Here is a 142,835-nt window from a genome sequence, read left to right as displayed (position 1 = left end):
GATTTCAAATAGGCTTTACAGCGAAAGCACCACAAACGATTATGATAGGTCACCTCAAAATCACAGAAAAACACAGCTATTTCCCCAGCCAAAGACAGGGGTCACAAAAAGCAGAAATAGAGATAAAATGAATCACTAACCTTTGATGATCTTCATCAGATGACACTCATAGGACTTCATGTTACACAATACATATATGTTTTGTTCGATAAAGTTCACATTTATATCCAAAAACCTCAGTTTACATTGGCGCCATGTTCAGAAATGCCTCCAAAATATCCGGAGAAATTGCAGAGAGCCACGTCAAATAACATAAATACTCATCACAAACTTTGATGAAAGATACATGTTTTACATAAAATTAAAGATACACTTGTTCTTAATGCAACCACTGTGTCAGATTTCAAATAGCTTCACGGCAAAAGCACAATATTCAATAATCTGAGAACAGCGTTCAGCCACAAAAGGAAGCAATACACTTACCCACCAAATTGCGCAGTCAACAAAACTCATAAATAGTATTATAAATCTTCACTTACCTTTGCTAATCTTCGTCGGAATGCACTTCCAGGACTCCCACTTCCACAAGAAATGTTCGTTTTGTTCGGTAATGTCCATCATTTATGTCCAAATAGCTAAATTTGTTAGCGTGTTTGGTAAACAAATCCAAAGTCAGGAAGCGCGTTCACTCAAAAAGTTCCGTAACAGTCAGTAGAAACATGTCAAACGATGTATTGAATCAATCTTTGGAATGTTTTTAACATAAATCTTGAATAACGTTCCAACCGGAGAATACCATTGACTTCAGATGTGCGATGGAACAGAGCTCCCTCTCATGTGAACGTGCATGGTCAGAGCATGGTCAGGTCATGGTAGACCTGACTAATTCCTGTCTCCTCCGGCCCCACTTCACAGTAGAGGCATCAGACAAGGTTCTACAGACTGTTGACATCTAGTGGAAGCCGTAGGAAGTGCAAACAGATCCATATCCCACTGTGTATTCAATAGGGGCTGGGTTGAAAATCGACCAACCTCAGATCCCACTTCCTGTTTGGATTTCTTCTCAGGTTTTTGCCTGCCATATGAGTTCTGTTATACTCACAGACATCATTCAAGCAGTTTTAGAAACGTCAGAGTGTTTTCTATCCAATACTAATAATAATATGCATATATTAGCAACTTGGACTGAGGAGCAGGCAGTTTACTATGGGCACCTCTGGGCACCTTTCATCCAAGCTACTCAATACTGCCCCTGCAGCCATAAGAAGTTTTAACAGTGATGGCCTTGAGATAGAAGCTGTTTTTCAGTCTCTCGGTCCCAGCTTTGATGCATGTGTACTGACCTCGCCTTCTGGATGGTAGCGGGGTGAACAGGCAGTGACTCGGGTGGTTGTTGTCCTTGATGATCTTTATGGCCTTCCTGTGACATCGGGTGGTGTAGGTGTCCTGGAGGGCAGGTAGTTTGCTCCCGGTGATGCGTTGTGCAGACCGCACCACCCTCTGGAGAGCTTTGCGGTTGTGGGTGATGCAGTTGCTGTACCAGGCGGTGATACAGCCCGACAGGAGGCTCTCAATTGTGCATCTGTAAAAGTTTGTGAGGGTTTTAGGTGACAAGCCACATTTCTTCAGCCTCCTGAGGTTGAAGAGGCGCTGTTGCGCTCCTCTGTCATTGTCACAGCTGTGCATATCCCCCCTCAAGCCGATACCACGACGGCACTCAAGGAACTTCACAGGACTTTATGCAACTGGAAACCATATATCCTGAGGCTGCATGTATTGTAGCTGGAGATTTTAACAAAGCAAATTTGAGAACAAGGGTACCTAAATTCTATCAGCATATTGATAGAATACTACTGCTACTCTAACTTCCGCAATGCATACAAGGCCCTCCCCTACCCTCCTTTCAGCAAATCTGACCATGACTCCATTTTGCTCCTCCCTTCCTATAGACAGAAACTCAAACAGGATGTACCCGTGCTAAGAACTATTCAACGCTGGTCTGACCAATCGGAATCCACGCTTCAAGATTGTTTTGATCACGCGGACTGGGACATGTTCCAGGTAGCCTCAGAAAATAATAACGACGTATACGGTGATTCGGTGAGAGAGTTTATAAGGAAGTGCATAGAAGATGTTGTTCCCACTGTGATTAGGTACAAGAAAGGTGACTGGGAATATGGCCGAATACAAACAGTGTAGTTATTCCCTCCGCAAGGCAATCAAACAAGCAAAATGTCAGTATAGAGACAAAGTGGAGTCGCAATTCAATGGCTCAGAAACGAGACGTATGTGGCAGGTTCTACAGACAATCACGGACTACAAAAGAAAAACCAGCCAGGTCACGTACACTGACGTCTTGCTTCCAGACAAACTTTAGCTGATTTAGCTACTTCAGAACATCAACACAAGCAGACCAGAAATAGACAAGTTTTTCTTAGGAAGTTATTTGATTGGTGTGAAGTCAAATCCAAACTGGCCCCCCTTGGAGGTTGTTTTGCTGCACCAGTACAACCCACAGTTGAGCTCAGCTCAATGCTTATTGGCTAATTATTTATTTTTTTTAACAAGGGAGGCCAAATGCTTTTGGCATCAATCAAATGCTACGGCGGCAACATGTTATACTCTTTCGGTCCAGATAGCATCAACTACATTGTAACGCTCTGAGTGTCGGGAGGTGCGAAGTCAGACGCAGGAACAGCAGAGCTTCAATATGTTGAGTCTTTTAATACTCAACTTGCCAACACAATGTCCAAAACGGACGTACTGGGTGTCACACACAACGGTCCAACGACACGATAAACAAACCCAGTCCACAATAATAACATCCACTCCCGAAATCCAAAAGCCACAATGAAACAATCCCGCACAAAGAAGCGTACGGGCTGGCTGACTAATAAAGCCACGCTAATAAACAATTAACTGAACACAGGTGATACAAAGTCGGCGTTGAAGTCGTGACATACATGGGCTACACATACTGAGACAGAGGGGTGCTGTTTCCATCGCTCGGATGATTTCAGCCTCTTGCGAATTGACACAAATATTAAAACACAGAGAGAGATGAAAAATGAATAATAATAATTTATATATTTTTATTGGTCAAATATTTGGGAAAACTGGCTTCCCTTCGCATCCATCCATTTGCTATTGCTATCTATTCAGGAAGGCCCTCACAAATCTGTCAGTAAAATCCCTTCCCATGAAACAGAGAACACACTCTGTCCTGCTGAGTTTTGATCAGGGTTTGGAACCGGTTCAAGGAACAGAACCAGAATCGAGAACAAAAGATAACCGTTATTTTAAAAGCATGGGAACCGGTTAACTTCTTCTGGCTGTAAGCCCGAGGCCGGCCACAATATGACAACAGCCACTTCAAGTGCAGGGCGCGAAATGCAAAATATATATTTTTGAAATATTTAACTTTCACACATTAACAAGTCCAATACAGCAAATGAAAGGTACACATCTTGTGAATCCAGCCAACATGTCCGATTTTTTAAATGTTTTACAGCGAAAACAGCACGTACATTTATGTTAGCTCACCACCAAATACAAAAAAGGACAGACATTTTTCACAGCTCAGGTAGCATGCACAAAGCCAACCTAACTAACCAAGAACCAACCAAACTAACCAACAAACAACTTCATCAGATGACAGTCTTATAACATGTTATTCATGTTATAAGTGTGCATATTTCAGGTATAAATCATAGCTTACATTGCAGCTACAATCAGAAATTGCACCGAAAGCAGACAGAATAATTACAGACACCAACGTAAAATACCTAAATACTCATCATAAAACATTTCTGAAAAATACATAGTGTACAGCAAATGAAAGACAGGCATCTTGTGATTCCAGCCAATATTTCCGATTTCTTAAGTGTTTTACAGCAAAAACACAATATAGCGTTATATTAGCTTACCACAATAGCCAGAAACACAAGCCATTTACCAGTAGCAAAAGTTAGCGATCGTAACAAACCAGCAAAAGATATATAATTTTTGACTAACCTTGATAAGCTTCATCAGATGACAGTCCTATAACATCAGGTTATACATACACTTATGTTTTGTTCAGAAATGTGCATATTTAGAGCTGAAATCAGTGGTTATACATTGTGCTAACGTAGCATTTTTTTCCCACAACGTCCGGATATTTTTCTGACACTTTTTCTGACACACATATTCTGACCAAATAGCTATTCATAAACATAACTAAAAAATACATGTTGTATAGGAAATGATAGATACACTAGTTCTTAATGCAATCGCCGTGTTAGAATTCTAAAAATAACTTCATTACGACATCCAGCTTAGTTATAGCGAGAGAGTACCCAAAAGCTGGGCGCAAACGACTAGCACAACATGTTCGACAGATATATGAAATAGCATCAGAAAATGGGTCCTACTTTTGCTGATCTTTCGTCAGAATGTTGTACAAGGGGTCCTTTGTCGGGAACAATCGTTGTTTGGTTTTAGAACGGCCTTTTTCCCTCTCGATTTAGCAAGCACACTTGCCAAGTGGCGCGAATCTCTCCATGTCAACAAACGGAAGAGAACGGAACACGGCAAAACTCCCGAAATAATTTCAATAATCTGATTAAACTATATTGAAAAAACGTACTTTACGATGATATTGTCACATGTATCAAATAAAATCAAAGCCGGAGATATTAGTCGTCCATAACGTCAGCTTATCAGAAGGCAAATCCAGGTCCCTCCTCGCGCTCTCCAGAAAACAGGAAACTGGTGACACGTCATACAAAGAGCTATTATACGAGTCCAGATCAAGTTACACACTCCATTTCTTCTCTCACTCCTTGTCGACATCTAGTGGAAGACGTATGAAGTGCATCTAAACGAATAAATATCAAGGACTTTAATAGGCAGCCCCTAGAAGAGAGCATCGATTTCAGATTTTCCACTTCCTGTCAGGAAGTTTGCTGCAAAAGGAGTTCTGTTTTACTCACAGATATAATTCAAACAGTTTTAGAAACTAGAGAGTGTTTTCTATCCAATAGTAATAATAATATGCATATTGTAAGAGCAAGAATTGAGTACGAGGCCGTTTGAAATGGGCACCTTTTATCCGGCTACTCAATACTGCCCCTGCAGCCCAAACAGGTTAATAACGTTATTTTACGTTCCGGGCATTTTTTTCCAGTCCCACAAAAAAATGCAACAAAGTGCCCATGCAAAGCCCTCACTGTCACTCAGAAACATATTCCAGTGTCTACCTGCCACCTGAAGATCTTTGCCTGTGTATGTGTGTAGGCTACCTGCCCCTCCCCTCTTGCTGACGCATGCATAGTCTACTGTAGCTGCTGATGTTACAAGCGTGATTCAAATTAAGGAGAGAGATTTTTATTAGAGAACAATGGATTAACATTTTCAAAGCTAGTTAAGTATACTATAGTTATCATGTTTCACATTGGATTTATTAACTTCAAAAAAGTAAAACATGTTTTTATTTTATTTCTGCACACACAAGTTTGTTAGCAAGCTAGCTTATTAGCTAGCTCTGGTCTAGCTCTCGAAATCTGTAGATGGCATTATGTGTAATGTAATGGAACTGAGAGTCATAATCAAGGGCTAGTTCTGGTCCAACGTTAGTTAATCAAATCAAATCTAATCAAATATTATTAGTCACATGCGCTGAATACAACATGTGTAGACCTTACAGTGAAATGCTTACTTACGAGCCTCTAACCAACAATGCAGTTAAAAAATAATAATAATATGAATAAGAAATAAAAGTAATAAGTAATTAAAGAGCAGCAGTAAAATAACAATAGTGAGACTATATACAGGGGTGTACCGGTACAGAGTCAATGTGCGGGGGCACCGATTAGTCAATGTAATTGAGGTAATATGTACATGTAGGTAGAGTTATTAAAGTGACTATGTATAGATGATAAAAACAGAGAGTAGCAGCAGTGTAAAAGGGGGGGGGGGGTCAATGCAAATAGTCTTGGTAGCCATTTGATTTGATGTTCAGGAGTTTTATGGCTTGGGGATAGAAGCTGTTTAGAAGCCTCTTGGACCTAGACTTGGCGCTCCGGTACTGCTTGCTGTGCGGTAGCAAAGAGAACAGTCTATGACTAGAGTGGCTGGAGTCTTTGAACATTTTTAGGGCCTTCCTCTGACACCGCCTGGTATAGAGGTCATGGATGGCAGGAAGCTTTGATATACTGGGCCATACGCACTACCCTCTGTAGTGCCTTGCGGTCGGAGGCCGAGCAGTTGCCATACCAGGCAGTGATACAACCAGTCATGATATTATTTTTTTAACCTTTATTTAACCAGGAAGGACTCATTGAGATTTAAAATCTCTTTTTTCAAGAGCGTTCTGGCCAAGATAGGCAGCACCAAGTCATTACAAAAATTACAGACAAACAACATAAAAAACTACAAGTAATCTAGTAAAAACCATAGAATTCACAAGAGTATAACAAAAATCAAAAACAGCAAATTAAAAACATTGACAGGTCAGGGAATCAGTCTCAAGATCATTCATCAGTGATTTAAAAATACCAATCAGGACAAGTTCTTCCAGTTTAAAAGTATTTTATAAGGCGTTCCAAGGCGATGGCGCAGAGTAGATAAAAGCCCTTTTACCAAATTCAGTTCGGACATTTGGAACAGTTAGCAAGATAAAGTCCAGCGAACAAAGAGAGTACCCACCACATTTCTGAACAATAAAAATGCCCAAATAAAAAGGTAGTAAACCCAAAATGGCTTTATAAATAAAATTATACTAGTGACGAGCCTACGAGTGACTAGAGAAGATCAGCCAACCCTGGTATACAAAGTGCAGTGGTGCGTAAGGGTTTTGTAGTTTAAAATAAATCTCAAAGTGCCATGGTAAAGGGTGTCGATTGATCTCAAACACTGAGCGGAAGCATTCTTATATAAAATATCCCCATAGTCTAGTAAAGGCATAAATGTAGCTGATATTAGCCTCCTGGCTTCAAAAGAAAAACAGGCCTTATTCCTAAAATAAAATCCCAATTTCAGCTTCAATTTTTTTGTAAGTTGTTGAATATGCAATTTAAAAGAGAGGCCATCATCAATTTAAATTCCAAGATATTTATATGAGGTTACAACCTCAATCTCCTTGCCCTGACAGGTAGTAATAGGTGAAAGGTTCAGAGGTCTATTTCTTGCTTTAGAAAACACCATTAGTTTAGTTTTGTCAGTATTGAGGATAAGCTTCAATTGACACAAGGTATGTTAAACAGTATAAAAAGCAGTTTGCAAGTTCTGGGAAGCTTTTGTAAGAGACGAGGCACAACAGTAAATAACAGTATCATCAGCATAAAAATGAAGTTGCGCATTTTGGACATTTTTGTCTAAATCGTTTATATAAATAGTGAATAAAAGAGGACCAAGTACAGAGCCTTGGGGCACACCATTAAAGACAGAAATTTAACAGACATAAGCCCATCAAATTGAGTGCACTGAGTTCTATCAGACAGATAGTTAGCAAACCATGCAACTGCATGCTCTGAAAGAACTACACTCGACAATCTCTGCCTTAGTATAGCATGATCAACTGTATCAAAAGCCTTAGATGTCAGGTTTTGGCCAGGACTGTTCTGGTTTTTGTCACTAGATGTCCCCATTGCACCTTTTTTGAACCTTTTGTTTTTTCCTTGCTCTTTTATTGTTTGCACCTGTGTGTCGTTCCCTAGTTAGTATTTAAACCATGTGTGTTCCTCAGTTCTTTGCTCAGTGTTTGTATGTTAGCACCCAGCCCCAGCCCAAGCCTTTTTGTGTGAAACATATAGTTCTCTTATTGGATTTTCCAGAGGTTCTCTGGTTTAGTTCTTGTGTATTTTTGAGTAGTCTTTTGAGGTTTGTTTTTCCCTGCTGTTTTTACCACTTTGTGGAGTTTCTTTGTATTTTGGAGGATATCCATTTTGTGCCTCTTGGCTTTATTTTGGATGTGGTGGATTTATATTCTTTGCCTGAAGATCTTGTCCTTTTCATTATCATTATCTCTAGTACTGCTGAGTCGGCAGAACCCAGAAGATGAGGCAAACTATTAGTGACTGTTTCTCTCACCGGGTCCTGACAGAAACACTGAGCCATTATTATGAACCCAGAGGCAGCCAGTACCCAGGACTTTTTCCCCATGCTGTCCCACCACGAGGGGACTGTCCAACGTCACGAAGCTGCTCTGGTTCAGCAAGAGGCCTTACTGGCTGGACATTCTCAACTTCTGTCGGAGATGATGACTTCCATAAAGCAGATTTCTGATCAACTTTCCCCTGCAACCGCTTCTGCTCCAGTTCATCAGATTCAAGTGGCAGTTAACCTCCTGGCTGAACCTCGTCTGCCGCCTCCCCAACGGTTCTCAGGTGATCCGAGTGTTTGTAAGGGTTTTTTCACCCAATGTTCTCTGTCCTTCAAGCTGCAACCCTCGTCGTTTCCCACCGACCGGTCCAAGATAGCATATATCATCACCCTGCTGTCGGAAAAAGCCCTAGCCTGGGCTACTGCTGTGTGGGATGCCCAAAGTCCCTGCTGTGCCAGCTACTCTACCTTTGCTGAAGAATTCAAGCGAGTGTTTCAAGATCCCACCAGCGGTCCTGACTCAGCCAAACAGCTCCTAACTCTCCGCTAAGGTCGGCGCAGCGTGACGGACTATGCCATCCAGTTCCGCACGGTGGCAGCAGCGAGTGGCTGGAACGACGAGGCGCTCACAGTGTGCTTTTTGAAGGGTCTTTCCGACACCATCCAAGATGAATTGGCCACTCGGGAACCACCGGACAACCTCGAGTCCCTGATCAAGTTGGCTTCACGCATATACCAGCGTCTGAGAGAGAGCTCAACCGTAGATCTCTCACCCTAGCTCCTATCGGTCCCAGCTCCGAGTCTCCACCTTTATCCTCGCTGACTCCACCGGAACCCATGCAGGTTGGACGCATCTCCCAGGCTGAGAGAGACCGCCGGATGAGGGAGCGATGCTGTCTATATTGCGGCATACCGGGCCATTTCCTCTCTACGTGTCCCGGGCTCCAGGGTAAACGCACTCTCCCGTGCAGGCCTGGGAGGACTGTAACGGGAAACATAACCTCCTCCCATCCATCCAACTCCCGCCTGCTCATTCCAGTTACCCTTTCCTGGGACAACCACGAGCTTCCCCTTCAAGCCTTGGTAGACTCTGGAGCCGCAGGTAACTTCATGGATGGTGTCTGGGCGAAGGAGAATGGCGTTCCCTCTGAACCTCTAAGTTACCCCATAAGGGTTACTACGTTGGATGGAAGCCCTTTGGGATCTGGACTTGTCACTCGTGTCACTACCCCCTTGCGACTTTCAGTTTCCCAACACCAGGAAGTGATGAACTTTCATCTGACCTCGTGTTCCGAGTTCCCTCTCGTCCTTGGATACCCCTGGCTTCACAGCCATAACCCTCACATCGACTGGTCTGTGGGCACTATCAAGCAGTGGGGTCCTACGTGCCAAGCCACTTGTATCTTCCCAAGTTCCCCGAGTTCCCCTCCCGAGTCTCTAGAATCCATCGACCTGTCCCGAGTTCCCGAGTGTTACCATGACCTCAAACCGGTATTTAGCAAACAGAGGGCCACCAAACTACCACCCCATAGACCTTACGATTGCCCCATCGACCTGTTTCCGGGCACCTGCCCCCCCAGGGGTCGGATCTTTTCCCTATCTCCTCCCGAACGAGCTGCTATGGATAACTACATCAAGGACGCTCTGGCAGCAGGCCTCAGGCGTCCATCCACCTCGCCGGCAGGAGCAGGGTTTTTCTTTGTGGCCAAAAAAGATGGTGGATTACGTCCTTGCATCGACTACCGGGGACTTAATTCCATAACCGTCCGTAACCGCTACCCGCTACCCCTTATGGCCACAGCCTTTGAGCTGCTCCAGGAAGCAGTGGTCTTCACTAAGCTTGACCTTCGGAACGCATACCATCTTGTGCGGATCAAACCCGGTGACGAGTGGAAGACCGCTTTCAACACGCCTACTGGTCACTACGAATACTTGGTGATGCCCTTCGGCCTGACCAACGCCCCGGCTGTGTTCCAAGCGCTCATAAACGATGTGCTTAGGGATATGCTTAACATTTTCGTGTTTGTTTACTTGGATGACATCCTCATCTTTTCGAGCTCCCTTCAAGAACACACTAAGCATGTCAGACAAGTGCTCAAACGCCTCCTAGACAGCCATTTGTACGTTAAGCCGGAAAAGTGTGAATTCCATTCCTCTCGAGTACAATTCCTGGGATTTGTAGTGGAACCCAGTCGGATCCAGATGGACCCCAAGAAGGTAGGGGCGGTAGCGGATTGGCCCACCCCAAAGTCCGTTAAGGAAGTTCAGCGTTTCCTGGGCTTCACCAACTTTTACCGCAAGTTCATCAAGAACTTCAGCTCGGTGGCAGCCCCTCTCTCAGCTGTAACCAAGGGTGGCAACACAAGGTTTCTGTGGGGAAGAGAAGCTGAGACGGCCTTCCAAGGACTCAAGCAGCGCATCCTCTCTGCTCCCATCCTGACACTACCGACGGCGGATGAACCTTTTGTGGTGGAGGTAGACGCATCAGAGGTTGGTGTTGGAGCTGTCTTGTCTCAGAGGGGTGAAGACAAGAGGCTTCATCCTTGCGCCTTCTTCTCTCACCGGCTTACCCCGGCCGAGAGGATTTACGATGTGGGGGATCGTGAACTCCTAGCGGTTAAGATGGCATTGAAGGAATGGAGACACTGGCTCGAGGGGGCTTCTCAACCATTTCAAGTGCTTACGGACCACAAAAATCTGGAGTATATCCAGCAGGCGAAGCGGTTGAACTCCAGCCAAGCTCGATGGTCTCTTTTCTTCAGCCGATTCCAGTTTATCCTCACCTATAGACCCGGGTCGAAGAATCTCAAACCGGACGCCTTGTCACGAATCTACTCTCCTGCCATTCGAGAAGATACTGACATGACTGTCCTTCCTGCCGCTAAGATCGTGGCTCCGATCTCGTGGCAAGTGGAGGATACCGTGAAACAAGCTCAAGCCATCGAACCGGGTCCTGGAGGAGGTCCTGCCAATCGGTTGTTTGTTCCCAAGGCAGCAAGGTCCCAAGTCCTTCTGTGGGGGCACTCCTCTCGCCTCACCTGTCACCCGGGCGTAGGTCGCACCTTGGAGTTCATCCAGCGTAAGTTCTGGTGGCCCACCATAAAAGAAGACGTTGCCACTTTCGTCAAGGCCTGTTCCGTGTGCTACCAGGGCAAATCTTCTCACCTCCGCCCTCAAGGACTCCTTCACCCTTTATCTATTCCCCACCGACCCTGGTCCCATATCTCGTTGGACTTTATTACTGGCCTTCCTCCGTCCCATGGTAATACTACGATCCTAGTCATCATCGACAGGTTTTCTAAGGCGGCCAGGTTTGTTCCCTTGACCAAATTACCTTCTGCCAAGGAAACGGCTGAGTTGGTGATTAACCATGTGTTCCGAGTGTTTGGCATTCCGCAAGATATGGTTTCCGACAGAGGTCCACAGTTCGCCTCTAGGTTTTGGAAGGCCTTCTGCCAACTCATAGGGGCTACGGCCAGTCTTTCTTCAGGGTACCATCCGGAGTCCAACGGCCAAACTGAGAGGATGAATCAAGAGCTGGAAACCACCCTCAGATGTATGGTCTCCAACAACCCATCCACATGGTCATCCTTCATTGTTTGGGCCGAGTACGCGCACAACACCTTGTGCTCCTCCTCCACTGGTATGTCCCCGCACGAGTGTCAGTTTGGCTATGCTCCGCTATTGTTCCCAGACCAGGAGGCAGAAGTCAGAGTGCCTTCAGCGTTGAGGTTCATCAGACGCTGTCGGCTTACGTGGAAGAAGGCCCGTCTTAATCTTCTGCGTGCCTCACAGCAGTACCAGCGACAAGCCAACAGACGTCGCCGTCCCGGTCCTACCCTGTACCCCGGCCAGAGAGTATGGCTCTCAACAAAAGACTTACCGCTACGGGTGGAGTCTCGCAAGCTTTCCCAGAGATTCATCGGTCCCTTTAAGATTGCCAGGAGAGTCAATCCCGTTACTTTTCGCCTGCACTTACCCAGATCCCTTAAGATCAATCCAACATTTCACATTTCTTTATTAAAACCTGTTGTTTTTTCTCCCCTTATCCCGGCAGGCAGACCTCCCCCTCCGCCCCGTGTCATCGGAGGCCAGTCGGCTTATACCGTCCACCGGATACTGGATTCCCGCCGGGTGCAGCGGTCCTGGCAGTATCTGGTGGACTGGGAAGGCTACGGTCCCGAGGAGCGCTCCTGGGTTCCTGCCAAGGACATACTGGATCCTGACCTCATTCGTCAGTTCAGGGCCCTCCACCCTGAGAAGGCTGGTAGGAACGTCAGGAGCTGTTCCTAGGAGGGGGATTCTGTCAGGTTTTGGCCAGGACTGTTCTGGTTTTTGTCACTAGATGTCCCCATTGCACCTTTTTTGAACCTTTTGTTTTTTCCTTGCTCTTTTATTGTTTGCACCTGTGTGTCGTTCCCTAGTTAGTATTTAAACCCTGTGTGTTCCTCAGTTCTTTGCTCAGTGTTTGTATGTTAGCACCCAGCCCCAGCCCAAGCCTTTTTGTGTGAAACATATAGTTCTCTTATTGGATTTTCCAGAGGTTCTCTGGTTTAGTTCTTGTGTATTTTTGAGTAGTCTTTTGAGGTTTGTTTTTCCCTGCTGTTTTTACCACTTTGTTGAGTTTCTTTGTATTTTGGAGGATATCCATTTTGTGCCTCTTGGCTTTATTTTGGACGTGGTGGATTTATATTCTTTGCCTGAAGATCTTGTCCTTTTCATTATCTCTAGTACTGCTGAGTCTGCCTCATCTTCTGGGTTCTGCCAACTATTAGTGACTGTTTCTCTCACCGGGTCCTGACATTAGAGACATCAATAAAAAGTGAGAGACAGTGCTGTTTTTTGTCAAGGGCTTCAGTGATATCATTTAAAACCTTCATGGCTGCTGTAATTGTGCTATGCTTCTTCCTGAAGCCCGATTGGTACATTGATAAAATAGAGTTAGTAAATAAAAACTCTTTTAGCTGTTCACTCACAAGGGTTTCAAGTATTTTCACCAGGGGTGACAGCTTTGAGATTGGCCTATAATTATTTAAAAGAGTTGGATCTCCCCCTTTTAAAAGTGGTTGGACAAATGCTGATTTCCAGATCAGAATTTCATTGCATTCCAAGGTTAGATTGAACAGATATGTAAATGGTTCAGCTATGAAATCAGGATGCTCTCGATAGTGCAGCTGTAGACCCTTTTGAGGAACTGAGGACCCATGCCGAATATTTTCAGTCTCCTGAGTTAGTTAGGCTAAGGCTCTCTGATGTTCAAAAGACATTCAAAGTGCCTTCATGGAAGCCGCTCCTCCGTAGGTATCATTCTGTGGTCTTAATTCAGGTAATGCATGTCATAACAACAATATGCCCAGCGCTTCATGCCCACTGCCATCCTCACCTTCAAAATTTCAGTCGTATGTCGCACCCTACACTACACTTGTCTGTCCAATGCATGTACATAGCTTGCACGGTCCACTGCTCTATCCATTGGTGAAGAAATGTAATGTCGAGCTAAATGTAAAAAATATATACAGTATATATTTCTGAAGTTTAAAAGGGAACAGAAAGGAACGTTATTTTTTGGGAGGTTTGAACCGTTTCAGAATTTTACTTCGCTGGTGGGAACAGTGGAACAAAAAAAAAGATGGTTCTGTTTAGAACAAAACTATTGGAAAATATTTTGGGTTCCAAACCCTGGTTTTGATGCAGTCTTTACCCGACAAAGTCAGGTTAGGATGTCATTTATCCCGTGAGAGCTTTTGTCCCGAACCCATTAAGGTGTTTTAGGTGCCAAGCTTATGATCATGTTGCAGCAGTGTGTAGGAAGGAGATTTCTAGATGTGAGAAGTGTGCAGGAGGGCATGAGACAAAGGAATGTGTAGTATCTGTTGAAAAAGATGTGTGTGTTAACTGTAGGGGTAAACAGAACGGAAAACACCGCACACTGCTGCTCATGCTCCCAGGTGATATTTATTTATGACAACATTTCGACCCTTAGGTCTTCATCAGGTATCCATCATATACCATTGATACCTGATGAAGACCTAAGTGTCGAAACATTGTTATAAATAAATATCACCTGGGAGCATGAGCAGCGTTTTCCTTTCTGTTTCCGATGAGTTTGCCTACAACTCCAGCACCTGCGGAAAGTACCTGGATGTGCATATGTTCTTCAGCTTTTGTAACTGTAGGGGTACACATGGTGCTGGAGATCCATAGTGTCCAGTTTAAAAAAAGGCAGGTTGAGATTGCCAGGATCAGAGTAGTACAGAAGGTGTCGTATGCTGAGGCACTGAAGAGAGTAGTAGAGGGAGATGGGTCCAGGGCGAGGGATCCTAAGAGGCTCCTTGTGAATAAGCCAAGGCCAATAGTTAGCATTCATAGCCATGGTTATCAACTTTACCGCGGAAATGGAACGTATATCACATAAAAATAGATGATGTGGTGGCAGCTGCAGAAAAGTACTTGGGTGTATGAGATTTTACTGCAGAAGAGTTGGCCTGGTTTTGGATGAGATAGAATAGTGGTGAGGGTGTAGTTAAAAAAAAATGTATTCTTTATTTAACTAGGCAAGTCAGTTAAGAACAAATTCTTATTTACAATGACGGCCTACCGAGGAACTGTGGGTTAAATGCGTTGTTCAGGGGCAGAACGACATATTTTTACCTTGTCAGCTCAGGGATTCGATCAATGCTCTAACCTTTTTTCACCTTTATTTAACCAGATAGGCCAGTTGAGAACAAGTTCTCATTTACAACTGCGACCTGGCCAAGATAAAGCAAAGCAGTGCGACAAAAAACAACAACACAGAGTTACACATGGGATAAACAAATGTTCAGTTTATAGCACAATAGTAAATCTATATACAGTGTGTGCAAATGGAGTAAGGAGGTAAGGCAATAAATAGGCCAATAGTAGCGAAGTAAATACAATTTAGCAAATTAACACTGTAGTGATAGATGTGCAGATGATGATGTGCAAGTAGAAATACTGGTGTGCCAAAGAGCAAAAAAGTAAATAAAAACAATATTCAACTAACCTGCCGCCCCAGGTTAGACGGTGGGGCAATTTTTCTTCCCTTTTCCCAGTCCCTTTTCCTTTTTGTGTCACATCGTGTAATGAATTCACACTCCGGAACAGTAGGCAGAAACACACGGCCAGATAAGAGAACTACAGTAGATGACTAGGAAGGCTGCGACTGGCCTCACACTCCAGTACAGTTGGTGGCGCTGTATGCGCCTTTCAGTTGGTTGCGATCGGCCAATACAAATGTAAAGAAGAAGAACAATCCGTTCCCATACTGCAATGCATCAATAATTTGATAATGTACCAAAATGGTGAGGAGTTTCTATGTGTACATCCATTTGTTCTATTTTGTATGGTGTACATATAATACATTTTGTGTTGCAGTGGCTTTTATTATTATGCAGTGTTTCCTGTAGGTAGCTAGAGCCGAAAACACAGACAGGAAACGGTATTGGGCTCAAGGCCTTTGAGGGCTAGCACTGCTTAGCTCGCATTATTTTCAGTTGGCTAGCGAGCTATAGTAGCTATATGCTTATGGCCAACGTTGGCTAGCTAGCTGTATACATATTATATTGTTGTAGTTGATATTGGTAGTTAGGTAAGGGTCTATACATATCCCACAAAAAATGCATCCCAATAGCCCATGTAACACCACTATGCAACAGTAACCCGTTGAAGTTAGCATGCAAACAATTAGCAAACTAGACAGGCAGGATATAAGCATGTTTTGTGACCACTGACACTAGCCCAAGCAGAGACCTTAGAGGATAATAATCTATGACCCAAGCATTAGTTTTAACAGTTACAGCCAACAAGTTGAAAAAGATAAATGTGCACATTGAACTAGCTATGGCTATTAACATATGATTATTATTTTTAGACACTGATCTACAAGGCACTGATGGTTCAGGCATTCTTGGGAGTCCTGATGTACGCAGACGGATCCCCATTAAGCTGCTATCCAAGCAGCCAGTCAGAAGCAAGGCTGTTAACCACTCACAGAGACCCTTAAGCAGACTCCCCTCCAAAACCCAGTCTAATGATGAAGGTAAGCATGATGGTGGCTTGGAGAGAGAAGCACATCCAGAATTGCCATTCATCCCAGTTGTATTCCTTAATGTTCTAGAGGGCTTTGGGTTCAAGCAGGAAGATAGATTTGAGCGCAAGTCTGGAGATGCGTTAGGCAACCAGAGGAGGTTCCCTCAGCCCCTGTTCTGGGACTACAAAGTAAGTGTCCATTCTCTATTTTTCTTCTAAATCACGGTTACTCCTCTAATTTGTTGCGACCCAAAATAACACTATCATGATGTTGCAGGCTGCATATTGTGTGTATTCCTTCAGAGACAGCTAAATGTGAAAATATTAGTTTTGTCTCTTCAGCTGAATCTGGTTGGCGAAAAGGACGTCACGCCAGTTCATTTCTGTGAGATATGTGGCCTTCCCATAAAGCTCTATGGACGCATGGTAAGTTTATGCCTCCTTCCCTCACTAGGAATATTTCTGCAAGTAACTATAATCCACACTCTTTATTCATTCATTTTTATGCCTTGACACCACAGTAGGTTGGTGGCACCTTAATTGGGGAGGACAGGCTTGTGGTAATGACTGTTGACTCTGTTCCAGCCATAAATATGATCCGTCCTCCCCTCAACAGCCTCCTGTGCTTGACACTTGGCGCTCATGTGTGATAACATTGATCCTCTTCCACAGATTCCCTGCAAGCATGTATTTTGCTATGATTGTGCCCTGCTCCATGAGAAGAAGATGGAAAAGATGTGTCCAGGGTAAATTGCCTCTCAAACCTTTGCCTTCGATTATACTGTACAAGTTAAATTAGTCATGAACTGTTGTGAGCCATCTCCCTCACATTGTGAGTGCACAGTCTAGTCTCTCTGTTAATTCTCAAAGCATGTGTTGATGTAATGCGTGTGTTGTCGCTGGCTCCACTTCCCTTACTAAACCCCTGAGATTAGTCTCACCCTATACAGCTGCACAGATCCGGTCCAGCGGGTCGAGCAGTGCCTGCGGGGCCTCCTCTACATGTGCAGCATCGTTCCGGGCTGCAAGCGCACCTACTTGTCCCAGCGCGACCTACAGGCCCATGTCAACCACCGACACATGAGGGCAGCCAAGGCTGCAGGAGGGGGCATCCTACCACGCCTAGAGCCCTTGCATCCACAACTGGCCTCAGAGCCACCTGACCACCACCGTCGGTTACCACTGCCCCACCTGGCCAAAGGACACCCCCTCATACCGCCACAGCTACAGGGACACGATCCCTATGGCCAGCCCCCTCCCGCCTCGCCGTCAACCCCCTCCTCTGAACTGGGCCCCTCTGGTCTCCATCGCCCCCCACTGGGTCAGGAGACGTTCCACATTGCCACGTTGACTACTCGCAAGCACAGCAACCTCATCACTGTGCCCATTCAGGATGACTCTGGGGACTCGCCCCTTCCCCAGCCTGCCCAGGGCATGCCCCCTCCCCACCCCCATCAGGGAGACTACCCTGGCCAGCCCCACCACCTGATGGCCCTCCCACCCCAGCAGCAGCACTACGGCCCACCCCCTCAGCCACCACCCACCCTCAACCACCCTATGCAGCACCTGGTCTACAACCAGGTCCCTCCCATGTCCTCAGGCCTGCCTCCTATCACCCCACTACCCAGACACATCATGGGCCAGATGCCTCCCTACATGAACCACCCACCTCCCCCAGGCCCCCTGCCCCAACACGGTGGTCCTCCTGTTAACACGCCCCCTCCCCACCACTACAATCCAAGCTCCATGCAGCAGGATCGGGGCACTCTCAGCCCGCCCTTTAACCAGCCAGGAGCACTGAGCCCAGGGATGTGGCCAGCCCCCAGGGGCACTCACCCGCCCCGCATGCAGGGGCCCCCACCCCATGGCCAGATGCCTGGTCCTCCCCAGCACCCAGACCAGTCCCGCTACCGCCCTTACTATCAGTAACCTCACCCAAAACCTAGTTCAGAGTTCAGACATTGCATTGTGTTGATTAGTTTAAATATGGAGCCTATATGAGTGAGTGGAACTAATGAAAACTTGAAGTGAGTCTACAGGTTTTCTGAATATCTCAATAGATTTTATAAATAATTTCTGTTTTTGAATTCTCATCAAATTAATTGTGAAAGACTGAACTTAATTTTTCTGAAATCAATCATTATTCAGACACATAGAAATGCTATTTTGTCATTTTCCAAAGATGTCGTAATGCCTGTTGAATTTTTCAATGGGATAGAATTTGATTAAATGTATGGTTACAAAAATGATTTAATGTGTTTGGTACATTTTGTGGAGGCATTGGCCATTCATATTTTGGGTGAGACGTTAAGCAAAATTAATGTACTGATGCTATGAAAATAATGATAAAAAATACCTGCCATTTCTGAAATGTATGCAACTGAGTTTTTTACCAAATTTTATTACAATAAAGGTTGCATACCCCCGTTTGATCATGTTATTGTGGAGGACCTTGTAGGCGTATATTTTACACTGTTGGAACTTTGTGGATTGTGATTTTCAAGATGCGAATAAATGCCAATGTTTGTTGGTACAGGTCCGGAACTAATGTTATAAAACACGCTTCCTCCCGGCCTAACTATTGGAAGGACACATTTCTTGAGCTATGATTGGCCAGAAAGAAGCACGCTAGAAGATCGCACGATAAATTCGTTATTTGCTCAGCTTTGTAGCTAGCTACTGTAGTTTGATTGTTTATTGAACTACAGTTTAAGTGGCCCTGGTAAAGTCTTCCAAGTTACAGAAAATGACCACTTTAGTTCTTGATAACGGAGCTTATTCGGCCAAAATTGGATACAGCCACGAAAAAGTCAGGTAACATTAACGTTACAAGCTATGATGCTAGCTAACAAATATAACTGGATAAACATATAGTTGTGCTTTTTATTGTTGGATGTTTTATAGAAAAAATGCATATATTATTGTGACCAATTTCAAGGGAATAATCAGATCGGATGGTTAAAGCTTCAATCTGTGATTCGTTTTTCAGCAAAACGGCAGCTCGGTCACTTGTTTTGGTATAGACGGGTTGGTTGTTTAGCAACAACTGAGGCAAAAGAGACGGGATTGGCTTAGATTGTTGACAACGTGTAAACTATATTTCGTCTCCAATGTTAATATTAAACATAAATACATTTATACAATGAGCACTTGTCTCTCAAATACATCGTTACTTGTTGGTTAACTAGATTTTATCCATATTAGAATTGACATGAAATCAGTCAGAACAAGACAGGATGGTATCAACAGCAAGATTAAAGTTGTTGCAACCAGTCACTTACGATTCCCCACATGGCAGTTTGTCATTGTTGGTAGCTATCTGGCCATCCAGAATCACAACAACGCATGGATTTCTGCCCCATTGATGCGTGTACATCTTTTTCCTGAATTTGTCAGCTAACCCATCTATACAGATGGGGCTAGGGAAATGAGCTCCCTCTCAAATTCATAGACTGTTCTCTAGCTAGATGCAAGGACTGACACTTCATGACATGTACATGATATTTTGAAGCTTTATGTTCTTGTTTGTAAACAATGGAGTAATAAAACCTTTCATTTGGGTAATAGAGAAACAGTCGTACTAGCTCATGGGGCATTTATAACTTATAATATTCTTCAATAATCAATGGGAAATATCAATAATAATCATACCTTTAAATTAGTATTTCAGGATTTTACAACTTGATTTTAGATGGTTCCTCACCCTGAAAGTTGTTTTCGAGCCAGGAGAAATTGTAATGCATGGTTCGGTTTTCTTTAAACAGCCACCGCAAACTTCAGCTAACTTAAGCCACTACAAGTTAAGATCAATTGAAGTGATAGGGGCATGTGGGCATACAAAAAACTAATCTAAAGTTAAAATAAAAAGACCAAATCTAAAGTTAGTTACATTTGTAGTGGCTGTGTAAAGAAAACCAAACCATTGATTACAGTTTATCCTGGCCCATAGACTACTTGCAGGATGAGGAACCATCTAACATTAAGTTGTAAAATCCTAAACTACCTCTTTAACCGGCAGACCTCTTCGATTTCAAGCAGAGTGCTCTTGTTTCTCTTTTCCCATAGCGTTATCCCAAATTGTCAGTTTCGCTCCAAGACATCAAGGTTGAAGACTTTTACCGCCAACCAACTGGATGAAATCAAGGATCCCTCAGGACTTTTCTACATTCTCCCTTTCCAAAAGGTGCGCATGTGATCTGGCCGTGTCGTCCAGGGGGTTGCACAGCATCTTGCCAGTAAATCATTCCTAGGCTTGGCGGACAAAAGGGGCACTGCATCCGAAAGACTAAAATGCTTTTTATTGTCTGTTCTGTTGCAGGGTTACCTTGTTAATTGGGATGTCCAAAGAAAAGTGTGGGATCACCTCTTTGGAAAGGAAATGTTTAAGGTGCTGTTGATCCAATGTGTTGTGAATAATGATTTTCCACAATTAGCTGAATCACAAATGTTGTGTAAGTAACCCTATGGAATTGAAGATGGGTAGAGATTGATAACAGTGGGGAAGAAGTTGCAATGTGTATGTTATGGCTGCAGGTGGACTTTGCAGACACCAGTGTAGTGATCACAGAGCCCTACTTCAACTTCACCTCCATTCAGGAGTCCATGAATGAGATCCTGTTTGAGGAATACCAGTTCCAAGCAGCTCTCAGAATTAATGGTGAGTTCAATGTACTCAGTAAAGGACTTCCCCAGTGGCCGAAGGCCTGTGTGTTTTCAATTAGTAACTATGCTAGATCTAAGATATCTATATTTTGATCTTACTGAATGATAAATTCAACCCAATGCAAGTTAAATTATGATGATACAGACCTGGCTGTGATAATGGTAGAAAGTATTCCTATTTGGCTGTGTAATGCGGATGTCCTCTGTTTCAGCTGGATCCCTGAGCGCCCACCGCTACTTCCAGGTGAACAACCAGGAGCTGTGCTGCATCGTGGTGGACAGTGGCTTCTCCTTCACCCACATAGTCCCCTACTGCAGGGGGAAGAAAATGAAGGATGGGATATGCAGGTTAACACTATTGCTATTCAACATTAACAGTGCAAAAAAGTTACCAAAAATAACTATAATTTTCAAAAACGTGCCACGACATGATTCAAAATGAGTTTGGAATATTTCAGATTGCAATTGTATTATATACACCTTTTACCAAACCCGTAACCTCCACATGGATGTCTTAAAAATACATATTTTATGAAATATGGTAGCCTTTGGTGTTATTTATTTGTGCTGTGCCCTAAAGCTAATGCGACATGGTTTTGGGACTTAGCTATTAGCATGTAGCACTATTTTTAGTTGACAATAGTTTCATTTGGTTTCCCCTGGTAGGATCAACGTAGGAGGCAAGCTACTGACCAATCATTTGAAGGAGATTATTTCATATAGGTAAGATTGTCATGTCAAACTGGCATTGACTATTGTGTTCATAGTTTTGTACAGCTTCTCCAATGTCACGTGTTTGTGCAGAATTGTAATTGATATAATTTTATTGCGCTGAATGTCCTTCCTCAACAGGCAGTTGCATGTCATGGATGAGACCCATGTGATCAATCAGGTGAAAGAGGATGTGTGCTATGTATCCCAGGATTTCTACAAGGACATGGATATAGCACAGTAAGGACATTTTCATTTTTATTAGAGCATCGTCTTGCCTGCTAAACTAGACACAAGTCTGTATGTGCATTTCTAAGGACTGTTTTTTTATTTAACCTTTATTTAACTAGGCAAGTCAGCTAAGAACAAATTCTTATTTACAACGATGGCCTACCGGGGAACAGTGGGTTAACTGCCTTGTTCAGGGGCAGAACGACAGATGTTTACCTTGTCAGCTCGGGGATTCGATCCAGCAACCATTCGGTTACTGGCCCAACGCTCTAACCTGCTGCCCCAAACTTGTAGGCTACTATTTAATTGAAGCAGTTATGTCAGTAGACGAGTGAGTGTTGATTTAAAGGTGGTGATCAACTCTGTTTGCAGGTTAAAAGGAGAGGACAACACAGTGATGAGAGATTATGTGCTACCAGATTTCAGCTCCATCAAGAAGGGCTTTTGCAAGGTATGGATTCTTCACACGCATTTATTTGAACCCACTTTCCGTTCATTGTTACACCTAAACTCAGCAAACACCCTCTCACTGTCAACTGCGTTTATTTTCAGCAAACTTAACATGTGTAAATATTTGTATGAACATAACAACATTCAACAACTGAGACATAAACTGAACAAGTTCCACAGACATGTGACTAACAGAAATTGAATAATGTGTCCCTGAACCAAGGGGATCAAAATCAAAAGTAACAGTCAGTGTGGCCACCAGCTGCATTAAGTACTGCAGTGCATCTCCTCCTCATGAACTGCACCAGATCAGTTCACCAGTTCTTGCTGTGAGATGTTACCCCACTCTTCCACCAAGGCCCCTGCAAGTTCCCAGACATTTCTGGGGGGAATGGCCCTAGCCCTCACCCTCCGATCCAACAGGTCCCAGACGTTGTGTGCATGATTTGTGCGTTCCTGGTGTAACTCGGGCAGTTGTTGTTGCCATCCTGTACCTGTCCCGCAGGTGTGATGTTCGTATGTTTACGATCCTGTGCAGGTGTTACACGTGGTCTGCCACTGCGAGGACGATTAACTGTCCGTCCTGTAGCGCTGTCTTAGGCGTCTCACAGTACGGACATTGCAATTTATTGCCTTGGCCACATCTGCAGTCCTCATGCCTCCTTGCAGCATGCCTAAGGCACGTTCACACAGATGAGCAGGGACCCTGGGCATCTTTCTTTTGTTGTTTTTCAGAGTCAGTAGAAAGGCCTCTTTAGTGTCCTAAGTTTTCATAACTGTGACCTTAATTGCCTACCATCTGTATGCTGTTCGTTAACGACCGTTCCACAGGTGCATGTTCATTAATTGTTTATGGTTCATTGAACAAGCATGGAAAACAGTGTTTAAACCCATTACAATGAAGATCTGTGAAGTTATTTAGATTTTTACAAATTATCTTTGAAAGACAGGATCCTGAAAAGGGGACGTTTATTTTTTTTTTGCAGAGTTTACATTACAATTTAAGGAGGTTGTGGATGGAGTTGTTCTCTGACCATCCTCTGTGTCTCCCCCAGCCAAGAGAGGAGATGAACTTCACAGGGAAATACAAGACCGGAGAGCAGATCTTGCGCTTGGCCAATGAGAGGTTTGCCGTCCCAGAGATGCTCTTTCACCCCTCAGACATCGGCATCCATGAGATGGGCATCCCTGAAGCGCTAGTCAACTCCATCAACAACATGCCAGAGGGTAGGAGAAAGAACAATCCTCACACTTTCACTCACAGTCATACAAGAGATTGAGCAGGTGAAGAGGTGTCAATGAAATAAAATGTCATTTTCTCTCCTGTTTCCTTGTATAGAGATGCAGCCCCACTTCTACAAGAACATTGTCCTCACAGGGGGTAACTCATTGTTCCCAGGGTTCAGAGATCGGGTGTACAAAGAGGTCCGCTCCCTCACCCCCACCGACTTCCAGGTTTCTGTGCTGCAGCCACCCAAGTGAGTGCACAGGCAGGGTCTATTTAGAAGATTGAAGAAGAAATAAACTCTAGAGTTTGCAACTACTTTTCAAGGCTTAACATTTTTATTTAGGGAGTAAAATCTTATCACCGATTTGTAAATGAACACGTTACCTTTCTCTGTCCGTAGTCCAATCTCCTACCCATGGGAAGGAGGCAAGCTCCTGGCAGAAAACCCAGACTTTGATGAGATGGTGGTCACTCGCGAGGACTATGAGGAGAATGGACATTTCATTTGTGAAGAAAAGTTTGATATCTAAAGGACTTTAGTTGTAATAATTTGTTTCACAAAGGTCATTGGGCAGAGAATGGCTGAAGCAACTACAGCAGATCCAACAATTACATTTTTAAAAACTGAAAATGTAATTGGAATTCAGATTTCTAGTACTGTTATTGGGATGCAAACTTTACATTCTTACACGTCTTCGGCTGTCATTATAAATGTGTGAACATGGAATCACAGGTAGTGTCCATCAAAGGAGTGTAGAACTTACCAATTCATATTTACCACTGGGTTTGCTGGCAAACCATAAAACAAAATTCTAACTCAATACAGTAACAAACCACCCCTAAAGCCCCTCACTCATCATTAAATTGCTCCAGTGAGTTTATTTGCTAAATAAACACATTCCTCAAGAGTCTGTTAGATGTTGATCATTATTTCCCCCCTACTTACAGATTCAACTTTACTATCAACTTTCGTAGAATCAACTACTGTCTGGGGAGAAACTGATCTCCTGAAGCGGGATCATGGATCCATCTGTGTCATAGAAGAACGGATATTGATTTCTATGAGAATTAAGGTTCTATAAAACTTTCTCTGCAGGAAAGGCTCGTTCTGAGCCCATTTGTTCAAATGTTACATCTGGCACCTGACTAAAGTGGCTGTTATTTATTGACACTTGTAAGAGGTCATGCATGCTTATGACAAGATGCATTACAGCCACATCTTAATGCATTATACCTGTTGGTGTAACAGAATAAATAACCATGGCAAGAATAGGTGAGAAATCCAAATTGAGATCAGGTACTGGTGTCTTTAGTCATGTGACGTCTACTGTTGCTTAACAACAGACCTTGTGTGTAAAGATGGCAAACAATTACTTATTTGAGGAAAGCTAAGAAACAACAGTCTGCATTATATAATGGCCTGAAGCATTATATATGCTGTTGTTATGCTGATTAGGCTTATATTGTTACCTGTGCATTGAAGGCACTGACATATCTGTACTTTGTACCAAATTAAACTGGGTGTAGCTGGTAGTATGATATCAGTTTCAACTCAACTCCAGAATAAATTGGTGGCTATGAGTGATCATGGAAATATGGCAAGTTTTTGCATGCCTTCCAGTCATGGTAAGTCCTACATTTTCAAAGAGAGACAACGCATGTTTTTGTATTTTTGACATAGACACCAGCAATACAGTATAATGTTTGTAGGAAGCAGGAAAAAACTGTTCATGATTTGCTCAAGTTTCATATTGCCATTGCTCATGTCTGGAAAGGCAACCTGAGATTGCTCTCTTTCTCTATGACAGGCCAAGCACTACCAGAAGTCAAGATTGTGCTTCTTGGCAGCAGAATCTCTGGCAAGAGTTCCTCTAGAAATACCATCCTGGGTATAAAGAAATGTAGGCAAAAACAGTCAATTGCACAAAGCAGTCAGTTGCACGACCAGCTACACTGTATGTTGGTCACAGTGATCGAAACACCAGACTGGAGCAGTGCTCTGACAGTGACCACTCCAAAATGGTTTAAAGAAGAGATTCAACATAGCATTTGTCTGTGCCGTCCAGTGACATACGTATTCCTCCTGGTAATCCCAACCGATGAGCCATTAAGAGAAGCTGATAAGAGAGCAGTGGAAGAACACATGGGTCTTTTCAGTGAGATGGTTTCGAGACATGCCATCATCCTGTTCACATATGGTGATGGCCTACAATAAATAACAATTGAGCAGCAGATTGAAAGGGAGGGTGACAATGTGAGAACAAATATCAAGTTCTTAGCAATATGCTCAAAGCGGAAAATACTCGGAAGTTGTAAAACTTCTGGAGAAGATAAAGGAGATGATGGAAAGAAACAGGTAAATAATAGCCACATTTATCTAAATGGTTAGTGTCAATAAAGAACCATATTGCCACATGTTCTTTGTCAATTAACTTGTCTCAAGTCTCAACAGCAGCAAGCGTTTCAAAAACATTTTCTGTTTTGTGCCTACTTACCCAACCCTAAACTGTGTCATATGGCTTCCAGCACTTCATCTCTTGGGATCTGAACGCAGGACAGTACTGCTGGGAAAGACTAAAGCTTTGAAGAACTCCGAAGGAAACAGTCATCCTGGGCAGAGAGGCTTTTGAAGCTACTGGAGGACGAACTCCACATTGTGAGAAGAAGTTGGGTAAGGTGGCAAGTCGCCGGCTAACTAGTCGAAACACCGGGCAGGAGGAACAGATCAATCCAAGAAACCCCAAACTTAGATAAGTGGGAAATAGTGCATTGTGTGTCAGTGTGTTCTCAGGGGCCCCAAGCTTTTATTTTGGTCATTTGGTCCACTTAATGGCTCATTTTTAGAAACACAACGGAGAGCAGTAGTGGAACACATGGAACTACTTGGTCGAAACGTACGGAGACACGCTAGTGCTGTTCACTACAGAGAACCCACTAGAGGACATAAAGCAGAGAGCATTAAGCATGGAAAGAGAAGGGAAGGCTCTCAAGTTGCTCTCGAAACAGTGTGATCAAAGGCATCATGTGCTGAACTTAAATGGAATGATCTCCCTTAGATCACAGAGCTTCTGAGGAAGGTGGAGAGGATGGTGATAGGAAACGGGATTACAGTAGGTTTTACAAGACCTTGAAGAGGAGAGCAGCGATTGACAAAGGGAAACGGAGGATGTTGAAAGTGCAAGAGCAACGAAATATGATCAAAGAAAAAGTTAAGACCAGTGCAGTGGTCCATTTGCAGTAGACCCACATGACTACTGTGGTCTTTGACCCCTTCCCTCTATTAGCTTAATTTACCTTTGTGACCGAGGTATCACACATTAATAATTCAACCATTTGAAGAATTTAATTTCCAAAACGCTATATCCACCAATTTTTCACATTTGTGTTTTGTAATCAGAAATTATTGCTTATTTGTGTGTAAAATATTACTGCTTTCAGACTTGTAATTCATAGATATTAGATGTGTACGAAAATACATTTCTTTGCAAAATGCTATATATCCATTGTTTAGCTGAAATGGAATGTTTTTATCCTGTATATTTGACTGTGATATGTGGTTGTCTCACTATCTTAAGATAAATGAATTTACTGTAAGTCGCTCCATGCCATTGAGCAGCACATTGAAAGTGAAGGAGAGGCCCTACAATGGCTCATTGAGAAATGTGTTTTCAATAACATGAACAAAACCAGGTCACAGAGCTATTGGAGAAGAAGGATGAATTGGTGGCAAAGAACAGAAGTTGCCACACCAGAAATTAGGATGTAGATGATGAAGAAAAAACGAGATCTGTAATTGAATGGGAAGATCTAGTCGAGAAGATGGTCAAGATAACAACAGAGGAATCGCAGAGGAAGCATTGTTTTTTTCCCCTCCCAGCAGTAACTTTGATTTAAAGAAAGAGAAAATTGGACCTTGCATGTTTTTATTATACAGTGGGGCAAAAAAGTATTTAGTCAGCCACCAATTGTGCAAGTTCTCCCACTTAAAAAAGATGAGAGAGGCCTGTAATTTTCATCATAGGTACACTTCAACTATGACAGACAAAATGAGAAGAAAAAAAAATCTGAAAATCACATTGTATGATTTTTTATGAATTTATTTGCAAATTATGGTGGAAAATAAGTATTTGGTCAATAACAAAAGTTTCTCAATACTTTGTTATATACCCTTTGTTGGCAATGACAGAGGTCAAACGTTTTCTGTAAGTCTTCACAAGGTTCACACACACTGTTGCTGGTATTTTGTCCCATTCCTCCATGCAGATCTCCTCTAGAGCAGTGATGTTTTGGGGCTGTTGCTGGGCAACACGGACTTTCAACTCCCTCCAAAGATTTTCTATGGGGTTGAGATCTGGAGACTGGCTAGGCCACTCCAGGACCTTTAAATGCTTCTTACGAAGCCACTCCTTCGTTGCCCGGGCGATGTGTTTGGGATCATTGTCATGCTGAAAGACCCAGCCACGTTTCATCTTCAATGCCCTTGCTGATGGAAGGTTTTCACTCAAAATCTCACGATACATGGCCCCATTCATTCGTTCCTTTACACGGATCAGTCGTCCTGGTCCCTTTGCAGAAAAACAGCCCCAAAGCATGATGTTTACACCCCCATGCTTCACAGTAGGTATGGTGTTCTTTGGATGCAACTCAGCATTCTTTGTCCTCCAAACACGACGAGTTGAGTTTTTACCAAAAAGTTCTATTTTGGTTTCATCTGACCATATGACATTCTCCCAATCTTCTTCTGGATCATCCAAATGCTCTCTAGCAAACTTCAGACGGGCCTGGACATGTACTGGCTTAAGCAGGGGGACACGTCTGGCACTGCAGGATTTGAGTCCCTGGCGGCGTAGTGTGTTACTGATGGTAGGCTTTGTTACTTTGGTCCCAGCTCTCTGCAGGTCATTCACTAGGTCCCCCCGTGTGGTTCTGGGATTTTTGCTCACCGTTCTTGTGATCATTTTGACCCCACGGGGTGAGATCTTGCGTGGAGCCCCAGATCGAGGGAGATTATCAGTGGTCTTATATGTCTTCCATTTCTTAATAATTGCTCCCACAGTTGATTTCTTCAAACCAAGCTGCTTACTTACCTATTGCAGATTCAGTCTTCCCAGCCTGGTGCAGGTCTACAATTTTGTTTCTGGTGTCCTTTGACAGCTCTTTGGTCTTGGCCATAGTGGAGTTTGGAGTGTGACTGTTTGAGGTTGTGGACAGGTGTCTTTTATACTGATAACAAGTTCAAGCAGGTGCCATTAATACAGGTAACGAGTGGAGGACAGAGGAGCCTCTTAAAGAAGAAGGTCTGTGAGAGCCAGAAATCTTGCTTGTTTGTAGGTGACCAAATACTTATTTTCCACCATAATTTGCAAATAAATTCATTAAAAATACTACAATGTGATTTTCGGGAATTTTTTTCTCATTTTGTCTGTCATAGTTGAAGTGTACCTATGATGAAAATTACAGGCCTCTCTCATCTTTTTAAGTGGGAGAACTTGCACAATTGGTGGCTGACTAAATACTTTTTTGCCCCACTGTATATGCCTGTTCATTAAGTGCATACCATGCAACTGCACTACTTTTACTGTGTGATAAGAAAGGCACACAATATGAAGGGCTTTACTCAACCCTGCTTTTATGTTTCAGTGAGTGGTGGCAGCCCCTCTGAAGATGGAAGCTCAGTTTATAGTGCTGAAGCACACGCCAAGGCAAATATGCTTATGACTAACAAAGTGAATAAATGGCTAGGTCAACTGAGTACAGATGTCAGTCTTATTGAACCAACAAGGAAGACAAGGACAAACAGAGGAAGCATAGACTTCCCTCTTCCCAGCAGTAAGTCTATTCAAATTACAAGCTTACTGATGAGTCTTGAACAATAACCACCACTCCTGCTTTAATTCTCCTTTCTGTACTAAGTTGATGACTGATGATTACTTTTATTAGGAATATCTTTGTCTCATACAGCATGTCAATATACAATTATTCACCTAGACAGACTAGCAGCATATCATTTGCAAACATTACATACATAGTGCAAGAGCCACGTAACATTAGACTTAAAGTATTCACATAGACAGATAACCATACAGCACAGTAAATGTACCAGAAAGATATTGCAAAGCTATTTTTGTTTTACATAACACAGCTGCACTGCTATTATTTTTTTATTTAACCTTTATTTAACTAGGCATGTCAGTTAAGAACAAATGCTTATTTACAACCCCAGCTGTGCCAATTGTGCACCACCCAGGACTCCCAATCACAGCCAGATGTGATGTAGCCTGGATTCGAACCAGGTACTGCAGTGATGCCTCTTACACTGAGATGCAGTGTCTTAGACCTCTGTGCCACTTAGGAGCCCTCAAACAACAGGGACACAAAGTGCTTTACTCAATTCTGCTTTTAGGTTTCAGTGAGTGGTGGTGATGCCCCCTCTGAAGATGGAAGCTCAGTTTTTAGTGCTGTTGCTCATGGCAAGGTGTCTGAATGGAAAGGGCATACTGGGAGTTCTTCCAATGCATCATCAGAATATCAGAGTGCAGCCAGTAAGTCTATTAAGTCTATAAAAATGACAAGCTAATTGAGTCCTGATCAATCACTACTGGTACATTCTCCTTTCTTTATCCAAGTATCTTTTTAAATTTTATTTGAAATAGTAAACAAGTATAGACTTTCTGTTTATGAAGCATGGCTATATGTACAGTACCAGCAGAGATGGGTTGTATTTCTGTTGCATGTATTTGAAATATGTATTTCAATGACTTCTGAGTAATTTGTATTACATGGGGCTGAACTACACTCCAATGTATTTTGTAACGTGATACTTTTGAGAGCTGTAAATTGTATTTTCAAAATACAAAATACTTTTCTATAGCATTTTTTGTATAGTTCGCAATTTTGTGGCCCCCTTTCACCCTGCATTGTTATCAGACGTATTGTACTATGGTGTGATAAGAGTGTCTGATACATTAACTAAATATAAATGTATATGTAAAAATGGGCACTTGTAAAGCATGCTTAGTATTGTTCTAATGAGCTCTGCCAGAAAACAAGGCCAATAATAATACTCAATGTACTTTGCAGTTCATTTTGGTATGTTAATATCCACATATACATTTACATTTTGGTCATTTAGCAGACACTCTTATCTAGCGTGACTTACTCAACCTTGTTTTTATGTTTCAGTGAGTGGTGACACCTCCTCTGAAGATGGAAGCTCAGTTTCTGATTTACGAGTACATGAATGGCCAACAGAGGAATGCTGGGACTCATTTCTGATGCATCATCAGGATATGATGACTTTGAGTGCAGTTGCTAGTTTCATGGATACCTCTAATGTGACAAGTCAGAAATGGGAAAGCCAAGAGGATAGACTGAATCATGTCAGCGACAATGCAACAATGTTAGAAAAAATAGACTACACACATCCAGAAGGCAAGGTCTACAGGTGCATCAAAGCTGGGACCAAGAGACTGAAAAACAGCTTCTATCTCAAGGCCATCATAATGTTAAATAGCCATCACTAGCTGGCTTCCACCCGGTTACGCAACCCTGCCCTATTTACATAGACTTGGAATCACTTTAATAACTTTAATAACGTTTAAATAATGTTTACATACTGCTTTACTCATCTCATATGTATATACTGTATTCTATTCTACTATACTTTAGTCAATGCCACCGCCGACATTACTCGATCTAATATATATTTCTTAATTCCATTATTTTACTTTTATATTTGTGTGTATTGTTGTGAATTGTTAAATACTACTGCACTGTTGGAGCTAGGAACACAAGCATTTCGCTACACTCGCAATAACATCTGCTAAATATGTGTATGTGACCAATAAAATCAAATGGTATTTGAACAAGCCATAAGAGTAACTCCGTCACATGAGTCGAACGTTTCCAGCTCCACATTTGGGGCAATACGCTCTCTCTAACCGTTCGTCACACTGGTGTCAGAAGTGGGATAGTGCTTGTGGCTGTCGACATTTAAATCAATTGTATTCATTGTATTGTGTATTTACAGTATATGTTGCATGGGGCCGGATGTATTGTATTGGAGAATTATATCTGGTGTTTACTGTATTTCTTATTTGGAGCATTTTCTGTTGATTATGATACTTGTAACTGACTTGCCTTTCATATTGAAGGGATAAATTCAGTTGTGAATTGAATTTGACTGAAAGGACTTGGTCGTGAATCACAGGGCGTGGATACTATGGCTGGGGGTAGATGGTTGCCTAAAGCCGGTTTCACATGTCTCGTGCAAGAACAGCTTTGCGCTGGGTGAGACATGGTTTATCAATGGAGGAGGCGCATGCCCAGCAATAATGGCTCCGCCTAGCTCAGAGTTCAAGTTAATTTAACTTTAACCTTGCGCTGCGCCCGACCCCATAGCGTGCTTGGCAGCTTGCACAAATCAAGTGAATGGGCCCTAAAGACTGCAATATGGAATTACTACAGGACCCTATGCAGTAGCCTACATACACCAAGAATCAGACTGCTAAGGCCTGGCACAACAAAGCTAATAACCCTGTGTTAAAACACTGAAATGCAGAGTTGCCAGGAGCACCAGAGAGGTGCTGTGCTGGGCCTCCCATGTCATTGATTATTGATGTTTTGAGATTTAAAAGTTTTAATTATTTTTGCCTACTCTTGAGCTGGCTGAAACCATTTTAGAATAACTATACGTTTCTTAATTAAAGTTCACACCAAAACCCCACCTCTTTTGTCAATATGGTGAAACAAACAATGGTCATACATAGGCCTACATTCCCGTTTTGGTATAGGCTTATAATATATTTCAGGCTTACCCATCCAGGTGCACTGTCCATTCAATCAGCAGTCTTACATATGTGTCAGCACTCCGCGCTGCAGCATTGTATTTGGAACACCTAAGAAAAATACAAAAAAGAGAAGGAACTGAGTTTACACAGTCAACTCATTTACACATTATCAGGGGTTCAGCAGTGAAGCTGGTGAAACCCGATTGTATTTGTTGGCGTTCATAATTATTATTACTACTCTTCCGATTCCTCTGGTGTAGGTAGGAAACAATACCTCCACTACGCTGCTCCTCAACACAGTGTGAAGAAGGTGAAAAGTGGAGAAGGTGAAAAGCTTTAGGTTCCTTGGCGTACACATCACTGACAATCTGAAATGGTCCACCCACACAGACAGTGTGGTAAAGAAGGCGCAACAGTGCCTCTTCAACCTCAGGAGGCTGAAGTAACTAAGACCCTCACAAACTTTTACAGATGCACAATTGAGAGCATCCTGTCGGGCTGTATCACTACCTAGTACGGCAACTATACCACCCGCAACCGCAGGGCTCGCCAAAGGGTGGTGCGGTCTGCACAACGCATCACCGGGGGCACACTGCCTGCCCTCCAGGACACCTACAGCACCCTATGTCACAGGTAGGCCAAAAAGATCATCAAGGACATCCACCACCGAAGCCACGGCCTGTTCACCCTGCTATCATCCAGAAGGCGAGGTAAGTACAGGTGCATCAAAGCTGGGACCGAGAGACTGAAAAACAGCTTCTATCTCAAGGCCATCAGACTGTTAAATAGCCATCACTAGCCGGCTACCACCCAGTTACTCAGCCCTGCACCTTAGAGGCTGCTTCCCTATGTACACAGACATGGCATCACTGGTCGCTTTAATAATGGAACATTAGTCACTTTAATAATGCTTACATTCTGCTTTACTAATTTTGTATATATATACTATATTCTACTGTATTTATGTCAATGCCACTCGAACATTGCTCGTCCTAATATTTATATATTTCTTAATTACATTTTTTAACTTTTATATTTCTGTGTATTGTTGTGAACTGTTAGATACTACTGCACTGTTGGAGTTCGGAACACAAGCATTTCGCTACACCTGCAATAACATCTGCTAAATATGTGTATGTGACCCAAAAATGTTCATTTCATTTCATTTCTTTCACAAGGCCAAATTAAAATGCAAAATTCCTGTGAAATAGTGAGGCCTAGGAAGCAACCTGGCATGATGGTAAAGGGCCAAATGCCATGCCAATTGGCCATATAGTGGTTCTATAACAAATTCTATAACAGATGCAAACATTGAAAAGTAACACCCCTCAACCCGTGTGACCTAGAGTCATGAAATTTGGTACATTGGTCCCTCTCCTCATAAGGAACAAAAACCCTAGAATTTTGTGAAAAACACTTAAAACGCTACTCCTCTGGCACCAAATTACCGATCTGCACAAAACTTGATATGTGGCATCTATGGACCAATCTCTCACAAATTACTATTTTGCAAGACAACATCTCAAACCAAATGGCCTCTACTGACCAATAAATATTAATGTGGGTGTGGTCTACACATGTTCCAAACACTGTCAAAACTCAACATATCTAAGCCCATTCAGATCAAATCAAACGTATTTATAAAGCCCTTCTTAGATCAACTGATATCTCAAAGTGCTATACAGAAACCCAGCCTAAAACCCCAAACAGCTAGCAATGCAGGTGTAGAAGCACGGTGGCTAGGAAAAACTCCCTAGAAAGGCCAAAACCTAGGAAGAAACCTAGAGAGGAACCAGGCTATGAGGGGTGGCCAGTCCTCTTCTGGCTGTGTCGGGTGGAGATTATAACAGAACATGGCCAAGATGTTCAAATGTTCATAAATTACCAGCATGGTCAAATAATAATAATCACAGTAGTTGTCGAGGGTGTAACAGGTCAGCACCTCAGGAGTAAATGTCAGCTGGCTTTTCACAGCCGATCATTTGAGAGTATCTCTACCGCTCCTGCTGTCTCTAGAGAGTTGAAAACAGCAGGTCTGGGACAGGTAGCATGTCCGGTGAACAGGTCAGGGTTCCATAGCCACAGGCAGAACAGTTGGAACAGGAGCAGCAGCACGGCCAGGTGGACTGGGGACAGCAAGAAGTCATCATGCCAGGTAGTCCTGAGGCATGGTCCTAGGGCTCAGGTCCTCCTAGAGAGAGAAAGAAAGAAAGATAGAATTAGAGAGAGCATACTTAAATTCACACAGGACACCGGATAAGACAGGAGAAATACTCCAGATATAACAGACTGACCCTAGCCCCCCGACACATAAACTACTGCAGCATAAATACTGGAGGCTGAGACAGGAGGGGTCAGGAGACACTGTGGCCCCATCCGATGATACCCCCAAACAGGGCCAAACAGGCAGGATATAACCCCACCCACTTTGCCAAAGCACAGCCCACACACCACTAGAGGGATATCTTCAACCACCAACTTACCATCCTGAGACAAGGCCAAGTATAGCCGAGTATAGATCAACCATAGATCAACCACCCGCTATAACGGGCCCATGTTTATATCTCAATCTTTTTGACTCAGAGTGATGAAATTTGGCAAAAATGCTCAAGGATATGAGTCTAGCTACCCTATAGTTTTTGTTTGGCCACATGGTGGCGTTGTTAGACAGGACAAATCATTCACACAAGCTCATTGGCTCATACCGGCTATATCATTTGCGCAAGAGTCTTGGAAAATATTGTGTTTGAAGATGTGCATCAATAGATGCTGTATGCCAAATTTGGTGCAGATTCTGTAGATGAATACGTTTTAAAGTAATCAATATCCTTAAATGGTCCACAACACATCAAAATAATATTATCTTGCATGATCAGTTTGATTTTGAGTTCTGATATTTGAAGGAAAAAATTAACAGCACACTGCTCTTGATAGTAACACTGAACTTTAATAAGCTTACGTATCGGCCTCACGGCCTTCGTCGGATCTTTTGACGAAGGACGAAGGCCGTGAGGCCGATACGTAAGCTTATTAAAGTTCATTGTTGCTATCAGGAGCAGTGTGCTGTTTCCCTTTTCCTTCATCTTGTTCAACTGTTACCATGCACCCGCAAAAAAGATTGCTCAGATGTGCAAGTGCCTTTTGAATTTGGAGTTCTGATATTTGGCAAGCCTGGTAAACAGTACTGATGTAACTTGTTATAGGGAAATGTGTCAAATTGTGGCATTGCTGCTTGCAGCTACTGTATATTTGATCCCTGTACTCTTCTAGCTAGCCTAGATAGGACTACAAGATCTGGATTTGAGTGTCTTTGAAGTCTGGTTTAGGTCGTCCTATCTCTTTAGATTTCATAGCAAGCTCGTGCTATTGTGGCGCGAAATCCTGGAGAACCAATTATATTTTCCTTGGCGGGAACAGACCAGCAGGAACATCAAGTACAGTTTACTTTAGAGACTCTGTGGTAACGTTACAGCAGTAACAACGTAACCATAACGTAGACTGACCGACGACTGTTAAAACATATACAGTATTAGCAACTGATAAACATTTGACTTATGTCGAAATTACAGTAGGTTATAGCGGTAGCAGTGACTAGTACTCGTCCTCACTTAATTTAAACGTTGACGTAAATTAACAGTAGTTAGCTAGTCTAGTGTGTTCCTTAGATTTTTGGCTAGAATAACACACGTCCGATACTGTTAATGGCCTCCACTGGGAGAAAACAGTCAAAGAAAACGAAGCATGCAGAAGACTCAACTGACATAAAATCGTTTGATTTCGCACTTGAGGACGAAAAGACAGAACTGAGTTGTTCAGAGGATGACATACGAGAAGGTATCTAGCTAGCTAACTGACGTTAGCTTTGCAAAGGCAATTGGTTTTCTGATCCAATTTGGGCTAGCTAGCTAATTTGCCGTATGTGGTATCTTATCACCTTCATCTCTGCCAATGTCCATAGATGAAACTCCTGTTGTTGACAAGATGGCCAAGAAAAGGTCATTTGAGGAGGATGATCTAAAAGTTGGAGTGGGGTAAGTTATAAAGTTGGATAACATAAACTAAGCTTCATACCAGCAACGGCCTGTTATAATCGTCAAATTGAGCCTTCATTCTTTTAATTGTTTCTTGAATCTTGGCATTCCCTAGGAACGAGGTACAAACCATGTTGGAGAGATTTGGAGGCAAGTTTATCACAATGTGATTTATTTTAGCTAGCCAATAGCTATATATTGAATACTCTAAAATAACTGTTGGTTAAGGTTGTCGTAACCAAAGGTAGGCGTATGCTATGTTCTTTAATAAATGTTTGTCTCAAATTAGTATTTGTTTCATAGCTGATATAAGCAAAGCCATGCAGGCCAAGAGGAAACGTTTAGAGACCTTCACCAAGAGCACACTGAAGGGCAGCAATCAGAAACTGGAGCAGCTGTGGAATACCCAGTATGCACAAAGGTAACAACACCTGCTGAGACCAGAGATTGTGTGAGGCAGTGTCAGCCCTCCTTCACCTCAGCAACACCTCCTGGCATTGAATATAGGCTGTATCACAACCGGCAGTGATTGGGAGTCCCATAGGGCAGCGCACAATTGGCCCAGCGTCATCCGGGTTTGGCCGGTGTAGGCCATCATTGTAAAGAAGAATTTGTTCTTAACTGACTTGCCTAGTTAAATAAAGGTTAAATAAAAATATATATCAAATGTACACACAGATGGCACCCAGTTTGTCATATACATTACGTGAAAACAATTGTCCGAAAATATTGTCTGCATTCTTTGTTTAGCAAGGTTCTTTATTCAGATGGAGCTGAAGAATACAAATGTACCAATCAGAAGTATACTTTCTACATGAAAGTTTGGCTTTGTTCTCGTTAAAATCACCATGAACACTGCCAGTTGAATTTTTGTGTCAATATTTTTGGATCACCTTTGAAACAATATGCATGCTCTCAAATCAAGCTCCCAGACTCCAGCAACAACAACAAAACTAAGAATATAATTATGTTTGGGTGCATTGTAGGGTACGTCAATCACTACACATGGCAGGTAACATTTGATATCACTGTAGTGGCCAAAATCCTATCCCAGACACAATTTTATTGCCATTAGTTTACACATTTATTAGCCTACATCTGATGTTTGCTTTGCACTTTGTCATCTGTCTTGGGTAACGGTGAAAACTTTGTCTACTGGGTGTTTTTGCAGGCAGAAGCTGACTCAGGAGTACTCACAGCAGGTGTCATCTGTGCTGCAGCAATGGGAGATTGATGCACAGAAATCAGAGGATCAGGAGGAAAAATTGAATGTCAGTGCTACTCTGTATACTGATAATGCAACTTTTTCGGGACTCACATACATTATACAGCTAAAATGTAACATTATCTTTTCCACTATAGAACTTGTTTCGCCAGCAACAAAAACTGTTCCAGCAGGCTAGAGTGGTGCAAAGCCAGAAACTGAAAACCATCAAAGAGCTATACGAGCAGTTCATTAAGGCGAGTCCCAGATGACAGTTTTCTCATACAATGTTAGGCAGGTGCAAATGCTCCCAAAGACACTGATCCATAGCTGGAATTCCATCATTACAGATGAGGAATTTTACACAACTTTTTAACAAGTGTTTTTGATTTGCACATCAGTATGGTACTTAATTTATAAATCGGCTCTCCTGTGGCATTCGCTAGATGACTTCTCCGTCAGGTTTGTTTTCTGTATTTACGGATCATGAGACACATGCTACGGGAGTACCAATTTCAAAATTACGAGTCAACTCGCTGCTGTTCTACAACACACTATAGTACAAATCAAAACACTTATCAAATTGAAGTGCAAAAAAAAACGCTATTTGGAATGATTCAATTTCAACAGATCTTTCTATCAAGTTAATCAAAATAATTGAAACTCTTGGGTTTGTCATAATGTCTTTTTAAGAACATGGAGGAGATGGAGAAGAGCCATGAGACCTTCTTGCAGGGGGCACAGGTGGAGCTGAAGAAGGAGATGGCAGTGTTGCAGAAGAAAGTTATGATGGACACTGTGAGTTACGCAATGTCAATCGCATTTACAGTTTTTGAAAAATTTTACACATGACAAAATTATGTTAAGTTCAGCTAATTGGCTTGGCTCAAAGCTAGCAAACGGTCAAAAATAATTAATGGATAAAGTGACACCAGCTGTCATGACATTTTTTATTTGATTATTTTCACGTCGTGTAGCCTTCATGTCTGAGGGTTAATTAAAGTAAATTGAAACCGCTTATTAATTTATGATGGAAGTTATGTTGCGTCCAACTCCTACTCATTTCTAGCTACCACTGAGTTATGGCAAGAAGAATGGCGCTGAAGGAGATGGCTGCCGTTTTACGATCTCGTAACCAATTGTGCATGTTTTTTTCACGTTATTTGTAACTTACTTTGTACAATAAGGATTTACTTCAGACGCCCGACAAGGCCCTCATCCCTGTCATTCGCAGGACAAAGAGAAGGAGGTATCGAGGACGAAGGTCTGGGTGCCTTGTAAGGATCCGTCGCCGAGAGGGTATCTTTACCATCGATCCTATTAGCCAATATGTTAGGGACAATATAGGATGATTCACAATAATTGTCTGCTAATATAATAATTGCTTGCCATAATGTAATTTTGGTAATGGCGAGACTGGTGAGAGGTAAAAATCCTTTACATAAATTGCCTACATTACTACAAATATTATTAGCTAATTATGGAAAATAAGAAACAGGATTTTATATTTAATTTGAATGGCTATATATAATACAAATACAGTTGAAGTCGGATGTTTACATACACCTTAGCCAAATACATTTAAACTCAGTTTTTCACAATTCCTGACATTTAATCCTTGTAAAACTTCCCTGTCTTAGGTCAGTTATGATCACCACTTTATTTTAAGAATGTGGATTGTCAGAATAATAGTAGAGAGAATGATTTATTTCAGCTTTTATTTCTTTCATTACATTCCCAGTGTGTCAAAAGTTTACATACACTCAATTAGTATTTGGTAGCATTGCCTTTAAATTGTTTAACTTGGGTCAAATGTTTCGGGTAACCTTCCACAAGCTTCTCACAATAAGTTGGGTGAATTTTGGCACCATTCCTCCTGACAGAGCTGGTGTGACTGAGCCAGGTTTGTAGGCCTCCTTGCTTGCACACACTTTTTCAGTTCTGCCCACAAGTTGTCTATGGGATTGAGGTTAGGGCTTTGTGATGGCCACTCCAATACCTTGACTTTGTTGTCCTTAAGCCATTTTGCAACAACTTAGGAAGTATGCTTGGCGTCATTGTCCATTTGGAAGACCTATTTGCGACCAAGCTTTAACTTCCTGACTGATGTTTATCCTCGACTTCGGCGATGTCATTTACAAAATAGCCTCCAACACCCTACTCAACAAATTGGATGCAGTCTATCACAGTGCCATCCGTTTTGTCACCAAAGCCCCATATACTATCCACCACTGCGAACTGTACGCTCTCGTTGGCTGGCCCTCGCTTCATACTCGTCGCCAAACCCACTGGCTCCAGGTCATCTACAAGACCCTGCTAGGTAAAGTCCTGCCTTATCTCTGCTCGCTGGTCACCATAGCAGCACCCACCCGTAGCACGCGTTCCAGCAGGTATATCTCACTTGACACCCCCAAAGCCAATTCCTCCTTTGGCCACCTATCCTTCCAGTTCTCTGCTGCCATTGACTGGAACAAACTACAAAAATCTCTGAAACTGGAAACACTTATCTCCCTCACTAGCTTTAAGCACCAGCTGTCAGAGCAGCTCACAGATCACTGCACCTGTACATAGCCTAAACAACTACCTCTTCCCCTATTGTATTTATTTATTTATTTATTTTGCTCCTTTGCACCCCAGTATTTCTACTTTGCACCCTCATCTACTGTCAAATCTACCATTCCAGTGTTTTAATTGCTATATTGTATTTACTTCGCCACCATGGCCTATTTATTGCCTTTACCTCCCTTATCTCACCTCATTTGCTCACATTGTATATAGACTTATTTTTCTACTGTATCTTTGTTTTACTCCATGTGTAACTCTGTGTTATATGTGTCGAACTGCTTTGCTTTATCTTGGCCAGGTCGCAGTTGTAAATGAGAACTTGTTCTCAACTTGCCTACCTGGTAAAAAAATTATTTTTATGTTGCTTCAATATATCCACACAATTGTCCTTCCTCATGATGCCATCTATTTTGTGAAGTGCACCAGTCCTTCATGCAGCAAAGCACCCCCACAACATGATGCTGCCACCCCTGTTCTTCACGGTTGGGATGGTGTTCTTCGGCTTGCAAGCCTGTCCCTTTTTCCTCCAAACATAACAATGGTCATTATGGCCAAACAGTTCTATTTTTGTTTCATCAGGCCAGACATTGCTCCAAAAAGTACGATCTTTGTCCCCATGTGCAGTTGCAAACCGTAGTCTGGCTTTTTTATGGCGGTTTTGGAGCAGTGGCTTCTTCCTTGCTGAGCGGCCTTTCAGGTTATGTCAATATAGGACTCGTTTTACTGTGGATATAGATACTTTTGTACCTGTTTCCTCCAGCATCTTCACAAGGTCCTTTTCTGTTCTGGGATTGAATTGCACTCTTCGCACCAAAGTACATTCATCTCTAGGAGACAGAATGCGTCTCCTTCCTGAGCGTTATGACGGCTGCGTGGTCCCATGGTGTTTATACTTGCATACTATTGTTTGTACAGATGAACGTGGTACCTTCGGGCGTTTGGAAATTGTTCCGAAGGATAAACCAGACTTGTGGAGGTCTACAATCTGAGGTCTTGGCTGATTTTCTTTGATTTTCCCATGATGTCAAGCAAAGAGGCACTGAGTTTGAAGGTAGGCCTTGAAATACATCCACAGGTACACCTCCAATTGACTCAGATTGTCAATTAGCCTATCAGAAGCTTCTAAAGCCATGACATCATTTTCTGTAATTTTCCATGCTGTTTAAAAGGCACAGTAACCTTCTGACCCACTGGAATTGTGATACAGTGAATTATAAGTGAAATAATTGTTTGAAAAATGACTCGTCATGCACAAAGTAGATGTCCTAACCGACTTGCCAAAACTATAGTTTGTTATCAAGAAATTTGTGGAGTGGTTGAAAAACAAGTTTTAATGACTCCAACCTACAGTGGGGCAAAAAAGTATTTAGTCAGCCACCAATTGTGCAAGTTCTCCCACTTAAAAAGATGAGAGGCCTGTAATTTATCATAGGTACACTTCAACTATGACAGACAAAATGAGGGGGAAAAATCCAGAAAATCACATTGTAGAATTTAATGAATTTATTTGCAAATTAATAGCAATTCAATGTCATGGTACAGAGCTATAGACATTCAATCATCATGTTACTTTTTAATGGTACGTTTACAAACATATTTTGATAAATAGAAATTAAACTTGTCTGATTATGGTAAGTGCTGAAATAAGTATAGCCAGTTAATTGTCATGGCTTAGCAGTTAATAAGAAAAGACGATCAGTATTTACCTGGCTAAAAGAGAATGAATATATCTATTGTTTACAGGAAACTCATTCAATCATTTTAGATGAAGTTTTGTGGAAAGAGGACTGGAGGGGGGAATATATTTCTCCCATGGGCAAAGAAATTCAAGGGGTGATTATGATCACCAGTCCTTATGAATAATTTTGATCCAAATGTGCAAATTGTCCAAACAGATTATTTGAAATGTTATTGGACAATAAACAGATATGGCTTTTTAACCTATACAGTCCAAATAATGATGATCCAAGCTTCTTTGAAAATATATCTAAGAATTTATCAACTCTACAAGCAACACTAGACTCTATTATTATGGTGGGGGATTTACTGGTGTTTTGCGGGTACTATTTAATGAAGCTGCCAGTTGAGGACTTGAGGCGTCTGTTTCTCAAACTAGACACGAATGTACTTGTCCTCTTGCTCAGTTGTGCACCAGGGCCTCCCACTCCTCTTTCTATTCTGGTTAGGGCCAGTTTGCGCTTTTCTGTGAAGGGAGTAGTACACAGCGTTGTACGAGATCTTCAGTTTCTTGGCAATTTCTCCCGTGGAATAGCCTTAATTTCTCAGAACAAGAATAGACTGACGAGTTTCAGGAGAAAGTTATTTGTTTTTTGGCCATTTTGAGCCTGTAATCGAACCCACAAATGCTGATGCTCCAGATACTCAACTAGTCTAAAGAAGGACAGTTTTATTGCTTCTTTAATCAACAGAAAGGTTTTCAGCCATGCTAACATAATTGCAAAAGGGTTTTCTAATCATCAATTATCCTTTTAAAATAATAAACTTAGATTAGCTAACACAACATGCCATTGGATCACAGGAGTGATGGTTGCTGATAATGGGCCTATGTAGATATTCCATTTAAAAATCAGCCGTTTCCAGCTACAATAGTCATTTACAACATTAACAATGTCTACACTGTATTTCTGATCAATTTGATATTTTAAAAATGAACAAAAACTGTGCTTTTCTTTCAAAAACAAGGACATTTAAGTGACCTCAAACTTTTGAATGGTAGTGTATATTTACCCCCAAAAATATATGGGGGTTTGGAAATAATGCAGACAATTACATTGATGGAAGCAACAATCTATCCGCAATATTAAAGCTGATCCACCCCTTAAAAAAAATTAAGTCTAAGGAAGTCTCGAGATTTTGCTCGCCTGAGGTAGATTATCTCATGATAAGCTGTAGACCACACTATTTACCAAGAGTTTCTGTATTTTTTGTAGCTGCCTATATACCACCACAAACCGATGCTGGCACTAAGGCTGCACTCAATGACCTGTATACCGCCATAAGCAAACAGGAAAACACTCATCCAGAGGCGACGCTCCTAGTGGCATGGGACTTTAATGCAGGGAAACTCAAATCCGTTTTACCTCATTTCTACCAGCATGTTAAATGTGCAACCAGAGGGGGAAAAACTCTAGACCACCTTTACTCCACGCACAGAGACACGTACAAAGCTCTCCCTCGTTCTCCATTTGGCAAATCTGACCATAATTCTATCCTCCTGCTTACGAGCAAAAACTAAAGCAGGAAGCACCAGTGACTTCAATAAGTCAATAAGAAAGTGGTCAGATGAAGCAGATGCTAAGCTACAGGACTGTTTTGCTAGCACAGACTGGAATATGTTCCGGGATTCTTTCGATGGCATTGAGGAATACACCACATCAATAAGTGCATCGACGACATCATCCCCACAGTGACTGTACATACATACCTCAACCAGAAGCCATGGATTACAGGCAAGATCCTCACTGAGCTAAAGGGTAGACCTGTCTCTTTCAAGGAGCGGGACTCTAACCCGGAAGCTTATAAGAAATCCTGCTATGCCCTCCTACGAACCATCAAACGGGCAAAGCGTCAATACAGGAATAAGATCGAATCATACTACACCGGCTGTGACGCTTGTCAGATGTGGCAGGGCTTGCAAACTATTACAGACTACAAAAGGGAAGCACAGCTGCGAGCTACCCAGTGACACGAGCCTACCAGACGAGCTAAATTACTTCTATGCTCGCTTCGAGGCAAGTAACACTGAAGCATGCATGAAAGCATCAGCTGTTCCAGACTGTGTGATCACGCTCTCCGTAGCCGATGTGAGTAAGACCTTTAAACAGGTCAACATTCACAAGGCCGCAGGGCCAGACGGATTAGCAGAAGGTGTGCTCCGGGCATGTGCTGACCAACTGGCAAGTGTCTTCACTGACATTTTCAACATGTCCCTGATTGAGTCTGTAATATCAACATGTTTCAAGCAGACTACCATAGTACCTGTGCCCAAGAACACTAAGGTAACCTGCCTAAATGACACTGACCCGTAGCACTCACGTCTGTAGCCATGAAGTGCTTTGAAAGACTGGTCATGGCTCACATAAACACCAATTATCCCAGAAACCCTAGGCCCACTCCAATTTGCATACTGCCCCAACAGATCCACAGATGATGCAATTGCTATTGCTCTCAACACTGCCCTTTTCCACCTGGACAAAATGAACACCTATGAGAGAATGCTATTCATTGACTAGAGCTCAGCGTTCAACACCATAGTGCCTTCAACGCTCATCACTAAGCTAAGGACCGTGGGACTAAACACCTCCCTCTGCAACTGGATCCTGGACTTCCTGACGGGCCACCCCCAGGTGATATGGGTAGGCAACAACACATCAGCCACGCTGATCCTCAACACTAGGGGCCCCTCAGGGATGCAGGCTCAGTCCCCTCCTGTACTCCCTGTTCACTCATGACTGCATGGCCAGGCACGACTCCAACACCATCATCAAGTGGTAGGCCTGATCACCAACAACGATGAGACAGCCTAAAGGGAGGAGGTTCGAGACCTGGCCGTGTGGTGCCAGGGCAACAACCTCTCCCTCAATGTGATCAAGACCAAAGGAGATGATTGTGGCCAACAGGAAAAGGAGAACCGAGCACGCCCCCATTCTCATCGACGGAGCTGTAGTGGAGCAGATTGAGAGCTTCAGGTTCCTTGGTGTCCATATCACCAACAAACTATCATGGTCCAAACACACTAAGACAGTCGTGAAGAGGGCACAACAAAGCCTATTCACCCTCAGGAGACTGGCCTCAGATCCTCAAAAGGTTCTACAGCTGCACCATCGAGAGCATCCTGACTGGTTGCATCACTGCCTGGTATGGCAACTGCTCGGCCTCTGACCTCAAGGCACTACAGAGGGTAGTGCGTAAGGCCCAGTACATCACTGGGGCCAAGCTTGCTGCCATCCAGGACCTCTATACCAGGTGGTGTTAGAGGAAGGCCCTAAAAATAGTCAAATACTCCAGCCACCCTAGTCATAGACTGTTCTCTCTGCTACCGCACGGCAAGCGGTCCCGGAGCGCCAAGTCTAGGTCCAAAAGGCTTCTTAACAGCTTCTACCCACAAGCCATAAGTCTCCTGAACAACTAATCAAATGGCTACCCCAGACCCCTCTTTTACGCTGCTGCTACTCTCTGTTTATTATCTATGCATAGTCACTTTAACTCCACCTACATGTACATATTACCTCAATTACCTTGACTAACCGGTGCCCCTGCACATTGACTCTGTATCGGTACCCCCTCTATATAGCCTCGCTATTGTTATTTTACTGCTGCTGTTTAATTATTTGTTACTTTTATTTTCCATTTACTTAACACTTATTTTTCTTAACTTCTTAAAGCGTTGTTGGTTAAGGGCTTGTAAGTAACCATTTCACTATAAGGTTGTACTTACTTACTGACTTTATTGTCCCCATGGGGAAATTGTGTTGCAGTGTCATGTACACGTTTAAAGTGGCGTTTAAATACAAAACAAAATTGACAATACAACTTTCATAACAGTTACATACCAAAAAAACCTTCTTTTTTTTTTAAGACATGCCTGCTGGCCTTACTGAGTCAATAGGAACATTAGCCCGAGCTACTTAGGAGGGATATCACACCTGGCACAAATGATTGTCTTGTTCTGTTTTTCCTGCTGAGGGGTGCCCTATACCTGTGCCCAGAGGGGAGTAGTTCAAAGTCTGGGTACAGGGGGTGGCTTGGGTCTAAAATGATTTTGAGGGCCCTGACCTTAAAGATCTCATCCAGGCCTGTCTGTATGACTCCTAGTACCTTGCTTGCTGTGGTGATAATCCTTCTCAGCATATTTCTCTGGCTGACAGTGGCATTGCCAAACCAACAAACAATACAAAAAGTTAAATTACTCTCAATGAAAGATTTGTAAAACAGAGTCAGTATAGTACGGTCTACATTAAAAGATCCCAGCATTTTGAGAAAGTAGTCTCTGTTGGCTCTTTTTGTAGATCAGGTCTGTACATTTACTCCACTGACACTTATTGTCCAAGAGGACACCCAGGTATTTGTATTCCTCTACAATCTCTATATTCTGACCTCTGATAGATGTTGCAGAGGTAGGTGTTGTACACTTCCTGAAGTCTATGCACATCTATTTGGTCTTGTTGGTATTGAGGACCAAGTGTGATTCCTCACACCACTCTACAAAGTCATATAGGACCGGGCCATGATGTTCCTCGTCATCATGCAACAGGCTGATCAAGGCAGTGTCATCAGCGAATTTAACGAAGTGTCTGTCAGAATGGGAACTAGTACAACTATTAGTGTACAGGAGTGGGGACAAAACACATCCCTGAGGAGCGCCTGTGTTGGTATTGCGCATGTCCGACACGTGGGGACCTATTGACTCGCTGTGGGCGTTGGCTCAGGAAGTCCAACAGCCACCAAAGTATTCGGCGCATGTGACAAATACAATTGTATTCAATTTTTTTTATTTAAAACAATCTGTAATGGTTTCCCATTGGTCACTTGAGTGTTAACCCATCTCTCTCTGTCCACAGCAACAGCAGGAGATGGCCACTGTCCGCAAGTCTCTTCAGTCTATGTTGTTCTAGAGGAAGTTTAATCTGATGTTACCATGTCAATAGCCTCTACAGTCAAACCGCTAAGGGTTTTTATAATTCGAGAGTTCACGACAATTAGACACTGGAAATGAAAGACAGAGAGAAGGTTTTCAAAGTCTGAATTCTGTTTGTATATTTGCATGCTGTATTTATTCATTAACATGTTGCTTATTCGTATATTTATTTGCCAGTTGATCTGCTATTGTATACTTACCTGTATGTTTATCTTCTGTTTCATAAAACAATTTGCTCTAAACAATACAATTTTGTTTTTATTAAAGCCATTATAAGTAGCAGTTGTTTTTTATAATGGACTGAAGTATTTTCTGATTTGTCAAGGCAGACAACAATAACAAAACTTTGATCCACTCTGTCTGTGTGCTTTTACATTTTTGCCTCTTGTTTTTTTCTCCAAACATTGATGTATTCTTTTTTATATTTACACAATGTTGGGGCTGTACAGTATGTTGGTTGTAATGTAATAGACTATCAAATCACCAGTACATCCCTGCAAATAGGTGGCAATAATGTACCAATAACTGAGCTGGGCATGTAAACAAACCCACAAGGAAGAAGACACTTCACTTACTGGATAGGATTGCAGGGACTGTTACTAGGCAAAAATGGGTAAGATTTGTTGCTACCTTTTTTAGTGTCATACTTTTACGTTTCACATGAAATCAATGTTTAGCTACTGATTAGTTTCCATCAGCCAATGTTTGCTCTGTGTTAGCATGTGGTAAATTTACAATTTCCTATAAATACAGTTCAAATTATTTGGGTGTTTGAGTTAAACGTTTGCTATCCAGGGAATGTGTAAGACAGATGTTGCTGTATACTAGCTACTTCAATGACCTCTGTCTCCTCGTATTGCATTGTTATTCAGGAAAATAACTTGCTGACCCGTGAAAGTGAATGCATACCAGACAATGCTAATATAGCTAAGCCTTTAGTAATATGCATTGACCAGACCTGACATTTGTATTTTGTCCTTTGAAGTAATGTCTGTATAGTTTGATCAATGTAATGAGTAAAGTATGACTACTATACTTTTATCTATCCCTCCTGCCATGTTAAATCTCCGATCTCTTTTCTGGCCTGTTTTGCACCAGGAAAATTAGGATACTGATCCTGTGGTTGGATGGAGCTGGGAAAAAAACTACAATTCTTTACAGACTTCTAGTTGGGGAGGTCGTCACCACTATAACCAGTGAGTGAAAATATTCAACTTATTCTCAGTGCTGAGTAACATACTCAAACTGATGTGTGTAATTTTGCATGCCAATACAATGGTATGTCTTGCAACATATATATTTGTTACTGAAATGGCTCAAGCTACTGGTCTGCCCCCACCCAGCCATTTGCTTCAACATGGAAACGGTAACATACAAGGATCTGACATTCCAGGTGTGGGATCTTGGAGGGCAGACCAGTATTAGGTTGTAAGATATTCCTGACTTATTTATTGTAGCATATGTCTCACACATCTGAAGTTTGCAACTGTCAGCGGTCAGTTTGTCAAGAGTCAACCAACAAATGTATTGGTTACACTGTTTCTTCTTGCATCTCTCTCTGTTTCAGGCCTTACTGGTGCTGCTACTACTCCAAAACCGATGCTGTTATCTATGTAGTGGACAGCAGTGACCAGGACGGGATGGGAATTTCCAAGTCTGAACTGGTGGCTATGCTTGAGATATCCCAATCTGCTCCTTATACCATCACGGTCACCTAATCATCCCCAGCTTACAATTGGCTCATTCATCCCCCATCCTCTTCCCTGTAACTATTCCCTAGGTTGTTGCTGTAAATGACAATGTGTTCTCAGTCAACTTACCTGGTAAAATAAAAAAGGAATTTGGCTTTAGGAGCTTGTATATGTTTAATGGTACCATGGCTCACACTTATCTTCTTATCCATTAGTCTAATTTATCAGGCTGTAATACACAATGAATTGGTATATACAGCCTGAAATGAATAAATTGTGTAAATGTTCCTTACAAGCCAGAATGTTGAATACAAATATATATTTGAACTTACTCTGCCGGATGTCTGTGCGGTTTGACCGTAAGCCGCTTGAAATCTGCTAAATTGCAAATAAACTCAGCAAAAAAAGAAACATCCTCAATGTCAACTGTTATTTTCAGCAAACTTAACATGTAAATATTTGTATGAACATAACGAGATTCAACAGATGAGACATAAACTGAACAAGTTCCACAGACATGTGACTAACAGAAATGGAATAATGTGTCCCTGAACCAAGGGGGGTCAAAATCAAAAGTAACAGCATCTGATGTGGCCACCAGCTGCATTAAGTACTGCAGTGCATCTCCTCAAGGACTGCACCAGGTTTGCCAGTTCTTGCTGTGAGATGTTACCCCACTCTTCCACCAAGGCACCTGCAAGTTCCCGGACATTTCTGGGGGGAATGGCCCTAGCCCTCACCCTCCGATCCAACAGGTCCCAGACGTGCTCAATGGGATTGAGATCCGGGCTCTTCGCTGGCCATGGCAGAACACTGACATTCCTGTCTTGCAGGAAATCACGCACAGAAGGAGCAGTATGGCTGGTGGCATTGTCATGCTGGAGGGTCATGTCAGGTTGAGCCTGCAGGAAGGCTACCACATGAGGCGCCTGTCTTCCCTGTAACGCACAGCTTTGAGATTGCCTGAAATGACAAGAAGCTCAGTCCGATGATGCTGTGACACACCGCCCCAGACCATGACAGACCCTCCACCTCCAAATCGATCCCGCTCCAGAGTACAGGCCTCGTGTATTGCTCATTCCTTCAACGATAAACGCAAATCCGACCATCACCCCTGCTGAGACAAAACCGCGACTCGTCAGTGAAGAGTACTTTTTGCCTGTCCCGTCTGGTCCAGGGCCGGGGGGTTTGTGCCCATAGGAGACGTTGTTGCCCGTGATGTCTGGTGAGGACTTGCCCTCAGTTCAGCTTATTGCGGACAGTCTGAGCACTGATGGAGGGATTGTGCGTTCCTGGTTTAACTCGGGCAGTTGTTGCCATCCTTTACCTGTCCCGCAGGTGTGATGTTCGGATGTACCGATCCTGTCCAGGTGTTGTTACACGTGGTCTGCCACTGCGAGGACGTCTCCCTGTATCGCTGTCATAGGCGTCTCACAGTACGGACATTGCAATTTATTGACCTGGCCACATCTGCAGTCCTCATGCCTCCCTGCAGCATGCCTAAGGCACATTCATACAGATGAGCAGGGACCCTGGGCATCTTTCTTTTGTTGTTTTTCCAGAGTCAGTAGAAAGGCCTCTTTAGTGTCCTAAGTTTTCATAACTGTGACCTTAATTGCCTACCGCCTGTTAGTGTCTTAACGACTGTTCATTAATTGTTTGGTTCATTGAACAAGCATAGGAAACAGTGTTTAAACCCTTTAGAGTGAAGTGATTTTGATTTTTACAAATTATCTTTGAAAGACAGGGTCCTGAACAGATGTTTATTTTTTTGCTGAGTTTATGTCCACTCATTGTGACAAGTTAATGTTCATATGAATCTGTCTTTGAAGTCAAGCTTCTCACCTTGGGAAAAACTTCAATAGAATCTTCCATCTCTGTCCTTTTGTGTAGAGTCATACAAGGGACACTTTGGGCCGGTCCATTGTGTTCGCTTTAGTCCAGACGGGGAGCTCTATGCCAGCGGATCAGAGGATGGAACACTCCGTCTGTGGAAGACAGCCTTGGGTAAAACCTACTGCCTGTGGAAATGCGTGCTGTCAGATGAGAGGTCAGACAATCTGACCCTGTGGTCCACTTCAATTGGATGTCATTCCAGAAATATGAAGTAGCTAGCATTTAGACTAAGTAAAAAAAATACTTAGTCAATTTTTTTGTCGGTTCACAGAGGAGCTGATCTCAGACAACTGATGTCTCCTACCTGGCTACACCTGAAATAAAGGCCCGAGGTCCAGGCCCAGCAGGTCTACGCACAACTTCTGGCAGGGTCCCTATCCACTATCCCTAAATTGGACATATGTGGGGAAGAGAAACTTGTGAGTCCTAACACACGCACTAGGTCTGTCAGTGGTCATCCTATTGCATTTCTCTATTTTGATGCAACCATGAAGTGTTTGCCAAGCATCAATGTTCGTTTTTATCAATAGTATATGGGAGAGATGTTTACATTGAGAAAATACATAGTAGTACTTTTGTCTCTTAATTCCTATTTTGCCATTGTTGCAGCTGTATTTCATTGTTAAATTAAATAATTTTAACATGCTGTCTCTAAAGTTTTCAGTTTGCACCATGAATGATTCTATAAACAGTCACCTTGAAACCAGAATTAATTACATTAACAAAATTGTACACATCTAGTATTTATATTCCTCTTCACAAAACATCAATAACAAAAACAAATATCTGATGGGCAAACTTGGCAGCGCCAGCACACTTCAGAGGGAGCTTGGCACCACTTACTATTAGAAATTGATGACCAATATGACATTTTCTTGCCTAGTCCAAAGACAGTATCATGATTGGTGAAAGACAAAGGCATGCCCTCATTCTGTTTGTGTGCCAGTAAAAGCCAAAGATACTATCAACTTCAACCATACTATGCTGAAGAGAAGAACACCTCTTTCCATGACAGACTGACCAAGTGAAAGCTATGATTCCTTATTGATGTGATTTGTTAAATATTGCAACCCAATATTAGGAAGCTGTTCCTAACGTTTGGTATACTCTGTATTTAAGCAATGCATCTTCCTGTCCCTGGGTCCTTGTTGACCTCTCTTTATGCGAGGGGAGAGAACGGTTTGGAATTGGGCTAAAATTGTCCAGCACTGATAACCACGGTCACAGATGATTGATGTGACTGATAGCACACTTTGCAAAGAACATACTGGTCAATCCTTTAACTACCAGTAAGGCACTGAAGAGTAAATTCATTCCAAGATGGAAGGGGATTAAACCAGGACACAAAAAAAGGCATTGTCCCACAGAGACCTAATACATTCTGTCTGAGTTGAGAGGGGACAACTGTTTCTAGGGTTGATGAGGTGGTAAGTCCAAGTCAACCTCTCAGTAATTGGCTCGGAGTCGTTTGTTCTCCTCCCTCAGCTTCTCGATCTCCTCTACCAGCGTGTCGTTGACCGAGTACTTCTCGACCAGACCATGGATCTCATTCTGAAACGCAGCAAGGAACCAAGGGGTAAGTTAGGGAAATGGAACCACAATGTAGACAGGTTTAGCTAGTGCTTTGTCAAGGGACTCTAAATAGTGTGTGGTGTGTAGTGGAGTAGGACCAGAGGGACATGTCACTTACCAGCTGAATGTAGAACTGTTTGACCATCTCCACCTGGAGGTTCACTATGTCTCGGTGGCAGGCGTCCCTGTTGAGGAAATGGAGTTAGCCAAAAATCCACAGAACTATTGACCAGAGATGCGCAAGTAGGTTCAACAACCAAGGGTGATCTGCTGTGAGAAAGTGCAACCACCTGAAGTCTTCCAGGGTCTCGTGGATCATGTTGCGAACGAACTGGATCTGCAGTGATGTGAGGGGAGCGCCTCCACCCTCTGCTCCAACAGCCTCCACTATTCTCTCTGATACAGAGGATGCTACCACTGAAGAAACTGCAGGGCCTGCTGACACAGGGTATTTTTCATTGATTTCATCAATGTACTACCACACAATTAATGTACTGTTGTGCTTAGATATGCTCTCTACCATACAAATACACAGTAGCCATACACAATTTAAACAGTCATGCTATTATACATCATAATGTCATCAATTAATATGTTTATCTGCAGCTGTTACCCACACAGAAAAAAACAACCATAAACTCACCTGGTGCAGTAGTGTGCGGACCACCATTGAGGGGTGTGTTGTAGCGCAGTTGGGCCTGCATGTCATTGGCCGCCCTCAGGCTGGGTTCAGGGGTGAAGAACAGCTGTGCTGGTTGGCTGTGTGGGGTGGGGCCTTCACCCTTCTCATACTGTCAATCGAACAGACAACAGGTGAAGAGCAGCTTGAACATTTAGACAGGAAAAACCAACCGACTAAATAAGGGGTCTAATTTCAGGTTCTGGGGCCTCCCTGCCCATCTTTGATCCAGCCCAACACTATCACACTTGATTCAAGTAATGAAAGTCCTTGAATATTTTTGTCTGGGAAGACCCCAGGACCAGAATGGAATACTCCTAGTTAAAATGGTCTGTCAGCATTCCAAATTGTACACAGCTGATTGAATAAAGTAAACTGACCCGTTTCAAATCCAGTGTGTCTGTCTGCGCTGGCGGCTCGGCATCCTCCTCTTTGATTGGTTGAGGGGTCTGGAAGACAGACAGGGGGCTGTAACAGCGCCCTCCTCCAGGTGTGCCCAGGGGAGTCTTGCGGTGTGGGGGTCCACCAGAGTAGGAAGGGAGGAAGTCCAGATTGTTTCCTTTCTTCCCACTTGATACATCTGCGGTCATTCCATGGGATTTGTAATCTGGAGAATAAGTGAATCAATGTTCAGCTTGTACATTACAGTTAATGAGTTTGAAAAAGTTTACAGGTTTGTGAAGCTGTCCAGACCAATTTGAACTTTGAATGTCAAGGGACACAAATGGAATCTCACCCTCTCTGACTGGAGAGAAAATGTCCAGACTATTGCGTCCCACTTTGCTGAACTTCTCCGTGCTGTTTTGCCCTTCTCCTTCTCTGGAGAACATATCCAAACTGGTCCCTATGGTACATACAACAAGCCACAAATGTGGTCTCAATCATGTACACCAGTATAGATGATGTACAGGGGACAGTGAACTTTATTGAATGTTTACAGCAGTGTTTCTCAATCGATTCCTGGGTGAACCCGTGGTGCACATTTTTGTTCTATCCCAGCACTAACAAACCATCTTTAACTACTCACCAAGCCCTTGATTAGTTGCATCAGGTGTATAACAGAGGGTTAATTAAAAAAGACATCTTTTACTCATGGTTAGCTGTGCAGGGTCAATGAGAACTTGAACTGTAAAAGAGGACATGCATGGCATTTTCCACATACCATTCCCTTTGATTCCACCAGGAGCATCACCGCCCATCCCATGGGCTTTGTAATCTAAAGACAAAAAAACAAGCTGTCAGTTTAAAAAGAAAATGGTGTGATGACCAAATCCAAACTTAATACCAGTGAGTTGAAACTAAGTCAAAGACGAGTGGGGAGCTCACCGTCTCTTACGGGGGAGAAGATGTCCAGGCTGTTTCTACCCACGCTACTGAACTTGTCCAGACTGGGCAGGCGGTCAGCACCCGGCTGGCCCTCCGCCTCTCTGGAGACCACTTCCACACTGGAGCCTACACACACACACACAATGACAACCAGCTCTCTAGATCTCCAGGCTCAGGGTACCCCTGGTCTAGACCATGAATTGGAAATGGGGTGATGTTTCAGGTCAGGATGTTGGCCAGAAGTATATTTGAGGTACTAGAGCAGGTCTGACCTGTGCCCTGTGCCTGTCCATCCCATCCATCTACCATGTGGGGTGCAAGCAGGCTAGAGGGGGGTGTAGAGGTGGAGCTGTGGGTGGCTGCTGGTAAGTAGGTATTACCCAGCCTGGCTGAGATCCTCTTGCTTGTGTGAGAGCTAGAAGACTTGCTGGATGCCATTTTACTGGACTAATGGGGGGGAAAAAAGGGACATGGTTAGCTTGAAAAGGCTAGGTTTAATTGATCTCAGGTTACACATTCCAGTTAAATACCTACAAGCTTCAATACGGTCCCTATTGAGCACACGATTTAAAGTTTTAGATGCATCTTTATTAGTCAGGAGCCCAGCCCATAGCCACACAATACAGAGCTTACAGCACATGCTGTCAAGATATACACACCGAACTGGAAAAGTGCATCCCTCTGGGAAAATTATTACTGTAATGACGAAAGGTTACAACATTTCCTATCAAGTGAAGTAGAACACTATCAACTCATTTACACGAATTAAGGTAAAACTAATTAATTCCACACAATATGCACAACAGACCAAAGAAAACCCACATGGTCTTGGCGTGCCTCCTTGTGCAGACAAATGGCATCCCAAAATCATTGTCTCTGTCACAGTACTTCAGTGGTCCCGAACTAAAATTTCCTCTGAACTCAGCTCAAGAAAATTCAATTTGCGGGATTGAAAAGTAACATTTAAAAATGTTCAAATCTTGAATAGGACTTTCAATTCCCTGACTGGATTGAATTGAAAAAGCGCTGTGGTGTGTAGCCTACCTTGAGGTGTCTGCTCTGGGAGCTCTGGAAGCGCAGGCTGGTGATGGAGGTCTTGTGTGCGGTGGCAGTCTTGGTGGGAGCGCTGAGGTTGCGCAGGTCGTACAGGTACAGTCTGCCCTGGGTGGAGCCCACCACCAGGCCTGCCCCATCTGGAGTGAAGTCAATGGCGGTCAATGGGGACTCCACACGCATGCTGCGGAGAACACTGAGAGAGAGCACACAAACACAAAATGTCAAGACTACATTTAAGCAAAAGAGCCAGCTCTGAAGTCCCTTTGCGCTGTTGAAGAACTAATTACTAGTAAAAGACCGCATCATTGAAAAAAATACAAGGCCATTTCAAATGTGAATGTGTTTGACCCTCAAATTTTTTTGGCCCTCAATGTGTTTGACCCGCAACAAAAGCAGCTTGCACAAAAACACCAACGTAACAGGCTCTCTCTGTCATACAGTATGTCTCTATACTTGTGAGGTCAATACTAAATCCCATTTTCTTACATCTTGCTGGAGGTGTCGTAGCAGATGATCTTCTTGTCCAGGCCCACGGTGACAAAGAGCAGGTCATTGGCTGGGGAGAAGGCCAGGCCCGAGGCGGGGGCCTTGTGGGCTCCATCAAATTCATGCAGCTCTTTCTGAGTGTTGGCGTCCCACAGGACCACAGAGCCACTATCTGACACACTGCCCAGCAGGGAGCGCTTCACCACAGAGTACTTCAGGTCGTGGATAGGCTGAGGTGGGAGGAACAGTGTTATTTTAGACCTATGAGTGTGTGACCTGACATTTTACCTTGGGAGCACCGTGAGCCAAAAAATATAAAAATCACATCGATAATTGTTGTAATGATTAGGCTTCGCTTTAGCACTTTAAGTGCCCTAGAGATAAAAGATATGACCCACATTACTGGCGCAATGTTTTTTTTCTATCGTGAATTGGCTATACATTCATTAACCATTTCGCAGGCTTTTCCAAAACCACTCGTGGGCATTCGTTTACACCTTATTCAGTCATCTAACCTCATTAGCTAGCTAACAACCTGGGTCCGACTTACCAATAGAACTTAGGCTTGCAAGTGTTTTCACAATACATCTTTCCTACAACTGCCAAATATGTAACATGTTTCCCAAAACACCACGCAGTTCGCTCAGTGCATCGTTGAGGCATTCGTCGATATTGCCTAAACATCAGACTTGCCATGGTTACACCATGGCTATTCAGTCTGAGGGAAAAAATATATATTTTAAATTGCATGGGTCTCTACAAACCAGAATGTTGAATAAAATGATATTTACACTTACTTTACCGTTGTCCGTGCTGTTGGTCATTTTGACAGTAGGTGGTGGAGATGGGGTATCCACAGAAAAGTGTTGTTTACCCGACTTTTTGCGGTGCAGGTAGGTTCTGTCGCTTGTGTGTTCAATCTCCTGACGCATTGCATGTGATGCACAATAGCCAAATTTAACCGAACGTAGTTGACCGAAGCACATTTCCTGCAATCAGCTGTAAGTGTTTGTGAAATTTGCCAGCTGATTTTGTGGGACGGCGTTCGGTCTGTGGTTCGGTCAGGCTTGGCCATATTGTGTAAGTGTTTATCACGTTCGAGTTGCATCAGTATTGAACATACAAAACCGGAAAAACAAACCGATATACAGACCAGCGCACTGAAGGTCGGGTTGATAACACTTCCCTGTGGATATTTTGTCTAAGATTACCTCCGACATCGGGCCAAAATCGTCAGACAAATATAAGTAGAAATTAAGTTGGTTCAACATTCTGACTTAAATGGGACTGTTCGGGAATGCTGAGCCTACATGTTAGAGATGAGCATGTAAGCATTTCAGATTCTAAAAGAGGATAGTGCCCATACTGATAGGATCAAAAGAAAGTCAGTGCTGCTCTCGGATTTGCTTTCTCTATTCAAATCTTAACTTAAAAATGGGACATTTCATATTTTTTCTAAATGTATATTCATCATCTAACACTACATGTGGACACCTGCTCATGGAACATCTCATTCCAAAGTCATGGGTCCCCCTTCAGTGTTATAACAGCCTCTACTCTTCTGGGAAGGCTTTCCACTAGATGTTGGGTGATTAGGCCTGGCTCGCATTCGGCGTTCCAATTCATCCCAAACTGTGTTCAAAATGGGTCTGAGGTCAGGACTCTGTGCAGGTCAGTCAAGTTCTTCCACAAACCATTTCTGTATGGACCTCACTTTGTGCACAGGGGCATTGTCATGCTGAAACAGGAAAGGGCCTTCCCCAAACTGCTGCCACAAAGTTGGAAGCACAGAACCGTCTAGAATGTCAATGTATGCTGTAGTGTTAGGATTTTCCTTTCCCTAGGGCCTTCCCACTGGAACTAAGGGGCCTAGCCCGAACCATGAAAAACAGCCCCAGAACATTATTCCTCCTCCACCAAACTTTACAGTTGGGACTATGCATTGGGGCAGGTAGCTGTCCCCTGGCATTGCCATGCCCAGATTCTGCCGTCAGACTGCCAGATGGTGAAACATGATTCATCCCTCCAGATAATGCGTTTCCACTGCTCCAGAGACCAATGGTGGCGAGCTTTACCCCACTCCAGCCGAAGCTTGGCATTGCGCATGATCTTAGGCTTGTATGCGGTTGCTCGGCCATGGAAACCCATTTCATGAAGCTCCCGATGAACAGTTATTGTGCTGACGTTGCTTCCAGAGGCAGTTTGGAACTCAGTAGTGAGTGTTGCAACTGAAGAGACGATTTTAACACGCTACAGCACTTAGCGGTCCCGTTCTGTGAGCTTGTGTGGCCCACCACTTCACGGCTGAGCCATTGTTGCTCCTAGACATTTCCACTTCACATTAACAACACTTATAGTAGACTGGGTCAGCTCTAGCAGGGCAGACATTTGACGAACTGACTTGTTGGAAAGGTGGCATCCTATGACGGTATCACATTGAAAGTCACTGAGCTCTTCAGTAAGGCCATTCTACTGCCAATGTTTGTCTATGGAGATCGCATGGCTGTGTTCAATTGTCAGCAACAGGTGTGGCCGAAATAGCAGAATCCACTAATTTGAAGGGGTGTCCACATAAGGTAAATACAAAAGTATGTGAAAATGGCGTGTTAATGTTTTGTAGTAAAAAAAAAAAATGAAGATAAGTGTTTGCAATGACAACCAATTAGTAGGCAAAATCACAATGCACACCAATGATGTCATTGGAAACTTCTTACTATAAAACATAGATATGCGCAATATTCACATATGTTGATGTTGGGGTGGTGCTGATGAATATGACGTTGAAACATTTCACTTTAACATAATTATTCCACAATACTGATGATGGATCAGCTCCTATTGAGATATCGCCCATGGCTGCAAATAAGAGGCGGCTTATTCTTAAAATGTTTTCTCTATCAAAAACTAAATAAATACAACACATACAAAAGACAACATACAGATGTGTACAAACAATACCCACTTGTTCTAACCCCTTATCTCCAGTGCCTGCACTACTCTCCGTACTCAAATTGCACCATTTTGTTCTTCTCCCACACACACTCTTTCAATATTTAGATAATGAAGCATATGATTTTTCCATTGTCTTAACGATTGAGGATTGGTTGATTTTCAGTATATACCCCATCGGGTATCTCACTGCACTGTCATATGACATGTCTTGACATATGCAGACAGACAAATTAAAAGTAAACTCAATACAGTAGTTTATATTGGATTAAGCATACATTGTTGTTCCAACATTCCCTCCATCGAATATCAGTTATTTTTAAGTCTTGGTACCAATAGCTAATATTTTTTGCTAAGCGGGTGTCAGTTAGGCTCTCTGCAAGGTTTTGTATCTCTTACCCATCATATGAATATCCTTTTCTGACTCAAATAGAATTCTCCCAAGATTTGATATTGAAACTTGTTTATAAGTTTCATGTATTTGAAAATATCTACATTGGTCAGTGCAAAATAGATTTTAAATCCTATCAAGGAAATGTATTTATCTCCTATTACCAAGTAATTCACGGTTTCTATGCCTTTAGTTTCCCATGTGAGCAAATGTATTGGTGCATTCTGAAAAAGGTATCCAAGGATTGTTCAATAGGGTTTTTTGGAAGCAATATTGGTTCAAGTAGAATCGGTTTAAATTCCTTCCATATTGTTAATATGTATATCTTCAATATGTACCATTGTTCCTCTTTAGTGCATTTAACAGTAGGTCTCAAGTAAAAGCCTTGGAATTGTATCAACTTGCCACCCAAGTCTGGAAGGTTAAAACCACCTTTATGGAGATGTCCCTGTTCATTTTATGAGTTTTATTTGCCCATATAGTCTTATGGATGAGTATACCTTTTTAAAGGCCTGTCTTCGGTTGGGTAGTTGGTATTACCGAGAATAATTATAAAAACTTTGGGAGCCTGCCATTCTGAAGAGGTTTATTCTACCTGTAAGATTTATGGGAAGATTGTTCCATTTGTCATGACTCTCCTGAGGACCCAAAGGATCAGGTTAGTGGGTCAGCTCTTCAGCACCCTCTCTCTACCGCAGAGGGGTAGAAGGATGAAGTTGGCCCGGTTTTATGACTTCACAACCGGATAGTAAAATACCTTTCAAACTCTGGGCTCTGCAGTATTGAACATTTAATTTGAGTGTTACAGAGAGACACTTGGCCAAAACTGTAACATCAAAAGGTTGGACATTGAAACAATATTTCTAACGTAAATAATGTGGGAAATGGTTAGTGGGGCTCTAAACAATAATCATGTCAAATAATTTGTTGTTTTGTGATATTAAGGACGGTATAACGAAATAACGATAACTCTACAAATGTATATGTCCCAGTTATCAGATTTAGATCTAAATGTTGTGGAACTTATGATTAAACTATTTGTGAGAAGATGAAATGTTATTTTAGCCTTCTACATGAGAATTATCTTTCATGTAAAGTTTTACCCAGTCAGTAACCACGCCCACGTGAGCACAGACATTATGCCAAAAGGATGGAACACCCCTTTTGCCAGTGTGCTTATAAAAGGACTCCTAAAAATGTTACATTTGAGACCAAAACATGCCGGGTTGCGGCCGATGTGGACAGTGGTCTTAGAACGGTTAAATGATTATTCAGGGTACAGCTAACAGACACCAGCTGCATTAAGTACTGCAGTGCATCTCCTCCTTAGGGACTGCACCAGATTTGCCAATTCTTGCTGTGAGATGTTACCCCACTCTTCCACCAAGGCACCTGCAAGTTCCCGGACATTTCTGGGGGGGGGGAATGGCTCTTGCCCTCACCCTCCGATCCAGCAGGTCCCAGACGTGCTCAATGGGATTGAGATCCGGGCTCTTCGCTGGACATGGCAGAACACTGACATTCCAGTCTTGCAGGAAATCACGCACAGAAGGAGCAGTATGGCTGGTGGCATTGTCATGCTGGAGGGTCATGTCAGGATGAGCCTGCAGGAAGAGTACCACATGAGGGAAGGGGATGTTGTCTCTAACGCACAGCGTTGAGATTGCCTGCAATGACAACAAGCTCAGTCCGATGATGCTGTGACACCGCCCCAGACCCTCCACATCGATCCCGCTCCAGAGTACAGGCCTCGGTGTAACGCTCATTCCCTCGACGATAAACGTGAATCCGACCTTCACCCCTGGTGAGACAAAACCGCGACTAGTCAGTGAAGAGCACTTTTTGCCAGTCCTGTCTGGTCTAGCGACGGTGGGTTTGTGCCCATAGGCAACGTTGTTGCTGGTGATGTCTGCTGAGGACCTGCCTTACATCAGGCCTACAAGCCCTCAGTCCAGCCTCTCTCAGCCTATTGAGGACAGCCTGAGCACTGATGGAGGGATTGTGCGTTCCAGGTGTAACTCGGGCAGTTGTTGTTGCCATCCTGTACCTGTCCCGTAGGTGTGATGTTCGGATGTACCGATCCTGTGCAGGTGTTACACGTGGTCTGCCACTGCGAGGACGATCAGATGTCCGTCCTGTAGCGCTGTCTTAGGCGTCTCACAGTACGGACATTGCAATTTATTGACCTGGCCACATCTGCAGTCCTCATGCCTCCTTGCAGCATGCCTAAGGCACATTCACACAGATGAGCAAGGACCCTGGGCATCTTTCTTTTGGTGTTTTTCAGAGTCAGTAGAAAGGCCTCTTTAGTGTCCTAAGTTTTCATAACTGTGCCCTTAATTGCCTACCATCTGTTAGCTGTTAGTATCTTAACGACCGTTCCACAGGTGCATGCTCATTAATTGTTTGGTTCATTGAACAAGCATGGGAAACAGTGTTTAAACCCTTTGCAAGATCTGTAAAGTTATTTTGATTTTTACGAATTATCTTTGAAATACAGTTTCTTTTTTTGCTGACTTTATGTACATTGCATTCATATCGGGTTAGTCCACTAGGGACTTTATTGCATCGTGTTAATACTCAGTGTATAATCTTGTGTGTGTGTGTGTGTGTGTGTGTAAATATATAATTAACTAATGAATTAAACAAAGTCAATTTGTGTAAGCTCATTCATCATGGAGACTAGGGTTTATACAGATTTATAGGATACTAAGACATTCAGAATGAGACTGAAATAGGAGCAAATGAATGGATGACAGATAGTATAGAGATATTCGCGTTAACTCAGGAAACACTCGCTAAATAAACTTTTCCCGTGGTGCCCCAGATAACGACTTAATTGTTATATGATTAATTTCATTGCGTAATAATTGAATGTGGTATGTGATTATTCGATGAATAGCCATAACATTAATGGTAGTCACATCACGACACTTAAATAGATCGGGTTTCATATTGTTGAGTAATGGGATAAAGTTCAGTATACAAAATATTAAGAACACCATCGTAACATTGAGTTGCACCCCCCCTTTTGCCCTCAGAAAAGCCTCAATTCGTTGGGGCATTGACTCTACAAGGTGTCGAAAGCGTTCCATAGGGACTCCAATGCTTGCCACAGTTGTCAAGATGAACTTTGGGTGGTGGATCATTCTTGATACACACGGGAAACTGTAGAGCGTGAAAAACCCAGCAGCGTTGCAGTTCTTGACACAAACCGGTGCGACTAGCACCTACCATACCCAGTTCAAAAGACACTTAATTTTCATTCATCCTCAATGGCATACATACACAATCCATGTCTCAAGGCTTAAAAATCTCCCCACCTTCATTTTCACTGATTGAAGTGGATTTAACAAGTGACTGACCTGGATTCACCTGGTCAGTCAAAGTCATGGAAAGAGCAGGTGTCCTTAATGTTTTGTACACATTGTATATTTGCTGTTTGTTGCAACTTATGAAGCATCCTAACTCTTTGATATTGTTGTGGTCTACTTAAAACAATTGCTGTAGATTGAATTATTATTTTTCCTATTGCAATTATTAAATGAAAAAGGATTTTATCTAATAAAACGTCATTTCGTGTTATATCTGGAACCCTTTGGATGATAAATCAGAGCAAGATTTCAGAATTTAAGTTCACATTTCACCTTCAGAGGTGAATTTATCAAACCTATCGCGGTGAAAAAAATGTTAGGAGCTCTCAAACAAATGCATGGCATTTTTTCTCAGTAATAGCTACTGTAAATTAGAAAGTGCAGTTATATTAACAAGAACTTAAGCTTTCAGCCGATATAAGACACTTATATGTACCGACATTTGTGGTTTCTCTACAATCTGCGATCTTGACATAACGCGCTGCATGATTTACAACTGTCCCGTTGACGGGATGCCGATCCTTAACTTCTCTAGGGTAGGGGACAGCATTGGGAATTTTGGATGAAAAGCGTGCCTGTTAAGATATTTTATCAAGGTTTAAGATAAATGATTAAATAATTCTACCCAGAAACTTAACCATTAGGATTAGAGGTTATATAGCATGGACAAGGGGTAATTAAAAATGATAACCATTGTGGAAGAAAGGAATGTATGTATGTGCCGAAAGAAAGAGACTCGTTAACCTATGTTTGAACCGACCCAGCTATAACTGTGGAGATAAGACAGCGAGAGCACCTCCAGGTTTTCCGTATCTGGGGGGGACTGGAACTGTCAGCTAAGTGGTAATAAAGTGTGGTGAGACTTCAAGAGATAATCCAGATATAGTGTGTAATGTGTGTGCGTTAGTGTGTTGGAATGGACTTTGGAATCAGCTTTGTCTTGTCGGAGAGGAGGGACATTTTAGGACGCTATGTGTGATATATAAACTAATGTACATGGTATTTTGTGTAGAAATCTCTCGAGAATAAACGCCATTGATTATTTTGGTTGCTGGTTTGTCTATTTTATGCAAATAAGAACCTTACAAATTCTTATAAACGGACAGAGTGTTTGCTTTGTTATAATTAAATTGGTTAACGAACACATAGGAATCAAATTCCTTTCAGTGCCCAAATTAAATTGCCTGCTACTCAGCCATAAAAGCTAGAATATGCATATAATTAGTAGATTTGGATAGAAAACACTGAAGTTTCAAAAACTGTTTGAATGATGTCTGAGTATAACAGAACTCATATGGCAGGCAAAAACCTGGGAAAAAATCCAACCGGGAAATCTTGAGGTTTGTAGTTTTAAACTCATTGCCTATCGAATACAGTGTCTATGGGGTCATATTGCACTTCCTAAGGCTTCCACTAGATGTCAACAGTCTTTAGAACCTTGTTTGAGGCTTCTACTGTGAAGTGGGTGCGAATGAGAGGGGATTGAGTAAGGTCTCTCCCAGAGTGCCATGAGCTGACCACGCTCGTTCACGTGAGAGGTAGCTTGCGTTCCATTGCAATTCTAAAGACAGGAATTCTCCGGTTGGAACATTATTGAAGATTTGTTAAAAACATCCTAAAGATTGATTCTATACATCGTTTAACATGTTTCTACGGACTGTCACGGAACTTTTTGACCTAGTGATCGCGCCTCATGAATTTTGATTACTGGGCTAAACGCGAACAAAAAGGAGGTATTTGGACATAAATGGACTTTATCAAACAAATCAAACATTTATTGTGGAACTGGGATTCCTGGGAGTCTATTCTGATGAAGATCATCAAAGGTAAGTGAATATTTATAATGCTATATCTGACTTCTGTTGACTGCACAACATGGCGGATATCTGTTTGGGTTGATTTGGTCTCTGAGCGCTGTACTCAGATTATTGCATGGTGTGCTTTTTCCGTAAAGTTTTTTATAAATCTGACACAGCAGTTGCATTAAGGAGAAGTGGATCTAAAATTCCATGCATTACACTTGTATCTTTTAGCAATGTTTATTATGAGTATTTCTGTAAATTGATGTGGCTCTCTGCAAAATCACCGGATGTTTTGGAACTACTGAACATAATGCGCCAATGTAAACTCAATTTCTTTTATATAAATATGAACTTTACCGAACAAAACATACATGTATTGTGTAACATGAAGTCCTGTGAGTGTCATCTGATGAAAATCATCAAAGGTTAGTGATTAATTTAATCTCTATTTCTGCTTTTTGTGACTCCTCTCTTTGGCTGGAAAATGGCTGTGTTTTTCTGTGACTTGGCTCTGACCTAACATAATCGTTTGGTGTGCTTTCGTCGTAAAGCATTTCTGAAAATCGGACACTGTGGCTGGATTTACAAGTGTATCTTTAAAATGGTGTAAAATACTTATATGTTTGAGGAATTTTAATTATGGGATTTCTGTTGTTTTGAATTTGGCGCCCTGCAGATTCACTGGCTGTTGACGAGGTGGGATGCTAATAAAACATAATAAAAACCTATTTCTTTCACTTACTTGCTGTGCTGTTTCGTTGTTCATTTGTTCAGTCATTTCATTCTCAACCAGGATTTCTATGGAACGCTGTTTGGGTCTTTGCGTGTCAAAATGTCAAATTGCAATATTTGACGTGTCAAATAAGCTTGTTGACCAATCAGGACCTGAATATGACTGCATGTCCCATAATTTAATGCGTTAACACTTTTTTACATAGTTATTACACATTGATTACACTATCCCTCGTATTTCATATGTCACAACAATTCATCGATATGTATGCTATGATGCTGGTAAAGTTGTCTCGCGCACCTACAGTGCTGGTCATAAAAAAAAGCTAGCTAACTCATGGATGCAAACCATGTTCTTCCCCAAAAACATGGCAAAACAACATCTGTTTCAGGAGTTATAGTTAGCTAGGTGTCATCATCTAAAATAACCATAATTTATAAGACAGTTCTTATTTGATTAATGGTGGTCGGACCCATCTATGTGAAGCTAGCCACAATAAGGATGAGCCACAATAGTGGACTTTGTGGTTAGCCTTCAAAATACAAGTATGGCATATTTCTACTATTTGTATTCATTTGCATCACTGTCAATGACACTTATTTAGAAGGCAAACCGCAAATTCCACTACTGTGCCTAATCCTTATTATGGCTAGCTTCACAACACAACCTCATTAGCTAGATGAAGCTAGCTGGCTGCTTATAACATTAGCTTTGGGCAACAGGGTTAAGTAGCTGCCTAGCTATTTATTTTCATGAACTGAAGTTCAATAGGCAAACAACAATACTTACAAGGATTCCTAAATCATTGCTAAGAATAATGAAAATGACTGCAGTTCCTACTGGTCATTGTTTTCAGGCTGGTTATATTGGTGCTAGCTAGGTTCCAAGCTAAAGCTAGCTACCCCAGAAGTTGCGGTCGAACAAATTATGCTTTATTACCAACGCGGTATTGTAAACACATCGTTTGTGGCCGGTGTTTGTAGACATTTGTACAGTTGACAGGGCTACTGTATCTTTTTTTGACACACAAAGACCCAAACAGCGTTCCATAGTATGTATGTCGTGAAGCTAATAGCAGTGACGCTCCGGTAGGGCAACATCTAAACAATTTTTTTTTTAAAGCGCACTTGGTAGTGTGTACCAGTGCTCGACCAGTCGGCAAAAACCAACATCACCCACGACAGAACAGTTGATTGTCAAGGGCAATGAATTCCATTATCTTGGCTTTAAATGGACTTTGCCTTTGAGTTGTCTCGCTGAAATTCTTACTCTTTCAAATGACTGCTCGACCCACACAACAGACATTGTGGGCTAGGTTAGGAATGCTGTGTAGCGCAAATATTTTTTTTTAACGCGGCGTCATATAGGTATGCACGTGAGCTTTGACATCAGTTTTGCACGTCGCCGTTAAACTAGACATCTGATATGTTCACCGATATATCGTGCATCCCTATTTGCCAATACCTGTTATGTTTGGGTCGTGTTTAATACTTTCTGCAAGCGTTTCAATTGCCAGTGCGAACAGGAGAGGGGAGAGAAGACATCCCTATCTTTTGCCCCTGTAATTTGATCAGATAATGTATTGTTATATTTTTGCTTTAGGATATTTATATTAAAATGTATTATTTCGGGGCCTCCCGGGTGGCGCAGTGGTCTAGGGCACTGCATCGCAGCGCTAGCTGTGCCACCAGAGTCTCTGGGTTCGCGCCCAGGCTGTCGCAGCCGGCCGCGACCAGGAGGTCCGTGGGGCGACGCACAATTGGGCTAGCGTCGTCCGGGTTAGGGAGGGTTTGGCCGGTAGGGATATCCTTGTCTCATCGCGCTCCAGCGACTCCTGTGGCGGGCCGAGCGCAGTGCGCGCTAACCAAGGGGGCCGGGTGCACGGTGTTTCCTCCGACACATTGGTGCGGCTGGCTTCCGGGTTGGAGGCGCGCTGTGTTAAGAAGCAGTGCGGCTTGGTTGGGTTGTGCTTCGGAGGACGCATGGCTTTCGACCTTCGTCTCTCCCGAGCCCGTACGGGAGTTGTAGCGATGAGACAAGATAGTAATTACTAGCGATTGGATACCACGAAAATTGGGGAGAAAAGGGGGTAAAATTAAAATTAAATAAAAATGTAATATGTATTATTTCAGCTGGTAAGTTCAAAACTTCGGAAGCTTTTAATAGAAAAGGCCATTCAGATGGTCAAGCCTTTTCGGCTATCAGCCATTATTGATAAATCTACACTGATTTTTTTAAATACGCAACATGTAAAGTGTTGTTCCATTGTTTCACCAGCTAAAATACACTGAACAAAAAATGTACGTAAAATGCAACAATTTCAAAGATTTTATTGATTTACAGTTCATATAAGGAAATCAGTCAATTGAAATAAATTCAATATGCCCCAATCTATGGATTTCATATGACTGGGAATACAGAGATGCATCTGTTGGTCACAGACACCTTAAAAAAAAAAAAAAAAAAGTCAGAAAGTCAGAAAACCAGTCAGTATCTGGTGTGACCACCATTTGCACCTCATGCAGCATGACACATCTCTTCCGTATAGAGTTGATTGTGGCCTGTGGAATGTTGTCCCACTTCTCTTCAATGGCTGTGCGAAGTTGCTGGATATTGTCGGGAACTGGAACACGCAGTCATAGACGTCGATCCAGAGCATCCCAAACGTGCTCAATGAGTGACATGTCTTGTGAGTATGCAGGCCATGGAAGAACTGGTACATTTTCAGGTTCCAGGAATTGTGTACAGATCCTTGCGACATGGGGCCGTGCATTATCATGCTGAAACATAAGGTGATGGCATGGATGAACGGTACGACAATGGGCCTCGGGATCTCTTCACGGAATCTCTTCATTCAAATTGCCATCGATAAAATGCGATTGTGTTAGTTGTCCATAGCTTATGCCTGCCCATACCATAACCCCACTGCCACCATGGGGCACCCTGTTCAGCAAACCGCTCACCCACACAACGCCATACATGCTATGCTGTCTGCCATCGGCCCGGTACAGTTAAAACCCGATTCATCCGTGAACTGCACACTTCTCCAGTGTGCCAGTGGCCATTGAAGGCAAGCATTTGCCACCTGAAGTCAACGACAAGCATGCAGATGAGCTTCCCTGAGACAGTTCGTGCAGCAACTCTTCAGTTGTGAAAACACACAATTTCATCAACTGTCCAGGTGGCTGCTCAGACAATTCTGCAGGTAAAGAAGCTGGATGTGGAGGTCCTGGGCTGACATGGTTGCACATGGTCTGCTGTTGTAAGGCCAATTGAACGCATGCCTAATTCACTAAAACAATGTTGGAGGCTGCTTATGGTAGAGAAATTAACATTAAATTCTCAGTCAACAGCTCTGGAGGACATTGCTGCAGTCAGCATGCCAATTGCATGCTCCCTCAAAACTTGAGACATCTGTAGCATTGTGTTGTGTGACAAAACTGTACATTTTAGAATCGCCTTTTGTCCCCAGCACAAGGTACACCTGTGTAATGATCATGCTGTTTAATCAGCTTCTTGATATGCCACACACGTCAGGTCGATGGATTAGCTTGGCAAAGGATAAATGCTCACTAACAGGGATGTAAACAAATTTCTACACAATATTTGAGAGGAAAACGCATTGTGTGTTATGGCCAATTTATGGGATCTTTAATTTCAGCTCATGAAATATGGGACCAACACTTTACATGTTGTTTATATTTTTGTTCAGTGTACATTTTGAGACCTGTCTATAATGCATCTTAATTGTCACCCAAAATTGTTTTTATTGTCTTTAATCCTTCAGCCACATATTTGATGACCAGTAACAAACCTTGGTCCCTACCACCCAGAGACTGGGTGAGAATTGAATAAGTTTAGGGTAAATCCATTTGAATTCATTCACTTTTTGACCACACAGCTTCTGATTTTAACAAAACCTTCATTCATATAGCCATTCATATTTGCCCCTTGTAGAAGCGCTCAGAAAGTGACTTTTTGGACCTGAATGCCAAAACATTTAAGAGATAAAGGTGCTCAACATTAACCTATTTGGCATTCCCAACCATACCATGAGACCCTGTCTTCAAGAAAATGTGTCAACCGATTGCGGGCACAACACAAAAAACTCAGATGTGTAATAGGGTTTAAGCTACAACATCTGCAAATAAATATATATATTTTTAAAGTACGTTAAAATATATATATATATATATATATTCCTAAATCTTTTTTTTTTTTTCAAGAAATAAAATAGTTTGACAACACTAAGCTTTTAAAAGATAAATGGTTAAGTTGATATTTTCCAGTGATGAAGACATGGACATCTCATGGTATGAAAAATAGGTCAACTTTTGAGCACGTTTATCTCCTGAATGTTTAGGCAAAAAGGTTACTTAATGACCATTTTTTCCATGGGCAAAATATTTATGGAAAGTTCTTTTTTAAATTTAACTAGGCAAGTCTGTTTAGAACAAATTCTTATTTACAATGACGGCCTACCCCGGCCAAACCCTAACGATACTGGGCCAATTGTGCGCCGCCCTATGGGACTCCCAATCACAGCCGGTTGTGATACAGCCTGGAATCGAACCAGGGTCTGTAGTGACGCCTCTAGCCTTAGATCGCTGCATCACTCTGGAGCCAAAAGGATGCTGTCAAAAAGTGATTGAATTCAAATGGACTTACCTAATAAGCAAAAGGGCCATGGTTAGTGTTAACTGTGTCCAGGCCAACAGAACACTCACCTGGTTGGTGCCGTGTCCAAAGGCCTTACTAGACAGGTTGGTGGTGATGCTGTGCAGGATGATGTCACCACTGGTGGAGCCTGATGCGATGTAGCTGTCACTACCATTAAAGGACACACACGTCACCTCTTCATTGTGGTCCTGGTGAGAGAGCGGAGAGACAAGTGAGGAGGTAGGTTGTGTTGGTAATAAAGGTAACTCCAAAATGTCTCGATATCTACACCGAAAGCTTTGCCCAAGATCAAGTGCAATGTTACATAGCACCAGGTTTTCAGGTGAGATTCGTTCAAAAGATAAGTGCTAGGACATACAGTTGAAGTCGGAAGTTTACATACACCGTAGCCAAATACATTTAATCTCAGTTTCACAATTTCCTACATTTAATCCTAGTAAAAATTCCCTGTTTTAGGTCAGTTAGGATCACCACTTTATTTTAAGAATGTGAAATGTCAGAATAATACTAGAGAGAATGATTTATTTCAGCTTTTATTTCTTTCATCACATTCCCAGTGGGTCAGACGTTTACATACACTCAATAACTATTTAATAGCACTGCCTTAAATTGTTTAGCTTGGGTCAAATGTTTCGGGTAGACTTCCACAAGCTTCCCACAATAAGTTAGGTAAATTTTGGCCCATTCCTCCTGACAGAGCTGGTGTAACGGAGTCAGGTTTGTAGGCCTCCTTGCTCGAACACACTTTTTAAGTTCTGCCTACAGATTTTCTATAGGATTGAGGTCAGGGCTTTGTGATGGCCACTCCCAATACCTTGCCTCTGTTGTCCTTAAGCCATTTTGTCACAACTTTGGAAGTGTGCTTGGGGTCATTGTCCATTTGGAAGACCTATTTGCGACCAAGCTTTCACTTCCTGACTGATGTCTTGAGATGTTGCTTCAATATATCCACATAATTTCCTCCTCATGATGCCATCTATTTTGTGAAGTGCACCAGTCCCTCCTGCAGCAAAGCACCCCCACAACATGATGCTGCCACCCCGTGCTTCACGGTTGGGATGGTGTTCTTCGGCTTGCAAGCTTCCCCCCCTTTTCCTCCAAATATAACGATGGTCATTATGGCCAAGCAGTTCTATTTTTGTTTCATCTTACCAGAGGACATTTCTCCAAAAAGTATGAACTTTGTCCCCATGTGCAGTTGCAAACAGTAGTCTGGATTTTTTATGGCGGTTTTGGAGCAGTGGCTTCTTCCTTGCTGAGCGGCCTTTCAGGTTATGTCGATATAGGACTCGTTTTACTGTGGATATAGATACTTTTGTACCCGTTTCCTCCAGTATCTTCACAAGATCCTTTGCTGTTGTTCTGGGATTGATTTGCACTTTTCGCACCAAGGTATGTTCATCTCTAGGAGACAGAACACGTCTCCTTCCTTAGCGGTATGACGGCTGCGTGGTCCCATGGTGTTTATACTTGCATACAATTGTTTGTACAGGTGAACGTGGTACCTTCAGGCATTTGGAAATTGCTCCCAAAGATGAACCAGACTTGTGTAGGTCTACTATCTTTTTCTGAGGTCTTGGCTGATTTCTTTCGATTTTCACATGATGTCAAAGAAGAGACACTGAATTTGATGGTAGGCCTTGAAATACATCCACAGATACACCTCCAATTGACTCAAATGATGTCAATTGGCCTATCAGAAGCTTCTAAAGCCATGACATCATTTTCTGGAATTTTCCTAGCTGTTTAAAGGCACAGTCAACTTAGTGTATGTAAACTTCTGACCCACTGGAATTGTGATACAGTGAATTATAAGTGAAATGATCTGTCTGTAAACAATTTTGGAAAATGACTTGTGTCATGCACAAAGTAGATGTCCTAACCGACTCGCCAAAACTATAGTTTGTTAACAAGAAATTTGTGGAGTGGAAGAACAACACGTTTTAATGACTCCAACCTAAGTGTATGTAAACTTCTGACTTCAACTGTAATTATTATGGGTAGGGTCACAGGTGCTGATAAGACTGAGGGTACCTTGAGGGTGCGATGAAGCCTCTTGGCCTTCAGATCCCAGATGTTGACGGAGTTATCAAGCCCCCCACTGACTAAGTACTGGGACGTCGAGTTCAGACTCACGCGGGTCTGATTTTTCTGTGGACACAAACATTATAGTAACGTGAAACACGTTCACAACATGCGAGGGTAATGAATTAAAACGGAACTGAAATGGTGTCTTTTTTTACTGGCAATGGCTGTCAGGCCTTGTACACTCACCCCCTCTGCAAGTTCCACCACTGGGATAGGAGAGGACTTGAGACTGGATACCACCAGCTTGTCTCCTATACTGCTGGCGCTTACAAGATACTGATCTGAGGAATCAACTCAAGGTAACCAACTACATTAGGTAATTTATGGCACAGAACAACTATCATTATTTAATCAATACGTAGTTTACATGAAGGTGTGGGGGACTGCTCACCACTCCGGTTCAACTAGAATATGACCGAGAGCAAAAGGAAAACAAAAAGTTAGCCATTATACGTACAGGGACATGCCCAAAGGGTTAGTAAGAAGGATACTGTTGCTGCTCCAGCACACTTGGGCCACAGGGTGTGTAGCGCTATGTGGGTTGAACTGTTCTAACACTGTCATGGAGGCTGAGTCCCAGATCTTCACACAGTCGCCTGATGATACCAGGCGCGTCACCTCCTCCATGGTAACGGCTGCAGAGACAAGGACAGCTGTCAGTACTGGCACTCAACACACACGCCAAAGAAGTCGAGGTTGCAGTGGGTGTCTTTTCTCTGATATGACAAAGAACCTCAGTGTACTCAACGAGAGAGAACTGCTTCCATCTAGAGAAAGCCCATGTTAAGTCAAGATAATTATTCCAAACTGCTACATTTCACCCCCAAAAACTATAACGACCTAGCTAACTAACGGCAGTAAACAAAATAATTTTCAAATAACGTTTCAGTAGCTAGGTAATATACTGTAGCTGGCTGGCTATTTAGGTTATTGACCAACGTTAAACTAGCCCAAATGGACATACGCCGAGAAAGTGCTAGCTAAGCATTTATCAGCTAGTTACAGTACTATGTAACGTTACACTTTATGTTAGTCAAAAAGAGCATTAGAAAAATATTAGCTAAATAGCCAACAAAGCTATAAGGTAACGTTAAACGGCTAACGTTAGTTAGCCTGAGTTAGCAAGCGAGTTGGTGGTTGACTATTCAAAAGTATCAAAATGTGCAACAAAGTTGCTACAAATAACTAGTTAGATACCTAGTTTGATACCAGGTAACTAACTAGTTGAGACGACTTTTGTGAGGAAAGAGTAGTATGGAAAACTAACGTTAGCTAGCGGATAAGTTTGGTCAAGTAACGTTAGCTAGATTAGCTAGCTAGCTAAATACAGTTTAAAGTCTTTGGTTATACTATCTAGCTAACGTCATTAGTCGATGCAAGCTAGCCAATTCATGCCAGGATGATATGTTTACTTACTTGTAATTGATTGTGAAATTGTCCTACAATTTAGAAAACAAAAACTTTGACAAGAGTTTGAGCGCCCGTAACTACGGCATATCATAAGGTACAAAAAGGAATAGGCAAATGAGTAGGCTATCTGACGTTGGACTAATGATACTTGTTTGTCAAACTATTAATATGTAAATTAGTATGAAATCAATCATAAAATACCCAGGGCCGAGTCAGGGGGGCATATCATATCACATATCCAGACCAGTGCGCAAGGCACTTATCCATAGCCCATGAACTGCTCCTGGAGCGCCACATGATCATCTTCTTCGGTGGAGTTTAACAGTGGTTGGCATCCAATATGTATCATTTTTATTTATTTTTTACCTTTATTTAGCATTACCATCCCCAACTAAACTATAGTATGAACCCATTACACCTTGTGGTACAAAATGGGAAAAGGCAAAACAGGAACAATACAAATATATTTTTAATTACCCTACCAACTAACCTTATACACTCCTTAAAAACCCACTACCCCATTCAGCTACTTTGACCCTATCTGCTCCTGCACCATACCAACAACCTGGGAGGACAGGACACCACCACTAAACACACTCTGTAACTCGTCTGAAGTAAAATCTTGATATCCAAATACTTTTCTGCAGCTGCCACCACATTTATTTTCTGTGATTTACGTTCCATTTCTGCATACAGTTGATAATCATTGCTATGCCTTACTGAAGCATATAGTGCATTCGGAAAGTATTCATTGACTTTTTCTACATTTTGTTATGTTACAGCCTTATTCTAAAATTGATTAAATAAATAAAAATCCTCAGCAATCTACACACAATACCCCTTAATGACAAAGCAAAAATATATTTGTAGCATTTTTTGCAAATGTATTAAAAACAAACAAACACATACCTTATTTACATAAGTATTCAAACCCTTTTCCATGAGACTCGAAATTGAGCTCAGGTGCGTCCTGTTTCCATTGATCATCCTTGAGACGCTTCTACAACTTGGAGTCCACCTGTGGTCAACTGAATTGATTGGACATGATTCGGAAAGGTCCACACATGTCTATATAAGGTTGACAGTGCAGAGTGAAAACCAAGCCATGAGGTTGAAGGAATTGTCTGCAGAGCTCCAAGACAGGATTGTGTTGAGACACAGATTTTGGGAAGGGTACCAAAAAATGTCTGCAGCATTGAAGGTCCCTAAGAACACGGTGGCCTCAATCATTCTTAAATGGAAGCAGTTTGGAACCACCAAGACTCCAGAGTTCCTCTGTGGAGATGGGAAAACCTTCCAGAAGGACAAACATCTCTGCAGCACTCCACCAATCAGGCCTTTATGTTAGTGGCCAGACAGAAGCCACTCCTCAGTAAAAGTCAAGACGGGTTGCTTGGAGTTTGCCAAAAGGCACCTTAAGGACTCTGACCATGAGAAACAAGATTCTCTAGTCTGATGAAACCAAGATTGAACGATTTGTCCTGAATGCTGAGTGTCACGTCTGGAGGAAACCTGCCATCATCCCTACGGTGAAGCATGGTGGTGGCAGGATTATGCTGGGGGGTTGTTTTTGAGAGGCAGGGAATGTGAGACTAGTCAGGATCGAGGGAAAGATGAACAGAGCAAAGTAGGGATACTTGATGAAAACCTGCTCAGGACTTCAGACTGGGGCAAAGGAGGCTTCGGGACAAGTCTCTGAATGGCCCTGACTTGAACCTTATCAAACATCTTTGGAGAGACCTGAAAATAGTTGTGCAGCAACATCCAACCTTACAGAGCTTGAAAGGATCTGCAGAGAAACTCCCCAAATACAGGTGTGCCATCCTTGCAGTGTCATACCCAAGACACGGCTGTAATCCCTGCCAAAGGTGCTTCAACAAAGTACTGAGTCAAGGGTCTCAATTATGTAAATATATTTCTATTTTATTTGAAATAAATAAGCAAAAATGTTTACACCTGTTTTGCTTTCATTATGCTTGTGAGTAGATTGAGGGACATTTAAAAAAGATATTGTTCAGAATAAGGCTGTAACCTAACAATGTGGGAAAAGTCAAGGGGTCTGAATACTTTCCGAAGGCCAATAAGTGCTATACAGTGCCTATCTCTCTGTGTTGGCAGAGTTACTACTCCTCTCTGGGTCCCTCACCCTTGACACATCCCCTAATTTCTTCACTCCATCGGCATAGGACACCATCTGCACTACTGACTCTAGCTATCTCAACCTGCCTCTCTCCCACCGGATACTTCCGATCCCCAGTAACTTTATCTACTGAAATTACACTTCCCACATCATAATCTCCCTCCTACAAACTGCTGACATGACCATAAATGTTGCACCTGAAACAGCGCAGTGGATTCGGCACAAAAGGATAACTGATACAATGCAGTTGGAAAATATCCAGACGCCTTTTTCCAAAAAATGTAATCTTGGTTTCATCAGACCAGAGAATCTTGTTTCTCATGGTCAGTCTTTGGTGCCTTTTGGTAAACTCCATGCGTACTGTCATGTGCCTTTAACTGAGGGGTGGCTTCCACCTGGCCACTCTACAATAAAATGCCTTATGGGTTGCCCTTCTGGAAGGTTCTCCCATCTCCACAGAGGAACTCTGGAGCTCTGTCGGTGACCATAAAGTTCTTGGTCACCTCCCTGACCAAAGCCCTTCTCCCCCGGTTGCTCAGTTTTGGCTGGGCAGCCAGCTCTAATAAAGAGTCTTGGTGATTACAAACTTCTTCCATTTGAGAATGATGGAGGCCACTGTGTTCTTGGGGACCTTCAATACTGCAGAAATGGATTTGTACCCATCCCAAGATCTGTGGCTCGACACAATCCTGTCTCAGAGCTCTATGGACAATTCCTTTGACCTCATGGTTTGGTTTTGCTCTGACATGCACTGTCAACTGTGGGACCTTATATAGACAGATGTCCCTTTTCAAAATATGTCCAATCAATTGAATTTACCACAGGTGGACCCCAATCAAGTTGTAGAAACATCTCAATGATGATCAATGGAAACAGGATGCACCTGAGCTTATTTCCTTATATGAACTGTAACTCAGTCAAATCTTTGACATTTTTGCATTTATATATATTTTTTACTTACAGAAGATAATACATCCAATGATCATATAACTGGTTTGATTGTTCCTTAGCGTAATTTCTTCAACATAATTGTAATTTAACTATAATTTCAATTTGTGAAACAGCAAGCGTTTGACAATAAATAGGAAAGAAATGTACACTACTTTGATATTACAGCATTCTGGGCTCATTCATAGTGATTGACACAAAATCTCTGACAATATGGCTTACAGCTAAATATTTTCTTGTTCAACATATTATTCCTAGACCCTACAATAGGATATAAATGAGAGGTGATTAATACCTTGTGTGTGTGTGTATTTCCTTACTAATAAAGAAAAATTATGTGTGCAAATACAGTAATTGTCAAGGCTACAGCAACACATTATTAAAAAAGTGCTTAAAGGCAACAAGTGTTTCTACTGTTTGTGGAATGGGGAAAAACTATTAAAGGGATCATATTTAAGTGGATAAAGCACACGCGCGTCTAAAACACCTTTAAAGTGTAGTGTAACATTAAACAGCTATAAAGATCACAAATGGTGTTTGATAAGAGATATTTCCTCTTCTCGTGTTCAAATTGATATGCAGACAAGTCTTAACCCTGACTTTTCCACACTTCCACAATGAAGGCTAGCCCATTCAATAGACGGTAATATTAAACATTATAAACTGGATGGTTCGAGCCCTGAATGCAGATTGGCTGACAGCTGTGGTATATCAGACCGCATACCACAGGTATGACCCCCCAAAACAATTATACTGCTCTAATTATGTTGGTAAGCAGTTTATAGTTGCAATAAAGGCACCTCAGGGTTCTGTGGTATATGGCCAATATATCAAGGCTAAGGGCTGTATCCAGGCACACCGCGTTGCGTCGTCCCCAAGAACAGCCCTTAGCCGTGGTATATTGGCCATATACCACACCCCCCCGGGCCTTATTGCTTAATTATACTGTCTACTCCCAAAGCTGTCTGTTGCCTGAGGGGAATTCCCAACGCTCCCCAAATGCTCCGTCTAAACACAAATGCGCCTCTCACACGATACAGTTTCAGAAACATTTGTAACATTGCTTCTATGAACGTTTTTTATTTTTTAAGATACTTAAAAAGTTTAGTGAAGTTGCACCCGGCTTTATTTGTAAACACTGGAAATATGGAATGGTTAAATGGAAATGTGAGTGCAAGGTGAGAGGATGTCGTAATGGTGTGTGAAAACAACTAGGTGCAACTTTCCTAAACTGCACACAGTAAGTGTATCTTTTGTATTTGAAATATTATTTCTCGCTTATATAAAAGTAAAGTTCCAAAGATATCCAAAACCGTATCGCAAGTGTGGTGCATTTGCATTTCGACAGAGCGTCAGGAATAAACAAGAGCATTGGGATTGTAGTTCACATGGAGCCAGCTGTGGTCCGTAAAATCCTCCGAGAACCCAAAACAGGTTCCAGCTGTAAACTGGGTATACCCCCCTTAGGTTCTCGAGAGCTAAATGAAGACATGAATATTGACCCTGAATATGGTAATAACAGTCCCAAGACTAAAACAAATCTTAATAAAGCAGCTATTGTGTTCCATGATATCACAAAAGTGTGCCGAATTAAAAAGTGTCACTACTAATTTACCCATTATTATGCTGAGGAAAGACCACTAGACAACAGAGGGGGAAAGTAACAAAAGGTGAGCTTTAGGCCACCTAACAGCACACAATGGAGACAAATGTAACTAAGATGGGCTTTCAAGGGAGAAAGAAAATATTGCATAGGACTGTCTGAAATGGTGTAGCACCCAAAGACAATGCATGTCAATAGCTCTATGGCCTCTGAGAAAATAAGGTGAAATTAAGAATTCACAGATCCAGGAAGAAGTGACAGTACCACCAAACGAGGCCATCGTGAAATGCTTCTAACAGATAAGCTCAGAAATACAAATAATTCTGTCAATAAACATATCAGAAAGTGGAGTGACATTCATTGCAAAATAAGATTTCCAGAGAGAGTGCTCTGAGGTGATGACTTCATAGCCGGCCCCCATAGCTTGTGGTGCTACCCTGGTATCACTGTGGCAAAGGCACAAGGACATTGACGTAGCTGATGGGAAAAAAGCCAGACTCCCCGCTGATCATGCCCTCATACCAGTTGTCATCAATCTGGTTGGTGAGGATGATGAGGTCGCCCTCCTTGAAGCCCAGCTCTCCTTCATTCTCAGCCACAAAGCGGTAGAGCGCCCGGCAGCAAGGCTGGTCTAGGAAAACCTCACAATCATCTGAAAGAGACCCACAATTGCCTTGAAATTGATATCACTAGATGACCACTAATTAGTCAATCTAAACAGTTAGTACTATTATGCACATACGGGTTATTTCCTTTTAATTTCATTTACATGATTTCCATTTGCTTGTGTCAGCAATATGATAGACAGGACATCATGGAAGGTTTTGGTCTGAAGTCGGTACCATGACCTGTGGGTTTACTCACGGTTACAGATGATGGGACTCTCTGGTCTTAGAGGTATGTTTGTGTACTGGTAATCTGGGATAAGTGGAGAAGGATGACAAGAAATAGCATATTTTAGTTGAAAGTCCTACTTCCCATACAGTTGCTGCATAGAAATATACAAATACTGGTATCCTGTTTTGAAATGCATGAAATGTCATACATTTTATGGTATCAGTACTTACTTTTTCCATTGACAGCTAGGCTTATCTGAGCATCTGCAATAAATTATAATGGACAAATTAACGACTTAAAATCGGGAAAGCTATAGTGAACCATCCAGATGGCTCCAATTTACAAAAGAGAGAGCATTTTACGATAGTAAAACATGATTTACACTAATAAACAATACAGAAATAACATTATGGAAATGAATTGAACAAATTAAAATTGCTCAACAATTGAGCCAATCACCTGAAGATATAACTGATTTGACTGATGATCTGTGGGAAGATCCATTTTGTTGTGTGTTGATTGTGTTAACCTTAATAGATTTGGGCCTGGGCTCCCTCTTTGGTCGGTTGCTTGCAATGGCTAGCCTAGAAAGAACGGGAGAGACAAGGTCACAAGTTCACAACCATCAACAATGAACCAAACCCAGGTAGTATGACATGTGCCTTGAGTACTGAGTACATGATTAAGTCCCTGTCTGAAGTGTATTTATTAATTTGATTAATACAATCACCTGCCCTGCAGACTTCGATTGAGGCTGTCCAGGATTTGGTAAGACTGGCGGTGATAGTCCAGAGCGGCCCCAATCAAAGCTGATAGGTGAGTCACATGCTCCGCCTGCAAGACCCGACCACAATAGATATCAGCACAGGATTGTCAATCTCACATGGCCAGTATACATGATAATGAGCCAACACGCTAACTTTCATGAACATGTTTAGAGAAATTTGCATTTCCTTGTTTATAAAGAAAAATTTACTTTTGGATATTTCCAACCCGTACACTTCTCCCAAGTTGTTACAGGATTATAATAGGTTGATAACACTAATCCTGAATAGAAGAATATGTTTACACAATTATTATGGTATTTCCGTGACCATAAAGGGAGTGTGTAGTAGAATTGCAGTATTTTTGTTTTTACTCACATCACTTTCTAAGAGGTCGAACATGCTTCTCTTTGCCAGCTCTTTGGAGTCCGAAAACTTCTCCCACGCCTGCATGATCTCCTCGTCAGGTATCTTTCCTTTGCGTCGTTTCTTGTAGTCAAAGTCTAGCCGACGACCTTCAAGTTTTCTTAGGTGGTACTGAAGAATGAATGATAAGTACATTGGGATCTGAAAACACCCTTCTGCTTGTGAACAAGCATTTGATCCATACTGTCATAATCAACATTATACATTTATGACACATACAGCCGTAAAATGCACTTGATCTTCATTTAAAATGATAGGTAGACATCAAAGGACCTTAAACCTTAAGCCTACAAGCCGTAAATCCAAAGCCTAGTGGCCTACAGCACATGGGTCAAAGACTACTAATCTGATACCCGTTCAGGCTGTTCCCTCCCTGTTCCCTTAATCATTTTGACTATTCTGAGTGATGGAGATGAGCCTCACCCCTATTTCCCTCAACTCTTTGTCCTGGAGTGCCTGCAGTGGGTCGATGAAGTTGTTCTTCACACTGATGTCCAGGGAATCTCTGGCTATGGCCATCTGTTTCATGGCTTCCCCAATGTCCGCCAGTGCACATCCTACATGGAATTCACAGACATGAAGACACATCTAAAAAAAAAAAAATGATTCTATTGAGCACATCATGTAAAAATGAATAAACTGAGCTATTCAATAATTATAATACATTCCAGGTCATATGATCGACCTCTAGATCTTTGGTCAGGGAGGATATTAGTGTGCTAAGTGTTTGTACATCTCTAGGCCTGTACTTTTTTTGGAAGAGGCAAAACTTACTGAAGCGTAGAACCTTACATTAGAACGATATTGATTTAACTGCTGAGTTAAAAACTTTTAGATGTGAGACTCCTAAAGTATCTCACTGGTAACTGCTGAAGTATGTGTTTGGATGTAAAGCATTAGATACTGGGTTACAAACCCGGTTGGCGGACAAAAAATGAACTATCGCTATGCCTAACTGGCCCATAACCTGATCTGAATGTGTATAAAATATGTGGTAGTTGTCAGGTTTTGGCCAGGACTGTTCAGGTTTTGGTCACTAGATGTCCCCATTGCACCTTTTTTGTACCTTTTGTTTTTCCTTGCTCTAATTATTGTTTGCACCTGTGTGTCGTTCCCTTGTTAGTATTTAAACCCTGTGTGTTCCTCAGTTCCTTGCTCAGTGTTTATATGTTAGCACCCAGCCCCAGCCTTGTTCTGAACATATGATTCTCCTATTGGATTTTCCAGAGGTTCTCTGGTTTAGTTCTTGTGTATTTTTTGAGTAGTCTTTTGAGGTTTGTTTTTCCCTGCTGTTTTTACCACTTTGTGGAGTTTTCTTTGTATTTTGGAGGATATCCATTTTGTGCTTCTTGGCTTTATGTTTGGACATTGTGGATTTAGATTCTTTGCCTGAAGATTTTATTCTTTAATTAAACCACCATCTCTAGTACTGCTGTGTCTGCCTCATCTTCTGGGTTCTGACGATTATTAGTGACTGTTTCTCTCACCGGGTCCTGACAGTAGTAGAATATAGTATGATATGTGTCGACTGTAAGCAGAGGCAGTTCGCTCATGTGGGTTACAATTGTTGACGTACCAAAGGCAGAGCCGACTCCCAGTTCTCTGCCGTAGTGCAACATGCAGTCTCCCAGCATTCCCTCAGTCTGGGGGTATCCCACAGCCTTCACCTGCCCACGGATCCTGGACACTGTGTTGAGCATGCCCAGTTTGGCTCTATATGCTATGGATCAATATTAGCATTGGCATAAAATATATCACATATACATTTTGTTGTACAATGAAATCCTATACTGAGCCAATATATCAAGTGATACCATACCTGGGTTTGGCTGGAGGTACTCTGTGGTTTTGGGCACAAGTTCAAGAACCATTTTGTGGGTCACATCAATTCTCTAAAAGAGAATAATCAATGACAGAGGGGAAAATCCACATAATCCACATAATTCCGAACAGTGTTCGACATTGTTCTACCTAATTTGACAAATTATTGTGTAAAAAAGGAATAATAGAAATGTAATAAAGCCCTGCCTCACCCGTTCCATTTTTTGAAATTCTTCATCCAGCTTTGTTCCCTCAGCCCCAATTATCTTCTCACTCAATAGCTGTGGCAAGATAAGATATTAAAATATGAGGAAAGAGTGTATAATGGCAAAAGACAAAGCAAAAATCTTACTCTCTTTCAATAAATAAGTTGGTATACAATTTGTATGGTAACGTGCTCACTCTCCTCATGAAGTTTATTTATATGTTTGCATCAAAACATTCAAATTAAAAGGCGGACTACCGTAATGACGGGGCCCCCTCCAGAATGAATGGGGCCCTGTACTGGCAAAACCAAATACTGCTAATAAGTAACTAGTAAAGTGAAAGTAGCCTTAGCTACAACTGTCACGACTCTGACCGAGGCAGGCTCTCCTTCCCGTTTCGGGTGGCGCTCAGCGGTCGTCGTCACCGGCCTATTAGCTGCCACTGATCCTTTTCTCCCCCTCCTTATGTGTTTATTGGTTACACCTGTTTTGTGTTTGTGCTTAATTAGTTGGGCTTTATCAGTCAGCCGGCCGGCCCGTTTCTTTGTTGGGGATTGTTAGTGTGTAAGCTTGGTGTTTGTTCGGACTATATGTTTATGTATGTTCGAGTTTGTTTACTGGACTGTTTTTCGTTCCCCGTGTCTGGGGCAGTTTACGTAGAGCACCCAGTGTATTAGTGGGGTGGCCGAAGTGCCGTGTTTCATTAAAAGGAACATTGTTATTGAATCCTCTGTTTTTCCTGCGCCTGACTTCGCACTCCGACACCCAGTCCTTACAACATCCAAAAACTGGTGTGAACTCTTACACGGATGTACACAACTAGTGTAAAGGTTTTCCACTAGATTATAACAATAAAGCCTGCACAATTTCAAACCACACTTACTGTCAGCATGTTTAGTCCTTTAGCGGTCATTCGAAGAGCACTCACTGTCAGTGCTGGCATGCACATTACAAGGAGTATGAAGTGTCAGCATGTACAAACATGAACACTTACTAGCATAAGACCGAACTAAATGTTATGCCTGGAAGGTAATTGTGTGATTTGTATGCATGTTAACAAGCAGTCTCTCCATTGGCCAATCATAACTGAATACATTTAGAAACATAAGGCTTATAGTAAGTCCAGTATTGCATGCATGGTAAGCCTAAGCCATTAAATGCAGGGTTCTAAATTACATGGGTGTCTGGTTGGCACTCAAATGAAATCAGGGCACCCCCATATTAGTAGAACAATATGTGCAACAGCATGGAAATGGTGTTGAAAATGGGCATCCAATGTGAATGCAATTAGGATTTAAAATCTCCTACACATTCATACCTGTGCTGTAGGCATTACTATAACTTATGTGTGATTCATGCTTCATTTCCACACTTGAGTTGTAAAAGTTAGCCTAATTGTTCCTCCTCTATAGAAACCAAGCATTACCACACTGATACCTGTGTTGTGTCAAGATAACAACCTCTCCCTCAATGTGATCAAGACAAAGGAGATGATTGTCGACTACAGGAAAAGGACGACCGAGCACGTCCCCATTCTCATCGACGAGGCTGTAGTGAGGCAGGTTGAGAGCTTCAAGTTTCTTGGTGTCCACATCACCAACAAACGATCATGGTCCAAACACACCAAGACAGTTGTGAAGAGGGCACGACAAAGCCTATTCCCCCTCAGGAGACTGAAAAGATTTGGCATGGGTCCTCAGATCCTCAAAAAGTTCTACAGCTGCACCATCGAGAACATCCTGACTGGTTGCATCACCACCTGGTATGGCCACTGCTCAGCCTCCATCTGCAAGGCACTACAGAGGGTAGCTCGTACGACCCAGTACATCACCAGGGCCAAGATTCCTGCCATCCAGGACCTCTATACCAGGTGGTGTCAGAGGAAGGCCCTAAAAATTGCCAAGACTCCAGCCACCCTAGTCATAGACTGTTCTCTCTACTACCGCACGGCAAGCGGTACCGGAGCGCTAAGTCTAGGTCCAAAAGGCTTCTTAACAGCTTCTACCCCCAAGCCATAAGACTTCTGAACAGCTAATCAAATGGTTACCCAGACTATTTGCATTGTTCCCACCCCACATTTTTACACTGCTGCTACTCTCTGTTTATTATCCATGCATAGTCACTTTAACACTTTACCTACCTGTACATATTACCTCGACTAACCGGTGCCCCCACACATTGACTTTGTACCAGTACCCCCGTATATAGCCTTGCTACTGTTATTTTATTGTTGCTCCTTAATTTTTTGTTATTTCTTTTTTACTTAAGTGTATTTAGTAAACACTTATTTAAAACGGCATTGTTGGTTAAGGGCTTGTAAGTAAGCATTTCACTGTAAGGTTGTATTCGGCACATGTGACAAATACAATTTGATCTGACCTGCCCTTTCCAACAACGTCAAAATCAGAGCTCAAAGACATTTGGTATATCCTTATTTACACTCAACAAAAATATAAAAATGCAACATGTAAAGTGTTGGTCCTATATTTCATGAGCTGAAAAAAAAGATCCCTGAAGTTTTCCATACACACAGAAAGCTTATTTCTGGCCTCCCGGGTGGCGCAGTGGTCTAGAGCACTGCATCGCAGTGCTAGCTGCGCCACCAGAGTCTCTGGGTTCGCGCCCAGGCTCTGTTGCAGCCGGCCGCGACCGGGAGGTCCGTGGGGCGACGCACAATTGGCTTAGCGTCGTCCGGGTTAGGGAGGGTTTGGCCGGTAGGGATATCCTTGTCTCATCGCGCTCCAGCGACTCCTGTGGCGGGCCGGGCGCAGTGCGCGCTACCCGAGGGGGGCGGGTGCACGGTGTTTCCTCCGACACATTGGTGCGGCTGGCTTCCGGGTTGGAGGCGTACTGTGTTAAGAAGCAGTGCGGCTTGGTTGGGTTGTGCTTCGGAGGACGCATGGCTTTCGACCTTCGTCTCTCCCGAGCCCGTACGGGAGTTGTAGCGATGAGACAAGATAGTAATTACTAGCGATTGGATACCATGAAAATTGGGGAGAAAAGGGGATAAAATTTATATAAAAAATATATATATAAAAAAAGAAATCTTATTTCTCAAAAATGTTGTGCACAATTTTTTTTATATGCCTCTTAATGAGCATTTCTCCTTTACCAAGATAATACATCCACCTGACAGGTGTGGTATATCAAGAAGCTGATTAAATAGCATGTTCATTACACAGGTGCACCTTGTGCTGGGGGACAACAAAAGGCCACTCTAAAATGTGCAGTTGTCACACAACACAATGCCACAGATGTCTCAAGATGAGGGAGCGTGCAATTGGAATGCTGACTGCAGAAATGTCCACCAGAGCTGTTGCCAGAGAATTGAATGTTAATTTCTACCATAAGCCACCATCAATGTAATTTTAGAGTATTTGGCAGTATGACCAACCAGCCTCACAACCGCTAACCAGGACCAGCCTGCACAAGACTTCAACAGCCGGCTTCTTCACCTGCGGGATCGTCTGGGGGGAGCCCCTAAGAATTGATTTCTGATTTCCTGATATGAATTGTAACTCAGTCAAATATTTTAAATTGTTCCATTCATATTTTTGTTCAGTATACATCAATTGTATGTTATGCAGTTAACTGACTGAAGCTGTAGGTCAGTCATGGACATCTCACTCCAGCGTTAATGCTAAATTGTAATTATTTCACCACTATGGCCTATTTATTGCCTTACCTCCCTAATCTTACTACATTTGCACACACTGTATATATTTTTTTATATTGTATTATTGACTGTACGTTTGTTTATCCCATGTATAACTCTGTGTTGTTTGTGTCGCACTGCTTTGCTTTATCTTGGCCAGGTCACAGTTGTAAATGAGAACTTGCTCTCAACTGGCCTACCTGGTTAAATAAAGGTGAAATAACAAAACATTATTTATTTTTTTATAAATAAAATGCCTGTAGATCCCCAGTTTATTGGCTTTGCTGTGTAGATAGCATAGGTCTCTCAAGAGCAACTATTTGGGACAGTCATTTCAGTGGTGACCCAGTTAGTTTCCCTGGCACTGGCATTGTTTACTGAAGGTGTGTTCAATCACGCCTTTATAGCTAGAGTAATCTTTTTAAACCACTTTAGAAAACAAAGTCCAGAATCCACCAGCACAAAAGCCTACACATAATTGCAATTTCTGTAAAAAACAAATTATACTTTACGCATTGTGTCTTTATTACTCCTATCTGTAGGTCTTTACAGTTGATAGTGGTTGGTAAGGCCTATACTGCCCTAAAATAAAGACATGAATTCATTGCCCTTCTTGGCGCGTTGCCACAAAACGTCATACTAATTATCGCTGAGGCAACGGTTGCTTGCTGAAGTGTATGGGCTTTATCCACATGGCGCCATGCTAACAATGCAGTGTCGTCTCCTTACCTGACTTGCTTTGTGAAATTGCTTCTTCAACCCGGCTACCGACATCCTTCAAGAATCAAAAGGTCTAAATAATATATGGAAAGAAATAATGGGATGCCAACCGTGCTCTAATAGTTGACCCGTTGGTTAGCTACATTGCGTCCAGATTGCCCTCCAGTCCGTCTCCATCGTCGCAATGTATCAATGCGCTAAATCACTTCGAGGTCTGTTGAGTCCTCGAACACGATTGGTTGAGAGCTTCTGGTTGATGTACATTAAAGTGCCGACGTTTACGTTGCATAAGGCATATAACAAAGCAGTAACATTTACACAAAAAAATCAAGTGGAACAAAATTACTGTTAAAGTCTATAAGTACATTTAATTGTTTTACAAAATATGCTATTTGTGGTGCATGTCAGGTGGCCTAATTAGCCTATAAAAAGGTAGGCCTATAGGCTGCTACTGTATATTCAACGATTAAAACGAATTAATGTGGATTATCTAGTCAACCAATTACATAAATTAACTACCAGGAAAAAGGAAAACAAAACACCCTAAAGGCTGCAGCTGTTTTACATCACAGAAAGTTTATTAACGTATAGGAATTACAACACATTTCCACATGTATTGGAAAATAATTGAGAGACAAACTTCTGTTTAGCGCCAACTGTTGATCCTGTATGTGCCTTTACTGCTCACGGAGTCACTGGCTGCTCTTCATATTTCTTGAGTAGTTGGGCTGCAGGTCCATGGCTGTGTCTCATAGCCTCCTGCATGGGTGTGTTACCCCATCTGTCAAGAGAACATGCCACAAAAGTGTGAGGTTATAAGTCTGCTGTATAAACTTAAAGCCTCAATAGCCTATGGGAGCTTTCACTCCTCGTGTCCTTTCCCTCATCTGCACTGGTGAAAGAACTGGACAGGTAAAACCAAATTCCTAGTATAAGGTCCATCGCGTAGCACTCTAGCTTTCACCAGTCCTGCCTTTTCAGCTCACGGCAGAAGACATAGGGAGGTAGCAATTGAACTATTGAGATGCAGCCTTCTTAGTTTTTACCTGTCCTTGAGGGAGTAGTTGGTGCCTGTGTTCTCCACCAGGAACCGGATGACCTCAGAGTGACCCTCGGAGGCAGCCACATGTAGAGCGGACCTCCCGTCGTAGTCCACGGCATTCACGTCAGCCCCAGACAGGAAGTACCTGGCAAGAAACAGATGATCAAGTGTGTACATTTAGAAGATTATAATGTTTTTAAAAATACAGTGTCTCATGGCGTATCAAAAAAAAAAATTCTGTTCTAATGTATGCGAGAAAAATACATTCTAGTTAGGGCAACCCTACCTTCGCAAGGATTGTATGTCACCTTTGAAGGCAGCCAGTAAGATGTTCATGATCTGATAACCCTGTCAAATAAGAAGGATGTAGAAAGAAAAAAAGAAAAACACTTCATTTCTCAAATATCCCTGGGATAAACCTTGACAGTGAGTTTGATTCATCGTTAAAAGGTCCAATGCAGGCATTTTTATCTCAATATCAAATAATTTATACGTAACAATGAATTACCTTACTGTGATTGTTTTCAATTAAAATGGTAAAAAAAATAGCTTTGCTAGGACTGGCTGGGAGTGGTCTAACTGGAGATGGGAAAAATGAAAACTAGCTGTTATTGACAGAGGGGTTTAGAACTCTCTTTTTAATTGGTATATTAACTAATTTGCCACATGGTTGCCTCACCATGGAAATGCCAAAGCTCCATCCCACGAAAACAGGCTACATTTCATGCTTTCTTTTTCAAACAGCTCTTACAGATGCAAAGTGTTGTTGTGTAGATGGCCTCAAATACTGACCTCAGACTCTGCTTTCCATTGCCTGTATGTAAGCACCTGTCTGAATGGTGTTCGAATGTCAAAACTGTGTAGCTGGAATGTTGATATGAGTTCCTTAAAAACAAACAAAATGAAATAAATCAATGAAAAGCAAGGAAGAACAAACCACAATTATGCTATAAAAGGAAATTGTTAGAGAGTTGTGATGGTTTCACAACCTCACAGAAGTGTACAGCCTTCCAGCAGTTTCCAAAGGAATCTAGGTCAGGTGACCAGCACAGCAGGCCTAGAACTCCTGGGACAACTGCCAGCATAACTCCTGATTTACTGGACTTGGCTGGTGCAGACGTTGTCGTGGAAAATCATCTCAGAAATATAACGCTTTATCAGAACTTGTAAATTCAATCATGCTCTTTATTACAATTGTACAGCCATCTGGAATGTCCGCGGAACCCCCACCGCGGAACCCCCCCCTCAGAAGTCCAGTCCTTTATATTTATACCCACATAGTATTGTCCGTCCCCTATGACGTCATTCCCCACCATCTGCCTTCAATCAGTTTATAATGGTGGCCGGACCCTCCCTTTACCACTAAATCAATGCACTCTTTGTGCCCCCCCCCCCTCTCTAGGGCATCCAATTGCTTATAGGCGTCTATGTGTCTGGTCAGTTTCACTCAAATGGAATCAGCAGACTATGTGTTTCTTGTTCATTAGTGTCCAGCCATCTCAGGCATATTTCTCTGGTATGTATGCTTTTCTAGTGGAATGAGTAGACTATATTTCTAGTGGGTCTAAGTGCCCTAAACACATATTTCTCTGACATGTGTATCTCTTTAAAGAATCAGCAGACTGTGTGTCTAGTGTCCAATTTCTTTAAGCGCCTATCTGTCTGACAGCATAATGGAGAATCTACAAGGGTCAGAGGGTCAGAACGTCCCTTAGTAGATTTCCATTACCACGGTCTCATGATCTATGTTACCATGTGGTTTGTTACTTTAATGTTCAGCTATCTTTAATATTTATATGTTATCCATGTATTTTATGTTACTACTACATCATCTGCTAATCTTTGGTTTCCTGTATTTACCAGAATGGCAAACACACTCACATCTACCTTCTTATACTATTTACCTATCTATTGTTTAATAGTGTGATATCTACCTACATATGTCACTTACTCCTACATAATCCCTCCTCTTGAGGGTAAATAACCTCAAAAACCATATTAAAAATGACATATAGAGAGTAGATATCAATACCAACAATTGACTAAAACATTATCAAAATAAAGCTTACAAATCACTTGTACCAAACATCTCCAATACATAAACACAGACAGGAAGAAAAGATCCAATTGAAACATAATATTCTTACAAAACCCAACTAGACCAAACATCTCCAATTAATAACATAAAATAGGAATGAAAGATCTAGTTAAAATAAAAAATACTAATAATCAACCATTATATTTTGATGAAGCAATGAGCATGTAGTATGAATCCCTGCCTAAGGTTACAAAGAACACAAAGCATTAGGCAAAATAGATATGCTAAAACCCCTTTACATAAGACCACAGTCCTCATCCTTACATATAAGACAATCTCTTCTTTGACACTTTGACAGAAAAAAGGTTCTAGGTGATGATAATGACCATCCTCATGAATTTTTGTACACCACTTGAAATTGTGACGCAAATTACACTTTTTGTGGACATGTATGAGTAAACATTAATCTGAACTGGGTAATTTAACATATACATGGAAACCATCCTTACGAAAATCGTGACACGCATGACCACCCCCCCAATCACTTCATAGAGACAGTTAGGTTTACCAAAGGGGCAGTCAAGAGGTCCTCCAACTGCATTGCAAGGCTTTCCATACTTATTGGTATAATTGCCTGGGCTTCCCGGTACAGGATCAATCACCACAGGAGGGTCATCTCTCCTTACAGACATCTATTTAACTGTTGTCTAAACCACAATTGACTTTACCAGGGGTATAACACAACAAAATGCAATACCCAAAGCCAACAACCCTCCTCCCAACATGATGGTCATCCTAGCAAACATGAATCCCCACTTTAAGTTCTTATTTGGTATTATCCACAGAAATATAGATTCAAATCCTGATTTAACCTCATCTCTGGCCTTGAAATCCCTAGGTAGACCTCTAAGCAGTCCAATTGCATTAAGGTATACCTCAGGATCCTTATCATAAACCCTTTTAACTCTAGGTTTAACATAGTCATCATGGAGTGATTCAATAATAGTAACCTATTTAATTGCTCTAACTAAGGCACAAGGACCAATCCATCCATCAGACAATACATTCAACAGTTAGTTTTTCCCACACATCCAGAAACTATCAGCAATACCTCTGTCTTGAATTTTCAACATAGTAAGAGATGGCGTAACCTGAGTTATGTAACTACACAACCCTTTTCTATTCATAATCAACCCTTTATCATTACTTTTACGAACTCCCACGTTCTCTAATACCAAAATAGTATCACATTGTACAGTGGTGTTTCCTACATCAATTCCTTCAGTGTGGTGTCTGTAACAACATTCATATTTTCCTTTAACCACGGTACCTCTATCTAATTAAGGTACATTTAATTCAGTTCTAATGTTATAGGCAGCACAATCATTGTCTCCCAGCATGGTCTCATTCAACATAATTTTTCCCCTAGTCCTTAACCAGAACAATCCTACATTTTATGTCACACAAGGGAAAGAATACTTTCTATTGGTACAATAGTCATTTTTCCCAACTTACACAGTTTTTACATGATGCTGGTTCAGAGACTATTAAAAGATCAGACAAAGGTGATTTTCTTCACAAAATACAATTATCCATTCTGTGTCTGTTTGCCATATACTTAGCCCATTCGTATCACTCCTTCTTCACTACTTCTTCTCATGTGGTGTCCTTGAGTGGTTCTGATTCTGATATATCTAATTCTGTTGCTTTTTCAATGTTCTTATCTTGAAGTAGATCATTAGAGTTTATCAGAAAGTTCCAATTGTCAGTAAAAAACTCTCCTGACTCAGATGTCTCAGGTTGCTTTGTGGCACGGTGGTCTGCTTGGTAAGGGCAGTCGATGTCATCTAGTGATAGCTACTGTGGTCGTCACAGCAGCCGCCACCCTTGTTGTTGTCACAGGTTCTTCCTGTTCATGTGCAGGGGTAGAATCAACCTTAATGACAGTGGTGCTACTCCCTTCGGTCACTGTTGTTCTTGTTATTTCAACTATTAATTCTTCACCTTCAACTGGTTCAATCTGATTCATGATGAGCACCCTCTCGTCTTTTTCTTTGATTAATGTCAGGTCACATCCTTTCGGATCCCAAATGACTTGTCCCTTTGTTTGGTGATATGTCCATCCACAGAGTGCAATCTCCGATAAGGGTTTGATCCTTATGATTGAGAAACTTCAGTTCTCCTACTTCTGTTATAAATTGAGGTGGAACATAGATTCTAACCTTGTCAGTCTTTTTGGATTGTTTGGCTGATTCCATTCTTCTCTTCCTGCTCCCACCATACATCTTGATTGTGCATTAGTCTGTTGTTTCTATTCTAGCATTCACTGTTACTTCTGTTATGTCAATGTCATTATTCTTTTGTTGTTCTAACATCAATTGTCTGTAAAGGAGGCCATTCAACAGTTTAAAAGTCAATTGTAGGGTAATCCCCATTTTCTTCAGCTTGCGGGACTTTTCCTCCTCTTTCTTCACCTGAGGCTCCCTCCTCAGGCCGGACTTAACTTCCATCTGGAAGAGTTTCAATTTTAGGGAAGAAACGTTCTTATTCTGTTCCTTGTGAGGCCTCTCCTCCTCTTCTGGGTGCATTAGTCGGTGCACGTGTCATATTTTGGCTTTCACTTGATTTGCTGTTTTCTTGGCTCCTCCCTGGCGTCTCAATCGTTTCCGCTGCTCCTGCTCCCTCCAGGCTCCCTCCTGGTGAATCAGCATCCTCTGTGTCCTCATCTCTATGTGGTTGTATCCTTCTCTCTGTTGGGACTCATGTGCAGTGGTTCAGATGGTACCACGTCTGGCTTCTTTTCACTTGGACGGCCGTTCTTGTTGCTTTGGCCACCTCATAGGGTCCATCTCTCCTCGGTTGATCCCACTTCCTCCGGATCCCTCCAACGTGGACTAGATCTCCTGGTATCACTGGGAGAGGTCCTTCTGGTCCCCTTGGATCATCAGACGCAGAATCTCTCATCCTGGTTCAGGTTTCTGCCTACTTTCTGTGAAGCATTCATACTTAGAGACTTATGGCCTCTGTTCTATGATTGCACCATACATCCTCTTACTTCCATCACTCATCACACAACAAACAGACATTCCAGCTGAAGCTGGCGAACCCCTCTCCTTCTGGTTTCCTAAACATAAGACTTGGAAAACAACAGACAAAACATAACAGCATTGACAATGTTATGTGTTATGCATAAATATATTCATGCAAACTGAAATCTGAGACCATGACAATTCCCACTCTCTCTTTACCTGACTCTATGCCTCCAGGATACTTTTCTGCTGGACTCCACAAAAATAAAAGCCCTAAAAAGCTTCCTCATGCTTCCACCCAGTCTTCCCCTTTCGGCCCCAGGTTCTGAGAGGTGTTCCCAAATCATGTCATTTTTACTTAGTTTCCCATCTACTCCATTTCAACTGATAATCATGTGCATAACCTACAATTAACATTCTCTCTTCTTGAATTAATTCAACACTGTATATGCTTTCATATCAATCCCTTTAACATGTTTGTTTAGAGTATAATATCCTATCATCCATTCTCTTTCCCATGATGTATTATAAATAAAACAAGTAGCCTCCAAACTCAACCCAGTATGTCTATAGTGGAATCTAATCTCTCTCTCTTTCTCTCTCTGATTCCACATCCTCTGTCATGGTGTTTTCAAGCTCACCCATTATTCAGCTGGACCTTATTTCTCGTGAAACTTATGCACCCACCAAAGAGAGACAAGAAGAACTTTACCACTGCAGTGTTGTAAGAAGTATACCACCAGCCTGGTGTATCTTGATGTACACTCAGTCTCCAGAATGCAGCCCAAGCCCTTCCATTTCTGGCTGTTTTTTCCTGAGGACATACACACTTACACATGGGTTATTTCCTGACAACATTAGCAAGATCACTAAATCTTAATTTTTAATAACAGCCCTATGTAACCATTCTGCCTCAAATACCTGGCCTCCTGCCACAGAAATATTCATAATGATAGTTAAATGATGGTCCCTACGGCAACTGCTGTAAAATAACATGTACTCAGTCAAGTGTCTTCCAGTTGGAAGAATATCCAATCCTCACAAAACTAAGTCATAAGTTTCTTAAACTTTTGCTCTAGTGTTCAAAATGCCACCACTTATTCTTTTTACCATATCTTTAGATATGTGAATTGTTCTATTTACTTTAGAATTTTCCCTATATTTTACACAGTCAGCTGTCTTTCCTTTTCTGTGAATTATCTCTATTATTATACATAGTTTCTACAAATAACACCCCTTCACTACCATTACCTTCATTTATGAGTCCCCTAACCCATAGCAGCCATTGTTTAATACATCCTTAAGTCAATTTATATATCATTTATATCAATCAGTCCCTCCTCAGGAACATATACACAACCTTATGTTCCTCAAAACAAAAATAAATTGACCAAACGAGAAAAAGAGAAAAAAAAAAATATAATAATAATAATTTTTTTATAATAATTACACATTTGCAATAAATTTCCACTATTCGTAATGTAATTAAACCTGGAGAAAAACGTCCATCTGTTTCATTCTATGCCCCTGTTATTATTGGTCTCTTTCTTCTTCATTCTTGGGTATCATCGCACAACATACTATATTTTTATTCAATTAAACATTAGATTTTATCATTCCAATTCCAATGACATTATAAAACAAAAAATAAAAAACCTTTAATCTAATATTCTGTAAGTTTTGTCAACCACCTTGTCTCAGGATTAGTTTCCAGAGCTTCCCTAGGCCTATTAAATTTAAACAGTTCTATATCTAAATAACTAAACAGTTATTTCTTAAATACATTTTCCAACCCAATATTCAGGATAACAGTCCTTAGTGTTTACTTTAACTCAAATTTGACCTTATCTATTCAATACACAACATCCCTTTAATAATGAACATTTATACTAAACACTTTAAATACCAGTATTATCTATTTTCCAATAGCCCTTTTGTCTCAGTTTCTCTCATGAATGGCCTGATAATAAAAAATCAGTACCCCAATAACTTTAAGTCATTATTCTCCCAACAAATATAATGTCATTTCAGCATGTCTTTTTTAGATACAGTTCACAGGTCATCAGACACAGTTGTCCCTCACTGTTCAGTCGGTTAGGGTGGGTTTGATCTCCACACCCACTTGTGGTAATATTCTCTCCCATGCCTTAAAGCATTCTGACGTCACCTTCTTATGATAACTCCCTTATTCCACCAGTGTTCTCTCAGATGAATTACAGATGATGTATTTATCAACAAAAACCCTCACAAACCCACACTCCAATAAACCCGTTGGAATAACTTTCAACACTTTTTATATGCATAATGAACAAAACACATTTGTGTATTTCCCCAAAGACCATAACCCCAAGGAACTGATAGTTTTACCCATGAACCCATGTTATATCAAAAATAAAAATTAAAATAAACCTATTCGAATAACTTATTCAATTTAAGGGTACAACTCTTCATAATTTTCCCAGAGACATAATAGATTTTCAAAGTAATTATACAGTTTGAATAGAGTCTGGTGTCTTAAACATTTTATAAGTAAATCCCACCTGTTCCAACAATTTCTAGTAAAAGGTGATCAGTCTTTCACAGGAAATTCCTAGGATTCAGGGCATTTTGACACCATTAATATGTTTCCACTCCCCCTTTCTTTAGGAGCAACTTAAATACATTTTTCAAAAACATGTTCATCCTTTTGCATACCCAATTTGAAACTGAATTGGAAAAAACCCTTCCAATATATCTACTAATGCATATTCATTCCCAGTACATGGTGTACTCACTAGTGAACCATAAGCTAATAATAGCAAACGAACTGGACTCACTCATCCAGAACTCCATGTTTTAGCCTTATCCAGATATTTTTATTTTTAAAGCGGCTGACTTTAATTACTGTGGAAAGCAGTTAATTAGTCTCCAATGACATTGTTGACCAGAGAAGATTGAAAACCCTTTTTTTCCCTTATTCTTTCTGGAAAAGAAAGTGTACATATCGTTAATATTCACAATGTTACCTTTTAGTCAGCAAACCAATAATTTTACTTATCCATAGATTTTATTCTAAAGCGTCTTTAACAGTTCCAGAGAATTGTGGTATATAATGTCTAACAATTAATATTCCATCGTTACTTTACTAGATGTCAAGTCAAACGTGATCTAATACTTCTTCTTGACCACATATAAACTGCAATCTCTATGAAACACTCATTGTTCCCTCAGAGACTACACACCGCCAAGTAAAAATTCCATTCTCACTAACCTCAAACCGATTAGTTGTTTGTTATTTTGACAAGGATATATACTCTTGTATAGCGACATTTCCTTCTACCGCACTAAGTTCTAATGTCACATTACACTAATTTTTCTCATACCCGATATACCTATATCCAGAACAGAGAGCTATTTTCTTATTGGTTCTTAGATCTTGTCAATAGTTCTGCCAATCACCCGCACGTCTGTGAGGATTAGAGGAACCACACACACACCCCCATCGCAATGTATTTTCTGATGATAGAATGTTGACATCAGAACGCCTGCAAATCGAGCTTCACATTTTGGTCCCATGTGACTGTTTAATTCCCTTGTCCTATTTATCCTGTTCATCAGGTAATAGTGTCCTTCTCTCCCTATTCTATGGAAACAGTCATTTTGTTGTCATGCCACTAATTATTTATTTATTTTTTCTAAATACTCCCATGTATTATACACCTTTTATTTACTATTTTTCCAAGGTAGAGCGAATCCCCTTTCCAATTAAAAATGCATTTGTCCCATCACTTAATTTCTCTTCTCAAACCAAGCTCTATATAGTACAGACATTATTTCTGAATACTACAGATGACTTAATGTCTTATTCTAATACAATACTTCAAATATCACTGTGTTTTTCCCATTACAGATATTATTATTTATTCATTTTATAATTCTAATCAATTTTATGATTACATTTACATTACATTTAAGTCATTTAGCAAATGCTCTTATCCAGAGCGACTTACAAATTGGAAAGTTCATACATATTCATCCTGGTCCCCCATGGGAATTTAACCCTCAACCCTGGTGTTGCAAGCACCATGCTCTACCAACTGAGTCACACCAGTCCACTGCCCGCTCCTTTACGATCTCTATCTAACGTCTTACGTTTACCTTTATTAATTTATTTTGTCTATACTTTCTTACCTCTTATCTATATTCTTATTATTTCATTGTCTTTTATCCCATTTTACTGTTTAATTCCCGATTCACGGTTTTAGTGAAACAAACCTCTCATATTTTGGTCTCTGTCCTTCAGGCTATTTTTAGACCGCAGTCTCTGTGGGTACAGAGTGATCGACGGCCTGTTTTTTCCTCTTCCTTTGTTACACCGTTCGTGAATCCTTAATCTGTCCTGAATTTCACTATTTATCACTATTTATCTTAACTAACCTAGATTCGTTTTTAACTTTATAGTACAATTTCAATTTATCGACGATTCTACTTTCTGTCTTGTTACACACTATTTGGTTTAATCCTCTTTTATTATCTTTATGGTTATTTATTTTAACACCTTTTTTAGTATTCTACTATGGTCGCTTATTACTTTATCACATCAGTGTTTTTATCCTTGATTATAACTTATTTTACTTCGATGTTCCTTAATTTCATTCCATCTGCCTAATAGCAGTTAACTGCACTCTCCTTCTCAAATTACACTCAGTTAACTATCAGAGAGGCTTGCGCATGCCTCTTCCTACCACAGACACACACACACAACCCAACCTGTCCTTTCTTTCTTCCTAATGTTCTATCTCTACACAGATCTACTCATTTCTTACAACATTATCATTCATCCTTTTGTTTTTACCTCAAAACAACTCAGTTCTTTCTTTATTGACTTAATCCCTTTGTTCAACATAAGCCTAGGCTAATAGGATTTCTACGATATGACGAGAGACTACTGTCTAATCGGATCAGCTTGTCTTCATATCCTACCCAACCCCCAATACTGATATTTTCTTCTTTTATTTGATTAGTATTGTGGCGTGACCTACTGAATTAAAAAACCCTGTTAGCTAGACAGAGCGGTTTTTTATTCGCAGGATTTCTTTTGCATTTGAACGCCGCACAATCGGGCAAACGTCCTAAATATTCATCCGTACAGTCCTCCTTTCAGAGCGTTAACCATGAAATATTTATTTAACTACTGATTTATGTTTCGACCGTATTAACTACTTTTGCAGTTGAACGCCGCACAATCGGGCAAACGTTTTTTCTACAACCTAATATTTATAAGCTACTTTTGCAGTTGAACGCCGCACAATCGGGCTAACGTTTTCCTACAACCTAATATTTATAAGCTACTTTTGCAGTTGAACGCCGCACAATCGGGCTAACGTTTTCCTACAACCTAATATTTATAAGCTACTTTTGCAGTTGAACGCCGCACAATCGGGCTAACGTTTTTCCTGCCTTCTAAATATTCATCCGTACAGTCCCCCGTTCTGAGGCGGTATCCATGAAGTATTTATTTACTAAATATCCACCCAATCAGACCTCTTTAAAAATGTTCCTTTTTTAACGAGCGGTATCGTGGCTTTCTAACTACTTATTCATGCAGTTCTCTGTTATCTTTAGAGCCGTTATTCATAAGTAACCTGTCCAAGCATTCCTTCTACTAATTTTATTGAAGAAGTATCACAGGATTTTCTACCTACATTATCTGTTTTTACCGTATGGGCTGTCCCACATTATAGCCAGCCATCTCAGCCAGATGGCACAAACAAGCACATCATTTAAGCTACACATTCGAACGGTCTAATCAGAACGAGCGCATGCTCCACTAAACACCCAACACAAGCAAAGTTCACATCGCCTATTCACTCATTCTCTATACATGCACATGCATTTATATTTAATACAATTCCCCAAATTACACATACATGCAAATTCATTGAATTTAAAAGTTCTTTTGTATTTACTGGTTTCATTTTAGGAAATTTGAAAGAGAGACTTACGTGGCGCTCCTCTCGCTGAGACAGTATCTCTGAAGCAATCTTACACAAACATTTCAACCATTGTAAGAACTTGCTTACCGTCTAGTTGGGCGGCCACCCTTGTTTGTTAGATTGTCCAAAGAACCCATCATCAGCCAAGAACGTCCCAGTCCCTATCAGCTCCTGGCAAGCTCGCCAAAATATGTCGTGGAAAATCATCTCAGAAATATAACGCTTTATCAGAACTTGTAAATTCAATCATGCTCTTTATTACAATTGTACAGCCATCTGGAATGTCCGCGGAACCCCCACCGCGGAACCCCCCCCTCAGAAGTCCAGTCCTTTATATTTATACCCACATAGTATTGTCCGTCCCCTATGACGTCATTCCCCACCATCTGCCTTCAATCAGTTTATAATGGTGGCCGGACCCTCCCTTTACCACTAAATCAATGCACTCTTTGTGCCCCCCCCCCCTCTCTAGGGCATCCAATTGCTTATAGGCGTCTATGTGTCTGGTCAGTTTCACTCAAATGGAATCAGCAGACTATGTGTTTCTTGTTCATTAGTGTCCAGCCATCTCAGGCATATTTCTCTGGTATGTATGCTTTTCTAGTGGAATGAGTAGACTATATTTCTAGTGGGTCTAAGTGCCCTAAACACATATTTCTCTGACATGTGTATCTCTTTAAAGAATCAGCAGACTGTGTGTCTAGTGTCCAATTTCTTTAAGCGCCTATCTGTCTGACAGCATAATGGAGAATCTACAAGGGTCAGAGGGTCAGAACGTCCCTTAGTAGATTTCCATTACCACGGTCTCATGATCTATGTTACCATGTGGTTTGTTACTTTAATGTTCAGCTATCTTTAATATTTATATGTTATCCATGTATTTTATGTTACTACTACATCATCTGCTAATCTTTGGTTTCCTGTATTTACCAGAATGGCAAACACACTCACATCTACCTTCTTATACTATTTACCTATCTATTGTTTAATAGTGTGATATCTACCTACATATGTCACTTACTCCTACAACGTCTGCAAAACATAACATTGATTATCATTAACCAGTGCTTAACTTGGACTGAAATAGGTACCGGTACTCATTTTGGGTGCCGGGAACTGTTTATATTTAGATGCATGAGTGCCACAATACTTTTGAACTAATATTTGTTAAGAGATGCAGGAGCTCAAGCAGGAGAACATTTGAGGTGCCGGTACTCAGTTCCGGTAAGCTCCTGCCAATGGGAGGTTTCAAAGCATTCATTAAAATACATAAGTAAGACAAGAAAGTATGAGATTAAATGAATGGCTAAATTTGCTTTACTTGCCCAAAAATGCTCTTTCATCTCACTGCTTCAAGCCTATGACACGTGTAGTGTATTTTCTCATCTAATACTCTCGTGACAGAAGTTAACATAAATGTACAGCAAAGAAAGATACAGCACAAAAACTGAGTAGTGGGACCGGGGAATTTATGTTACCACTACACCAGACCCTAGCACCAAATCAAATTGTATTTGTCACATGCACCGAATACAACAGGTGTAGACCTTACAGTGAAATGCTTACTTACAAGCCCTTAACCAACAATGCAGTTCAAGAAAAATAGTGAATAAAATATTTACAAAATAAACTAAAGTAAAAACTGTCACAAAAAGTAACACAATAAAATAACAATAACGAGGCTATATACAGGGGGTACCAGTACCGAGTCAAAGTGCCGGGGTACAGGTTAGTCGGGGGGGGGGTCAATGTAAATAGTCCAGGTGGTCATTTGATTAATTGTTCAGCGGTCTTATGGCTTGTGGGTAGGCTGTTAAGGAGCCTTTTGGACCTAGACTTGGCGCTCTGGTACCGCTTGCCGTGCGGTAGCAGAGAGAACAGTCTATAACTTGGGTGACTGGAGTCGTTGACAATTTTTTATGCCTTCCTCTGACAGCGCCTAGTATATAGGTCCTGGATGGCAGGAAGCTTGGCCCCGGTGATGTACCCACCACCTGGAATTTCAATGATTGTTTTGAGAATGCAAACAAACTAACCTTAAAATGGAATATTCTGGAGTAGTCGTTCATTCCCGCCACTTGCATCATGGAGAGCATACTCTTTGTAGCCGAGGGCGACAGCACCTGGTCACCTGACAGAGGGCAGAGCCCCCCATTGGCTAACGAGGCTGCCATGGCTGCCCCTGATTCGCACGTGACTTCTGTGGAGGCACACTGACACACAATAAAAATGCATCAGAAACATTTCAATCTATATCAAAGTATCTAACTATGGAAATGAAATGGTCAAACATTTACCTGCAGCATTAAATCCAACGTGGCATTTATGTCAACGGTCTCCGGAAAGCACTGCCAAAATAAGATAGTGAACATTTTCAGGGCTAAAACAGTAAGAATAGAGAATTACATCTATCAAGTGTTCACAAAAAAAACATTTGTATTACTACCTATTATTGTATTTAAAAGTTTGACGTGGAAGAAATTACTTACTTTCTTTTCTTGAAGGTAAAAAGATAAGGCATGAAGTCTGATGCTGTCCTTTCTCAAGCTCTGGTAACTGTATGACAGACAGACATGACAGGTCAGCAGGGACAAAAAAAGACATCAATACAAAAATTTAGCAAATTGCTAAGAACGAGAGATATTAAACTTTGGTAATAATCAATCTATTGTTAACAAGTTAGTTTGTTTGTAAAATATATAAATAAATTCCATAAATTGCTAAATACCTTGTGCAGTTTAAGTTTGCATGTTCCTTATTGCAAAGTCTTTTGACAGCATTCAAGACCTGCGGAGATGATATAAAGATGGCATTGGTCACACCATAGTATTTGTGACTTGAAAGTTAAAAAAAATATATTGTAAACATAAACATAAGGATTAAAAACATATTTTTTTTTGTCTTCTGCCTTACTTACAGATTCATACTTTTCCTCCTCCTCTGCACCAAGACTAGCAGCCAACTGTACAAAAACATCAAATTACATTTAACATCACTTGAAAATGTATTGGCATTATATTTTAATGCAAAAAGCCATTGGTGAGGGAGTGTGTCTATATTACCTGTAACAAAGATGTGGTAATAATGGCGCCTGTCTCAATGAGCGGACTGTGAGGAACTCCTGTGTAAAATATTTGTTTTTACATGATTAAAAAACGCATCCCAAGGACTCTATTAACATCACAAGCCATGCATACTTAAATAAAGGTTACATAAAATAATAATACAAAATACTTTGCTTACTGGATTGCATATAAGTGGACTTCATGGCTCCATGGATGTAATACCCAAAGTCTTGCAAGCAGAAATAAGTAGATACGTGTTTTACTGTACCTTGTTTGGTGAGGGTGAAAGGAGAGTCATATTTTGAGAACTCTTCCATGCCCACATATCTGTGTACGTTGTCCACTCCGAGCTGGTCTATTGCAATGCCATAAACCAGAGGCCAGGATACTTCCCCCAGAACACAGGATTCGGCCCAGTCGCCTAAAGACAGCCTAAAAGACCACAGACAAGGCAGGACAAGAAGATTAACTTCCAAAAAAAGGATTCTCCGATGGTCTTGTTAATCAAATTAAAAGGACTGCTCTATATAGTCCCCAGTGATGTTGATGACATAAAACATAGTGACATTGGTTTTACGATACCTCTGACCATCAACCGTACAGACTGAGACTCCCCATTTTGCACTGTCTCTACTATCCTTCTCCTGCTGAGACAAACAATTAGTTTGTTTAGGCATTGTTTTAGCACATACCCACGCCAAGAGAAGTTTTTATTTCCTACAATATCAAAGGTAGCATTTTATTGCATGACTAGAGTAATTTGGGGCACATTCTTGAAGCATGGCTTCAAAACACCAGATGAAATTGTACCTCACCTTGACTGAAGACAGCTGTTTACATTTCATGAACAACTTTTGAGTTTCGTCGGTGAAGGTGGCAAAGTCGGGGATGACAAACCTTCCCTGTAGAGCTTTCAGAATGAGGGACACAAAGCCTGTAACACACCTTAGGGGGAAATTCAAATAACACCTTGTTTATCAGAGTCACTTTCATAACGTGATCAAGGAACACAACCAGTTTAATTGGACTGACTAACAGCTTCTTTAATGTAGTTGATTATGTATTTTGGTTCTGTCCATGATTGGGCTAATGTATGTATTTTTAACATAAGTGTACGTCTCCATTATCTCTAGCAGGGTGTACTCAAAGTCAGGGGCAAATTGCAGTGGGGCCGGTAAATAAAACAAAAATCGAGTATATATATTTATTTACTTTTTTAAGTGGGGAACCAAATATTAAGAGTACAGATTATTTTATGGGACAATATAGAAACATTTTTGAGAAAGATAATTTGAAGAAAACATTTATTGACTAAATGTATTTATTGGTTTTTTAAATTTTGATAGGAGATGAAAATATATTGAATTAAATTTTTGTTGTTGATGTGAAAATCAAAATGTAATGATTTTAAGGTGGTGTCATTAGATTTGGGGTGGGATAGGGTGGGCAGAATTTCTGGTGGGAAAAAAATGGAGTCCCCGGAAATGCTGGCGAAGGAAATGGGGTCCACGCTGGAAAAGTTTGAATATCACTGCTCTATAAGGCTCCATTTTCCCAACTCTGCACATGCTGTTTTGTTTTAAATTGTAAATGTGAGTTTTGTTGCAATTGGACCCATAGTATCTTAACCAGTGTTAAAAAGGGCTTTTCTGTGTGGAGGAACCATCCTTTTCCGTCACGGTAGGCCAGTAACTATGATTGCAATGCAGTTCTAACCTCACCTCTGAAAGGTGTTCCTGTCTACTGTTCCATCCTCATCCTGCAGTTTCCTCATATGGAAGTAGCAGTCCTTGATTCTGGGGTCGGATCTGTGTAGGCCTGAGCTCCACACTGTCTATGGAGGAAGAGAATGTAGTATACATTTTTTTCTTTGTTTGTCTTTGTAGTTTATCTGTGTGGATGCTGCTTCTTGTTCAAGTCTCTCTGGCAATAGCAATTACTAGCTACCTCAAAAAACTGGTTCATGCCGACTCTCTCATCAGAGGCAAAGCTGTCAAAGAGAACATCAGCAGCCCTGGAAGAAAATAATGTATTTCATCCACCACAGGAGGGCATGGTTAACCAATAAGAACATAACTGGTAAAGACAATGTAAGAGTACAGGATCATTTGTGAAATACTCACGCCCTCCTCTTTGAGTGTCCCTGCGTGGTCTCTGTCCTGCCCACACTGAGCCAGGGCTGGGGAGATGTGGTGACAGGCCTCTCCTGCTCTGCCTGGGGCAGAGGGGGCCTCAGAGCTCCATTACTAACTAATGATGCCAGGCCTGTAGAGATAGGTACAAAAGAGTACAAATGAGGTTAGTGGTTGGGTGGTTCGGGTGGGGGTTACAAATGTAAGATTAATACCTTTGATTTTCTATAGACACTATCAGTTTAAGAGATACATAAAATGGACTGTATTGTGTATTTGAGGATTTGACTATGCGGGTTATGCTAAGAAATGCAGACAACTGCATAGTCTCTTGTACTTCCACTTCACATGTGAAGTGGAAACCTACTTTTCTCCTCACACCTTCATCACTATCCTTACCTGTTGATCCAGGGCTCACTAAGTTGACAGGTCTCCGAGACTGGCACTGAAAGGAATTTCTTGGCATGGGACATGGAACATTCCCTGATGAAGCTGTATCCTTAGGAAATGAAAAACAACAAACAAACAAATGCACAGACAGATTTTGAGAGAGCAGGAAGTGGCATTCTGCAGTTATAGACTGGTTATATTTGAGTTTAGCCACAACATAAGCCATTTTACCCTCAATCAAAGCTATAAGACATTATCCATGCCAAAATGTAACAAGATAAGAATTTCAAAGTCAGTGAGTCAACAAATAATAACCACATTTTACTATATTCAAATTCACACATATCGGATGAACATTTCGAGCCTCATTTGACTGTCCCCAGACATCCCTTTAATGTTTTCAGTAATCACAGGTGCTCTTCAGTGAAGTACATTTTTATTGTTACCTTTCCAAGGCAGTGTGGGGGCTTCAGCAGTGATAAAGCATGGAGCGATTACTTATTACTACTACTGGGGTCTCTAAATGGCCTCTGCACCGACATTGACTCTATTTAGAAGCTGAAAAAACATCCATCTACTGTACTTTTTCACTTCATCCTCCCTTTATTTTACTGTTCAGATTAAAGACTGTAATTTGATTCTGAATAACCTCTGCTTTGATTTATTCCATGCCTTAGCTGGCCACATTCCAATAAGACCATGACAATGCAGAAATCTTGCTGCTTTGGCTTATTTGACAAAAGTGTGGGTAACTCCCCCACTATGATCTAGTGAGGTGGGTGTATTAGGGTGACTCAGGGGTGTGTTGTGTGAAATAGTGATATCGGCGTGTTGTTTGTGTGTCAGATTCAGGCAGGACACAGCACGTACCTGGCTCTCAGCCCCTTTCACTGGCAAAGGATTCCTCTCTTCATGGGCCTCTGTCATCACGTCATTTTCTAAAGCAAAACAAATTACAAAGAAAAGGACATGAATGACAAAATCAAGGGTGTTTAGTTTAATCCATGTGTAGTTTAATCCAAATTACATTTGTTGATCTTATTAGCCATGTTTTTAGGGTTCCAAAAAATGTTTACAAAACACAGAATAGTCTATTATTATCACAACAAGAGTTGAGGAGAATTTTGTAACAAAGACGATGATAATAGTATCCCAAAATTATGATTAAATGTGCATTGTGTAAATGCAAAAAGCCCTGAATGTAATGTGATACTATAAAGTTGTTTACTGTCAGAGTCCACTTTAAGATACAAACAGCAGCATTTTCCTGACTCACTATAAGTTCTTGCTCACAGAAGTTGACAATAATAAAAAATTCAACAATATTTCACATCCGGTCAAGTCCCTTCCTGAAATAACTCTCAAACCACAACATTTTTAAAAAACTTAACCACACCGCACATACCAACAACAGTAGATAAAATCGAAATCTACACAGGGTTAAATGGTTTTATTTTTAAGTTTTACTCTTGAGAAGAGAAGTGAAACACTCATTATGTTACCACACAGACAAGAGCAGTATAAATGCCATTCCAAGTATACTGTTTGACATCAGCAATTCTGACATATCTAGTACAATGTCATATCTTAACACAGCGTTTGGGAACATTGGCTATTGCTCATCAAAACGTGAGCAATAAAAACTACACACAAACTTTGTATTTGTAGTTTTTGTCTCCAGTATCTTGTTTACTGTTTGACTGGAACATCCCAGACAGAGGAATGCAGACAGCATTTCCCCTGAGCCAAGAATGGGGTTAAGAGAGGAGTAGCCTGTCTGAGAACACTATTACAACCATCTGTATAACAACATGTGTGTTGTGAAAATATCAGTCATGCATGCATATAAAGGTTAAATACACTGTTGCATGTTCATTTCTTTAATAAGACAAGTTATAATAAATACACTCGGACTTTGACTGGCTTTTGTGTGGAAATTATTTTACTGTTTTGTCAGATAAACAACCAGATCCACATCAACACATCTGGACTTGATTTTGCCTCCTTCTTTTCCTCGCATGTTGTCGGCTCTACAACAGTCCACATGCTCTGTTTTAATGACCGACGTCTGGTTAGAGTAGATCTTCCTCAGTTTCACCATCCCACTCAGCTCCTTATTATAGCACTTTGAGGCAACACCCACAATAAAAAGCCCCATAGGCCAAAAATCACAGGGGGAAAAAACCCACATCGTTAACATCGCTGAAACAGTTTCATACCCACAATTAGACGTCCCTGCAATGTAGCCTACCTCTCATGTCCTCCTCCTTATTTGGCTCCAGTAATTTGTTGCCGTCCAAACCTCCATACCGTTTCCTCCATTTGCGTCTTAGGGAAGGGGTTCTTTGGAAACTGGAAAAACAAAAGATTTCAGAATAGATGGTCATATAACGTTGTACATTTCTGTCAAACAATATGATTGTTAATCTTGGCAACCAAATTACATGGTCTCTTTCAATAGGTAAGACAACAAAGTGTCACAACCAAATGAAACAAGCAAATGATTGACAGTTTGTCATTAATGGATCAAGTGAAGGACAATGAAAACCCTTGAATAGCACACAGTTTGTGGACACCAGGAAGAGTAGAAGTGATTATAACAGAACAGCTAATGGTGATCAAAATAAACATCAAAACCAAGTTTTAAACAAATGTTGTGCCTGACTAACCCTGTTCTAAATGCATTAGGTCCTTAGAACTCCACTAAGACAAGTCTAGTCATGATGTGGGGAATAAATGGAATGTCCGTCTCCATGTAGGGGAGTTATGACATGGTGAGCTATCATCAGCATCTCCACTTAAAGCAGCACCTGGGTTGCAGGTTGTCTTTGGTGTGGGCAGCCTGGCCTTCTGTTAACCCCACTGCAATGCCACGTCTCATGATAACATTCATGGAACGTGCAGCAAACAAGATGCTCAGATGAGACATGAAAATGTACCAGTTTTCCTATGACTAGAACATTTATAAAATGCTAAATATGTAAGCATTGGGTCATTCCCCAAAATGGGTGCCTTTTGCATCCTTTTGAAAAAAATGTAAAAGCCTAATATATTTTTAAAAAGTGCCCTTTAATATAGACCACATGGAGAATCTGAATAAAGAAACATTGAACAGCTAATAGTCAAATCATAGTGAAGGTGAACTGGTTCTCCTCTTTTTGGACATTTTCTGGTGTTTTGGGTTGGAAAACTGAACGGGTCGACCATAACATTGTTAGACAGGCTACAAATGTTCTAGCAATAACATTTTTTGGTGAAGCTTGGATTTAATTGCCACTCACTGTTGCGCACAATAATCTTCCATTCCCCCTGTCACAAGGGAATTTAGGGCTGATTTAAGATGAAATCGTCAACCCTGTTACTTTCTTTGGCACTTAATACCCACTGGGCACAGACGCCAATTCAACATCTATTTCACATTGGTTCAACATCATTTAATTCAAATGACTTGGAAACAACGTTGATTCAGATGGTAAAACATGTATTTTGACGATTTTGAACATGTGCCTTTATGACAGAATGTTTGAATTAGGTTAAATCAAACATTTTTGGGGGACCAAGTTCCATTTCTCAAAAGGCACCGAATTGGTTGAACGACCCTTCTGCCTTTCCTAACATCTGACTATATAGAATCCCAAAGTGGTGAAATATTAGTTCTTCTTACCATAGATAAGGATTATCCTCTGTGTCTTGGCTTGGAGTTTTTTCCATTGAGGGATGAGACTTTCACTGGATACTTGGTCCACAATTATTTTGTCAATGTCTTTTGTCAACTTCTGAGACGAATGCAACAGGGTAGCTCATGTAGGGATAAAACACATTTGAGAGTCTCCCTGCTCCTGCTCCAGCTCTGTGTGCGAGTGTGCGTTCTGTGTGTTATGCGGCTTGCTCTGAAGTTTCTGAATGAATGGGAAGAACTGAAAGGGGACCCACTGGGAAAGTGGGTGGGATATCTTCATTCAGAAGGAATTATGAACCACTCAACTGCAAGGAAAGGCAATCATAGGTTTTTGGGGGGGTGGGATGGGTTAACATTATAGAGTTTGAACATGCTGAAACACCTTGAAATTTAAGGGGCACATAAGGACTGCATTTACAAAATGCTTACTTCAGAACCTGCAAGTTTCCGTTAAAGTTATATCACAGTATGTTATTATACTGCAGCAGTTTATAGGTAGCCTATTTCATAAATGCTTGTGTTGTGTACTGCTCATGAATGTGTTGTGGCTTATGAATTAAGTTATTATGTAGCTACACAACCCTTAAATTTCAAGGTGTTTTAGCATGTTCAAACTCTGTTTATTCCTTCTGAATTAAGATATCCCACCCACTTTCTCAGTGGGTCCCCTTTCAGTTCTTCCCTTTAAGTGATACAGAACATGTTGAAGTACACTAAACATAACAAGTAAGCATATGTTATGTAGGATAATTGTGTAATTAATATTCTGACTGTCTTTACAAAAAACAAGAAACCATTTAGTTAGTTTCGTGTAATTTATTTTAAAGTGCAAGCTAACTACCCAACCCAAGCAAAATAATTAAGAGCAACTTGAATGGAGGCTGATACAGCTGATGCAGTTCATGATTTGAAAACATGCGCAGATAAGGCGCAGAGTTGACACCGAATGAGACAAGTGTTGCAACGTTAGCTGTGTTTACATTTTTTGACCAACTCTGCCTTGAAGTTACAGGAGATTGATCAAAGAATGCACTGTATTTTCAATTGTCACGGACAACCCCGTTCTCTTTGTTTAACCCGGACACCATTATTTAAGGTGTTCCATTTTAGACATGGTTTTGGATAAAGTAACGTTGTCTCTCACCTTCTGTCGAAGACTGTCCCCATCATCACATCAGTTTGAGGGACCTTTTGCAGCAAGAAAATACGCTGGAAAGCATACAATGCCCGAAAAGACCAAAACGGTAGGGCTGTCCTAAAACAAGCACCATGTAGGCTATAGCTTTACTAGCCAGCCAGATGTTTAGTTAAGATAATTTACTCAAATAATTTTAATGCATACCAATGGCTACTTACTAACAGTATTACTGTACGTTCTAAACATGTTGTGCTCCTCTCCTTTCCGCAGAATTTAACTGCAGGCCTATAGAAGCCGTCGAAGACATCTTCGTCTTCTGGGCAAGTAGCTCGAGACAAGAACAACGTGGTGCCAATTTCAGTGCACGCGAAGCCTGAATCTGAACTGAACGCGATTGCAGGTGTACACTTTTTGTATGCGGAACACTAATGGCAAAATAAACTCCGCTAGTAAAGACTAATTGAGTATTTAGTTGTTGTTGTTTTTTACCCCCCCCCCAAAAAAATTGTTTTATTTATTTATTTATTTATTTTACGTAGCTAATGTAGAATATGTTCCTTCCTAGTTGTGTCTATAGTGGCAGTAGGTGTCGCTATTGCCGCACCGCCAGCTGATGGGCAGGCCAATGCGGCGCTTGTTCGGTATCTCTGCAAGGTGCTGGAGTTGAGGAGAAGCGAAGTCGTTTTGGACAACGTTTGAGAGCTGTGAATGGACATCTCTGGATGTTTCATGATGCATGTTTATATACTGTGTTGCCAACAACAGAACAGTTTCAGGAATTTAAACTAAAATGTTTCATCATGTCCTTATGCCTCTCTGCAAGGCTCAAGATACTGAGAATATTGTCAAGGTGACACTAATTCCAGAGCAGGGGTTAGACAGGTTAAAGCAAGAGGCTTCTTTCTCTATGACATCATGGAGGACTTTTTAGTTCAGGTCCTATGCACCTTTACAGTATTGGTTGATTTTAGACATCTATGGAAAAGCTCAGATAATATAGTAGCCTACTTTATTAATCCCCAAAGGGGACATTTGTTTGCATCAGCTGATACATATGTAACGGATGTGAAATGGCTAGCTAGTTAGCGGTGGTGCGCGCTAATAGCCTTTCAATCGGTGACGTCACTTGCTCTGAGACCTTGAAGTAGTAGTTCCCCTTGCTCTGCAAGGGCCGCGGCTTTTGTGGAGCGATGGGTAACGATGCTTCGTGGGTGTCAGTTGTTGATGTGTGCAGAGGGTCCCTGGTTCGCGAGGGGACGCCATAAAGTTATACTGTTACATTGATGCTGTTGACCCGGATCACTGGTAGCTGCGGAAAAGGAGGAGGTCGAAAGGGAGGTGAGTAACGGATGTGAAATGGCAAGCTAGTTAGCGGTGGGGCGCGCTAATAGCCTTTCGATCGGTGACGTCACTTGCTCTGAGACCTTGAAGTAGTAGTTCCCCTTGCTCTGCAAGGGCCGCGGCTTTTGTGGAGCGATGGGTAACGATGCTTCGTGGGTGTCAGTTGTTGATGTGTGCAGAGGGTCCCTGGTTCGCGCCCGGGTCGGGGCAAGGGGACGGACGTAAAGTTAAACTGTTACACATACACCAATGAATGCAAAATTTGTAACATGCACTATAGTCAAGCATTCTACAAGGATTTTAACTGTATAGGCGTTAAAGAACCCTTGTTTACTGAGGCTTCCTCAGAAATAATTTGCTGTCTTATCATCTGTGACATTGTTTTTTAAAAGTAAAATATCAATCACAATGAGTTTTGCCTCAGGCATGGTTACTGATATGATTGTTATTGATGTATTATTTTCATACTGAAAAAGTTCTCCCAAGTTCCCACCTTTTCAGGCCATCAACCTTCAACTCATGAGGTATCTGAGGTATATTTTTTAGCAAATATCTTAGATCATTTAGCCTTTTTTTTCATACTTTTGTTGCCCCTAAAACGTATGTTATGTTTATTTTCTTGGACAGCATGTGGGTATTTATTTCTGTATCGAATTGCTGTAGTTGTGGTAAATGAAATGAGAGATTTGGCAATGGAAATGAAAATGTCAATGACGTCTGTGACTCCACCGGCCCTGTGGTGTGACAGCGGGACAAGGCAGTAAGCCTGAAACCTGTGCTTTTTATCATGCTGTGTGGATGAATGTTTGCTTCCCAGCAGGAATTACTCCAAAAGTAACCTTTATTTTGAATGACACTTCAACCATTACTAATGTAAATGGTACTTAGCCTAACATAAAATATGCAATACATTTTTCCAAAATGTCCTTTTATGTATGCAGCTGGTTACCAAAAAGTGGCAGGATGACCGCTTTATTGCTTTTTGGTTCCCAGATTGCCCCTGTAATTTTTATAATCTGATTGCATATCCCCATTACAGGTAATCCGTTATTACCCAACCTGCTCAGCTCCAAAGGACCCAAGTAAGGGCCTCCAGCCATGTTAGAAGCGGAGCAGCTTTCCCACGTGCAGGTACTTCATACCCAGGGTCTTCCTCATCATGCTGGGCTCCACTGTGTTCAACATGTCCCGTCAATCTTCTCCCTCTCAAAGGCCTGGCAGTACTAGCCCAAGTTGAGCAGTCGCAGGCTGGAGCACACCTGTGCCACATTCAGGATCCGTAGATTAAAGGGCACCTCTGCTAAGGAGCAGAAGAGTGGGTGCCATGAGCCGCCAGAGTAGAACTGGGAATTGTTCTCCAATGATGGAGAAAAGGGTGGAAGTTTGTGTCTAGCTATTTGTAAATATTGTGGTTTAGGGGGTAGAGGTGGGGGTCTTGCTGCTTTTCTCTGTAAAGTAGGAGGCTCGTTGTCTCAAAATCAAGGTGCTGGTAGAGGTTGATTTCATCACCCTGGTTCTTCAGACTCATGTAGATTGGCTTCCCCTCCATTTATTCGTGACCCTTTTCAATCAACTCTAATTGAAAACGATGATATCTGCAGAGGCAAACTAGGTTTTAGTTATTTTGAACATTCACATCTGTCATTTGCCAATTAGGATATTTATGCGCTACAACATCGCTAAAAAGAATGGTGAGGTCACAAACAATGTATGTTCTGAATACCACACTACAGGAGTCCCACAGGGATTTGTACTTGGTCCCCTCCATTTTACATTTCTGATTTCTCAAATGCAAGGAGACAGACTCCTATGCAGCATCCTGCATACATTTTTGCTTCATTAATATGGCTAAATGGCAAACTCAATTTCTCTAAAATTGAGTAAACCAGTTTAGACCCAGGCTCTTCAACTGTGCCACATTCACACCGAACCTGAATAGAAGTCTTCTTGTTCATTATATGGGAAATCAGATGTTTTTACAAGAGGACCGAGTACAAATCCCTGTGGGACTCCTCTGGGTCTGCTGTAGTGTGGTGTACTGATGCTATTGCTGATCCACACTTAGTAAATTGTCAACCACCATCACGTTCTAAGGTGAGGTATGTGGTCACTCACCAAAGGGAGGTGTAATGTAACAATATTTTTTTCATGCAGAGTGCTGCGGTGTACCTTGAAAGATAAAATGTTCCTGAGGCCCAGCTCATCGACCCCTCTGCCAGTGCAATACGCACCTCCTTCATATACATGGGCAGCACCAGAGGAGTGTGTCTGGAGAGGATTCCTGCATAACAACAACACATAATGAATAAGTTCTCGGAGACTAAATCTGCATTCTTTTGGACTCCATGCTAAACAGAATAGATGTATAGGTTACATATTTTCAAATGCAAAGTTCTCACTATTTGTGGTAAAAGGCTATATGACAAACGTATACATATGAGGTCACCATACAAATGACCTGCTGTAACATTCAGAGCAGGTTTCAACTAATGATAGATCAGATTTCTTTCAAAATAATTCAATCCATGAATACCTTTGCTGCTGAAAGGAAAGCCCATTAAGAGCTGCTCCTCATAGGTGCGTGTGATTGTCAGCGTGTCCAGCCTATGACCTCCTGACAGCCACGGCAGGATGGGTGGCGTTATTTTTTGGATGATTGCTGGCAGTGGGTTAGACTCCAAAATAGCCTGAAGACTGATTGGTGGTCCTACTGTATGAGTGATGGCCAAAAAGACCCAGTTTGGAATAGTCCCTAAACTATCATTCTCAGAGTGGTCGGTAAGAGGTTGTAGATTCACATCACGTAACTGTGCGACTCACCTTCTCTTCTATAATTTCTGATTATGTAGAAGGCTACAGTGGAGATGGTGACTGGTAGGGACTTTCCCGTGTTTGCTCTCAAACACTGCTCTCTGCTGGCAGAGCAGGAAGTGGACCAGGATGTGCTTTGGGACATTGGGGTGGGAGGTGGTAAAAAACAAACTACATAAGAGCTGCACTTCGTTTCAAGTGGTATTAATACGCGAGTGGCGAGATTCTTTCATATACTCTCAGTAGAAAAGGCATTGCAAATCAGAACACTTGAAAAAGACTGATTCGGGCAATAAAAGACAGGTCATCTATTTGCAAAGTTTACAAACCTACAGTACAGTATTACAATACAGTCAATTTTTAGAAAGATAAAGTATTAAGAGACATTAATTATTTGAACCTCTAACCACTGTGCTAAAATAGCTTCAGGCAGTTGGTAATATCACTAGGTATCAAAGGAAAGAAATCACACTCACTGTGCTTGAGCTGACACTGTCCAAGATTATATTCTTGATGTCCCCAGTGTAGTTTGCTAGTGTCCATGTCCATTTAAGCATTCACTGGGCAAAAACAATTGGGGGATTAAGAATGTTCAGGAAGGTTAATCAATGATTAAGCGACTTAACAGATTTCCCAGCTCCATTTCCTTGTAACATTTGAAACTCTAAATACCTGTGTAGCCCTGCACTATAGGTAAACATCACACTCAGCTATCTCAGCAATACTCTGTAATGGTATAACTTTGACTTATTCCACATTTTGTTGTGTTACAGGTTGAATTCAAAATATATTAAACATATGTTTTTTCTCACCCATCTACACACAATACCCCATAATGACAAAGTGGAAACATGTTTTTAGAAATAAAATATATAGTATAAATATCTAATTTACATAAGTATTCACACCCTTGAGTCAATACTTTGTAGAAGCACCTTTGGCAGACATTATAGCTGTGAGTCTGAGTATGTCTCTCAAAGTTTTCCACACCTGGATTGTGATTTAGGTTACTGTTCTGCTGAAAGGTGAATTAATCTGACAGTGTCTGGTGGAAAGCAGACTGAGCCAGGTTGTCCTCTAAGATTTTGCCTGTGCTTAGCTCCATTCCGTTTCTTTTTTATCATGAAAAACTCCCCAGTCCTTTACGATTACAAGCATACCCATAACATGATGCAGCCACCACTATGCTTGAAAATATGGAGAGTGGTACTCAGTATTATGTTGTATTGTATAATTTCAATATTCCTTAATCTCCAGAACTCTCTAGTCCTCTAGCCTCTTAAGTCGCCCTGTCATACTATTTTTTTATTTCACCTTTATTTAACCAGGTAGGCCAGTTGAGAACAAGTTCTCATTTACAACTGCGACCTGGCCAAGATAAAGCAAAGCAGTGCGACAAAAACAACAACACAGAGCTACACATGGGATAAACAAACATAGTCAATAACACAATAGAAAAATCTGTATACAGTGTGTGCAAATTAAGTAAGGAGGTAAGGCAATAAATAGGCCATAGTGGCAATGTAATTACAATTTAGCAATTAACACTCAAGTGATAGATGTGCAGATGAGGATGTGCAAGTAGAAATACTGGTGTGCAAAAGAACAGAAAAACAAATATGGGATGAGGTAGGTAGTTGGATGGGCTATTTACAGATGGGCTGTGTACATCTGTAGCGATCGGTAACCTGCTCTGACAGCTGATACTTAAAGTTAGTGAGGGAGATATAAGTCTCCAACTTCAGTGACTTTTGCAATGCGTTCCAGTCATTGGCAGCAGAGAACTGGAAGGAAAGGCGGCCAAAGTAGGTGTCGACTTTGGGGATGACCAGTGAAATATACCTACTGGAGCACCTGCTACGGTTGGGTGTTGCTATGGTGACCAGTGAGCTGAGATAAGGCGGAGCTTTACCTAGCAAAGACTTATAGATGACCTGGAGTCAGTGGGTTTGGCGACGAATATGTAGCGAGGACCAGCCAACGAGAGCATACAGGTCGCAGTGGTGGGTAGTATTTTTTTTATTTTTTTTATTTTACCGTTATTTTACCAGGTAAGTTGACTGAGAACACGTTCTCATTTGCAGCAACGACCTGGGGAATAGTTACAGGGGAGAGGAGGGGGATGAATGAGCCAATTGTAAACTGGGGATTATTAGGTGACCATGATGGTTTGAGGGCCAGATTGGGAATTTAGGGACTTTGGTGTATGGGGCTTTGGTGACAAAACGGATGGCACTGTGATAGACTGCTTCCAATTTTCTGAGTATAGTGTTGGAGGCTATTTTGTAAATGACATCGCCCAAGTCAAGAATCGGTAGGATAGTCAGTTTTACGAGGGTATGTTTGGCAGCTTGAGTAAAGGAGGCTTTGTTGTGAAATAGGAAGCCAATTCTAGATTTACTTTTGGATTGGAGATGCTTAATATGAGTCTGGAAGGAGAGTTTACAGTCTAGCCAGACATCTAGGTATTTGTAGTTGTCCACATATTCTAAGTCAGAACCGTCCAGAGTAGTGATGCTAGTTGGGCGGGCGGGTGCAGGCAGTGATCGGTTGAAGAGCATGCATTTAGTTTTACTAGCATTTAAGAGCAGTTGGAGGCCACGGAAGAAGTGTTGTATGGCATTGAAGCTCGTTTGGAGGTTTAGAACACAGTGACGGCTGCACAGTACTGTCTTTTATCGATGGCGGTTATGATATCGTTTAGGACCTTGAGCGTGGCTAAGATGCACCTGTGACCATCTCGGAAACCGGATTGCATAGCGGAGAAGGTATGGTGGGATTCGAAATGGTTGGTGATCTGTTTGTTCACTTGGGTTTCAAAGACTTTAGAAAGGCAGGGCATGATGGATATAGGTCTGTAACAGTTTGGGTCCAGGGTGTCTCCCCCTTTGAAGAGGGGGATGACCCCAGCCACTTTCCAACCTTTAGGAATCTCAGATGATACGAAAGAGAGGTTGAACAGACTGGTAATAGGGGTTGCAACAATGGCAGTGGCTCATTTTAGGAAGAGAGGGTCCAGATTGTCTAGCCCAGCTGATTTGTAGTGATCCAGATTTTGCAGCTCTATCAGAACATCAGCTGGGATTTGGGTGAAGGAGAAGCGGGGGGGGGGGGGGGGGGGGGGGGGGGGGGGCTTGGACCAGTTGCTGCGGGGGATGCAGAGCTGTTGGCCGGGGTGTAAGGACCGATGCCGGACAGGTGAAGTAGGTACTGGGAGTCAGACATTTATTCAGGAAACGACATAGAACAAGACAGGCCTCATCCTGGTGAGCCGGATGAGGCATAGGAGCCTGACGATCCAGCTGAGGCATGAACGCCTGTTGATCCTGCTGCGGCGTGGAAGCCCGATGATCCAGTGGAGCATGACTTGGGATGGGAACCTGCCGAGCCAAGGAAACCTCTCGAGCCAGTTAGGACGTGCAAGCCCGATGAGCTGACTTAGGCACACCTTGTTTCATTGGCGGTGGAATCCAAGCCCGACGTCACCAACAAAACAAGAAAACTTATGGGCCGGCTGGGCGAACAAGACCTGACAATCCGGCTGAAGCCCGACGTGGGATGGGCGCCTTCCGAGCCAACCGGGGCAAGGAAACCTCTCGAGCCAGCTAGGGCGTGGAAGCTGGCTAGGCACCACCGGTGGCGACCTAGGACCGATGTCACCACCAACCGGAACAACAGTACTCCCCAAGGCTTCGTGTGATGGCTGCTGCATTCTGTAAGGACTGACGCCGGACAGGAGAAGCAGGTACGGGGAGTCAGACATTTATTCGGGAAACGACATAGAACAAGACAGGAACAGCGTCAGCACAGTAACACGGACATATGACAAACAATGCAGCCGCGGGGAACAGAGCTGGGGAACTGACAAATATAGGGGAGGTAACAAACGGGTGATTGAGTGAGTCCAGGCGAGTCCAATATCGCTGAAGCGCGTGATGGCAGGTGTGCGTAAATGATGGTGGCAGGAGTGAGTAATGCAGGGCAACCTGGCGCCCACGAGTGCCAGGGAAGAAGAGCGGGAGCCGGCGTGACACGGGGTTGGGGTAGCCAGGTGGAAAGCATGGCCAGCCGTAGAGAATTGCTTATTGAAATTGTTGATTATCATGGATTACTATCAGTGAGCCATTCCATGTAAGTAGCTAAAAACCTGGCAACTGGTCCCAAACTTTACTATTTGACCTTAATGACCTGCACCGCTACTTAGCAGGATGAATTTAACCAATGCAGAGTGCCATGTTAATGCCTGATACCAAGACCTCTGACTGTGAAAAGTTTTCATTGCTGTTGCTGTCAGGATTGTGTTGTCTGGAAACAATTGCTGCAACTGAAGGGAGAGATGTGTGTCAGCATTAAGCCTTGAGACAGAACGCTTTGCCCTGTCCAGACAGAGAGCAAAGCAAATTTAACGTGACTAATGCATGACGGGAAAGAGGAGAGCTAGGTGAGTGGAAGAGAGAGATGGCCATGGGGTGAGATGAATTTCATATTTTAGTCCTAAAATCATGTGCTGGAACTTTTAAAAAGTTATTAATGTGCGAGGGATATATTACATTATGCAACGAGTCAGCCTTACATGATGAGTAACCATGCTTGAGATCTACTGCAACTCATAGATTGAAATTTACTACTAGGTAATTTAATGTATTGTTCAGATGTCCCATTCCTTTTTTCATAATAACCTTTGCAAACACATAAAGCAAAGACAAATTCTGTCTTTGTGTACTGTTGTATGATATTTTCCCCCCCTTGGAGGAATCTATATGTAAATATGAAAGGGGACGTCATGGTTTAAGTCTCACGCCAACACAGAATCAATGGTGGCATTAGGGTAGCTCAGCACGTGAAACAAGACATCCCATGGGGCTACATGTGCAGTATATGATCCTTCAGTTTCTTCATACGGAAGTAGCAGTTCTTGATTCTGGGGTCGAATCTGTGTAGGCCTGAGCTCCACACTGTCTGTGGAGGAAGAGAATGTAGTAAATATATTGTTTGTTTGTCATTGTAGTTTATCTGTGTGGATTCTGCTTCTTGTTCAGGTCTCTAGCAATAGCAATTACTAGCTACCTCAAAACAGGTTCATGCCGACTCTCCCATCAGAGGCAAACCTGTCAAAGAGAACATCAGCAGCCCTGGAAGAAAATAATGTATTTCATCCACCACAGGAGGGCATGGTTAACCAATAAGAACATAACTGGTAAAGATAATGTAAGAGTACAGGATCATTTTTTAGATATTCACACCTTCCTCTTTGAGTGTCCATGATCACTGTCCTGCCCACACTGAGTCAGGGCTGGGGAGATGTGGTGACAGGCCTCTCCTGCTCTGCTGGTGGCAGAGGGGGCTTCAGAGCTCAATTACTGACCAATGATGGCAGGCCTGTAGAGGTAGGTACAAAAGAGTTCAAATAAGGTGAGTGGTTGGGTGGTCGGGATGGGTGGAGGGGATTACAAAGGAGGTCATCGATACAAATGTCAGATTAATACACACTATCAGTTTAAGAGAAACATAAAATGTGCATTTAAGGATTTGACTCCACGGAGTATGCTAAGAAATGCAGACAACTGCCTATTCTCTTGTACTTCTGGAAACCTACTTTTCTCCTCACATCTTCATCACTATTCTTACTTGTTGATCCAGAGCTCACTAAGTTGGCAGGTCTCTGAGACTGGCACTGAAAGGAATTTCTTGGCATGGGACGTGGAACATTCCCAGATGAAGCCATATCCTTAGGAAATGAAAATCAACAACACAAATGCACAGACAGATTTGAGAGAGCAGGAAGTGGCATTCTGCAGTTATAGACTGGTTATATTTGAGTTTAGCCACAACACAAGCCATTTTACCCTCAATCAAAGCTATAAGACATTATCTATGCCAAACTGTGACAAGGTAAGAAATTCAACGTCAGTGAGTCAACATAAAATATCTACATTTTGCTATATTAAAATTCACACATATCGGATGAGCATTCCGAGCCTCCATTTGACTGTCCCCATCCCTTTGACGTTCAGTAATCACAGGTGCTCTTTAGTGAAGTAAAGTTTAATTGTTACCTTTCCAAGGCAGCGTGAGGGCTTCCACATTTTACTACTACTGGGGTTTCTAAATGGCCTCTGCTTCTGCACCGACATTGTCACGGCCGTTAACAGAAGTAGACCAAGGTGCAGCATGGTGAGCATACATATTCCTTTATTATTATGACGCCGACAAAAACAATAAACAATCCAAAAACAACCGTGGCGCTAAACGGCTATATGCCACAAACAAAGTTAACCTCCCACAAAGACAGGTGGGGAAAAAGGGCTACCTAAGTATGGTTCTCAATCAGTAACAACGATAGACAGCTGTCCCTGATTGAAAACCCTACCTGGACAAAACATAGAAATACAAATAATAGAACTAAAGAACATAGAATACCCACCCCAAATCACACCCTGACCAAATCAAATAGAGACATAAAAAGGATCTCTAAGGTCAGGGCGTGACAGATATTGACTCTATTTAGAAGCTGAAAAGACATCCATCTACTGTACTTTTTCATGAAAACGGCACTTTCATCCTTCCTTTATTTTACAGCTCCGATTAAAGACTGTAATCTGATTCTGAGTAACCTCTGCTTGGATTTCTTTCATGCCTTAGCTGGCCACCTTCCAATAAGACCCTGACAATGCAGATATCTTGATGCTTTGGCTTTTATGACAAAAGTGCGGGTAACTCTCCCACTTCGATCTAGTTTCGGTGGGTGTGTTTCAGGTGACGCAGGGGTGTGTTGTGTGAAAGAGTGATATCGGCGTGTTGTTTGTGTGTCATATTCAGGCAGGACACAGCACGTAACTTGCTCTTCTCTCTTCATGGGCCTCTGTCATTACGCCATTCTCTAAAGGAAAGGATATGAATGACAAAATCCGGGCTTTTTAGTTTAATCCATGTCTTTTCATCTTTATGTGGATGTTGGTTTTTTTCAAATTCTGACTGCAAATGTATTTTGTTGGTCTTATCAGCCATGTTTTTATGGTTCCAAAAAAAGTTTACACAACACAGAATAGTCTATTATTATCACAACAAGAGTTGAGGAGACTTTTGTAACAAAGACGATGATAATAATATCCCAACATTATGATTAGATGTGCTTTGTGTAAAATGTCTACATTCAAACAGCTCTGAAAGTTATGTGACGCTATAAAGTTGTTTACTGTCAGAGTCAACTTTCAGATACAAACAGCAGCATTTTCCTGACTCACTATTAGTTCTTGCTCACAGAAGTTGAAAATATAAAAAATAAAACAATACTTCACATCCCTGTCTGAAATAACGCCCAACCCACCCCCAGATCCACACTCCCCATACCAACACCAGTAGATTCCATGGTAAATCTGCACAGGGTCTAATGGTTTTATTTTGAACTTTTACTCTTGAGAAGAGAAGTGATACACTCATTATGTTACCACACAGACAAGAGCAGTATACATGCCATTCCCTTCCAAGTATACTGTTTGATATCAGCAATTCTGACCTATCTAGTAAAATGTCATGTCTTAACACAGCGTTTGTGAAAATTTGCTGGACATTGGCTATTGCTCATCAAAAAGTGAGCAACAAAAACTACACACAACCTTTGAATAAACATATTTGTAGTTTTTGTACTTCAATGCTTGAATCTTCAGTATCTTGTTTACTGGAGTTTATGTCTATACTGTTCGATTGTAACATTCCAGACAGAGGAATGCAGACAGCATTTCCCCTGAGCCAAGAATGGGGTTAAGAGAGGAGTAGCCTGTCTGAGAACACTATTACAACCATCTGTATAACATGTGGGTTGTGAAAATATCAGTCATGCATGCATATAAAGGTTAAATACACTGTTGCATGTTCATTTCTTTAATAAGACAAGTTATAATAAAAACACTCATGGACTTTGACTGGCTTTTGTGTGGAAATTATTCTACTGTTTTGTCAGATAAACAACCAGATCCACATCAACACATCGGGACTTGATTTTTCCTCCTTCTTTTCCTCGCATGTTGTCGGCCCTACAACAGTCCACATGCTCTGTTTTAATGACCGACGTCTGGTTAGAGTAGATCTTCCTCAGTTTCACCATCCCACTCAGCTCCTTATTATAGCACTTTGAGGCAACACCCACAATAAAAAGCCCCATAGGTCAAAAATCACAGAGGGAAAAACCCCACATCGTTAACATCACTGAAGGCGAGGTCAGTACAGGTGCAGTCTCAAGGCCATCAGACTGTTAAACAGCCATCACCAACATAGAGAGGCTCTAACACAGACTCAAATCTTTGGCCAATTTAATAAATTGACTTAATAATGGTATAACTAGTCACTTTAAATAACGCCACTTTAATAATGTTTAAATATCCTACATTACTCATCTCATATGGATATACTGTATTCTATATCATCTACTGCATCTTGCCTATGCCGCACGGCCATCGCTTATCTATATATTTATATGTACATATTCTTCTTCATACCTTCAAATGTGTGTGTATAAGGAAGTTGTTGTGAATTTTTTAGATTACTGGTTAGATATTACTGCCTTGTCAGAACTAGAAGCACAAGCGTTTCACTACACTCGCATTAACATCTGCTAACCATGTGTATGTGGCCAATACAATTTGATTTGAAACAGTCTCATACACACAATTAGACGCTCCTGCAATGTAGCCTACCTCTCATGTCCTCCTCCTTATTTGGCTCCAGTAATTTGTTGCCGACCAAATAAAAAGATTTCAGAATAGATGGTCATATAACTTTGTACATTTTTGTCAAACAATATGATTGTTAATCTTGGCAATCAAAATACATGGTCTCTCTCAATAGGTAAGACAACAAAGTGTCACAACCAAATGAAACAAGCAAATGATTGATCGTTTTTCATTAATGTAGTGAAGGACAAGTGAAGGACAATGAAGTGAAGGTCACTGAAAATCCTTGAATAGCACACAGTTTGTGGACACCAGGAAGAGTAGAAGTGATTGTAACAGAACAACTAACGGTGATCAAAAATAAATATAAAAATCAAATCAAACCATTAACTTGGTTCAAAACCAAGTTTTAAACAAATGTTGTGCCTGACTAACCCTGTTCTAAATGCATTATGTCCTTAGAACTCAGCCTGGCCTTCTGTCAACTCCACTGCAATGCCACACCTCATGTTAACATTTATGGAACGTGCAGGAAACAAGTTGCTCAGATGAGATATAAAAATTCACCAGTTTTCCTATGACTGGCAAATTTATAACTGGCATCTAAGCTATTGGGTCGTTCCACGAAATGGGTGTCTTTTGCATCCCTTTGATATTTTAAGTAGAAATTGCACACCAAATGAATTTTAAAAGCCTGTTATATTAAATTATGTGCCCTTAAGTATAGACCAGATGGAGAATCTGCAAATGTAGCATTCACCTCTAAGAAGATTTTAACCCACTTAATCTCAACATTTCCCCAGATTTCACCATCATTGTAAAGTCCTAGTTATTTGGTTGCTTTGAAAAAGTAATTTCTGAAGATGATTGCTTATTTCATGTGATTAGTGATTAATTTATGTCTGTCCATAATTTTAAGATCAACCCTGTTAAGTGAACTGAATTCTCATTTTAATATGGTGAAACGACTTACTTAAAATTGTATTTTTTTTCTCCGAAAATTGAGCATCTAATAGTCAAATCATAGTCTAAAAGCAGGTGAACTGGTTTTACTCTTTTTGGACATTTTCTGGTGTTTTGTGGTGGATAACGGAAGGGGTTGAGCATAACACATCAACCCTGTTACCCATAGATAGACAGGCTAGAAATGTTTTAACAATTACATTTTTCAATGAAGTTTGCATTTAATTGCCACTCACTGTTGCACACAATAATCTTCCATTCCCCCTGTCAGAAGGGGATTGATGGCTGATTAAAAGATGAAATTGTCAACCCTGTTAAGGTCAACCATGTTAATTTATTTGACACTTAATACCCAATGGGCACAGACGTCAATTCAACTTCTTTCCCACGTTGGTTCAACATCGTTTCATTCAAATGACGTGGAAACAACGTTGATTCAACCAGTGTGTGTTACGAGTCCCGCCGAGGATGGTGCCTCTTCCCGTTCGGGCGGCGCTCGGCGGTCGTCGTCTCCGGTCTACTAGCTGCCACCGATCCCCTTTTCTGTTTTCCTTTTAGTTTGTCTAATTTGTTTCACCTGTTGTGTGTTTAGATTAGGGGTTATTTAAACCCAGTTTGCCCGCTCCCTTTTGTGCGGGCTTGTTTTTCTGTTTCGTGTTTGTGGTGTGGATTTTGTGGATTTTGTTATTCAATTGACTTTGGACATTTCTCTTTACGCGCCCAGTGTTTAGTGTGGCGTCACCGGTTGTTAGGTGATTACGTTAAGGAAATAAAATTCCACTTTTTGAAAGAGATTCCTGCTCTCTGCACCTGACTCTTGTTTCCACCACTGGAATTGTTACAGAAGCCCGCACCAAAATAATGGAGTCAGCAGAAGCAGCAACCACCCCTCTCCCATCGATGGAGGAGCGTGTCCAGCATCACACCGCCGTTCTCCATCGGATAGGGACGGCAATGGACATGATGATGGAGAGGATGGAACGATGGGAGAGGAGTGGTATCCCGACTACAACCCCAGCTCCTTCCCAGATGGCGCAACCTTCCCCATCAACGTCAGCATCAGGTTCGGGTGCATTGCGTCTTGCGCTCCCAAGGGAGTACGATGGAGCGGTGGCTGGGTGCCAGGGGTTTTTGCTCCAGTTGGAGCTCTACTTGGCCACTGTTCGTCCGACTCCCTCTGGAGAGGAGAGTGTTAGCCTCCTCATCTCCTGTCTGACGGGTAGAGCCCTGGAATGGGCTAATACGGTCTGGAACGGCCCAGACTCTGTTCGAGACAACTACCCAGAGTTCACTCGCCGCTTTCGGGCCGTATTTGACCACCCTCAGGAGGGCCGAGCGGTGGGTGAGAGACTGTTCCACCTCAGACAGGAGACGAGGAGTGCGCAAGACTTCGCTTTGGAGTTCCGGACCTTGGCTGCTGGCGCGGGGTGGAATGACAGGGCCCTGATGGACCATTATCGATGTAGCCTTCGGGAGGACGTCCGTCGGGAGCTAGCTTGTCGAGACACTACGCTCTCTCTCGATGAGTTAATTGACATGTCTATACGACTGGACAACCTGCTAGCTGCCCGCGGGCGTTCAGAGGGGGTCCTGTCCGTTCCACCTCCCAGTCCTCCCGCTTCAACCCCGATGGAGTTGGGAGGGGCTGCATCTAGGGGGGCCAGAGGAGGTGGCTTCTCTTGCACCTATTGTGGCAGGAGAGGACACACTTCAGACCTGTGTTGGAGGAGCGCCTCTGGGAGTGGAGATGGCAGGCGGAATACTCCTCGATCACCCCAGGTGAGTAGGCACAAGACTCACCCAGAGCTTCCTGTCGGTCACATGTTTTTGGTTATTTTTTTTCCTGCGTTTTTCCCTTCTCTCCAGCATAAGGCGCTCGTAGACTCAGGCGCAGCTGGGAGTTTTATGGATCGCGGTCTAGCCCGTAAGTTGGGTATTCCGTTGATGCAGATAGACCCTCCTTTTCCCGTGCACTCCCTAGATAGCCGACCACTAGGGTCAGGGCTGATCAGGGAGGCCAGGATTCCGCTGGACATGGTAACACAGGGGGATCATAGGGAGCAGATTAGTTTCTACCTTATTGATTCACCAGGGTTTCCAGTGGTGTTGGGGGTTCCTTGGTTAGCCATTCACAATCCCCTCATTTCCTGGAGACAGGGAGCTCTTCAGGGGTGGTCAGAGGAGTGTTCAGGTAGGTGTGTGGGAGTTTCCATCGGTGCCACCTCGGTGGAGAGTCCAGACCAGGTTTCCACTGTGCGCATTCCCCCAGAATATGCCGATTTGGCTATCGCTTTTAGTAAAAAGAAAGCGACTAAATTACCACCTCATCGACGGTGGGATTGTGTGATAAACCTCCAGGTGAACGCTGCACTTCCCAGGAGTCATGTGTACCCCTTGTCACAGGAGGAGACGTTGGCTATGGAGACATATGTCACGGAAGCTCTGAGACAGGGGTTCATTCGGCCCTCCATGTCACCCGTCTCCTCGAGTTTCTTTTTTGTGAGAAAGAAGGAGGGAGGTCTGCGTCCGTGCATTGATTATCGAGGTCTAAATTCAATCACAGTGGGATTTAGTTATCCGCTACCTCTCATCGCTACGGCGGTGGAATCATTCCACGGAGCACGTTTTTTCACAAAACTGGATCTTAGGAGCGCGTATAATTTGGTGCGTATTCGGGAGGGAGACGAGTGGAAAACAGCGTTTAGTACCACATCAAGCCACTATGAGTACCTCGTCATGCCGTATGGGTTAAAGAATGCTCCAGCCGTTTTCCAATCCTTTGTAGATGAGATTCTCAGGGACATGCACGGGCAGGGTGTGGTAGTGTATATTGATGACATCCTGATCTATTCTGCTACACGCGCCGCGCATGTTTCCCTGGTGCGCAGGGTTCTTGGGAGGCTGCTGGAGCATGACCTATACGTCAAGGCTGAGAAATGTGTGTTTTCCAAACAAGCCGTTTCCTTCCTGGGTTATCGCATTTCCACCTCAGGGGTGGTTATGGAGAGTGATCGCGTTAACGCCGTGCGTAATTGGCCGACTCCAACCACGGTAAAGGAGGTGCAGCGGTTTTTAGGGTTTGCCAATTACTACCGGAGGTTTATCCGGGGTTTTGGCCAAGTGGCGGCCCCCATTACCTCACTGCTAAAGGGAGGGCCGGTGCGTCTACAGTGGTCGGCCGAGGCTGAGAGAGCTTTTAACCAGTTGAAGGCACGTTTCACTGAGGCTCCCGTGTTGGCGCATCCGGACCCTTCATTAGCGTTCATAGTGGAGGTGGATGCGTCCGAGGCTGGTGTTGGAGCCGTGCTATCACAGCGCTCGGGCACGCCACCGAAGCTCCGTCCCTGTGCTTTCTTTTCTAAGAAGTTGGGTCCGGCGGAGCGGAACTATGATGTGGGGGACAGGGAGTTACTAGCTATGGTAAAAGCCCTGAAGGTGTGGAGACACTGGCTTGAGGGGGCTAAGTACCCTTTTCTCATCTGGACTGACCATCGCAATCTGGAGTATATCCGAGAGGCGAGGAGATTGAATCCGCGTCAGGCAGGGTGGGCCATGTTTTTTACTCGTTTTAGATTTACGATCTCTTACCGACCAGGTTCCCTCAACACAAAGGCCGACGCGCTGTCTCGTCTCTATGACACGGATGACCGGCCCATCGATCCGACTCCCATCCTTCCCGCCTCATGTCTGGTGGCTCCGGTGGTATGGGAGGTGGACGCGGACATCGAGCGGGCGTTGAGGGTAGAACCTGCGCCGTCCCAGTGTCCGACTGGCCGTAGGTACGTACCGCTTGGTGTTCGTGATCGATTGATTCGGTGGGCTCACTCAATACCTGCTTCGGGTCATCCGGGGGTGGAGAGGACAGTGCGTGGTCTTAGAGGGAAATACTGGTGGCCCACCTTGGCTAAGGACGTGAGACTCTATGTCTCCTCCTGCTCGGTATGCGCTCAGAGTAAGGCTCCTAGGCACCTACCAAGGGGGAAGTTACAACCCCTTCCGGTTCCACAACGGCCATGGTCTCATCTATCAGTAGATTTTTTGACGGATCTTCCTCCGTCTCAGGGGAACACTACCATTTTGGTCGTTGTGGATCGGTTCTCTAAGTCCTGTCGTCTCCTCCCATTGCCTGGTCTCCCTACGGCCCTACAGACTGCGGAGGCTCTATTTACCCACGTCTTCCGGCATTATGGGGTGCCGGAGGATATCGTATCTGATCGAGGTCCCCAGTTCACGTCCCGGGTATGGAGGGCGTTTATGGAGCGTCTGGGGGTCTCGGTCAGCCTCACCTCTGGGTATCACCCCGAAAGTAATGGGCAGGTGGAGAGAGTGAACCAGGAGGTGGGTAGGTTTCTGAGGTCGTATTGCCAGGACCGGCCAGGAGAATGGGCGAGGTACGTCCCGTGGGCGGAGTTGGCCCAGAACTCACTCCGCCACTCATCTACGAACATGTCGCCCTTCGAGTGTGTACTGGGGTACCAGCCGGTCCTGGCTCCGTGGCACCAGAGCCAGACTGAGGCTCCTGCGGTGGAGGAATGGGTACAGCGCTCTAGAGAGACCTGGCGAGCGGTCCAGGACTCTCTCAAGCAGGCCAGTGAACGGCAGAAGAGGAGCGCTGACCGCCACCGCAGTGAGGCCCCTGTGTTTGCACCAGGGGACAGGGTCTGGCTCTCGGCCCGAAACCTGCCCTGCCGGAAGCTGGGGCCGCAGTGTGTGGGGCCATTTAAAGTCCTGAGGAGGATAAACGAGGTGTGTTATAGGTTACAACTTCCTTCTTACTATCGTATTAACCCCTCGTTTCATGTGTCTCTCCTCAGGCCGGTGGTAGCTGGTCCCCTGCAGGAAGGTGAGGTACCGGAGGTCCCTCCTCCCCCTCTCGACATCGAGGGGTCCACGGCGTATAGGATAAGAGCCATTCTGGACTCAAGACGCCGGGTGAGGGGCCTGCAGTACCTCGCGGACTGGGAGGGGTACGGTCCGGAGGAGAGATGCTGGGTACCGGTGGGGGACATCTTGGATCCGTCCCTGTTGAGGGACTTTCACCGCCTCCATCCGGAGCGCCCTGCTCCTCGCCCTCCGGGTCGTCCTCGAGGCCGGAGTCGGCGCGCTGCGGGAGCCGCGCGTCGGGAGGGGGGTACTGTTACGAGTCCCGCCGAGGATGGTGCCTCTTCCCGTTCGGGCGGCGCTCGGCGGTCGTCGTCTCCGGTCTACTAGCTGCCACCGATCCCCTTTTCTGTTTTCCTTTTAGTTTGTCTAATTTGTTTCAATTGTTGTGTGTTTAGATTAGGGGTTATTTAAACCCAGTTTGCCCGCTCCCTTTTGTGCGGGCTTGTTTTTCTGTTTCGTGTTTGTGGTGTGTATTTTGTGGATTTTGTTATTCAATTGACTTTGGACATTTCTCTTTACGCGCCCAGTGTTTAGTGTGGCGTCACCGGTTGTTAGGTGATTACGTTAAGGAAATAAAATTCCACTTTTTGAAAGAGATTCCTGCTCTCTGCACCTGACTCTTGTTTCCACCACTGGAATTGTGACAGTGTGTGCCCAGTGGGTAGGCACTTACTATAATATTATTTTTTAAATAATCTTGAGATCTTTAAACAAGTGTTTTGTGATGTTGAACATGTGCTCTTTATGACAGAATGATAAAATTAGGTGAAACCAAACAGTTTTCTGGGACCAACTTACACTTCTCAAACGGCACCGAATTGGTTGGAACGCCCCTATTGCTTTTCCTAACATCTGACTATATAGAATCCCGAAGTGGTTCAAAATTTGTTCTTCTTACCATAGATTATCCTCTATACCTTGGCTTGGAGTGATTTCCATTGAGGGATGAGACTTTCACTGGTCAATAATTATTTTGTCAATGTCTTTCGTCAACTTCTGTGACGAATGCAAAAGGGTAGCCCATGTAGGGATAAAACACTTTCGAGAGTCTCCCTGCTCCAGCTCTAAACTCTCTGTGTGAGTGAGTGCTGTTTATAGGTAGCCTATTTCATAAATGCTTGTGTTGTGTACTGCTCATGAATGTGTTATGTGGTATATGAATTAAGTTTTTTTGTAGCTGCTCTTCAACTAAAGCGATACAGAACATGTTGAAGTATACTAGACATAACAAGTGAGCAGATGTTATGTTGGATAATTGTTGTGTAATTAATTTCCTGAATGTCTTTACAAAAAACAAGAAACCATTTTGATAGTTTTCACTTGCAATTACAAAAAAATGAACTACTCAACTCAATCAAAAATAATTAAGAGCAATTTGAATGCAAACGGATGCAGTTCATGATTTGAAAACATGTGCAGAGTTAACACACGATGGAGACAAGTGTTGACATGCGCAGCACAGTTAGCTTTGTTTAACTTTTTTGACCGACTGTGCTTTGAAGTTACTGAGATGAATCAAAGAATTTTGAATAGACTGAGATTCCTTGATGTTCACCCAAATCCATCCTCATTGTTTAACCCGGACACCATTATTTTAGGTGTAAAATGTTTGCTAACCTTCATCAGAGACTGTCCCCATCATCACATGAGTTTGAGGGACATTATGCAGCGAGAAGAAATTACTCTGAAAAGCATAAAATGCCCAAAAAGTACAAAACTGTAGGGCTGTGCTAAAACAAGCACCGTGTTGGCTATAGCTTTGCTAGCCAGAGAGGTTTGGTTATGCTAATTGACAAAAATAATTGTCATGCAGACACATGGCTACTTACTAACACGTACGTTCTAAACATTTTGTGCCCCTCTCCTTTCTTCAGAATAAAACTGTAGGCCTACAGAAGCCCATCTTCTAGTTAGCTCGAGACAAGACGGAGTGGTGACAATTCCAATGCACGCGAAGCCTGGATCTAAACAGAACGCGATTGCAGCTGCACACATCGTGTATGAGCCAAACAAATGGCAAAAGAAGTTCCGCTAGTAAAGACTAATCGAGTATTTTGTATATAGATACTGTATAAAACTAGATGGTAACTTTACAAGTAAAGTTGGTGGGGCTAGCTAAAGCTCTTTAAACGTTTGTGGTAGTGAAAGAAGTGTAAAAATGTCATTTTTATTTCCCATTAAAAGTCAGTAGATTTGGTCAGAAGTTGTGGTAGTAGTGGTCAGAAGTTATGTGGTTAAGTAGTTGTGGTCAAATGTTGTTTGGATATGGTTAGTAGTTAAATGTGTGATCAGAAGTTGTGTGGTCAGAAGTTGTGTGGTTGGGGTCAATAGATATGGCCAGAAGTTGTGCGGTTGCGGTCAGAGGTTATGTGGTTGAGGTATGTAATTGTGTGGTTGTGTTCAGAAGTTGTGCGGTTGAGATCAGAAGTTGTGTGGTTGAGGTCAGAAGTTGTGTGGTTGCTGTCAGAAGTTGTGCAGTTGTGGTGTGTAATTGTGTGGTTGTAGATACTAGATGTGGTCAGAAGTCGTGCGGTTGAGGTCAGAAGATGTGGTCAGTGGTTATGTGGTTCAGTAGTTGTGGTCAGTAGTAGTTAGGATATGGTCAGTAGTTAAATGTGTGATCAGAAGTGGTTGTGGTATATAATTGTGTGGTTGTTGTCACTAGATATGGTAAGCAGTTATGTGGTTGCTAGTATGTAATTGTGTGGTTGTTGTCACTAGATATGGTAAGCAGTTGTGTCGTTGCTGTCAGAAGATGTGTAGTTGTGGTATGTAATAGTGTTAGTGGTCAAAACGGCAGCTGTTTGGGAAAGTTTGAAAAACACATGGTAATGCAGTTACAAAAACAGCTGAACCGTAAGTTCCGTATTGAATAATTTGATTCTGCGCACAGTTATGAAAAGCAGAGAAGTAAACGAATATCCCATACCCTCTAACTTTTTGTCTAACGTGTTGCGGTAGTGGTCAAAATGGACGTTGTTTGCCAAAATGTTACTGAAAATTATGATGATGCGGTTACTTATACTGCTGTAACTTTTGATGTGAATATTCTACATTTGAGTAGCAGAGAAATAGATGAAGCTAGTAAGCTTGAAATATTTTGTCTAAGTGGTTGCAGAGTGGAATTATTATCTGATTTGCGTCAAAAGTTTAATGAGAAAATGACAATTGGAAGTGATGATGTCACAATGGAGAGGATTAAAAACATTGAGAAATCCCATGTTAGCGGATGGGGGGACAAAAAAGACAACAAACAAATGTATAACGGAAAAAGTATAGCAGATATCAAAAAGTTATACACATGCAAATCAATCCAGACCATTCCGCACGTTCTGAAGTTGGAACGGCGTTTCTAGCATAAACGCTGTAGGAGTAGGTGGCGGAATAATAATTATAAGAAGAAGTATGTTGAATATCTAAACTGGGGCTGCTGCTGCTAGCCCCACCAATAACAAGAAGAAGTAGAGTTGAAGGCGGAAGTTTACATACACTTAAGCATGGCCAATGTTGAATGTTTATCATTTTAAGCTTGGAAAATAGACCCTTAAACCCAGAATTGGGACCACACAGCTGCTCCACTGAATAGCAGGCTAGTGATTGCTTTGCAATGCTTGCAGTTAGCCACGGATTCCTTCCAAACCACTCATTGTTAAATTTGCGATTTCCAACTTGTTGTGTAATATTTATGTCCAATGGCCGATGAGCACGACACGTTTTAGCTATAATTTCTTTTAATTAATTCTCTTCATAGGACAAGGATTAAAAAGGATTTGCCAGAAGATTGTTAACTTGATTCATGATGATGACTGCTAGCTAAGATTTAGAAAGTATGATGTTGACATGATCAGTCCAATCAAAGCTACTGTAGATATAGTGTGATTTAACGTAATTTTATCTGTGGCCAATGACCTTGAGCCTTCTTGGATGGGCACTTCTAATGTGACTTTATGGCAGCACCCAAGGGTTTGAATTTTTGAGCTCTACCCTTAGATTTGGCAGTGACGTAGTGTCCCCATGAGTGACAGAACACTGAGCCAATCACGGCGCAACTAGAGAACATTACCAACCCCTATGATCCGTATTTCCACTGGCTGCCCCACCACCACAGAAAGCACTGATTTAGGCTGAAACACTTGCATTTTGAACCTGCCTTACTCAAGATAGCAAAAAAGAGACCCTGTTTGTATGCAGCTTTATTTATTTATTTATTTTATTATTTATTATTTTTATTTTATCCCCTTTTCTCCCCAATTTTCGTGGTATCCAATCGCTAGTAATTACTATCTTGTCTCATCGCTACAACTCCCATACGGGCTCGGGAGAGACGAAGGTCGAAAGCCATGCGTCCTCCGAAGCACAACCCAACCAAGCCGCACTGCTTCTTAACACAGCGCGCCTCCAACCCGGAAGCCAGCCGCACCAATGTGTCGGAGGAAACACCGTGCACCCGCACCCCTCGGTTAGCGCGCACTGCGCCCAGCCCGCCACAGGAGTCGCTGGAGCGCGATGAGACAAGGATATCCCTACCGGCCAAACCCTCCCTAACCCGGACGACGCTAAGCCAATTGTGCGTCGCCCCTCGGACCTCCCGGTCGCGGCCGGCTGCGACAGAGCCTGGGCGCGAACCCAGAGACTCTGGTGCCGTAGCGCTCTAGACCACTGCGCCACCCGGGAGGCCCCTTATGCAGCTTTATTAAGTCAATTTAAAAAAAAATGTTTTACATTGTTTGCAAACTGATTGATATGTGACACGTATTAATGCCAAAATAACATGCAAAACAGGCAATCCCCTCAAACGTTTTATAAATTTAAAAAAATTGCTCTGCACCACCTGCTCTGAGTGACCAGTCGCCACTGGTCTTTACATTAACTAACATATTCCTCTCAACTGTACATTTTTTGCATGATTTGTATTGACGTTTTATACAACGGGTGGGTCTAACCCTGAATGCTGGTTGGTTAAAAGCGCATTCCAGCCGGTGTCTCTTCCACAAATTACCACCGGCTAAATCTATGATGTTTAAATCCCTATTTACTCTGTTCCATCTGACTACGCAATACACTGTTTCATCAGTCCAGCCGGGCAAGTAATAAACTTGATCTCCACTATAAAAAGCATCTAGACATTATTTCACATTTCTTTTAGACTGACGTTTCGTTTTCAACAGCCGAGATTTGTATAAACCTTGCTGTCTGTCTTTCCGACATTTGCAACATTATTTCAATATTCAAATTCGATCTCCAGCTGTCCAATAGTAATGAACGTGTAGGGTTCAGGAATGAGGACGAGACAGACAGGCAGGCAGGCAGCGTTTCTCAGCCAGTCAAAATCATGAATCAGCTGGCATAATTTGTATGGATATATACAAAGAAATGTTAATTGAAAAGGTCAAACGAAACGAAGCTAGTTTGCAGTCTTTCCAGGTTCAGTTTGAAGTTATTGTGTTAGCTGTGTTGTTGGCTAGCTCCTCTGAACAACACTGTCCTGACAAGAGAGAACATTTTCTATGCCAGGCGAAATCGCACCGCATTAGCTCATAGTTATGGATGTATCCAAATAAATGTCACTAGAAAATATTTTATTTTATTTTTATTTATTTATTTAACCTTTATTTAACCAGGTAGGCAAATTGAGAACACGTTCTCATTTACAATTGCGACCTGGCCAAGATAAAGCAAAGCAGTTCGACACATACAACAACACATAGTTACACATGGAGTAAAAACAAACATATAGTCAATAATACAGTGAAAAAGATAAAAAAAAATAAGTCTATATACAATGTGAGCAAGTGAGGTGAGATAAGGGAGGTGAAGGCAAACAGATATATGTATAAATAAATAAAAATATAAAAAGGCCATGGAGGCGAAGTGAGTACAACACAGCAAGTAAAATAAAAACTAAAAAAAACACTGGAATGGTTGGTTTGCATTGGAAGAAAGTGCAAAGTAGAGACAGAAATAATGGGGTGCAAAGGAGCAAAATAAATTAATAAATAAATACAGTAGGTAAAGAGGTAGTTGTTTGGGCTAAATTGTAGATGGGTTATGTACAGGTGCAGTAATCTATGAGCTGCTCTGACAGCTGGTGCTTAAAGCTAGTGAGGGAGATAGGTGTTTCCAGTTTCAGAGATTTTTGTAGTTCGTTCCAGTCATTGGCAGCAGAGAACTGGAAGGAGAGGCGTCCAAAGGAAGAATTGGTTTTGGGGGTGACTAGAGAGATATACCTGCTGGAGCGCGTGCTACGGGTAGGTGCTGCTATGGTGACCAGCGAGCTGAGATAAGGGGGGACTTTACCTAGCAGGGTCTTGTAGATGACCTGGAACCAATGGGTTTGGCGACGAGTATGAAGCGAGGGCCAGCCAACGAGAGTGTACAGGTCGCAGTGGTGGGTAGTATATGGGGCTTTGGTGACAAAACGGATGGCACTGTGATAGACTGCATCCAATTTATTGAGTAGGGTTTTGGAGGCTATTTTGTAAATGACATCACCGAAGTCGAGGATTGGTAGGATGGTCAGTTTTACAAGGGTATGTTTGGCAGCATGAGTAAAGGATGCTTTGTTGCGGAATAGGAAGCCAATTCTAGATTTGACTTTGGATTGGAGATGTTTGATGTGGGTCTGGAAGGAGAGTTTACAGTCTAACCAGACACCTAGGTATTTGTAGTTGTCCACATATTCTAAGTCAGAGCCGTCCAAAGTAGTGATGTTGGACAGGCGGGCCGGAGCAGGCAGCGATCGGTTGAAGAGCATGCATTTGGTTTTACTTGTATTTAAGAGCAGTTGGAGGCCACGGAAGGAGAGTTGTATGGCATTGAAGCTCGCCTGGAGGGTTGTTAACACAGTGTCAAAAGAAGGGCTTAAAAAATAGCTTAAAACCTCTTAAGGATTACCCTCTTTTTTAAAATTTTTGCCTAAAATTTCATACCCAAATCTAACTGATTGTAGCTCAGTCCCTGAAGCGAGGATATCCATATTCTTGGTACCAGTTGAAAGGAAACACTTTGAAGTTTATGGAAACGTAGTAGAATATAACACAATAGATCTGGTAAAAGATAATACAAAGAAAAAAATGATGTACCATCATCTTTGAAATGCAAGAGAAAGGCCATAATGTATTGTTCCAGTCCAGGTGCAATTTAGATTTTATATCAGTGTATGTGCAAAGTTTTAGACTGATCCCATGAACCATTGCATTTCTGTTCAAATGTGCCTAATTTGTTTATTAATAACTTTTCACATTCAAAATTGTGCACTCTCCTCAAGCAATAGCATGGTATTCTTTCACTGTAACATCTACTGTAAATTGGACAGTGCAGTTAGATTAACAAGAATTTAAGCTTTCTGCCAATATCAGACATGTCTATATCCTGGGAAATGTTCTTGTTACTTACAACCTCATGCTAATCGCATTAGCCTACGTTAGCTCAACCGTCCGGTGGAAGGGACACCGATCCCGAAGAAGTTTAAACAAATGCAAATGCAGCTACTGCTGTTATTCTGTCTGTTCTGTTTGATGTGACTGTAAGTTAGCCGTACTGTAGTTGGCTAGCTAGCAATGGCAATGGAACATTTAGAACGAATGACTGGGTCCCGTCCATAGATACAGAACAAAAAGACTGAACGACTGGGTTGTGTCTCTGGCAACCGAACCAATAGAATGAACGACCAGCCGGCTTGGGTAGCAGCCCTAGATTTGTGTCGGGACTATATCTTGTGGAAGGATGAAATAGTATGAATAAATTCATCAAAATAAAGTTTAGACATACTCACATTTTAATCATTTGTTAAATATGTTGGTAACCCCTTGTATAAAAGTGATAATGCTCTCAAAGCCGGTGTTTGGAGGATATAATGGCACGGTTTGCCGGCACTCTACTTCGTCTCGTTCCTAACAATACCATGCCAAATTTTCCTCCAAACACGGGCTCCTCTGGCATTATCACTTAAATAATGACTTACATTTGCTTCCATCCTAGTATTTTTGTCAGCCACCTTTGCTGAAGAAAGTCTCCAGCGTTGGGTCGCGTAGCATCAAATTCGTCATGGGAACCACTCAATATAATTGCATGAAGCTGGGAAATGCTGAACTTTTTCACCGCCTCCCACACTACGTTCGAGCCGCCGAACGGTCCCCCGCCCACTACGCTTCTCACTGCTTTCCTTCCATTGAAAATGAATGGGAAGCGGTGTCGCTATTGCCACACCGCCAATAGATGAGGAGGTGGAGCTTGTGCGGTATAGCTCTAAGGTGCTGGAGTTGAAAAGAAGCAAAGACATTTTGGACAAGGTCTGAGAGCTGTGTATGGACATCTCTGGAAGTTTCATGATTCATATTTATACATACTGTGTTGCCTATTACAGAACAGTTTCAGGAATTTTAAATAAAATGCTGCATCATTGCCATATGTCTCTCTGCAAGGCTCCGGATCCTGAGAGAAGATTGTCAAGGTGACTGGGTCACTAATCCCAGAGCAGGTGTTATACAGGTTAAAGCAAGAGGCTTTTTGACGTTTTTATGGAGGACTTTTTTATTTCAGGTCCTATACACCTTTACAGTATTGGTTGATTTTCAGACATCTATGGAAAACAACTCAGATAATATAGTAGCCTACTTTATTAATCCCCAAAGGGGACATTTGTTTGCATCAGCTGATGCATACACCAATGAATACAAAATTTGTGACATACCCTACAACTCAACTCTGGATCTAGAAGCTAGTTCCACTGTGAGGACAGACGCTGGGAGACGAGAAGCAAATACAGGGAATATTTAATAAAGAACCGACATGAAACAAAACAAGGACAGCGTCTGGACAGGAGAAACAAAACAACATTAGTGCTGACACAAGGAGAAACTGATGAAGACAGATATAGGGGAGGCAATCAATAAGTGATGGAGTCCAGGTGAGTCCAATGAAGTGCTGATGCGCGTAACGATGGTGACAAGTGTGTGTAATGATGGGCCGCCTGGTGCCCTCGAGCCAACCGAGACAAGAAAACCTCTCAAGCCAGCTAAGGCATGGAAGTCTGACGAGCCAGCTGAGGCACCCCCGGTTCCTTCGACAGCGGCACCCGGACCCGACGTCACCAACAAAAACCAAAAAACTCCCTGCTACTTCCAATATTGTGGTGTCAGCATTCTGTGAGGACAGACGCTGTGAGACGAGAAGCAAATACAGGGAGTGAATATTTAATAAATAACCGACATGAAACAAAACAAGGACAGCGTCTGGACAGGAGAAACAAAGCAACATTAGTGCTGACACAGGGATGAAACTGAGGAACACACAAATATAGGGGAGGCAATTAATAAGTGATGGAGTCCAGGTGAGTCCAATGAAGCGCTGATGCGTGTAACGATGGTTACAGGTGTGCGTAATGATGGGTCGCCTGGCGCCCTCGAGCGCTAGAGGGAGAGCGGGAGCAGGCGTGACATCTACTGCATTTTTGAATTGTTCCTCTCTAATCAGGGATTGGTTTAGATCTGGGACCCCACGTGTGTCCAATTAATTATCAGGTAGAACAGAAAACCAGCAGGCTCCAGACCTCGTAGGGTATAAGTGAATAGCCGTGCCCTATAGTGAAGAGTTTTACAATGATTTGAACTGTGTAGTGGTCTGTAATTATATTTTTTACCAAACTGTTGAAATAACCTTTGTTTACTGAGGACACCCTCTCTGTCCTCAGAAATAATTAGCTGTTTTATCATCTTTTGCACTGTGTTATTGTTTTTTAAAGTAAAATACAAATCACCAATGAGTCTTGATTGTTATTGATGTTGCATGTTCATACTGAAAAAGTTTCGACCTTTTCAGTCCATCTACCTTCAGCTCCCGAGGTATCTGTCTGAGGTATATTTTTTTGCTACATGGCCAAAAGTATGTGGCTATCTGGTTGTCGAACATCTCATTCCAAAATCATGGGCATTAATATGGAGTTGGCCCCCCCTTTGCTGCTATAACAGCCTCCACTCTTCTGGGAACGCTAGATGTTCCACTAGATGTTGGAACATTTTTGCGGGGACTTGCTTCCATTCAGCCACAAGAACATTAGTAAGGTCGGGCACTGATGTTGGCCAATTAGGCGTGGCTCGCAGTCAGCGCTCCAATTTGTCCCAATGGTGTGCTGTGGAAATTCTTACACAGGGACACCCGAAGTCAATCTTAAATTAATCATTATTTATTTGTCAGTGCGCTGCCTGGGCAGTCCCAGCAGTTGTCTTTTATACGGCTATACACAGGCAAGTTATATTTGCATGATTTAGCATAATTAATTCATCACCGTTTTGTTTCATTGACCGACCAATACTGGTTCATAACATTTGACAGACCAATACCTCACGAAGCTTCTTCTCTCTAAGCTGAGACCTTGAAACTGAGATATTTTTCATTCTCAAAACAAGGTCTGGGTGTACTGCCAAATTGCAGCTAATTATAGTGAGGATTTGTTCAGTCAGCCAGTTGCATGAACATAGAAATTGGTTTATAGAACAGCACATGAATTGAACACAGAAATGAGTTTAGAAAAGCACAAAGATTAAAATTCCCATTACAGGTTTTCTATGGGGTTGAGGTCAGGGCTCTGTGCAGGCCAGTCAAGTTCTTCCACACCGATCTCGACAAACCATTTCTGTATGGACCTAACTTCGTGCACAGGAGTATTCATTGTTATGCTGAAACAGGAAAGGGCCTTCCCCAAACTGTTGCCACAAAGTTGGAACCACAGAATCATCTAGAATGTTATTCTATCCTGTAGTGTTAAGATTTCCCTTCACTGGAATTAAGGGGCCTAGCACAAACCATGAAAAACAGCCCCAGACCATTATTCCTCCTCCAACAAACTATACAGTTGGCACTATGCATTTGGGCAGGTAGCGTTCTCCTGGCATCCGCCAAACCCAGATTTGTCCTTCGGACTGACAGATGGTGAAGCATGATTCATCACTCCAGAGAACGCATTTCCACTGTTCCAGAGTCCAATGGCGGTGAGGTTTACACCCCTCCAGCCAATGCTTGGCATTGCGCAAGCTGATTTTAGGCTTGTGTGCGGCTGCTTGGCCATGGAAACCCATTTCATGAAGCTCCCGACGAACAGTTATTGTGCTGATGTTGCTTCCAGAGGCAGTTTGGAACTAAGTAGTAAGTGTTGCAACCGAGGACAGGCGATTTTTACGCGCTTCAGCACTCGGCGGTCCCATTCTGTGAGCTTGTGTGGCCTACCATTTCGTGGCTGAGCCGTTGTTGATCCTAGACGTTTTCACTTTACAATAACAGCACTTACAGTTCTAGCAGGGCAGAAATGTGATTAACTGACTTGTTGGAAAGGTGGCATCCTATAATGGAGCCGTGTTGAAAGTCACTGAGCTCTTCAGTTTGGGCCATTCTACTGCTAATGTTTGTCTATGGCGATTGCTTGGCTGTGTGTTCAAATTTGATACACCTGTCAGCAACGGGTGTGGATGAATAGCCAAGTCCACTAATTTGAAGGGGTATCCACATACTTTTGGTCATGTAGTGCAGCTTAGATCCTTGTGCCTTCTTTTGTTTTGCATGTTTTTTGTTGGACATAAAATGGATGTTATGTTTATTTTCTTGGACCTCATGTAGGTAGTTATTTCTGTATCTTATTGCTGTAGTTGTGGTAAATGAAATGACTGAAAGTCAATCACATTTTGACAATGGAAATGAAAATGTCAATGACGTCTGTGACTCCACCGGCCATGTGGTGTGACACACACACTATTGGCCTGAAACCTGTGCTTTTAATCATGCTGTGTGGATGAATGTTTGCTTCCCAGCAGGAATTACTCCAAAAGTAGCCTTTATTCTGAATGACACTTTAGCCATTACTAATGTAAATGGTACTTAGCCTAACATAAAATATGTAAATAATTTACCATCCAGCACAAGAGTACAAAATGTCACTTCTATGACCGCTTTAGTGTTGTTTGGATCCCAGATTGCCAATGAAATTTTTACAATCTGATTATAATCCCCATTACAGGTAATCCATTACTACCCAACCTGCTCAGCTCCAGAAGATCCAAGTAAGGGCCTCCAGCCCTCTCGGAAGCGGAGAAGCTTGCCCACGTGCAGGCTCTCCATACCCAGGGTCTCCCTCATCATGCTGGGCTCAACTGTGTACAACAGATCCCCGTCAATCTGCTCCCTCTCGAAGGCCTGGCAGTACTGGTCCAAGTTGAGCAGTCGCAGGCAGGAGCACACCTGTGCCACACTCAGGTCCCGTAGATTAGAGGGCACCTCTGCTAAGGAGCAGAAGAGTGGGTGCCATGAGCCGCCAGAGTAGGACTGGGAATTGTTCTCCAATGATGGAGAAAGGGGTGGAAGTTTGTGTCTAGCTATTTGTAAATATTGTGGTTTAGGGGGTAGAGGTGGGGGTCTTGCTGCTTTTCTCTGTAAAGTAGGAGGCTCGGTTGTCTCAAAGTCAAGGTGCTGGTAAAGGTTGATTTCATCACCCTGGTTCTTCAGACTCATGTAGATTGGCTTCCCCTCCATGTATTCGTGACCCTTTTCAATCAACTCTTGCTTATTCAAAATGGTGATATCTGAAGAGGCAGACTAGGTTTTAGTTATTTTGAACATTTACATCTGTCTATGCCAATTAGGATATTTATGTGCTGTAACATCACTAAAAAGAATAGTGAGGTCACAAAAATGTAGGTTCTGATAGCACAATACAGGAGTCTCACAGGGATTTGTACTTGGTCCCCTCCATTTTACATTTCTTATTTCTCAAATGCAAGGAGACATGCAGCATCCTGCATCAATTCTTGCTTCATTGATAGTGTATGTTGACTATATGACAAAGTAAATTTCTCTAAAACTGAGTAAACCAGTTTAGTCCCTGCCTCTTCAACTGTGCCAACGCTCACACCAAACAGGCATAGAAGTCTCCTTATACATTATATTGGAAATCAGAACAAAATTAAAGAGGACCGAGTACAAATCCCTGTGGGACTCCTCTGGGTCTGCTGTAGTGTGGTGTACTGATGCTATTGCTGATCCACACTTAGTAAATTGTCAACCACCATCACGTTCTAAGGTGAGGTATGTGGTCACTCACCAAAGGGAGGTGTAATGTAACAATATTTTTTTCATGCAGTGCTGCGGTGTACCTTGAAAGATGAAAAGGTTCCTGAGGCCCAGTTCATCGATCTGCCCCCCCAATGTAGCACAGGCGTCCTCGAACTGGCCCTGATCGAGTCCCTCCAACCCCTCTGCCAATGCAATACGCACCTCCTTCATATACATGGGCAGCACCAGAGGAGTGTGTCTGGAGAGGATTCCTGCATAACAACAACACATAATGAATAAGTTCTCGGAGACTAAATCTGTCCTTCTCTTGGTCTCCATGCTAAACTGAATAGATGTATAGGTTACATATTTTCAAATGCAAAGTTCTCACTATTTGTGGTAAAAGGCTATATGACAAACATACATATTTGAGCTCACCATACAAATTACCTACTGTAACATTCAGAGCAGGTTTCAATGAATGATAAATCAGATTTCTTTAAAAATAATGCAATCCATGAATACCTTTGCTGCTGAAAGGAAACCCAATTAAGAGCTGCTCCTCATAGGTGTGTGTGATTGTCAGTGTGTCCAGCCTATGACCTCCTGACAGCCACGGCAGGACAAGTGGCGTTATTGGTTGGATGATGACTGGCAGTGGGTTGGACTCCAAAATAGCCTGAAGACTGATTGGTGGTCCTATGAGTGATTGCCAAAAAGACCCAGTTTGCAACGGTAACTAAACTATCATCCTCAGAGTGGTTGATAAGAGGTTGTAGATTCACCTCACTTAACTGTGCGACTCACCCTCTCGTCTATCATTTCTGATTATGTAGAAGCCTACAGTTGAGATGGTGACAGGTAGGGACAGGACTTTCCCATGTTTGCTCTCAAACACTGCTCTCTGCTGGCAGAGCAGGGAGTGGACCATGATGTGCTTTGGGAAGTTGGGGTGAGAGGTGATAAAAACATAAACATGACCTACATAAGAGCTGCACTTCATTTCAAGCGGTAATAATACGTGACATGTTGAAAGCACCAAGCTGTCTGTTTAAACGACTAGCACACAGCTCAGACACCCATGCATACCCCACAAGACATGCCTCCAGAGGTCTCTTCACAGTCCCCAAGTCCAGAACAGACTATGAGAGGCGCACAGTACTACATAGAGCCAGGTCTGCATGGAACTCTATTCCACATAGGGTAACTGATCCAATAAATAGAATCAGATACATTTAAAAAAATATAAAAAATACACATTGAACAGCGGGGGCCCGTGAAGCAACACAAACATAGGCACAGACACATGCATAAACACACATGATAACATACGCACCATACACACGCGCACACATGGATTTTGTGTTGTAGATATGTGGTAGTGGAGTATGGGCCTGAGGGCACACACCTAGTGTGTTGTGAATTTTGTAATAAATGTATTGTAATGTTTTTAAAATGTTAGAACTGCCAAAATTTTCACGGACCCCAGAAACAGTAGCTGCTGCCAAGACAGCAGCTAATGGGGAACCATAATAAATACAAATACAATTACAAAATACATGACTGAGTGAGTGGAGAGATTCTTTCATATACTCTCATAAGAAAAGGCATTGCAAATCAGAACACTTGAAAAATACTGATTCGGTCGATAAAAGACAGGCTTCTTTTCAAATTTTACAAACCTACAGTGCAGTACTACAATACATTCCATTTTTAGAAAGATAAAGTATTAAGAGACATTATTTGAACCCCAAACTACTGTGCTAAAATAGCTTCAGGCAGTTGGTAATATCACTAGGTATCAAAGGAAAGAAATCACACTCACTGTGCTTGAGCTGATACTGTCCAGTTCCTGTTGTCCAAGAAAGCCCACCGTCACATTGATGATCTTAGGAAAGGAGTCCTTGAATTTTTCAGCAAACTTTCCAAGATTGTATTCTTGATGTCCCCAGTGTAGTTTGCTAGTGTCCATGTCCATTTTTGCAATTGGAGGAAGTGGAATGTTCAGGAAGGTTAGCAAATGATTAAGCAACAACAACTTTCCCAGCCCCATTTCCTAGTAACCTTTGAAACTTTAAATACCTGTGCAGCCCCGCACTGTAGATTAACAACACACTCAGCAAAGCTTTGTCAATCTTTAACGGTTTCTACAATGCACACAGTGCCTTCAGAAAGTATTCATTCCCCTTGACTTATTCCCAATTTTGTGTTTTCAGCCTGAATTCAAAATGGATTAAATATATTTATTTTCTCACCCATCTACACACAATATCCCATAATGAAAAAGTGAAAACATGTTTTTTGAAACATTTAAAAAAATAATATATATACCCTATATCTCATTTACATAAGTATTCACACCCTACTTTGAAGCATCTTTGCCAGCAATTATAGCTGTCTTTCTGAGTAAGTCTCAAAGAGCTTTCCACACCTGGATTGTGCAACATTTGCCTATTATTCTTTTCAAAATTCTTCAAGCTCTGTCAAATTGGTTATTGATCATTGCTAGACAACCATTTTCAGGCCTTGCCATAGATTTTCAAGTAGATTTAAGTCAAAACTGTAACTCGGCCACTCAGGGACATTCACTGTCTTCTTGGTAAGCAACTCCAGTGTAGATTTGGCCTTGTGTTTTACATTGTTGCCCTGCTGAAAGGTGAATTAATCTCCCAGTGTCTGGTGGAAAGCAGACTGAACCAAGGTTTCCTATCGGGTTTTTGCCTGTGCT

The 142,835-nt window shown here is 42.1% G+C and overlaps 7 protein-coding genes, 2 long non-coding RNA genes and 1 pseudogene across 24 annotated transcripts; 5 read left to right on the top strand and 5 right to left on the bottom strand.

Annotated features, from left to right (window-relative positions):
* Positions 1–15,301: 15,301 nt before the first annotated feature.
* LOC129862308 (E3 ubiquitin-protein ligase Hakai-like) lies at positions 15,302–18,557 on the top strand. Of its 2 annotated transcripts, XM_055933817.1 has the most exons (6): positions 15,302–15,404; positions 15,974–16,141; positions 16,220–16,320; positions 16,474–16,557; positions 16,804–16,877; positions 17,067–18,557. In XM_055933817.1, exons 1-6 carry the CDS (start codon positions 15,392–15,394, stop codon positions 18,058–18,060), a joined length of 1,434 nt encoding a protein of 477 aa, XP_055789792.1. In that variant the 5' UTR covers positions 15,302–15,391; the 3' UTR covers positions 18,061–18,557. The 2 variants fall into 2 exon arrangements, with proteins under 2 accessions (XP_055789792.1, XP_055789791.1); XM_055933816.1 differs by having other exon boundaries at positions 15,974–16,320.
* A 159-nt stretch (positions 18,558–18,716) lies between these two features.
* On the top strand, positions 18,717–24,324 carry actr6 (actin related protein 6). Its single transcript, XM_055933818.1, has 11 exons — positions 18,717–18,945; positions 20,197–20,314; positions 20,450–20,518; positions 20,665–20,788; positions 21,006–21,141; positions 21,460–21,516; positions 21,646–21,744; positions 22,108–22,186; positions 23,241–23,412; positions 23,525–23,663; positions 23,814–24,324. Exons 1-11 carry the CDS (start codon positions 18,878–18,880, stop codon positions 23,941–23,943), a joined length of 1,191 nt encoding a protein of 396 aa, XP_055789793.1. The 5' UTR covers positions 18,717–18,877; the 3' UTR covers positions 23,944–24,324.
* An 11,122-nt stretch (positions 24,325–35,446) lies between these two features.
* On the top strand, positions 35,447–50,903 carry sycp3 (synaptonemal complex protein 3). Of its 4 annotated transcripts, none has more exons than XM_055933813.1 (12): positions 35,447–36,036; positions 36,161–36,233; positions 36,349–36,383; positions 36,537–36,654; positions 37,405–37,504; positions 37,596–37,694; positions 38,131–38,235; positions 46,584–47,273; positions 47,759–47,856; positions 48,228–48,324; positions 50,245–50,401; positions 50,519–50,903. In XM_055933813.1, exons 1-8 carry the CDS (start codon positions 35,904–35,906, stop codon positions 46,635–46,637), a joined length of 717 nt encoding a protein of 238 aa, XP_055789788.1. In that variant the 5' UTR covers positions 35,447–35,903; the 3' UTR covers positions 46,638–47,273; positions 47,759–47,856; positions 48,228–48,324; positions 50,245–50,401; positions 50,519–50,903. The 4 variants fall into 4 exon arrangements, with proteins under 4 accessions (XP_055789788.1, XP_055789789.1, XP_055789790.1 ...); XM_055933814.1 differs by having other exon boundaries at positions 48,228–48,425; XM_055933815.1 differs by adding an exon at positions 48,004–48,085 and having other exon boundaries at positions 48,228–50,401.
* On the bottom strand, positions 50,101–73,023 carry LOC129862303 (protein NEDD1-like). Of its 4 annotated transcripts, none has more exons than XM_055933808.1 (16): positions 72,800–73,023; positions 71,875–72,018; positions 71,570–71,664; positions 71,330–71,446; positions 69,343–69,483; positions 55,367–55,596; positions 54,869–55,073; positions 54,205–54,271; positions 53,825–53,950; positions 53,661–53,714; positions 53,235–53,342; positions 52,879–53,105; positions 52,463–52,610; positions 52,110–52,257; positions 51,938–52,004; positions 50,101–51,798 (listed from the first exon to the last, which is right to left on the bottom strand). In XM_055933808.1, the coding sequence occupies exons 1-16, from the start codon at positions 72,882–72,884 to the stop codon at positions 51,694–51,696; spliced, it is 2,067 nt and encodes a 688-aa protein (XP_055789783.1). In that variant the 5' UTR covers positions 72,885–73,023; the 3' UTR covers positions 50,101–51,693. The 4 variants fall into 4 exon arrangements, with proteins under 4 accessions (XP_055789783.1, XP_055789781.1, XP_055789782.1 ...); XM_055933806.1 differs by having other exon boundaries at positions 54,097–54,271; positions 72,800–73,022; XM_055933807.1 differs by having other exon boundaries at positions 52,110–52,254; positions 54,097–54,271; positions 72,800–73,019.
* Positions 73,024–73,427: 404 nt separating this feature from the next.
* Positions 73,428–86,130, bottom strand: sh3gl3b (SH3-domain GRB2-like 3b). Of its 2 annotated transcripts, none has more exons than XM_055933810.1 (11): positions 85,923–86,130; positions 81,545–81,613; positions 81,331–81,403; positions 81,088–81,231; positions 79,935–80,068; positions 79,464–79,622; positions 79,052–79,155; positions 78,781–78,905; positions 78,552–78,584; positions 78,349–78,402; positions 73,428–78,136 (listed from the first exon to the last, which is right to left on the bottom strand). In XM_055933810.1, exons 1-11 carry the CDS (start codon positions 85,965–85,967, stop codon positions 77,928–77,930), a joined length of 1,149 nt encoding a protein of 382 aa, XP_055789785.1. In that variant the 5' UTR covers positions 85,968–86,130; the 3' UTR covers positions 73,428–77,927. The 2 variants fall into 2 exon arrangements, with proteins under 2 accessions (XP_055789785.1, XP_055789786.1); XM_055933811.1 differs by having other exon boundaries at positions 86,024–86,123.
* A 340-nt stretch (positions 86,131–86,470) lies between these two features.
* glsl (glutaminase like) lies at positions 86,471–108,675 on the bottom strand. Of its 6 annotated transcripts, none has more exons than XM_055933796.1 (22): positions 108,408–108,675; positions 107,249–107,501; positions 105,836–105,936; positions 104,455–104,522; positions 103,594–103,693; positions 103,186–103,327; positions 103,010–103,076; positions 102,784–102,896; positions 101,878–102,007; positions 101,645–101,709; positions 101,331–101,494; positions 101,060–101,118; positions 100,915–100,959; positions 100,726–100,784; positions 100,487–100,553; positions 100,295–100,345; positions 100,034–100,210; positions 87,945–88,076; positions 87,748–87,840; positions 87,242–87,303; positions 86,960–87,100; positions 86,471–86,694 (listed from the first exon to the last, which is right to left on the bottom strand). In XM_055933796.1, exons 2-22 carry the CDS (start codon positions 107,293–107,295, stop codon positions 86,598–86,600), a joined length of 1,980 nt encoding a protein of 659 aa, XP_055789771.1. In that variant the 5' UTR covers positions 107,296–107,501; positions 108,408–108,675; the 3' UTR covers positions 86,471–86,597. The 6 variants fall into 6 exon arrangements, with proteins under 6 accessions (XP_055789771.1, XP_055789772.1, XP_055789773.1 ...); XM_055933797.1 differs by having other exon boundaries at positions 107,249–107,383; XM_055933798.1 differs by having other exon boundaries at positions 107,249–107,360.
* LOC129862301 (uncharacterized) lies at positions 108,417–108,861 on the top strand. The gene is made up of 2 exons (XR_008760748.1): positions 108,417–108,507; positions 108,672–108,861. It is a non-coding gene; the product is annotated as an uncharacterized LOC129862301 (long non-coding RNA).
* A 2,164-nt stretch (positions 108,862–111,025) lies between these two features.
* LOC129862302 (uncharacterized) lies at positions 111,026–113,111 on the bottom strand. The gene is made up of 4 exons (XR_008760749.1): positions 113,030–113,111; positions 112,563–112,687; positions 111,912–112,023; positions 111,026–111,337 (listed from the first exon to the last, which is right to left on the bottom strand). It is a non-coding gene; the product is annotated as an uncharacterized LOC129862302 (long non-coding RNA).
* Positions 113,112–128,616: 15,505 nt separating this feature from the next.
* LOC129862300 (UPF0235 protein C15orf40 homolog) lies at positions 128,617–135,729 on the top strand (annotated as a pseudogene).
* A 97-nt stretch (positions 135,730–135,826) lies between these two features.
* LOC129862298 (uncharacterized) lies at positions 135,827–142,123 on the bottom strand. 3 transcript variants are annotated; one of them, XM_055933803.1, is made up of 5 exons: positions 141,933–142,123; positions 140,915–141,011; positions 140,633–140,806; positions 140,209–140,379; positions 135,827–139,638 (listed from the first exon to the last, which is right to left on the bottom strand). In XM_055933803.1, exons 1-5 carry the CDS (start codon positions 142,083–142,085, stop codon positions 139,088–139,090), a joined length of 1,146 nt encoding a protein of 381 aa, XP_055789778.1. In that variant the 5' UTR covers positions 142,086–142,123; the 3' UTR covers positions 135,827–139,087. The 3 variants fall into 3 exon arrangements, with proteins under 3 accessions (XP_055789778.1, XP_055789777.1, XP_055789779.1); XM_055933802.1 differs by having other exon boundaries at positions 140,915–141,044; positions 141,933–142,122; XM_055933804.1 differs by lacking the exon at positions 140,633–140,806 and having other exon boundaries at positions 140,915–141,044.
* Between the last annotated feature and the right edge of the window lie 712 nt (positions 142,124–142,835).

Source organism: Salvelinus fontinalis, chromosome 9, assembly GCF_029448725.1.
Source record: "Salvelinus fontinalis isolate EN_2023a chromosome 9, ASM2944872v1, whole genome shotgun sequence".
In the NCBI taxonomy this organism is placed as follows: Eukaryota; Metazoa; Chordata; class Actinopteri; order Salmoniformes; family Salmonidae; genus Salvelinus; species Salvelinus fontinalis.
This window is presented reverse-complemented; position numbering and strand designations above follow the sequence as displayed.

Excerpts from the sequence above, each read along its gene's own strand:
- sycp3 (XM_055933813.1), top strand. The coding sequence starts at position 35,904 with ATGGCCTCCACTGGGAGAAAACAGTCAAAGAAAACGAAGCATGCAGAA. Across the intron at positions 36,037-36,160 it reads AGAGGATGACATACGAGAAG|ATGAAACTCCTGTTGTTGAC; the intron begins GTATCTAGCTAG and ends CAATGTCCATAG. Across the intron at positions 36,234-36,348 it reads GATCTAAAAGTTGGAGTGGG|GAACGAGGTACAAACCATGT; the intron begins GTAAGTTATAAA and ends GGCATTCCCTAG.
- glsl (XM_055933796.1), bottom strand. The coding sequence starts at position 107,295 with ATGGAAAAAACTCCAAGCCAAGACACAGAGGATAATCCTTATCTATG. Across the intron at positions 101,710-101,877 it reads AACAGCTGTCTTCAGTCAAG|CAGGAGAAGGATAGTAGAGA; the intron begins GTGAGGTACAAT and ends TGTTTGTCTCAG. Across the intron at positions 100,785-100,914 it reads AGGAGGAAAAGTATGAATCT|GTCTTGAATGCTGTCAAAAG; the intron begins GTAAGTAAGGCA and ends TCATCTCCGCAG.
- sh3gl3b (XM_055933810.1), bottom strand. The coding sequence starts at position 85,967 with ATGTCGGTAGCCGGGTTGAAGAAGCAATTTCACAAAGCAAGTCAG. Across the intron at positions 81,614-85,922 it reads AATTTCACAAAGCAAGTCAG|CTATTGAGTGAGAAGATAAT; the intron begins GTAAGGAGACGA and ends ATCTTGCCACAG. Across the intron at positions 78,403-78,551 it reads CCTAGCTGTCAATGGAAAAA|ATTACCAGTACACAAACATA; the intron begins GTAAGTACTGAT and ends CACTTATCCCAG.
- actr6 (XM_055933818.1), top strand. The coding sequence starts at position 18,878 with ATGACCACTTTAGTTCTTGATAACGGAGCTTATTCGGCCAAAATTGGA. Across the intron at positions 20,315-20,449 it reads ACATTCTCCCTTTCCAAAAG|GGTTACCTTGTTAATTGGGA; the intron begins GTGCGCATGTGA and ends GTTCTGTTGCAG. Across the intron at positions 23,664-23,813 it reads TCTGTGCTGCAGCCACCCAA|TCCAATCTCCTACCCATGGG; the intron begins GTGAGTGCACAG and ends CTCTGTCCGTAG.
- LOC129862298 (XM_055933802.1), bottom strand. The coding sequence starts at position 142,085 with ATGGACATGGACACTAGCAAACTACACTGGGGACATCAAGAATACAAT. Across the intron at positions 140,807-140,914 it reads CAGAAATGATAGACGAGAGG|GACCACCAATCAGTCTTCAG; the intron begins GTGAGTCGCACA and ends AATCACTCATAG. Across the intron at positions 139,639-140,208 it reads GAACCTTTTCATCTTTCAAG|ATATCACCATTTTGAATAAG; the intron begins GTACACCGCAGC and ends CTGCCTCTTCAG.
- LOC129862308 (XM_055933816.1), top strand. Across the intron at positions 16,558-16,803 it reads TAAAGCTCTATGGACGCATG|ATTCCCTGCAAGCATGTATT; the intron begins GTAAGTTTATGC and ends CCTCTTCCACAG. Across the intron at positions 16,878-17,066 it reads ATGGAAAAGATGTGTCCAGG|TCTCACCCTATACAGCTGCA; the intron begins GTAAATTGCCTC and ends CCCTGAGATTAG.
- LOC129862303 (XM_055933806.1), bottom strand. The coding sequence starts at position 72,884 with ATGATATGCCGTAGTTACGGGCGCTCAAACTCTTGTCAAAGTTTTTGT. Across the intron at positions 55,597-69,342 it reads TTGGACACGGCACCAACCAG|CCTATCCACGACCTGAAGTA; the intron begins GTGAGTGTTCTG and ends CTCCCACCTCAG. Across the intron at positions 54,272-54,868 it reads CCCAGAGCAGACACCTCAAG|TCCAGTAAAATGGCATCCAG; the intron begins GTAGGCTACACA and ends CCCCCCCATTAG.